This window comes from Macrosteles quadrilineatus, unplaced genomic scaffold, assembly GCF_028750875.1.
Source record: "Macrosteles quadrilineatus isolate MER2022 unplaced genomic scaffold, UCM_ALF_1.0 Scaffold_2__2_contigs__length_208266976, whole genome shotgun sequence".
Lineage (NCBI taxonomy): Eukaryota > Metazoa > Arthropoda > Insecta > Hemiptera > Cicadellidae > Macrosteles > Macrosteles quadrilineatus.
In genome coordinates this window covers 172361650-172505828 of record NW_026542595.1, presented here as the reverse complement: position 1 = coordinate 172505828, position 144179 = coordinate 172361650, and positions in this window count along the sequence as shown.

Sequence of the window (144179 nt, the reverse complement as noted above, 5' to 3'; positions counted from 1 at the left end):
TTATTTCCCTTCAAAAAATAAAGTGTCCAGTGCTTATAGAATAAGAGAACAACATTTGGTTCGGTTTATTCCCACAAATAGTCCAACAAACCCAATAAAGATTCTTGGACATGAAACAAACATTTGGAGGTTTTAAATTTTACATAATTGTGACTATTCAGAGTGTATCGAGTTAATGGTGGTATTTTTCTCTTGCTTTCGTTTTCCTTTTAACGAAACATATTTTTAGTGTAACTAGTTTTGTTAAACTACCTTGGCCTGAGATTTCTTAGCGTGGTTTTTCAGTTGTCGTCAGTAGTACCAATAAATGGTAATACAGTAATCTTCAGTCTCCTACAGTAATCCTAGCCACTGAGAGGAGCGCGGTAGTGCTCCGAAAGTCAGAACTCCGAAAGGCACTGGTTCGAAAGAAATTACATGGTCAGGCACTGAGTGAGGATGCCACCAGTAAGGGTGAAACGTCTGGCAACAGCTGACGACGCGGTTGACTCCGTAAAACACCCCCACGAACTCTTATGACGCCGGCCGCGTAAGCTGTAACATTACTTTAGTCTGATTTTGTTATACATTGATTTTCATTCAGAAACCAAATCTAATCAGAACCACTATCATACCAAAGAGCATAACTGATGAAGAGTATACACAACACATGCAGTTGACATCCCTTATTATTCAAACAGTTGAGTTAGGCCTACTGTAATAAATAATTTAGCTGTTTTGTGCAGGTGAAAGTGAGGCAAAAAAAGTCCATAATATGAACGGCTTTAACCAATTGCTGGATTATTTTGAAATTTATTGGCCATTCGTTTTACAAGGTCGCACAACTAAATTAATTATTTTTTTGCTATATTCTAGTTAAATGGTGTAGTATTAATTGGTGTTATACTGTACCTATTTTAGTTGGTTGGTCAGTTTTGAGTAAAATAATAATTGACATATTCGAGTGCATTGTACTGCAGACTGCAGTGATAAAATAAAAGTTTTGGATTTTTAAAATTAATGTACCCATATCCTTTTTCAGTATTTTGTCCTTTTATGCGTTAGTTTCCAAAAAAATGCATCTAAGATATAGATTTTGGTTTCCTTTAAATTTTCTCCCCAGCATTTGTTTTCTTTCTATTTCAAAGGCGTGCGTAATTTAATTTCCCCAGCATGTGTAATGAAAGCATAACACAATTGAGAACTATGTGTAACTAGCTCTTACCCACGGGTTTCACCCCGTTTGACTTCAAAATCTATAAGTATAAAAGAGGATGTTTGTATATATATTTGTTTGGCAGTGATAAACTCAGACACCGCTGAACCGATTGCCACGAAACTTGGTACATACGTGTAGAATTTCATGGAATAGGTTTATACACCATCAATTTCGTGATCCGTCCAATCGGCTCCGCCCCAGTGGCTCTGGAGTTTTCCATGTTAACCTTATGAGAAATGGAATTAATGAATCTTAACAGCTGTTTCAATTAAACAAGTTGGTTCTGTTCTATGATGTTCAATAGCATTAAAGTTACAAGGATTACCAACAGGGCGCAGCACTATTATTTCTTTTACATTTATGACAACAGCTAATTTGCAACCAAAAGGTGAGTGAGCGTAGCGAACGAACTTCAACCTGGAGGCGAGTTAGCGTAGCGAACGAGCTAACCTGAAGGCAAGTGAGCGCAGCGAACGAGCTCCAACCTAAAGGTGAGTGAGCGTAGCGAACGAGCTCAAACCTAAAGGTGAGTGAGCGTAGCGAACGAACTTCAACCAGGACGTGATTGAGCCATGCGAACGAGATCATCTTGAAAATTAAGAAGTTAAACAGGGCAAAGCCCGCGGGTTACAGCTAGTTATTAATAAAACTATTGATAAGAGTTAAGTTAAACTGAAACAAACAACAAAACAGAATACAGTAATGCAAATAAATAATCACGCCTGATTTTAATAAGGTATAAATTGAAAGAATAACATACAAATAAGTACAGCTGCGGTATTTTTAACATTAGGTATATGGAAAGTTCCCTTTAGAAAGGAATTACGATAATAAAGGGCAATTTATGAAATAATGGACAGTTTAGCGCAAGGTTTCTCGTCCTGACGAACATTTTAAGTATATGGTTTATGAGTGTGTGACTTGTAGTTTTCTCAAAAGTTCATGGGTACTTTGGGATTTATATATGGATCTTTGACCTTTGTCGCATACACAGAGCTTAACATGACACAATTCATGTCATGCGACTTGACAAAGTTAATCGTACTGTTAGCTTATAACGTGTCACAACTACGGTCATGTGTGTGTGTTTTTAGGTCGCTGTTGTTTTGACAATGTCATGCTTCTTTTCCCTTTTTGGTTTTATATACAAGAAAATTTGCACGAGTTTATATTGAGTATACATAAAAATTGAATATATCCATTCAAAACTCAAACTCGAAAATGTTTACAAAAACAATACTTTATTCGGACCTTTTCCGTCAATTCACTACCACTAGTGGAATTTGTTTAGGTTAGGTTAGGTTTTTCTAACTCTACTAACCTACTAACCTAACTTGGGAAGTTTAATTCACTACCACTTCTATTGCTAAAAATCTATTGCTAATAAACTAGTGGTTGTGAATTAACGGAAAAGACTCTTTTTTTAAATAGGCTATGTATAGGCGGAGAAAGTATGATATCGTCACTATACGTGATTCAATTACTTCGATATCACGGACGATTACTTAATATCAAACATAAAAAAATGACAAAATAAATGTGAACAAAAACCATTTTCTTTATTTCATTCCACACAACAACACACTGAAACTATTATTTGTTTTCAACCAAAATAATTGAAGAACATATGACTGTTTATTTATGTATATCAGGAAACAGTCTTTTGGCAAACAAATAAGAAAAATATATTGAGGCGTTTTCTTTATAAATGATTATTCATCGTACGTCAAGTAAAAACCATAATTAATTTGAATCTGGTGAAATATTAGTCATAATGCAAGTTTTTAAAATGTGCTTTTCAGCAAGTAATGATATTTTATTACTTATTGAAAACCAGTTTCTCAATTGGCAAGATTGCTGTCAAGTGAAGTGTTGCAGCATGAACAGGGTAAACTTTTGTTACTGTTTTTACAGAGTAGGCCTAAAATAAATAATTAATTTTTAGAGTTTAATGGCCGGATGCAAATACTGTCTACCAGGTTCATCTAAATATAATTCTATGACCCTTCCCCAGTAAATATCGATGAATGTGTTTGTCAGATGAAACAGTTTGAATCACCATTCAAGGGACAAGCAATAAACTCACTGCTTTGAATATAATTATTCAAAGGCTTACAGATGCTGTCCGCTCAAAGCACCTTACACTGCCAAAGCCCCCTTACATTTTAGTCTGTACACTTAACAGTGAGACTAAGGACGATTTAAACGAAACGCTGTTTAAATAATACTAGAGGTCGTCCAGTGGTCGTTAACTCCCCACGATGTAAATAAAACATGTGATTGGAATTTTTCCCATTGGTTCTAATTTTCTGTTTATATTTCGTTGGTATTTCGTCACCAGCATGACACCCCATAAGGCCCATGTTAATTTTGTTTTAATTTTAAATCCATTTTTGTGTTTTTCTTTGGCCTATCCTTTTATATAATACGTGAAGGCGATTTCTACGAAACACTACTTCTCCGTTAATAATGAACGGATCTTTACAAACGACGTGTCAAAATAAAATATTTTTTGTGTAGACGTCCCTTTTACTAATTCCTGTAATAAAGGTTCTCGGGCTGTAATAAAGTATAGCTGATGTCCATTCATATGTATTATTATTGTTAACATACCTTATAAGCCTTGGAGACACAATATGATTACGTCGTATGTTTATAAGTGTATTTTGCATCATACATCATAATGCCACCCTTGATAGAACTTGAGCTCTTCATCCCTTGTTTAATGCCTTGAGTTGTAATCCCTTAACGTTAATGCAGAAAGATAACACCTGAGGATGGTAATTGGAATTTCAGCTTGTGGGAAATTAATATTCATATTGTTGCTAACATATGAAGAACGTGAACGCGTACTGCTCAACACAAGTAACGTTCTCAAAGGTTTTCTGAAAAAAAAAAAAACACATAATATTCTACTAAAGCCTGAAATGGTTTTGACTAGTGGAACATAATTTTATTTTCATTTTTCAAAGAAGTCAAAGCTAGATTCAATTTCGAACCATTAAAAGGTTTATTTTGTATACTTAACAGTCTATGAATCTGATGAACAATAAGTAAATATTATGAAATGCAACCCTTAATAACGTTCAAGTTATTAAAAATAGCTGCTAAGCATTGCCAACAACAATTAAATGAATCACTTAACAAAAATCGGAAAGGCAGGTCCAGAATTTAGGGTCTTTCAAGTCTAAAAATTGTGTAGTGTGGTTGAGCAAGTTCAATGGCAAATTATTTGGATGAGATTCCACTTTTGAAACCAGTTCTTAACTGTTAAAACCAGTTTTGGCAAAACCAGATAATTATTACAATAAGATAAATGTTTAGTAAATAAATCCAAGTTATCCAAGATTTCCTAGTGAGGCATTTAAGTAATAACAATTAATAGAACCATTCCTCCTTCTCAAATGACCGTCTAATCTCTTAAACTTAAGATCCCTCGAGTATCCTATATTTACAGAGATCAATGTTACTAATGAGGAATATCTTGTTGACAAATCTCAAGTAAATCTCTCCAGATTACATTGACGGTGCTTCCAGTAACCACTTATCCCAGGTTTGAAGATTCCTCTCATATAATACACTCCACAAACTCAGCTCAGGTTAATGTATATCTTTGGTTTATCCAATTGACCTATATCTCGAAATATATTATGTATTGATATAAAAAATAATCAATACTAAAAATAAGGAACGCGTATGAAGTTTTTTCTCTCGGTGCTCTTTTAACGGACCTAAACGTTACTCCGTCACCCTTTAAGTTTGTATAAGGTGAGATAAAATGGTTGAAATGATTTTAAACAGGTAAACAAATAATATTAAGATTAATATTTTATAATTTTTGGTTGCTAATTACAGTAAGAAATTGTACATGTTGTGTAGTGCTGTTGGAGTTATTTCATTTGTCGAGAAAATTCGTGTGAAATACCAGGGATTAACAAAAATTGATTATTAAATATGTAGCAGCTGCAAAACCCATTGGGTAAAAGATTTGAAGCTAAAAGAATAGATGAAGTTCAGGACCATCTCAACAGATTTCACCAGGTCATTTTGGCTTCATATTTTTACGTTACATGGGAAGTCTAGTATTACGGAACGATGAAATATTGCTTAATTATTTTACCTTGAGTGATACAAATTTACATTTAAATGGTGTAATTACTTTTATTTTTTTAATATATTAAATTTTTTACTAGTTATGATTTTGTTAGGGTAATGTTCATCACAGGGTCAACTTCCTGTTGTGCCAATGTCTGTACACAGAGTAAACAATAACACAACACACACTCACACACATCAAGTCATATTGAGGTGACACAATGATATCACAGCTGATTTGCTTCGTCCATCAATCACATGTCTTGCTAGAGACATGCTTTACTGTAAGCTTACCTGTTAAACCCGCTTTTCAGTTTATCAAGTTAATTTTAAATGTATTTTAACAGTACTATTTTCTAGGGTAAATTAAATATATTTTATGTTTCAGTTTATTGAGCATGTTATTTTATAGGATCCCCTCAGAGTATAAGTTATTGACAAGTTTCATAAACACTGGTTTTCGTTTACTAGCTTAGCCAGTGATCCTTCCGTCCACTTAAGCACATTTAAAAATAGAAAATAGTAGAATCGTCCAATTAGCTAGGAATCTTGACATTTAATCGTAAATATAGGTAAAAACTTACCAAATGACTAATTATGAAATAATAGTAAAAACATTAAACATCACTAAGCAAACTAATTCTATGCTAACCCTCGCTGGGTTGGTTCGGTCTGTTTTCGTTGGTAGCAACTGGTTTAACCTTTTAGCAGTATAAAAAATCAGTTAAAACGCGACCATACAACTTGTAAAACCTTTATGCACAGGGTTGAGGGTGATGGTCAAGTAAAAAAGCTATTAAATAAAATAAGTATTTACCTATTTAACTTTTATTGCAGCTTAAAAGATAATAAATAGGACAAAGATATGTTTACAACTAAATTCAACTATTAATGGAATAATATTTAAAAAAACTTTTATATTTACCCATTTAATAGTATAGCAATGAGTAGATTGAAATACTAGATGATACATTTCAACAATCAGCGCACAGCCAACCTATCTCATATTACGTCATTGATGATAATCAGTAGTTTTTACTCAATCTGCTTCATGCTCTGCGCTAATCACAATTAGTGAATATCCAATCTACATTAGCATGTCAATCATGACAATCAGCGAATAGCCAATCTATATATGTGTTTATTAGCAATGACAACTCTGGTAATTCTAGTGCATCTAATATCATCTGAATCCTGCATTAAATTATATTTTCAAATAAACCTTTTTTTAGGTTCAGTTTTTAGTTATTATGGCTTTACAGACAGACTTATACTATATAACTAAATAATTAGTAAAATATTGATCACATGTGAATTGTTAACGCTCCTTGGTTTGTTACCAACAGAACAATTTACAATGATCTTCAAATTTGAACAGTAAAAGAAGAAATTACAAAATCTAGTGAAAAATACATTATAAAATTGAAAAATCATTCAAATCATCTTGCACTTAATTTATTGGACAATCACAACACCATTTACAGACTGAAGCGACATACGATATTGGACCTACCATTCAGATTCGGCTAAGTGTTATCAAAATTCTCTTTGTTAGCTAGTGTTAACGGTGGTCAATCACTAGCTCATGTTCTTCAAGTTATTTTTGTATTACTATTTATATCATTTGCTTATTGTTCAACTTGAACAGATTGTAAATTAATTAAATTAAAAAAAAAAAACATGACTTAGAAAAAAAATCAATTTTGTATGTTAGTATTTCATATATGATTTTGTCAAGTTAAGTGGTTTTAGTCAACACCACAGACCTGTATCACCCTCGACCATAGACTCTGAGGCTTAACATTGGTAATCCCGGTGGAAATACATTAAGAGACTTTGACTTGGCGGTAACGAGGATTGTGGGTAATATTACTAGAGATAAGCGAGGACTTGGGCCTCACACTGCCGTAGTTTCTGTTCATGTAATCTCTATTTCATTTTGAGTACATTACCAAGGAATGTTTAAAGTAACAAATCAACGAAATCTTCAAAATGTAACGTATTAAATTTCATTACTAACTGATCTAACATATTAACAGATTTTATTGTTTAAATGTCATAACAGACACTGTTATTTCCTGACTATTGGAAGTTGAATATTTTCCTTAGTATTTTAACCATATAAATGACCAACGGAATTCCAGTTTTTTAGGTTATAAAATTTTAAGAATATACACTTTATGTACGGTGTTCTAATACGAATTTAAATTGTAAAATGGGGTCCCCTCACTATATGTTAAACACTAACACATATTTTAACGCACATTTTGGATATAATAGTTTTAACATCTCACAAAATCACATAGCATTGCGATACTGTACAGGCGTAATGAAATCACCACATCAAGTTATACAATCCAGCAGTAACGTAGTTTGACTACCTGTGATTGTCAATTTATGGATTAACTACCACAGTAATTGGTTCATATGATGATGATAATATATGTGTTATTGGTTTGAGTGTTTCTGGCTCATAATACAGCTGATGGTGAATTTTGGAACTCAAATACACTTTTAAACCGTACTTCAACTGTACTGTTTTTAACTGTACTTAGCTATTTTGCTATAATTTCCTAGTAAATAATAAAGTGTTTCCCCTACAGTTATCTGACAAAGCAGACATTCTTGTACTAAATATAGCACGAACAGTAGCTAATTGCAGCATTTACTTACTTTTGCCACACTCATTTTACTTTTGCCCTGTTTTTTGTCACACTCCAGTATTCAAACCATCAACACAAAACAGTGTGCTTTTATTAGGTACGTAATACGTATACGCTCGAAATAAGTTGGCAACACTTAAAAATACTACGACTACGATCAGGTGGAACAGTGTTTCGCATTTCGTTCAACGGTTGGATTTAACCTAACCTATAACGTGTTGTTTAGTGATTGAAAGAATAATTATTTCTATGCAAATAAAAATATAATGCTTAACAGGAGCGCAAAGTGCCTTTGCTGTAATCGAGAAACTCGTGCATAAAAAAACTCGTGTGGCTCGTGCGTGAATATTTCTCTCAAGTGCAGAAAAGTACCACTTCGCGCACTAGTTACACAAATATAATAATTTATATAATTTAAAGTATCTTGAGGTTTTTTTATATCGTATTTCTAAGTTAAAGGCCTAATATACATATAACATTAACTATTACCTATTAAAAGTAAATAAATAGCCTTTTACTTACGGCACTTTACCCAAGGTAAGTTTGGGATTATACATCAACGATGGAACAGCAATCTATCAAGATTTAAAATAAGAAAGATGTTCTTGTCAAGTCTGTAATATTGACAGTGACGTCGCCTCATAATCCATCACAATATTAATATGCAGCCTTCCTTGGTATCTCGTTATATGCAGAGAAGGTAAAATATCCATTCGTGTATTTTACACTCTAATTATTAACACAAAAATCGCACAAACGTGACAAATGTTATGACCAAGTTATGCTGGTTTGGTCACAACACATTTTAAAATTTGTTACACATGTATAGAACACTAGCTGTAACCCGCGGGCTTTGCCCCGTTTAATTTCTTAATTTTCAAGATTATCTCGTTCGCATGGCTCAATCACGTCCTGGTTGAAGTTTGTTCGCTACGCTCACTCACCTTTAGGTTGGAGCTCGTTCGCTGCGCTCACTTGCCTTCAGGTTAGCTCGTTCGCTACGCTAACTCGCCTCCAGGTCCTCGTTTGGTTGCAAATTAGCTGTTGTCATAAATGTAAAAGAAATAATAGTGCTGCACCCTGTTGGTAATCCTTGTAACTTTAATGCTATTGAACATCATAGAACAGAACCAACTTGTTTAGTTGAAACAGCTGTTAAGATTCAATAATTCCATTTCTCATAATAGTCCAGGCAAACTAAACAAACTTACATAGGGACCGTTAAAAAAATTGCAAGAAAACGTTTTATGGTTTTATTTTGTAGAGTTGGGTTTGCAGAATGACATACTAAAAGTTGCCAAAAATCGGTGCACGAGAAAACCACTAAAATCACAATTTAAAATGGCGGCTTTTTTCAACATTGGACAAATTAAAAAAACATATTTCTCATGCATTTGCTATGCACATTTTTCGAGATATTGACTTGGGACCACCGCCTGTATTTATTGAGTGGCTAGTACTTCATTTTGATAGGGAACATGTTTTTGGCCGCCATCTTGGATCCGCCATATTGGACATAGATAATTTTTTTTCAATGTAATGATAGTGTTGTGACACATCATTACCAACTACATTTTTACACTGATTTCAATGCCGAAATCCGTTTTTAAATATCTTTATTCATTTAGAAGATATATACAAAAGAAAACTCTGCACCATACATTTCTTATGGACGTTTCGTAGTTTGATATTTTTTTTAAATTATTTTTCTTATATCTCCAGTTCTTATTAACGCTTGTAGTTCGTTCTAGGCTTAAAATATTCAGTAATGTAAGGGCTTTCATTTGAGCTCTTGATCATTAAAATCAGACGAGTTAAAGACCAGCTACGAACCTCAGAACAATATTAAATTTAACTTTTTAGAAATATATTTTTATTAAAAGATTTATAACTCGGGTTGTTAATACGTCACCGAGTTCTTTCTGGTCTCAAATTACTCAGTAAATGTTTGGCTTTAATTTTATTGATCATTAAACAAAATCTGACAATTTTAAAATGAGCCATGGACCATAATTTAACATTAGAATGTATTTATTTTGAAATTTGTCTTTAGTTAAGGACATATATCCCAAACCCTAATAACTCCTGGAAAGTAATTCATAGCTAAAATAAAAGTCAATATTTTGGCGAATTATTTAAGACTATAAAGAGTTTTGGGAGTTATTTAGAATTAGGAATATACGTCTTTAACTAAAGACAAATTTCAATATAAATACATTCTAATGTTAAATTATGGTCCATGGCTCATTTTAAAATTGTCAGATTTTGTTTAATGATCAATAAAATTAAAGCCAAACATTTACTGAGTAATTTGAGACCAGAAAGAACTCGGTGACGTATTAACAACCCGAGTTATAAATCTTTTAATAAAAATATATTTCTAAAAAGTTAAATTTAATATTGTTCTGAGGTTCGTAGCAGGTCTTTAACTCGTCTGATTTTAATGATCAAGAGCTCAAATGAAAGCCCTTACATTACTGAATATTTTAAGCCTAGAACGAACTACAAGCGTTAATAAGAACTGGAGATATAAGAAAAATAATTTAAAAAAAAATATCAAACTACGAAACGTCCATAAGAAATGTATGGTGCAGAGTTTTCTTTTGTATATATCTTCTAAATGAATAAAGATATTTAAAAACGGATTTCGGCATTGAAATCAGTGTAAAAATTTAGTTGGTAATGATGTGTCACAACACTATCATTACATTGAAAAAAAATTATCTATGTCCAATATGGCGGATCCAAGATGGCGGCCAAAAACATGTTCCCTATCAAAATGAAGTACTAACCACTCAATAAATACAGGCGGTGGTCCCAAGTCAATATCTCGAAAAATGTGCATAACAAATACATGTGAAATATGTTTTTTTAATTTGTCCAATGTTGAAAAAAGCCGCCATTTTAAATTGTGATTTTAGTGGTTTTCTCGTGCACCGATTTTTGGCAACTTTTAGTATGTCATTCTGCAAACCCAACTCTACAAAATAAAACCATAAACCGTTTTCTTGCAATTTTTTTAAGGTCATATCCTATATTTACCCGACTATAAGGCTAACATGGGAAACTCCAGAGCCACTGGGGCGGAGCCCGAAAGGATTTTTGAAATAAGAATATGCCTATATGTTAATCGGGAATGTGAGCTATCATCATGCCAAATTTCAGCCCAACCCGACCAGTATTTTTCGCGTTCACTTGTCACAAACATACATCCATACATCCATACATCCATCCATACATCCATACATCCAAACTTTCTCATTTATAATATTAGTAGGATTATGAATGTGTAATCACATGGAACATGTACTTAAATGATGTTTTGATATGCTGTCAATGAATTGCAATAGTTTTTTTTATTTTTTTTTAGTATTTTTTTAAGGTCTATTTACTTATTTCGTAAATGCCATTGTTTGAGTCGTTTGCTCGTCCCCAACTATTGCTGCTTACTTCATATGACAGTGAATATTACTGCCATATTGGAAATACATAATCAACAAAACAGATGTTCCGTAACGATCATTTGATAGGACTAAAAATGTTTATTTCTTTAAAATTCTGGGTTTAGTACTACAATTGAATACTTAAGTATACCAGTTACAGTAGACCAGCTGTAGAACTAGAACATAGGTGGAGAATTCCTTAATAAGAGTGTGCTGCTAGTATTGAATTCATATCTTCGCATTTAGTTTTTCATTCTATGTTGACTACATAAGGATGCTTTGATTTTCAACCCTTAATACGCTCGATGGAGTATGTTAAAGGGAAATTTAGATGTCTGATAACTAATAAAAGACTTATATTCATTCCTACTGTAAACTTTGTTGTAATACATCCACCATAAACAAATTTTCAATTTTTATTAGCTAACATTTGATTGCAAAATACAAAGTATGAAATCATTATGTCATGAGTTTTTTAGATTTTAAATCTATGAGTAGCATTCTATAAACGTACAGTATTATGAATACAGAAGTATTATTATACAGATGTACAGTAGTTTAAGTTTAAACATATTCAACAATTTTTACTAAACTTGTTTGACACTTTTCATTTTATGATAATCCTACCATTAGATTTTTTTCACAAAAATTAAAAAAGCCTCTTTTGTAAATACACTTTGTAACAGTAAAAACAATTTAAACGAGAAAATAATCATGGGTAGAGTTAATCCTGTACAAGTATAGTTCTCAGGAGAAGCAAGCATGTTTTTCTTAACCAAATTTACATTTTCAAACTTACAAGGAAGTTTGTTCAACATCATCAGCTTGTTGTTGTTCAATGTTTTGAATTATGGTATTTTAGCAGAAGGGATGTTTCAGCGAGTCTGCTACAAAAACATTATTTTACCACCAGTCTCATAGTAAACATTTTTGAAAACGTATAGTATTTAGAAATGTGTGACAATCACGAAATACAATCTTACAATTTTTCATATCATCTGCTTACCCAAAAATTCTTATTTCTTTATTTTAGAGTAACAACAAGCTTTACATTCACTTATTGGTGATTCTTCACTCTAAGTAACCAATATTGAATCTGTTTAACACCAAGTTTATCAGTAATGCAATTGTATCACCAATTATTTATTGGCAACACAAAATTATGAGTATGTAAGAGAGGCTATTATATTATAAAAATCGATGTAAAATAATCTATCCCGTGTTGTTATGTTTTCGTTTAAGTATATAAGCTTTTTCCAATTAATATTCCTAAAATTTTAATATTACATGCTATAAACAGTGTACGTAATTTTAGTTTACGCAACGATTGCGTTAAGTTAGTCTTTACGACACGAGTAGAAAATTTAAGGCACGAGCCTTGGTGAGTGCTTTAAAAACTTCTACAGATATTCTTACCATAAATACTGTATCAGGTAAATAAGGGAAATATTTTATTTTACAACTGAATAATATAGCTAAACAGTTAATTTATAGTTAGATCTCAGCATCAAATATGTAGTCCACAAACAGGTTGGGTGAAAAAGTGGTTAAGAGATTTTTAAAATAAACCAGAAGCACATTTTCATTTATCAATTTAACATTATTTTGTTTCGTCCATTTAATGAATTGCTGGTATGTAATTTTATACCTTTGTTTCAATTTTGGTGGCAAAAATTTAGCACAAACAGTTTGTGCTCTCTTTTCCATATCGTCAACCTCACTATCACTAACTGACATTTTTAAATCAGTTTAATCTACCTTCCTTTAACTTCCACCAACTTAAGTTAAGAATACGTGAGTCAACAGGAACAAGTCGGATCAACAATTAAAATTGTCAGCTGATCGATTAGTTGACGTTCGAAGCATTACAATTTTAATTCTTTTCTCTCAATCCTTGAACCTCATTGGTCCGTTACCCGTGTTGTTATAAGAAAAACTATGCTGTTATGAAAGTAAACAGCTGTTAAGTGAAACTTTTCAATTGTAAGAACTAAACTGAAATGGCTACTTTAAAAAAACGGTCGTAGGTAAAATAAATATGATGTTATAGATGCCTGATCTTGTCTATTAAGTTCATAGTTAAAACGTTCAGTAAAATAAAATATAACATTTATGTGAAATTTTAAGATCTAATGAGACATTCACTTTAGCTATAATAGTGCAGTTAAAGTAGTGTTAATATTTTACTCGAGTTTCAAATTCAAGTATGTTACATTTATGATGTATACCAAGATAGTTCTGGTGTAAATATTAGGATGTTATTTCTGTCAAAAGTAACATTGAACAGAATCACATACAAGTATATACTTAAACAACACATAACAGTAATTTCCTTTTAAAAATTACATGAAGTAAATAATCATGTCATTAGATAAATATTTGGAATTGCGTTTGAATTTATAAACAATTTAAATTAAAGCAATTAATTAATTAATAAATGGTGCGCTTATAAAAAAAAACAATAAATTAATGGTTAATAGCAAAATATAGTACCCTAAACGAACAGTTGTTAAATTATAGCTTTTGATGATTTTTAATAATACACGTTTTTAACTACCAGTACCGTTACATGCAGATTTATAAGATTGTAAAATGTATCGCAAGAAATGGTATATTTATTCGACTCAAAATACATAACTTAACCCGTTGGAACTATTGTTAACATGGTTATAAGGTAAAAAAAAAACTTTTTCGATAGCTTCTTTTACACTATTGAATTAATTAATACTAATAATATATAGATTATTTCAAGCAGACATTTTATGTATCTTTAAGTTCAGGATTGAATTCAGAAAATTTCTTTCTTTCATTAATTTGATGTATGTATCTTGGGAAAATCAAACGTATGTTTACACAAGAAAAAATGCTACAAATTCTCTGTTGCTTGATAAATAACCTCAGTTTATAGACTGAACAAAACTTGAACTTTTCCTTATCTAAACTTTGTTCGTCAGGAACAAAGTAAACTGAAGTCCAAATAAAGATTGGACGTGCTTCAGATTAAATCTCTTTACAAATGTATTTTAAAGAAATACCAACCTTACGTATTTTAAAACTTGAACCGACCGCCAAAGTTGGAAACTACAAAACATGTAAGGTATTGGTAATGTTTGTGTTACATTCAACGAACTAAGAGCACGATCAACTTTTGGAAGATCTACTATTATACAAGGCTCAGTTCGTTATCACCCAATGTTGAAGGAAGTTATTTAATAAGACTTTTTGTAAAATATATTACTTTTTTACGTAAAATATTAATTTTTAAAGCATTGTAAATTCAAGGTTTTTTTTAACAGCCGTCATTTCTGACTCGGTTATCCATTTGGGTTCGGGCATGTGGCATCGTGGTCTTTTAACTTCTAATTTGATACCAAACTCGACCTATGCTGCTATTAGTGAAATTTGTCAAACCCCTCGGGGGCTGTCCCCCTTGAGAGTTAAAAAATTAATAATAGATTAAACGAGTAGACATTGATGGCTATTATTGATATACCGAGTATCTTTACTTTATCTATAATTGTAAAAATATATTACATTGTTATTGTTCCGGGACTTTTCTAGGATAGGCTAAAAGGTTTTAAAGTGGTTTAAATACCGGTAATGTTGATAATCCAATCGGTTGTGAAACAACTAGTTTCGGCTCACAATCGAGCCTTCTTCAGGTTTTGATCCCAAGAACATTGTCACTTCTTCCGAGGTTGTCAAAGTTCACAATATTTACAAAACATAAAAAAAAAAACATTTAAAACACGTAACACGCATGCCTAGGCCTTGCTTTATTAGATTATCAACATTAAAGGTATATAAACCACGTTAATTGTATCTTGATAATCCGGAGGCTACCCATTCGAAAAAATAAAAGGTTTTAATGGTGATCGATTTCAATTGGACAATCCAATTGTCATCGGACCCAAAGGCGAATCAAAAGATTTTTTATTTACTTAAAATCTTGTTAATTAATGGTATAAGTGTAAATATATGTTTTATGTGTTATTAAACATATTTTTATTTACTTCACTTACAATGGTGATCTTGAAATTATTTCTTATTTAATATTTAAAAAATATCGGCACTTTAACTTTTTTATGCCTTACGTTCGCAAATAAACTAGGATGAACCTATGAAAATCTCTGTTTTGGAAACTTTGTTTGGACAAGTAAAGTTACTTTTGCGGTTAAAATAAATAAAAGAAATATTGAATGTCAGTTGCACTTGGAAGGGAGAAGAAGGGGGGTTCTATCATGTGTAAACGAGTGAAAATACCCATCAATCCGTGTAGCGGGGAAATGCGTCAAACCTCGCGCCTGCAACTGTTTATAGAACTAATGGTGAAATGTGCAATTGAAAGATAAACCTACCATTGTCAAAAAATGTATCCAAACATCCATCAATAAGTTTCATTTTCGGTTGTGAGTCTTAAATCGAATAAGGGGTGTGGTTTCTTTCTTACACGCCTATTTACTTGGTTTATCCAAGGGTTATGACTTATAAATGAGTGCAAGTAGTTTTCCTCCGATGTCAACATTTGAATTGAGGTGTATAAAACATCGTTAAATTATAGGAATATTCATATTAAATTTATTTATACACATCAGTTCGATAAAGAGCATTATTTGGCTTTAGGACGGATTAGTTTAAGAAGGATTTTACAGAAACTTTGTGGTTGTATATAAGAGAATTATTCGTATTATTTTGACAAAACAAAGATGTGTAAATACCATTTTTCAATGCATGTTTCCCTACCTACACAATCGCCCTAAAAATACTAGAAAGGCAATTCATTTTTTTTTAAATACACTTTTGATCGTATTAAGTTCTTTTGATTCTTAGTTACATTTTCAAAGTATTTTCCTAGATAGGATGTAGCTTTACATTACCTGCATAAGTGATATCGATTTATACAAAAACCTCCCCTCAGCAGTTGTTTACTTTCAATTTAAAGCTGATGTGTAATTGATTTGCATGAATATTAAAATATCAGTTTAATCAACGCTGAAAGAGAAATGTTTTACCTTTGCCTTGTGAACAGTACTTAACATGACACAACGAATGTCACACGATATGACACAAGTTTATCTGTCTGGTTAGCTTATATCGTGACTTTAGTTTATCTCTATGTGTTGTGTCAGCCTTTGTTGTTTTGACAATGACGTGAGGTGGCCTTAGTTTATGGTTCGTTACGGTTTTATGTAAAAAACGTAATTAAAACAGTTTCATACAACCCTCGAACGAATAAAATGTAATAGATTTAGATAAAATGTAGGTAAAAAGTGATGTATTTATTGTGGTTTTTATATAAAAATGCTTGTTCGTAGCTTTTAAGTTACATATGATTTTTCACTGCTTAGTTTTGGCCCATATTTTAAATTTATTTTGTGCTTACAAAGTTGGCTTTTCTTTCAGTATTTAATTTTTGGACTAAGAATGCAGTAATTTATTTATTGAACAGTGTCCCAAAACATTTTATTCGCATTCGTTCGAACTTGAATAGTGATAAAGTTTTAAACCAGAGTATACATCGATGGTTTGTACTAGTAGAGTGGTGTTGGGTTCCTTGGAATTTGCAGACACACTATTCGGTTTTCGCAGGTTGTTTAAAGAATAGAATGAAATCATTCACACAACACGATTACGACAACAGCAGAACCATGCTTTCTTCCAGTGCTACTCAACCGGACGATGGTGTTGAGCCGTGCACTTTTTAAACGAAAAAAAAACGGATAGTGTGAAAAAAACGTAAAGATAAATCATTTAAGCCTACTACTGTACAAACGGAATCGATCTGTTTTCCTAGTGGTAGCTTATTCCGTTTAGACTGGTGGACGTTTGGACCGTGGTTTAATCCGTGATAGACTTGGATACTAACATCAAGAAAGTAGTATTCAGCATTAAGTTATAGGACCTAAGTTAAACTTTACGCCTTCTTTTTGTTATTAAATCCAAGCTGATACTATACTATTGATACTTACTAATATATATGTTACGATTTACAGTTTTGGATGTTGGCCTTTAAACCTAACTTACCCGTCTCCTCTTCAGATAAAAGAATTTTTCGTCGTCGGATAAAACAGGTTAGTGAATTGGTGGAATAATGTATAATAGAATTTAATAAAACTTTGTTTTTTATATAAACTAAGTTAATATTTACTTTCATACATACTTCAGGTTATTCTGTAAAATTAATGTAAATTAAAACTACCCGTAAGTCACAAAAGTCTAAGGCAAATAATTTCGGATGTGAATATGATTTGTGAGATAAATGTGCATACCGTTATGAAAAGTGACTTATATGCAACCTAATAATACGAAGAACTTCAAAGATCTTTCAGATTAACTTTACCGCTGTCATCACCCTCAATTCGTTATTGTCAATCCCAAGCGTTGGGACTAAAGAATCAAAGGAAATGTGATGGTGACAGATTCTAACCGATGGTTGAAACTGTGGTGAAATGGTTCGTCGGTTTTCCCTAGACTTCAACGTCTTAACTCAACTCTTAATGGAGGCGATTTAATTGAGTTTCTCATCATCAAATAAACACTTTTCAGTCAACTAATTAGCAATTAAATACTTATAAAATGTTGTATAAAAAGTGGAATCTGTACTGGGCCCTCCAGAACTGCAAAAGACACATTTAAAGATGTCTTTACTTTTAAAATAATAACTAAAGGAAGCATACTGTTGCTAAAAGATGAACAAACACTTGAAGTTAACTGATTAAAATATTACAATTCTGATACCTCATTAGTTATTAACTTAAATTAAATTGATAATATATTTACTAATATGGTATGCATATAGGCGCCATCGTACTCAAAGAAAAAATCAAATGGATACGTGACAGACAATTATTTAATGAATAATTATTGTCTTTGACAAGAATTTAATTTAATTAATTGATTTTACAAATGAGAATTAAAATAATGTAATAATCACCAAATCCGATGTGTATCTATGTACATAACAGGGAACTTAACTATTACAAAACCTTTTAATTTACAATTTTTCAAAATTGATGGGGTTTTGCGAAAAAATATTGTTGCGCTGGCATAATTACGTACAACAATTTTTTATCAGAATATTGACCTAAAACACTGTGGGTATTGCCAAAATTGCAGGTAGAATAAAACATCCCTCCTTAAAAATGTGTAGACTGAGAATAAAAGTTTAAACATATGTATTTCTATAGTTGTAATTTTTTTTTAAATTTGAGGAAAAAATGAAACGCTTTTCGATGTAGTTTGTCTTTAGTTTTTAAAGTTTATACAAATAAATGAATACTAACATATTATTAGTAAACTATTATTAATTTTATCCTATACATCAGTTAGGTTTAACAATAGACGCCTGGGAGCTACAAAAACAGACTCAGCGTAATTCACAATTGGAACCCATTTTCGTGATTTTTTTTATTATTTTACGACATATGCAGGGTCGCCTTCACTTCAGGGGTGCCTTTTCACTTTTGATTATTTTAATTTAAATACAAAAGGCCATAAAAGTTATTTTTTAGTGTGAAAGAGAATTAGTCTATACCGTACATGAACCAGGTAGTTTATATTTGTCTACACTAGTTTTGTCATAAGCAACAAATCTCACAGCTCTTATTTTGTTCTTCACTGACATAAACAATATTAAAAAATTGTACTACTTAAAAAGAGTGTTATCCTTTAATGCAACATGTAATAGGCCTATATAAAAATACACAATATAAAAAAAATAGTTGGACCTTTTATACACCATTTTATTGTATTATTTAGGTTATTTCGACCTAATGTCACATCGCTATTAAGATCCCGAATTAGTAATAATATCTAACATTCAATATAGGTTCTCAAGTTATTTATGAATGGCATTGTTAACGAAATAGAGACGACATGAATTCTTGTTCAAGGGACAAGCAATGGAGACTCCAATGCTTTGTATAATTATTCAAAGGCCTACAGATGTCTGTTCAAATCACATTGCGCTGTTCTTACACGTTTCTATCTTTGTTGTTCCCATCTCATTGAATTATTTTTAGTTTAGAGATAATAAAATTCAAATATTTTAGTAAAATATATTGAAGTAATTATTTTATGCAATTGAACAGCTAAGACGAAGATGCCTTCAAAAAGAAATTTTGAATGCAACTTCGACGAGAGATGCCGACGATACCGAACCGATTGTTGAATTGGGAATTTTATTTTTTACATAATTTACCTACGACCGTTTTTAGAGGTAGTCGTTTCAGTTCACTTCTTAGAATTGAAAAGTTTCTCATAACAGTATTGTTTACTTTCAAAACAGCATAGTTTTACTCATAAAACCACGGATAACGGACCAATTATGTTCAAGGGTTAAGAGAGTAGAAGTATAGTTGTTTACGCAACGATAGCGTAAAGATAGTGTTAACGACACGAGTAGAAAATTTAAGGTAGGTACGAGCCTTGGCGAGTGCCTTAAAAACTTCTACGAGTGTCGTTAACACTATTTACGCGAGCCTACGACAGTGTTTTAATTACTAAAAATCACTACTCACAACTTCTAAGAGAGGTTATGTTTTCGTTTATTGCCACAGATAGTGATGCAACGAAAAATTGTATCAAATGCTAATTGCACAAATCAACAATTAAATTGGCCTGAACAGCTGATTAGTTGGATTTCGAATCATTACAATTTTACCTCTCCTCTCTCAATCCTTGAACCTCATTGGACCGTTACCCGTGTTGTTATGAGTAAAACTATGCTGTTATGAAAGTAAAAAATGCTGTTATGAGATACTTTTCAATTCTAAGAACTGTACTGAAACTGCTACTTTAAAAAAGTGTCGTAGAAGGTTTTAAGGCACTCGCCAAGACTTGTACCGACCTTAAATTTTCTACTCGTGTCGTTAACACTATCATTACGCAATCGTTGCCTAAACTATTATTATATTACAGAACGGCTTTTCTTTGAGGCTATTCACGTTTATTTTAACTTATGATACGCTTACATTGCTGTTATAAACAAATTTAGAAACAAATATGCCATGGAATATTATGTTTGATATTTTCGCTTTCGGTATTCAAATGCGATAATTTCAAACAATATACTAATGGTTGTGGAATTTCCAACGGTATTTAATTAATGGACTTGTAAGTCCTAACTAACTTTTTTAAATCAATACTCTTTTTGCCATTCGCGTTAACAATACAACACACTGTTTGTTAAAAAGTGTTTCTTATTATTTTGAGAAATTTCCGCAAAGTTTCTCTTAGAAGATAGTTGTAGTGAGGCATTTAGCAATAACAATAAAGCGAATTACCCCGCCTCCTTAAATGACCGTCCACCCCACCCTCTCTAGCTTAGGATCCCTCGAGTACGTTCTACATTTATACGGGACTCTCCTTAAGATAAACAAACGCTATTTATATTATTATTGTGTGGACAACAAATATAACTTACATTTTTAGTACTGTACATCTTTTATTACTATGAAAAAGAAAAAAAAACTCGCTATATCACTATTTAAGTGGTGATGCGATTAGGTGTAATTAAACAAAAATTTGGACGGCAGATCAGTGTAAATAAAATGCACGTACTGGTTTTTAGGTTTGTTTTTAAAACTTTTATTTATTTAACCAGAACAAATTATTTAAAACTCAATGCTCAAAAATTAACTTACTAACTGTGTATTTAATTGTTGAACTGTTTAAAGTTACAAAAATTGTTATTACTTTGCGAAATACAACAAGATTTACACGATTAAGCAATAAAAATAAAATTTTTAGAAGAAGTATTATGAAAAAAAACTATTACACTAAGTTGAGTGTATGCAGTGATACGACTAAAATAGCACATTTTATTACCTACGGAAAATTATTTTTATCGTTGAATAGAGACTCATTGATTTTCATTTTATTTCAATGAACTATAAATATATTGTAACTGTAGTTTGATACTTTCTTTCTGAGGGGAAAGAAAATGCGTTTCCATCCGTATACTACCCACTAAAAACCTCCTCTACTCTTCCGACACTACCATGGGAATACTTAAGAAATATAATATTTTACCCATAAGTTGCAATCCGATCAGTAATAGGAAAATCATACTAAACAAAAAGCATTGAAAACGGAGAATAAACCAAATTAAAAGTAATTTTCAATACAATTTCTTCGATGACTACAAAAACCGTATCGGGGCTGGAAAGGTTGGAGAACAATCATGACTAGGGAAATAATGTTCAGAATAAAAACGTTGAACGGAAAAAGATAATGGAATTCAATAAAATCAATGTTAAGTTTGTATTCGCTGGGGTAATTGAATTGGTTAAGGCTATAAACTAGTTGCTTAGTTGGCTTGTTTTATATTTGTTTAATTTGGGTCACATGCTGTAAATTAATCAATTTTACAAATGTTTACTGTAGCTAAACTCATCAACAGTGTTTATAGATAATTCCTCGAAAAAATCTAACTTCTAATTCAAAAATCAAATATGTGAATCTTGTATCTTGTTTTATACTAAACAAATTTCATATTTGCTCCCTTGAAATTTAAGCAGGGGAGTAGTAAATCGTTAGAAATCTTTAAATCCTTCAGGTGAATGAACACGAAATTATTTTTTATATTTAAAGTTTGACAGTCAATTAAAAGTTAGTAAATAGCTCTACAATGGGCATAAAGTGCTGCTCTTAATGTTGTTGAGAATTAAACTTTACTTCAACGGTATTTTATATTTTATTTCATACAATCTACTCGTTGTCGCTAGCTTTAATTCTTCAAGTAGTCAGATAAAATAAAAACAACCTTTGACAACTAATAAACTAATTACAATTAATACAACTAGCATTACAGCGATTGTTCCAAAACCACATCATACTACCCACTATGCAGCATATCAACAGTAGTTTTGAAAGTTTACGCTCCAATCTTATTGTAAGCTATTAAGCTATAAAAAAATGTTAAATATCGGTTAAATAATGAATGATTGCAACAAAAATTAAAAAATATCGGATCAAATGTCGGAACTAAATTAAGACCAACAAATTAGTTGTATAACACAATTTAGCTAATGTCTAGTACAACAGATTTTTTCCATATGTACATTGAACGTGGGTATAACCATAGACAAAAAGAATCTTGTTGTCCATAGAAAGTACATATCTATATCTATAAAAGAGGAACTATGTATGTATATATATGTGTATATACGTTATGGACTCCGAAACCGCTCGACAGATTGTAATGAAACTTTCAGGCATTATTAAGCATCTTTCAAGGATGGTTCGAGTGAAGTTTGGTGCAGATCCGTCAAAAGGGCTCTGCCCCAGAGGGTTTTAAGTGGGCCAATGTCAGACTTTTTGATCTAGTATGTTTACAAATAAATATAATTTAAAAGCAGATGTTTACTTTCACCAACTGTTTTGTAGGTTTGAATAATCACTTCATTCTGTATTAGCATTAGTCATGATTTGAAATAGTGCCACAGTGTTTCTACAGATTGCAGCACAGAAAACTATTTTACTTTTGAATAAGTCCAAATGTATTAAACCCCAATCGAAGCACACCTGTGCACTTAACAACGTTTAAATTCTCCAATGTTAAATATTAAAACATAAAAACCTTTAAAAAAGTACTATATTATAAACAATAAAAGGGATGACTTTTTTAAATGTATGATAACAGCTAATTTGCAACCAAAAGGTGAGTGAGCGTAGCGAACGAACATCAACCTGGAGGCGAGTAAGCGTAGCGAACGAGCTAACCTGAAAACAAGTGAGCGCAGCGAACGATTTCCAACCTGAAGGTGAGTGAGCGTAGCGAACGAACTTCAACCAGGACGTGATTGAGCCATGCGAATACTTATGAAGTTAAGCGGGGCAAAGCCCGCGGGTACAGCTAGTAAGTACATATAAGTGCATATAGTCCAGAATCTATAGGGAGTTGAGTATGCACTGAAAGTGTAACTCTTTTTTACTTTTAATTGTTGTTGGGGACATCTTGGAGATGACAAAAACTGATGTTGTCGCCCTCCCAGCAGGTGCACAACTTGGGGGGGAGGGGGGGAAGGTGCTCTGAGACGCGTTCTAGAAAATCGCTTATATCTCGAGAACTAGACACGATAGAAACAAGCTCTAAACGGCATTGTATTACCAACTTCATCTGCTTTAAAAAAGTATCCAGGAAAAGTCCAGTATCTATGATATTAGTTGAGATATTTAACAATTTATTTAAAATATTGAATAAAAACCCCTAAAAACGTTAAATTATCCATTAAAACCCCTTTAAAACAACTAAAGTACAGTTTTTCATCGCGCATAATATGTTTTACACGCTAAAGTGACTTTATATGGTAATTATATCGAAATATTACAAGGTTATGCGAGGTTTCCGATGAAGCGGGACGGTGACGCGGGTGACGTCGAAGAAATCGACGTGTAGTACAACTTGTAAAAATTGGGTATGTACCGAAAGTGTAACGCATTTTGACTTTTGATTGTTGTTGGGGGCACCTTGGAGATGACAAAAACCGATGTTGTCGCCATTCCACTAGGTGCACAACTTGGTGGGAGGGGGGGAAGTAGCGCTGAGGCGCGTTCTAGAACATCGCTCATATCTCGTGAACTAGACACGATAGAAACATGTTTTAAACGGCATTGTATTACTAACCGCATCTGCTTTAAATTTTTTACAATGAAAAATCTCATATCAATGATAAAAATTGAGTCATTACTATTGTATTGTATTAGAAAAAAAATTATATTAGGAAAAAAAATTACAAATTTAAAATCCAAAATACCGTTTATCTACCTATAAAACTCTCATAAAACAATGAATAGTACTGTGTTTAGAGTGCATTCTACGTTCAACACACGAATTTACAAAAAATTAAGTGTACTGTACTTTCCTTAAAATAATATGTACGGAGTTTTTAGGTTGCCGAGAAAATAATTATAAGCTGTTTTTAACACTAGGCTATTTTAAATATAAAATTTTAACAAAAATCTAGGTACAAATACCAAAGAAAATACTTCAGTTTGAAATTTATGCGGTTTTTATTAAAAGAATATTAAAATAGATTTGGAAATGCTGTACTTCATTTTAAAACTTAACTATTATATAAACTATACATAAGAACATAATGGAATCTATTTCAGCCATCTTGTTTGAAACGGTCTTAAAGATAAGAATTTCTACAATTTTTCAAACATTTGCAGTAGGATCTGCAGGATGACTTGTTTGAAAAGCAGCTACAAGTTGATCTAGAACAAGTCTTGCATTTACATGGCTTTAGCAAATTTGTAGGAGCCGGGGGCAGTGTCATAAGAAGGGGGCGCAATTTTCCTGAGCTGTCTTTGAAAAACGCGTACTGGAATAGATCTAAAGGCTCTATTTCTGCTGTCAAGGACTTTTCCCAAAAATATAGTTGGGCACTACACCGTAACAGGTGTAATTTGAAGCTGTCCGGTGTGCAAGGTATTTTACTTATGTCCTTGACGGCAGATGGATTAGTTGTGATTGCTATATAGCTGCTGTGATTGCAGGTGCTTCCTTTTCTTCTTAATCCTGCTGCTCCTACTGCAAATGTTTTAATAATTGTAAAAATCCTTATCATTAGGATCGTTCTAAACAAGATGACTGAAATAGTATCCATTGTTTTCTTATGTGTAGTTTACATGGTAGTAAGTTTTAAAATGAAGTACAGCATTTCCAAGTCTATTTTAATATAATTTTAATAAAAACTGTATACATTTCAAACTTAAGCATTTTTTTTTGGTAGTTGTACCTAGATTTTTGTTTAAATTTTATATTTAAAATCGCCTAGTGTTAAATACAGCTTATAATTATTTTCTTGCAAACTCGAGAACTCCGTACTTATTATTTTAAGGAAAGTACAGTAGACTTATTTTTTTGTAATTCGTGTGTTGAACATAGAATGCACTCTAAATACAATACTATTCATTGTTTTATGCGAGTTTTATAGGTAGATAAACGGTATTTTGACTTTAAAATTTGTAATTTCTAATATAATATAATGGTAATAACTCAATTTTTATCATTGATATGGGATTTTTCATTGTAAAATATTTAAAGCAGATGCGGTTAGTAATACAATGCCGTTTAAAACATGTTTCTATCGTGTCTAGTTCACGAGATATGAGCGATGTTCTAGAACGCGCCTCAGCGCTACTTCCCCCCCTCCCACCAAGTTGTGCACCTAGTGGAATGGCGACAACATCGGTTTTTGTCATCTCCAAGGTGCCCCCAACAACAATCAAAAGTCAAAATGCGTTACACTTTCGGTACATACCCAATTTTTACAAGTTGTACTACACGTCGATTTCTTCGACGTCACCCGCGTCACCATCCCGCTTCATCGGAAACCTCGCATAACCTTGTAATATTTCGATATAATTACCATATAAAGTCACTTTAGCGTGTAAAACATATTATGCGCGATGAAAAACTGTACTTTAGTTGTTTTAAAGGGGTTTTAATGGATAATTTAACGTTTTTTAGGGGGTTTAATTCAATATTTTAAATAAATTGTTAAATAACTCAACTAATATCATAGATACTGGACTTTTCCTGAATACTTTTTTAAAGCAGATGAAGTTGGTAATACAATGCCGTTTAGAGCTTGTTTCTATCGTGTCTAGTTCTCGAGATATAAGCGATTTTCTAGAACGCGTCTCAGAGCACCTTCCCCCCCTCCCCCCCAAGTTGTGCACCTGCTGGGAGGGCGACAACATCAGTTTTTGTCATCTCCAAGATGCCCCCAACAACAATCAAAAGTCAAAAAGAGTTACACTTTCAGTGCATACTCAACCCCCTATAGATGCTGGACTAATATAAGTTATACCATAGTATAAAACATGTAGTGTGTATAGTTCTGATACCGGTGCACAAAATTTAAGCAAAATGCAACTAAAAAGAAATGAACAATTGGTCCTTACATAACGAGAATAATGAAAAGAAAACGACATTTTTGTAAAAGCTTATTATCAAGACCTCAACAGAGTAAGTTGTCTGATTCTGAGGTTCACTCAATTTGCCGTCAAAGAGTTTCCTGCTTCCCCTTGATTGGTTTGACAACTCAGTCTTTGTCTTCAACATCCCAGGTTTAGTTCCAAATTCTGCCACCACGTCGCAGCACCAAAATGGAGTCATTTTGTGTTGGTGTTTATTGGTGGAATTTTCATCCGATTTTCATTTTGAAAACTGATTTGTGAACGGGATAAGATAACAATTCACGCCATTGAAGATAAATTTGAATTAAGTTGCTGGTTAAAAAAATTATGGTGAAATAATTGTGTTACAAAATAAAAAATGAAAATTGCAGGTAGTCATTTTAAAGAGAATAGTTTTTAATTAATTTTACTTTTTAAATTTTTAAAATCGCTCGGCTGGTTCAGTCGGTATCGTTGTTTAAACATTTACAGTAATTATAACAAACGCGAGAGAGACATGAAGCAGGTGCAGGGCAGGGCCGCTGTGACTCATTCCAAGGTCACACTCACATTTGCTACCCCTCCCCCCCACAACAAGACTGGGTTGTTGCTTGTACACCGGTGGATGACGGTTTCCCGCGCTTCCATACACGAACAAATACAGAATTGAATTAGGGGTTTTGCTACGCTTTAACCAAAACAAATTGCAAACAAAATAATTATTTAAAAGTTTTGATAGTGTCATCAAATTTTTAATTTTACGATACTAATCGTATTTAGGCCTAATCATACTGTAAAATTGGTGTAAATCTGTTGGCAAGTATATAAATGTACGGTATATAAATAAAATTACAGTTTTGTCTGTACATTGCTTAGAATCATGCAGGTTTTGGTTATTTTTACGTTTCATAACATAAGAAAGCCGAAACGAGTCTTAGCTCAATTTCTGTCTTGTCTGTTTGTCTTGTCTATTCTGTGCCAAAATGTCATTTTGCGCGGCCTACTAGAAAACTTAAGTCCCTATCAAGGTTCTAATAATTTTTCCGTATTTACTGGATTGATGAGAGTGTCTTTGGCTATAAAAAACATGGCCTCGCTTCTTTGAAAACAAAATAACGAACCATCAAAAACCCAATTTGGTTCTAATTTTGTCGAATTTTCTCCCAATGTTTACTATTACATTTTATGAAATAACGATCAGCTGTTTGGATTAGTTCTCACCTCTAGCTGTCACTGATATGTTCACATTAAAAGTTGTTTACAAATACCGCAACAATTTCCGATCAAGTTTTGTACACAAAACGAACATAAGAGGGGTACTTCAAAAAAATATTAATCTATCTATATATATAATTCTGTAAGACCAAATTTTTAACAGAAAATTTTGGACGTCTGGTAAGTAGCAGAAAAGTGGGAGAGGTCGTAAATTAAAGGTCTTAACCCCAGGGACTCAGGAAAAATAGCAGAATTCCCATAAAGTTACCAGAAAACGGGATAAAACGTAAAATATCCACCATAAGAAATGCATGGGGACTGAAAAACGTCTGCATTCTATCAGCTGTTACTTATTTATTTGCAATGTTTACATTTATTCCAAAAGTCAATGTTGGTAAATGATGATGTTTCGAAATGAATTGTGTTTAATTTTTTTGTTTTCCGTTTTTATAATGAGTGAAGTAACTAGACAGGGTGGGGGAAGACTTGCAAGACGTGGAAGAGTGGCCAGGAATTCAACAGACGAAATGCCAAAGAGAACGTCATGTAGGGCCTAACTGTGAAAGAAATCCAGAAGCTGTTTTACAACCTGTCTTTAGAAGAACGCTGGAAAATGAGTTGAGTGTTGTTTCTCACAATCTATGTCCTCTTAAAGCACTTGCATGCATTGTGGCGCACTTCACTTCGCAGAGGAGGCCACAATGGACATTTCAACGCATGTTGCAACAATGGACATACCACAACCACAAATAAATGACGAACTAAAATACCTAACTGTTTTTACATGATTCGAAATTCATAAAAAAACATAAGGCAATACTGTACAACAGTACAATGGCTTTTGCGTCGCTTTGCGCTACACAAAAAGAGATTCCGGGAAATGGGCCTTACTGTCATTCAAGGATTCATATCCTGTTCAATTCAAGGACAAATTCATAGATATATTTCTGACTTAGCCTATTACCGCGAAATGGGGAGTTGCCTTCATAATAATTAATAATAATTTTAACCTTTACATTTGGTTCTCAAAATGGAAACTATAACAGAATTCGTAAGATTATAAAACAAATTTTCAATTTCAAACTAAAAAAGATGTGCAATGTTTGGCTGTATGATTTCAGCTCTGATTCGTCGTTCTCCTGGCTCAGGACAAACCGTGTGCACGTTCCCATTTGTTAATACAATATGTTATGTTATTGATTTAATCATTATTTTACAATTGTATTTCATTGACACATCAGAAGCAACTAATATACGACTCCAACGGAAGGAAAACCAAGATGTAAAACAAGAAACACTGTTAATTTTAAGTTAACATAAAATTGGTAATTTTGAAAACATATTTCGAATATTTGTCTTTTTATATATGTTTTTTTTATTGTAGTCTAAATTAGGGGCTATGGCCCCTACAGGCCACTAGTAAACAATAACATCCAAGCTGATGGGAGAATGTTATCTGAGTTCTTCAGACTTTCAAAATCTCAGTTTAAGTTTTTGTATAGTTTGATCAATGAGCATTTTTACTTTAAAACTACATTCCCTATCCTTTTTTCATTGTGATCATACAACATTTGTGATTTGTGATGCAACATTTTGGATAACTTTTATGCAGGTATTTAAACCACTTTATTCCCTATCCAATCACAGGAGATGAGAAGTTTGCTCTTACGTTAAGGTAGGATAGTTTATTTATAAACGTTAGATTTTTTTACTAAGCTAATAAACTAATACAATGCTTTGGTATTATGTTTTTCTTTTTCAGAATAAAACATGTTCATTATAAAAAATAGTAATACCCCAGTTGCAGCAAACCTGTGTACTCGTGGACTTTCCAATTCATTTATGTGTGTCTTAATACTGAAAAGCTGTGAATGCCTCAAAAATCGTCCAACGACTGCGACTCTGACTGCTCCAGGAGCAGACCATGAGCAGACCCGTACGATGGACGTCCACGTACGACTGCGGCTTCAAGGTGCATTGTCCCTGAAGCGACTCTTGCGATAGTAGCTGAGCGATAGTAGCTCAGCGATAGTAGCTGGGCACTGGTTAGCGTTGTTTCAAATGGGACCATTGTCCTTGACGCGACTGCGACTGGAGCGGCTAGCGGCTGAACACAGCGACTGTAGCGGGTCTGCTCTGAGGGCAGTCAGAGTCGCAGTCGCTGAGCGATTTGTGTTGTGTGTAGACTTGTTTCGGTCGTAATCGAAATGTCTTCAAAGAATGCAAAACTGCTTTTTACCGCTGAAGAAGATGAAAAGCTGTATTGCTTATAGAAGCAATAGCACCGCATTCTGCCATTTACGACTTGAAGAACAGTCTGTATAAAGATCAGCGTGCTAAAGATAATATATGGGTCGTGATAGCATCAGACTTGGGAAGATCAGGTATGTATATAATTAATTACTACTATTATCAATTATAAATAAAACTACTTTTAAAAAATTCAACAAAATAATGTATAAATATGTGAAGAGCATAAATACTTGTAATATTTACAACAAAAACGTGGAGCGAATACTAATTTACAATTAACTTCACCTATTGAACTATTATTATCTATTGCATGCACCCCACGTTTTTCGTTTTAAATCTTACAAGTATTTATTCTCTCCACATAATTATAAATTATTTTTACTTTTTAGTGCGTCTAAAAACGTGGCATTTTTAAAAAGTATTTTTATTTATAATTTATAATAGTAGTGATTAATTATGTACATACCTGATCTTCCCACGTCTGATGCTATCACGACCCATATATTATCTTTAGCACGCTGATCTTTATACAGACTTTTCTTCAAGTCGTAAATGGCAGAATGAGGTTCTATTGCTTCTAACAACTTTTCATCTTCTACAGCGGTAAAAAGCAGTTTTGCATTCTTTGTATTTTTACAAAAATGTCGTGTGTACCAACTCGTGGTGCAAATAAAATGCTATCACTTCTTCGTCGTCAACTTCCTCAACCAATAGGTATTTAAGGAACAACTTCTTCTGCCTTGAACTTATGGCACCAATTCACTCGGAAGTCAGCAAACTGAACAGAATCGCTCTAGTACAATCGCTTCAGGGACAATGACATGGTTAGCTACTATCGCGGAGCTACTATCGCTGAGCTACAATCGCTCAGCTACTATCGCAAGAGTCGCTTCAGGGACAATGCACCTTCAGTCGCGTCATTGACAACGGTGCCTTTGAAAACCATGCTAAGGTGCATTGTCCCTGAAGCGACTCTTGCGATAGTAGCTGAGCGATTGTAGCTCAGCGATAGTAGCTCCGCGATAGTAGCTAACCATGTCATTGTCCCTGAAGCGATTGTTCTAGAGCGATTCTGTTCAGTTTGCTGACTTCTGAATGAATTGGTGCCATAAGTTCAAGGCAGAAGAAGTTGTTCCTTAAATACCTATTGGTTGAGGAAGTTGACGACGAAGAAGTGATAGCATTTTATTTGCACCACGAGTTGGTACACACGACATTTTTGTAAAAATACAAAGAATGCAAAACTGTTTTTTACCGCTGTAGAAGATGAAAAGTTGTTAGAAGCAATAGAACCTCATTCTGCCATTTACGACTTGAAGAACAGTCTGTATAAAGATCAGCGTGCTAAAGATAATATATGGGTCGTGATAGCATCAGACGTGGGAAGATCAGGTATGTACATAATTAATCACTACTATTATAAATTATAAATAAAAATACTTTTTTAAAATGCCACGTTTTTAAACGCACTAAAAAGTAAAAATAATTTATAATTATGTGGAGAGAATAAATACTTGTAAGATTTAAAACGAAAAACGTGGGGTACATGCAATAGATAATAATAGTTCAATAGGTGAAGTTAATTGTAAATTGGTATTCGCCCCACGTTTTTGTTGTAAATCTTACAGGTATTTATGCTCTTCACATATTTATACATTATTTTGTTGAATTTTGTAAAAGTAGTTTTATTTATGATTTATAATAGTAGTAATTAATTATGTACATACAGTACCTGATCTTCCCACGTCTGATGCTATCACGACCCATATATTATCTTTAGCACGCTGATCTTTATACAGACTGTTCTTCAAGTCGTAAATGGAAGAATGCGGTGCTATTGCTTCTATAAGCAATACAGCTTTTCATCTTCTTCAGCGGTAAAAAGCAGTTTTGCATTCTTTGAAGACATTTCGATTACGACCAAAACAAGTCTACACACAACACAAATCGCTCACCACACACCGTACCACACAAACCACACACCGTAAGATCAGGAGATCTAAGGGGCCATTTGAGAAGGGTCGAGTCATTATCGTCAAAATGTTTTTTCTTGAATTGTAACAACTTTTAAATGATGCAAACCAGTCCAAGAAAAACCCAAGACTGATTAATGAATAGCTGAATATAAAATTTGGAAACTTACTTTTTATGCCCATGTTTAAAATATTAATGTGGGACAAGAATTGAGTGAGGTACATGCCATTAAAACCTGACGATTCTTTTATAAACGCCCTGTATTTTAAGTATTAGCTATAAGAGTGTATAACAAGAGCTTATAATATACAGTATAGCTATAAGAGCTTATAATAAATCATGAAATCTAAAGCAAACCTTTTGAAAATTGTTAGAACCAATGGTTTTTTATTAAAGTTTTATCAACCTGTTTATCCTGTTGTGATTTAGCCGTTTGTACAAAGTTTTCATTTTAACTTTCTTAATTTTAAATAACAAGGGTACAATACAATTTAAATCAAATTATCTTTTGTGTTTTTTGTTGAGATTTCATTATTTTAAGTGTTCAATTAAACGTCCTATACAACTATCTTTATTTTTTATGTTCGTTCTCTTTTTCCTAAAATTTGTATGACATGTAGTTTTAATACCTCAAGAACTTAGTCCTTTTAAATGACATAACTTTTCTCATACGACACAGATTAAAATCACCTTACAGTTACTACTGCAAACACAACCACCTACAAGTAGTGTTTTCTGTTTGGAAATTTATAGCAATGCATATCTATCATTATATGGTAGTTATTTCCATCATAAAGTAAAATACATAATAAAACCATGCTAGGTCGCTGGGGCTGTTATCAGCAAAGATAAGGTCACGTGACCACATAGAGGCGGTGTTATGGGGAATAATGAGAGGTTACTTTACACTGATAAATGAACTTCAGTACAGCCACTTATAATTTACACCTGATTCATGTGTAAACGTATATATTACACGTCGTATCTTTTAATTAAGGAATAAATTAGCTTTCAGTATACTGCATCTTGATAACAAGGAAAATAATTGACATAAACTAAAGTGGTGCAATTAATAAGTGTTTGGTACAATACATCCATTTCAGTGGCAATGAGAGGTTTTAAACGAAAACATAACCTCTCTTAGAAGTTATTAGTAGTGTTTTAGTAATAAATTAAAATTCTGTCGTAGGTAAAGTAGTGTACGCAACTCGCGTAAATAGTGTTAACGACACCCGTAGAAGTTTTTAAGACACTCGCCAAGGCTCGTACCTTAAATTTTCTACTCGTGTCGTTAACACTATCTTTACGCATCGTTGCGTAAACTACTGTTATATTACAGAACGGCTTTTCTTTGAGGCCATTCATGTTTGTTTTTTCTACAGTAAACTTGTAATTAACTTATGATACGCTTACATTGCTGTTATAAACAAATTAGAACTCAATATGCCTTTGAATATTATATTTGATATTTTCACTTTTGGCATTAAAATGTGATGATTTCAAACAATATACAGTTTATGGTTGTGGCATTTCCAACGGTATTTAATTCATGCAATTTTAAGTACTAATTTAATTTTGTAAAGGTGACTATGAACTAACTGTAAACTAAAGGCATATGTTGACAAATACTAATGAAAAAAAAATTAAAATTAATTTTCACGATTAGAAAGTTTTGATTTTTATGGATATTTTCATATACGCTTTTAGGGTATTTTTAATTTTTAAATTAATTCCTTCTACACAAATTGCATTAACACCTCATTTTGAAGTGTAACCTTATTATTATATTAGTAACTCCTTAGGTTATTCTGTTATTTGTTAAGATTTTTATTAAAGAAGTGGTCAGCTATGCTTATGCTATCACATCCGATTCATGTTTAATTGCTTGATAAGCGAATTAAATTACCATGATGAGCTATGCATCCCAGCAGTAATGCAGTCTGACTACCTGTGATTGTCAATTTATGGTATAACTACCACAGTAATTGGTTCATGATAATATGTCATTTTTCTACTGATATTGGATTTTAAGATTCCATGTTCATTTCAATTCAAACTTAATAGCTTAAAGATATAGAGCATTCTGGTATATCAAAGAAACGTGTGAACGTTTACCACAAGGAATAATAAGTTATAAACTAATAATACCCATAACCAATCCACACTAAAACCACCGTGGTGTTTGGTAAGATTTGAATCTATAACCTTAGAACAGAAATCCCACGCTCTAGCTAGAAGACCAGACACATCGCACTTAATATGATTGTGTTACTCCATGGGTAGGTGAAATCTTCATTGATTAACTAACGTGTTGTGCATATAGAACTGCATATTCGAAAAAAAACATATTTTTGTTTAGTTAAAATTATTAAAGTGTAGTTTAATGTGTATGGTATTTCATGTTTTCAAACCCTAGTAAACACTATACAAGCACCATTTTCTACACTGTACCACAGCCGGAGTTGTTAAATACCACTACCAAAGAGTGATTAGGCTATTCCTCTCTTGGTTATTTATACGGCACTCTTTTTCAACGTGTAATGGAACATAAACTGCCCGTTAGAAACCAAATAACTTTTCCTACAGTTACCTGACAAAGTGGGCTTTCTTGTACTGATTTTAGCACGGAAAGTAGCTAATTTCTGCATTTACTTACTTTTTCCAGTATTCCAACCAAACAACACAAAACAGTGTGAATTTTTTTAGGCACGTAATACGTGTACGCTTGAGAATAAGTTGGCAACACCATCGATACTATGACTACGATATGGTGCAGCGTTTACCATTTCGTTACACGCTTGGAATTAACCTAACCGAAAACGTGTTGTATCGTGTTTAAAAGATTTATTATTCATATGCTTTAAAAACTGTGGGAAAATATAATGTGTAGTGCGAATGCAAAGTGCCATTTTACACACTAGTTAAACAAATAACTATTTTAAACCTCACACTACATAAAAACAAGGTTTTTTAAGTATATTTTGTCACTAGGGCCTAAAGTGACTTATTTTAGCTCTAGCTTGACTAATACTACTAGTTTAATATATCATTACTAGTTAATAGAGTATAATACTAGTATTTATTACGAGTATTTCACGAGTAATTGTACAATATAACAAGTTTTTTTGTAGCCTCGATTGCAATTGTCAATGGAACGTCGTGAATGTAAATCCAAATCCTGTAGCATACTAAACATTTTAGTATTTCAGTATGAAAACACTTATTTAAATAGTTTATATCTTAGTATATTTTAGTTAACACAGCTTATCCTTCATGAATAAGCAAATTTAATTTACTCGATTTGCATATAATCCACCCCAGCTTACATTCAACTAATGGAGATAATTTGTTGGTCGCCGCTTCGAGTCCCCCTTTACCTCAACAATTAACACTATCAGCAATGCACATTCCCTGCTTTCGAATGATTTGACCTAACTAAACTGAAATCAATAGACCAATCGAATTTCCGAAATTTTGTTTGAAAGAGGTGCAAGTATTCTTCTCATGCTATCGGCCTGTGGACGTCTAAATTTCGTAGATGGAGTTTGTGAATATGGTGGTATTTATTAGTCTGCGTGGGAACAATATTCAAACCAAAATATTTACATTTACTTACATCACCTTTCGTTAAGGTATTATTATCAAAGCTATCAACTCGTTAAAGACTTATCCTGCCACACAGATTCTCCCGCATCACACTAAACAGAACATTAAAGGTGATACCGTTAAGTTTTATTTCAGTAACGAATGCTGGGTATGTAGCTATTTTCTTGGCCCCTAAATGTAGGAATAACCCTCTCGAATGTACAATAGTCATGATAAATTTACTTAAAAAAAGTATTTTTATAGTTAATCACTATAGTATTGTGATCAGACTGATAATGGCTATTCAACCCCAACTCCCACCAGACTATTGTTTAAGTTGAGTCACACTGATCAGTTGATCATTCGAAACCACTCGTAGATTGGCGTCAATGAGGTTTAGCATGTATTAGAATTAGTATTGTTATTTTACTCGGAAAGGTTTTTCATGTCCCTTTGGTAAGTGTAATTTAGCCAACATACATTTCTTACCAATTACATGTGTATACACATACCATTTACTTTTAATTTTTTTTTCGTTATAGATTATGTTATGAGATTGAACACCTAATACCAGGATGAATCTTTTTAGCGTATTACTCGTAAATATTAATAATAAAAAAATTACTAGTTTAGATACATTTCAAAGTTTCGAAGGACTCTTGTTTTTTGACCCAATGCAATGTAGCTATAACCATTCTTTCCACGGTATTACCCTAAAACCTGTTCTTGGCACTATTAAACAATTTTAAATGTCAACCAGGATTATTTTTTTTATTTTACTAAGAATATAAACAACCTATTATTTGTTAAGCGTTTTTCTCTGTTCAATTGTTCAAAATTGAACCCAATTTTTCGCTGATAACTAATAGTCTGTTACATAAAATATTACTAAACTAAAATTTAAAATTTTATTTTTTTGCACGTGTCTACGCCAGTGGCATTTTAAAATTGCGTAAATTCAAACTCTTTTAGGGGAAAGCGGTCAATGCCTATTAAAGAGGGGTTTTTTGTCCTTGGACGCTAGGCACGAGCCCGGAATTGTTTTTCACATTACTTCAACCTAGGGGTTACGGCAATATCCCTTAGATAAAATCCATTGGTGATTTGGCGGGGTTTGAACCAAATGATATTGCCCATTAAAGAGTGGATATGCCGGGAATTGAACCCGTCTGAGACTATCAAAGCAAAACATCATATTGTTTGAAAATGTATTCATTCGTATTCGGATACATTTGTGATAACAATTGTTCCTGTGTACTTTCCTAAGTCAACATATTTTCTGATTATTACTACATGAAACTTTTAAAAGGTGTCAAAGAAAGGTGCAATCTAGAGGAGGGAGAATGTTAAAGACAACAGATTGACTGACACTCCCTTAGTGAGGGGAGGGATCACTAAACCCTGCACTGGTAAATATATAATGCCTATGTTCAAGATTTCACTTAAAGTAGAGGTGGAAATGTTTAAGTGCAATAATAAAAAATATCCCACAGCAAACCGTTTCTTTACTAGCTTTTGGATTGATTTAGATTGTTAAATTTACGTTGATTTTGATAATTATTTTATATAACACTTAGTTTGTTGTTAAATAAAACCATAGAACCTATGTTAGTTTTTCTTTTATTTCTTTTATGTTATTTATTTTACTCTCACACACTTGATTTGTCTTCAGTTTAAAATATGGCAAAAGGTAGTTAATATTGAAATTATATTATGCTATTACCATGCTTTCATAATTTTGATTACCATCGTAGTTTAGTTCTCTTTTTTTGTGGTAAACATATATTTATACTTTAAAAACTTAAAATTGACCAAATTATTTCGAAACCATTTTGTAGAACTTAAAAAATAAATAATTTAGTACATTGGAGCGCTACTATCCGCCTAATGGTACGGAAAAAATTCCAAAAATTTAAAATTTAAAATTCCCATGTTATTGTTATGGATGATAAGTAAACTGTTATGGTTTGCTTTTTTATGAACATATTTTGAACAAATTTGGAAAATTAATTTGTTTCATACTTAACTAATAACGTGAAAAAAAACACCTTTTTACCCCCCCCCTTCCTGTTGCAGCAAGTACTAAGTACTTGTTAAACTACAGTAATGCTATTTAAGTAGAGAAAAAATGTGATATTTTTAAGGAGGCATTTTAATGTAAATCCAATCAGGCAAATGGCAATTCGCTTAGTATGCAGGTTTGCTGCCACGGGGGTATTTATCGCCTAAATTAAGTAAGTAACTTAAGTAAGTAAGTTTAAGCCAATTAAGTAAGTTAAGTTTTTTTTCGTACAGATAAAAATATTTTCGGAGCCTTTATCAGGATTAGCTATTGCAGTTATGATATAATGAAAAAACATTAGTTTTTCATGTATTGATTCCCAAGAACTTTATTCAGAGAATCAGCTATTCATAAGCTCGACTACGTATCGATGGATTACTCTGTGGCTTCTGTAACGATGTACTCCATGTGCTTCAGAACTCGGCAATTTTGTCAACAAGGTTCTCATCATTAGAAGGCGAAAGCGAGTGCCATGAATGTAACATGAAACCGAATACCGGTGGATGTAAATTTGACAAAATTGTTCTTATCAAAACACTTCCATTCGAGTGTTTGTCATGTTACGAGAACCATCTATTATAATAAGACATGGTTCCATTATTCAATCTTGAAGATCAGTTTGCTACTTTAAAACTTACATCAGTTTTTAACCCCTTATAATATTTTTTTTCGGTAGCATGTGAATATATCAATATCTCCCAAACCAATAACAAACTGTTACATTCGCCATATTAAATCATTTTTTATTACCTTTTTTGTGGTTTATCAGTATTATTAGTTTTGTAATAATAATGTATTGAACTGCTTGTATTGGGGGAATGTTGGGCAGATTATTTTTGTAATAGAGCCCGTTACAAAAACATGGTGTGTGCTACTTAACAGCACGGTATTTTCTAAGATGGTGTCCAAAAGCATGTTTATCGTTGGGGCAGAAAATGAGGTGGTCTAAACTATTCAATTAATGAAAGTCTATAACCTATTAACTTATAGGATTTTTTAAGGCATTCAGCGTCAAAAGTCAGTAACTGTACTAAGAAAGAAAATTGTAGCAGATGCACCTGATTTTGGTGAGAAATGTAAATAAATATTATCTGAAAGATTAGGATACTATAAACTTACCAAATTACACTGTCCGAAGGGACATCACATACCTATTCAATGTCAATACTAACAATACTAATTCTAATACCATTGTAACGGCATCATTAACGGAGTAATCTAGTTAGTCAGTACTCAGTAGTGATCAGTACGCCTCAACTTGTACAAAAGTCCGTTGAGAGTCGGCGATGGATAGCCATGTGCAGTCTGATCACAATAGTATGAACTGTAAACAAATACTGTAGTAGTTTACGCAACGATTGCGTTAAGTTAGTCTTTACGACACGAGTAGAAAATTTAAGGCACTCGCCAAGGCTCGTGCCTTAAAAACTTCTACGAGTTTCGTAAAGACTATTAACGCGAGTTGCGTACACTACTTTACCTACGACAGTTTTTTAATTACTAACAATCTGGTTTTTAATTATTACCAATCACTACTCATAACTTCTTAGAGAGGTTATGTTTTCGTTTATTGTCAGTGCCACTGAAAGTGGTGCAACGACTTATTGTTTAATCAGCTGATTTCATGTAATTACGTGTTTGTAAAACTTTGTTAAATAATACGTTACCTTTTTCAGGGAATAGGTTCTGCTAGCAGCATTCTTACCATACATACTGTATCAGGAACAATTAGGGAAATATTGATTTTTTTAACGAATGATTATAGTGAAACAGTTAATTTACAGTTAGATCTCAGCATCAAATATTATAGAATATTAGCCTATAAACAGTTTGTGCTCTCATTTCCATCTCGTCAACTTCACTTTCACTAACTGACATTTTTAAATCAGTTTAATCTACCTTCCTTTAACTTCCACCAACTTAGGTTAGGTTAAGAATACGCGAGTATCAACAGGAACAAGTAGGATTAACAATTAAAATTGTCAACTGATCAGCTGATCAGCTGATTAGTTGACGTTCGAAGCATTACAATTTTAATTCTTTTCTCTCAATACTTGAACCTCATTGGTCCGTTACCTGTGTTGATATGAGAAAAACTATGCTGATATGAAATGAAACTATGCTGATATGAAAGTAAACAGCTGTTAAGTGAAACTTTTCAATTCTAAGAACTGAATTGAAATGGCTACTTTAAAAAACGGTCGTAGGTAAAGAAGTTTTAGACATTATTTAAGGTGTGAAGCTTTACATAACCTTGCATATTAGTAAATTAAATCAATATATGATGGGGCTCTCGTGCAATATTGTTTTCTAACAAACCAAGTAAATTTGCATTATATTCTATGTGTGTGTTTAACTCATGGCAATTAGTTTTGCTACTGAATACGCAGAGGATATTGTATTTAATATTCACGAACAAGAGTAAGTTAAAAAAGTGAAGGCTCCCAAAGGTGTATCACAAATATCCTGTACCCTGGAAATGGATGATTGAGACTTTGGATGTTGAATATGAGTATGAATAGAACAGTTTGTATTATGTAACTGGCAAACATTATCATAAATCACTAATTGACAATAATGCAATATTCACATAATTTAGGGCTTAAGTTATCAGTAAATCTGTAGTTTTGTGAGTCGGTGTGTTTTAATGACTTAGTTGTGCTTTGATAGCACAAGATGACGTGGACCCAGGCATATCGAGATAGGACATCGGGGACTGAAGCCGATCTAGTCAGTCATCAATTGCCCTAGCCTTGTTAAACCGTGTGTCGAATGGAGAACTGTCAATAGCACTGACAATATCTGTAAATGGATCTGAACTATATAAATATATACAAATGTATGCGATTGTCAGTCAATTAACAACTAATTAGAGAACCTTGAAACCGAGGAAAAATCTGAATGTATGGTCAAGGTAAAAATCAGAGAAATTACCATACCTAATAATCCGCTTTAACGTAACCCCCATGGATATTAGAACATATGACATCACAAATGACGACACTGGCCATTGTCTTATGCTTATTACCGTAACATCTGGTTTTTCGAAAGTGCCGTGTAAATTACTTTCGGGACAGTGACGTCATTTATTTGTGTTTATGATTCATACCTTTTCAGATTTTATATCCGTGAAACTATCCAGTAAACCTGAACGGTAAAGTAAGAACTCCTTCAGAACAGAGTTGATATTAGAAGACGTTTTTCAGGAGGTATAGCAATAACTAAATTAGTGATAATGTCCTGAAAACAGGAAATTCGTTCACAGGAAATTAAAGTAAAGTTGGTTCGGTTTGAGAAATAAGCTCTAAAATTTTCTACAAGCCCATAAAAAATTACTATGATGGTTGGACTGCTTGATTTCTGTTTTATTAAGTGTACTCATTCGAAAGCAGGGAATGTGCATTGCTGATAGTGTTAATTGTTGAGGTAAAGGGGGACTTGAAGCGGCGACCAACAAATTATCTCCATTAGTTGAATGTAAGCTGGGGTGGATTATATGCAAATCGAGTAAATTAAATTTGCTTATTCATGAAGGATAAGCTGTGTTAATTAAACTATACTAAACACCAAATTATATTAAGAAGCTGGGTATTTTATATGAAGATAGTTTAATTTGTAATGTCATAACAGATTTTTATGTTAACAATCTTTTAGTATGGTCCAGTGATTTCTTGTATTAAAAAAATACATTGGTCGTTTCTGGAGAGTCTTCACAGAAACCTTGCTGGTTTGGGATTAACATTATTATCTAAGTTTGTCCGTTCTTATTTAATTGATATTTATGAAGAAATGGATACAATTTATTGTTAAGATTTCTAAGTTAGAGGTGGGTAGTAACACAATACTTAAATAGATAAATATTAAAGCTGCTTGTTCGTAATAAAAAAATTCAAATAAGCAATAACAGCTGCAGATAAATACTTTACGTTTCTTAACAGCTTTTAGTGTTTTAACCTTTTACCGATTCGTTGGAACAGTTTATAACAATATTACTAGTAGGTTGTGTATTAAATATTTAACTACAAACATTTAATGCTAACCATTTTTGCATAATAAAAGTATCCCGTTTTATCAAAAGGGTTTTAAAACGTGGGAAATCTGAATTTAGATACGTTTGACATGACAAATCGAACTTGCACTAATATTAAAACTACGTATTTGTTTTTTATAGTACTGAACAGATCATGTTAAATCTAAAATTTCCACGTTGTATTGTTTTATTTTCAAAATATTGTGATAAATATTTCAAAATACTTGAATTAATTTAAGCGACACCCCTATTCTGTGTTAGGATACAAAAGGTGTTTTGTTTTCTAACGGACAGTTTATGTTCCATTAAACGTTGAAAAAGAGTGCCGCATAAATACAGAGTGAAGCATGCCCTAAACACTCCTCTTTGGTAGTGGTAATAAACACTCCTGTGTGGTAAAGTGTATTTTATAATGTTATAAATTAGTTTAAGTACAAAGCCTTAACGAGGGTTGAAAAATGTTGATGACAAACATGTTTACATCAGTTAAATTGTGATACAATTAAAATAATAGGCAAAACAGGTAAACCTTTATAGACACAGTTAGGTTGATATGTGAAAAGATAATTGATACAAAATATAACAATACTGGAGATTGAGGCTTTGTAAATCCAACGGTTGATATTTTGCTGAGCCCTTGGCTATACGACCTTTTTAGTCCCAGGAGGCTTGGCCCTATTACATCCCTAGGGCCTATCACTAGGATATAGTATCCCAGGATAGTATTTCACATAGTTCAGGCTAATCCTAGGGGTTGAGACATCACTTAGATAAACTCCATTGGTGATTTGGCGGGATTTGAACTCGGGACCTCAGGGATTGAAGTCTCGCACTCTTCCACTAGACCGGTTAGCTCCCTTGCTATAGATAGTATAATGACCCGTGGTCCAAACGATAACTTTAGCTGTAGGCCCAGTAACCAAATGAACAAGTTTTATAGAAAAAGGAAACTCTGTTGAAAATAGAATATAAAATGTCATTATTATGGATTATAATTAGCCTTGTCTATCATGATCTTAGAATTTCTTGTATCTTTGGATGGCTAGAGCGCAGAACACCACGAAGGATAACAAGGGTTAGGATTATCCAATTTGTCGTATATCCTGGATACTAAGTTATCAGTGATTAGGGTAGAAGCTGTTTGCTCATAAGCTCGTTTTAGATTAAGAATGGTGTATTTTTAAGAACACAATATTTTTAAAAACAAATTATAAAGTAACTAAAAAATTCAGCGCATTGTTTAATATCGTGGAATAAAATTTCTACTCTCTTTAGTGGCTCATCTGACACCTATTCGTATCTTCTTTCTGCTGATCTTCTTGATTAAATCATTGTGTATAACAAAGATACAATCTAAATAGAGGTTAACATTAATCTGTTTACGTCGAACCGATTTCTGTATATATTTACCAGCGCATACATTTCAACTCGCACTCATATTTTTGTTGTCAATGTATATATTTTTGAGTCACATTCAAAAACTGAATACGTACAAATAAATTCTAAAGTTATAATATTTATATACTATAACTTCTACTACTGTATTCACATGTACTCTCTGCGTTTATACTACTTTGAAATTTCAAGTAAGATTTGTGTATCGTCGAAATTACACCATAAAAACAATATATTCGGCGTAATGCCCAGCATGTTGGTCTGGTATTCCAAATTTGCCATTGTTTAGTAAGAAATTGAATTATACCACAAATTATATTGCATTGAACCACCTTTGAGTCGTCATTTGCCTAACACGAACCTTTCAAATCTACAATTTAACAGTTTGCTTATACAATAGTTCATATAAAACTATTACCGGTTACAAATTTTGAGTTAACACGAAAAAAAGTTAGTCAGCAAGCTTATGATTCAAACCTTAGTTTTGGGACTGTATAGGGTGATTCCTAACACGAAACTAGAGTAGTGAATGAGTACAGTTTTACAGTATAGGCTGAATATTTTTTGTCCTAGGACGCTAGGCACGAGCCCGGGATTGTTTTTAACATTTCTTCAGGCTAGACCTAGGTGTTGCATCATTATCACTTAGATAAAATCCATTGGTGATTTGGCAGGATTTGAACCCGGGACCTCAAGGACCGAAGTCCTGCACTCTAACCACTAGACCAAAGCTCGCTCCCCCTTAGGATGTATAATTGGAATGTTTGTTATTCAATGGATTTTTGAGGACAAAGTTCTACAATATAGAGATTGTTTTCTTCGCCTAAGAAACCTATTAATATACAGAATGTCCCGTGAGAAAATAGCTAATCGCCGAGGAATTATTGTATGGTTTAATATAAAGAGAAATTTAAAAATGAAATACTTTTAAAATTGCTTCCATATCGGGAAATGATTGCACGTAAATGTAAATATAATGTAAATTCGTAGTTTGTACACTGTATTGATAATCCTGGGAGCCATAAACTATTTTAAGTCCCAATATCAGATAAATCGACATGAAATATCATCATATGAACCAATTATGGCAATAGTTAATCCATTAATTGACTATCACAGGTAGGCAAACTGCATTACTACTGGGTTTTATGGCTCGTCATGATGATTCTTTTTCATTGTTTCTATCTAGTAATTAAGTAATAGAGCAATATGATAGTAATAACAGTGTCTTAATCATTTTTAGCTGCCATTTTGTTAATAGTTGTGCAATTCTGATTTTCCTTATGTCAATTGTTAAGTTTTTTCAAGAACTGTAAAATGATATCAAACTTAACTATACTTCGTATTTGAAAATTTTGAGCTACACCCTACCCGCTCTGGGAAGGGTGTAAGGGAAAATTTTGAAAATTAACCATCATTACTGCAGCTCCTTTTATCTTAAAAGGTTGCCGAAAACTAATTTCAAATATCTTAAATATTAAAAAGGTTAAGGGGGGTGCAAGTTACATTGTCAGCCACCCTAATGGTTAATTGGATTTGAAACGTTTAAGGGCACCATTTTGTTATTATTAGATATATTTTGGTTTTATTTATTGCAAATGCTTAGTTTTTCAAAACCTGTTAAATGATACCAAACTCTACTTGCTATTTGAACATTTTAATACCAACCCCCGCTATCCCTATGGGAAAAATTTTCAAAATTAACCATCATTATTGTAGCTCCTCACATCTAAGAAGGTTTCCGCAATTTCAAAATTCCTCAAATGTTTGAAAAGTTAAGGGAGGGTGCAGGTTATGCCTAATTTTCGGCCACCCTGTATGTATTGTCAACAATCGTTATACTGAAAGCTTATTTATTCCTTAATTAAAAGATCCGACATGTAATTTATAAGTTTAACCATGAATCAGACGTAGATTATAAGTGGTTGTACTGGAGTACATTTATCAGTGTAAAGTAACCTCTCATTATTTCCCATAACACCGCCTCTCTGTGGTCACGTGACCTTATCTTTGCTGATAACAGCCCCAGCGACCTAGCATGGTTTTATTATGTATTTACTTTATGATGGAAATACGTGGTTAACTACCATATAATGATGGATATGCATTGCTATAAATTTATAAACAGAAAACACCACTTGTAGGTAGTTGTGTTTGCAGTAGTAATTGTAAGGTGGTTTGAGTATGTGTCGTATGAGAAAAGTTATGTTATTTAAAAGCACTAATTTCTAGAGTTAGGTATTAAAACTACGTGTGTCGTACAAATTTAAAGAAAAAAAAGGAACGAACATAAACAAATAAAGATAATTGTATTGTTTAATGGAATACTTAAAATAATAAAATAACACTCAACAAAACACACAAAAGATAATTTGATTTAAATTGTAGTTTTAACCTTGTTATTTATTAAGAAAATTAAAATGAAAACCTTTTTACAAACGGCTAAATCGCACACGTATAGGCGTACATTTTTGTTACACGAACTCTAAGTAGGCCTAATTGTTTAAATAATAAGTTTTACGAATGTAAAAAAATCTTAGCTATGTTAAAAAAAATCATTTTAGTTTTTTTATAATAATATCTATGTCAACAAAAAAATATTTATAAAACAAGGAAATATATTATTACCTAACAGAATGACCCTCTCTATCTGAGAATCAGAAGAAATTAGATTAATTTTGTGAAACTACCGTCATTGTAAGCCTTTAAATGTACAAACCAAAATAACTAGAATAACTGCAAATACTAATGTATGTTGGTCGAGTACATTGAAAGTCAGATTTAAAACCATGTCGAAAGTTTAGTTGAAACATAAACGTAGTTTGGTCCACAAAGAGAGCTGTCATTGTGGATATATCTGACGTTTCCAGTGATTGTCGAGGTATTAAGTGAATCGTATAACTGGAAATCGTCACCGGTTTATGTTTTGAGTAGTCTGTCCACTGATTTTTCGTGATTTAAGTGATATTTAGTAAATTAAAATGTATTTAAATTGTAAACCAATTTCCTTTACTAAATCGTCAAGTCAGTTTAGTATTGTACCTACAGTACATGATTTTTGTAAGAAATAAATTGTTTAGTAATTTCATAGAGTAGCTATATAACCGAGAAATAAATTAGGTGACTTTATACCTTATAGTTGTCAACAGTTTCAAGCCATTATATATTTGCTATGAAGTAAGAGTAATTCTAAGTACCATGATACAAAACTTAATAATAAAAAGATAGTGCATGAATAGCATCTACAATTCTTCATTTCACAATTGATCAACATTTCTAACCAAAGTGCTTATGAAATTATTTTACAACCGTCATGTAGCACAGCGGGGGTTTGTCCTCGGACAATTCATCATTCAGTTTGGTCTCAAGACTAATGATTTCATCCCTTGGATGGTGTCAGAAATATTGTGTGATTGTCCTTTGTAATATCCACCCTTTCCAACACCAGGGATCAGCTGATGATCTGGACGCTTATAATTCCTACAATCATGGGCAATCACGTTTATCACGCTACTTATTCACATTGGTGAGTTAAGTAAGAAGTTTCGTTTTAGATTGAGACACAATTAAAAAAAAATGTTTTTATTTAGAAAAGATAAATAATTCCAAAACCTTTTTAGGGATTTAGTTGTTGAAATTAAATGCAACTAGTCTTTTTCATCAGCCTTATCTACACGCAACGTTATGTTTTAAATTAGAAAGTGCTTAAGGAGTAAGTCTTTATGCTTAAAACACCCAGTCTTTAGGAAATAAAATATTATATGGTTACTTTCAAAATACCTTAAAAAAAAACACAAATACAGTTGAAATCACTCTACGTCGTAGTTTGCAACAATTATTCCTGGAAGGTACAATTTTAAACTTTGGTTGGTCGTAACGTATGTGATGTAAGTGGCAGAACTTTGTTAATGTTGAAGACAAAGACTGAGTTGTCAAACCAATCAAGGGTAAGCAGGAAACTCTTTGACGGAAAATTGAGTGAACCTCAGAATCTGACAACTTACTGTGTTGAGGTCTGGAAAATAAACTTTTCCAATCATTTCATTTTCTGTTTTCGTATTTCACGAAGTTATCGGTCCTGTATCTTAATTTAGCTTGTTTGTAATTTAACTGCGTTTCTCGAGTTACAATAAAACCATCAGAACAAGAATCTCTTAATTTGGTAACAATTAGGATAATGTTATAGTTTCTATTGTAGAGCAGGAAATACAATGACGAAAAAAATAAGGCAAACTAAATAATTGGTTTTGGTGCAATAAATTAAAGAATTATCAGTCAATAAAACTTCATCAATCTAACCTAGTGAACAAAACACTTATGATTGGAGTGGTGAATTTCATTGCTTTTCTCCGTCCGACTTTTTTGGGCGTCGTTTCATAAGTAATAAGTCATTCATTTAACTAGATTTACATAATTTACATGCATTGGTTACGTCAATTACAGTAATACATAGGATATACACAAAGTTCCTTTTCCTACATGCCATAGGCTATTTACATTTGGTTTACATTTTACATTTTGTTTGGAAATGCACTCATTATACCTATGACTGCCCGTCAGCAATAAACTCACGGACACGGTAGTAGCATTTAGATATTAGTAATTTCCGGAAAGTTTTTTTTCTAATTACAGGGTCTGACTGAATATTTAGATGATTCGGCAAAGCATTTAAGAGCAGGATTCCGTTATAATATATATGTTTTTTTTTTTTTTTTTTTTTTTTTAACAAGTGGTAGAATGCAGGTATCTGAAGATTGAGGATGTTTCGCAGAGAATATGGGCAAGATCTGGGGGTTGCAAAGATAGAGAAGTTGTTAAAAAAGAGAGTGTTTTAAGAATGTTCCAAGCAGGGAAAAGTTGAAATACTTGAACACAAAACGAAATCTTTACAATAAATTTTTGGACTAATTTTAAAGATAGTTAGAATTGCTCTCTTTTGGAGTCGAAATAAAAATCTAGTTCTATCATTCTCGCAACCCCATTCCGGCACTGCGTAGACCGGTACTGCGTAGAAATGAGGGAAGATGACACCATATAACGCTGTCAGAAGGACATTCTGATCGGAGAAATGTGATAGTTGCCAAAAGGAAGATGCCAGACCCCGCTCTCGTGCATGCATTGTCGACATGTTCATGAAATCGAAGGCTTTTGTCTAATACTAGACCAAGGAATTTTACAGTCTGAAGACTGAATTCATGATTCATCATAAAAAATCTTTTCATGATTTTGTATCTAAATTATGTGATTAAAAAATCCAAACTTGGTAACCTAAAAAAGCTCATCGTCAATTAAATTGATTGTTGTATTCACTAACTTGGATTTAAATCTGAATTGACTCTAACACTTTAAAAGTGCCTAACAAAATCTATAAACATGTTCATATCACAGTCCTTAGTCGATACAGTGATGCGTGTTTAAAAATTCATAATGACGGTACTAAATGAACAATATAGGCATATAGTTTGTCCTTGGGAAATACTTTGTACGGCCGTTAGTTTTATCTTAATCAGTTCCGTAAATGTAGAATACTCGAGGGATTTTAAGCCTGGGAAAGTGGACTGGTCATTTAAGGAGGCGTATTAGTTCCCTTTATTGTTATTGCTAAATGCCTCACTAAGACTACCTTCTGGAGAAACTCTGCATTGATTCTTTAACATGAATTATACGTAAAAAATCGTGTATTTTTTGTTAATAAGGCAAAGTAAACTATAATTTTTTATGGGAAATACACTGACCGGTTTAGGATGCATTTGAGTGTTGATGGTGGAAAATTCAGTCGTTAAGTTTCATAACTTTTCTCCAAACAATTTTGTAGAGCATAAAAAAATAAATGGTTTTGTGTATTGAAGCGTTGTTGTATGCCCAACGGTTACGGAGATAATTAAAAAAATAGTAAATTTAAAATTCCCATGTTATTCTTATGGAGAATAAATTAACTGTTTTAGTTAGTTAGTTAATTTATTCATATAATTAAACCAAATTTGGAAATTGTGTTTATTCAATACTAAGCTATTAATTGCAATAAAAAAATTAATATCTTCCCTGTAGCAGCAATCCTAAGTACTCAGTAAAATTAATATTAATTATTAAATAGGAAATAAAACTGACAATTTTTAGGGCATATTTAATTAGAAATTTAGCCTGGTAAATGTAAATTCACTTAGTCTGCAGGTTTGCTGCGGCGAGGGTATTTTGTTGTTTTCCATTTTTTATCTGTAAGTATGCACAGTAGTGCGTTCTAGCAAAAAGGTTTCTAAGTAACAAATTAAAACCCCATAAAAAACTTACAGAAGTCGTCCAAGTCGTTCATAGTGGCGTCTGACGGTACTCATAAGTTACATAGTTTTGACAGTACGAATTCACATCCTGGTGAGTTACACTTTTTTAAGAGGCATTAAATAATAGTCATACAACATTGGTCAATGTATTTAAAAGTTTATTTAACAAATGTATTATTTAAATAAATCCTCTTTTAAGCTGTTGCAATGACCTCATATTTTTCTTTTCAAAGGGTCGTTTATCCTCACTCTTTTGGATGGCCCTGGTTTCTCTTCGGCCAATTGTGGAGGTTGCATGAAAGTCTCACCCAGGTCTCGTTCTCCACATTCCAATATCAGGTACATGAATTGTCTTAATCGTCGTCAGCTATAGCTGACATGACATGTTCGCGTTGTTGGCCACAACAGTGCTTGCAGATCGAAGAGCATTTCAGACCAGCTTTGCGAAAAGAGCGCGCTTCAGCACAACCCTTCTTACAAGCGCAGGAAATGACGGTAAAACAATATTTCAATTACCTAACGTAATTAAAAAACCTTAACTGTTAAACTAATGCTGAACAGCATTATAATTATTATTATTGTGATTTTTATATCAACAGTCCATCTTATAAACCGAAGCACAAAATATCTCTGAAAATAGATTCAAAACATAATACAGGACGTTTATAAAAACCGTGTAAAATATGTTCGTATGAAGATATGAAATATGTCTCTTAAAAAAGTGTGACTAACCATGATGTGCATTTGTACTGTCAAAACTATGTAACTCATGACTCATGAGTACCTTCAGACGCTACTATGAGTGCTTGGACGACATCTGTAAGTTTTTTATGGGGTTTTTAATTTGTTACTTAGTAACCTTTTGGCTAGAACGCACTACGGTGCATACTTACTGATAATAAAAAGGAAAAAAATCAAAATACCCTCGCCACGGCAAACCTGCAGACTATGTGAATTTCTATTTACCTGGCTGAATTTCTAATTAAATATGCCCTAAAAATTGTCAGATTCATTTCCTATTTCATTAACATTAATTTTAGTGAGTTGTTAGGTTTGCTGCTACAAGGAAGATTTTAAACGTGTTTTTTTTAGTGAATTTCCCTATAATAGGGAAGTAGCTATTGTGGCACGGTAAGACCTAGGCCCGGGACCGATTTACTTTTTAATTTTGATGTCCCCAGAGGCCAAAATCACCATTCGTTCAAATTTTTATATATGTTTATATGGGTTTTACGGCGGCTTTGATGGGGTAAAACATTGTTTTTCTCATTTTTGACCCTCAAAACAAAAAATTTTCCAATTTCTCTCTAAACCTTTTTAAAGAGCTTAAAAAACAAATAATGTAGTATATCAAAAGGTTTTTCTAAGGTTATTAGTAACGAAGAAAATAAAAAAAAAACTGTAAATTTTAAATTCCCATGTTATTCTTATGGAGAATATTGTGAAATTTTGTAGTTTGCTTTTTTATGGATATATTTTGATCAAACTTGGCCAATTTGTTTATTTTATACTAAGCTATTAATATTTTACTAAAAAATACACTTTATTACTTTCCTTGTAGCAGCAAACCTAGGTACTCATTGAACGTAATGTTATTTAAATAGATTTAATTGAAAATCAATTCAGACAAATGGAAATTCGCTTAGTCGGCAGGTTTGCTGCGGCGGGGGTATTTTTCTATTGCAATGTCAATAGTTTAGTATTGAATTAACACAATTTCCAAATTTGGTTTAATTACATAAATAAATAAACAAACTACAACTGTTTATTTATTCTTCATAAGAATAACATGGGAATTTTAAATTAAATTTTTTTTTACCTCCGTAACCGTTGGGAATAGAACAACGCTTCAATACACAAAATTATTTCTTTTTTTAAGCTCTACAAAATGGTTTGGAGAGAAATTAAGAAATTTTGTGTTTTTAGGGTCAAAAATGAGTATAATCCATTTTCATCCCATAGAACACCCATATTTTTAGACTGCCAAAAGTTGCCCCGACATATTTGGTGCTACCATTTTTGATATTTACTTCCTAGTACACATATATACAAGTTGCAAAAATAATATTTACTACCCCACCGTTTGCAACAATCAACTCCTTTACTGACTGGTCTATTAAGGATAGATAGCTTCCAGAGCAAATTCAAGTTTTGACGTTTGTCGTTTTGAAACTTTTTTAAAACATTTTAAACATTTTAAAACTTTTTAGGCAGTTTAGGAGAAAAATCCCTACACACTTTTCAAAATCATCACAGTCTTGGGTACAGATAACATATGCTATAATGCTTAAAATACAATAGATAGCCTCCACTCTCCAGAGAAATTTCGAGCTGGTGACATTTATCGGTTTGCAACATTTTATGACAGGCAACGCATGCTTTAACTTGATATATGTTAACTTATATCATATATATGTTAACTTGATACCTGTTTCAATTTGCCAAACTTAGCTCAGTTTGAAAACGTATAACCTATTTAAGTAAAGTTTTGTAGCTAAGCCACATTGGCTAGGTATAGCTCGACTAAGGGGTAAACGTTTCCTGGGTTGATCCATGTTGGTGAGTACCAAAAAAGAAACTTAAGTATAAACATGGTTGTATATCCAAGTTTGGCTGTCCTCGATATAGGCCTAATTGCACTATTTTATTGACACTGACAAATAATAGGCTAAGCCTATAAGTTAATTGGGAGTTTGTTTAATATCTAGTCCTAAACTTATAACCATCTTAAGGCATACATAACTTACACCACAGAGAAGTAATATAAACACTCATCCTCTGTAGGCCTATTAAAGCTACCTATATTTTATTTGGGTTAGGATTAGTGATTTTTTGAGAGTTTCATTGTGTACTGAACACACCTAGATATAGGGTATTAGTGATTCATGAAATCATCCATTTATAAAAAGCAACCTTACCGAGTTACCTAATGATGTACCCAGTGCCAGTACTTAAAACAAAAATTAGGGCTTAAGGCCTATGGATATTGGTTTCAAAACATAGCAGAATAAGGCATTTTTAATCTAGTAGCCATTGATTAGTGTGAATAAACAAAACATGGATGAACAACCAAGTCAAGCTAAGTTACTAACCCAGTTGTTCAGGCTTGTAGGATAACCTGAAAGGATCCATCTCAACACGGCTTAAACTTTAGAACAAATCCTAGTGTTTGATCTATTTTAAGTTGTATTTTTCTGAAATAGATAGCTAAATTATCCAGTGCAATCATCCCACACTGCTAATAATTGCAACACTCTTAGTTAGTGCTAGTAGTAAGTTAGGTTACAATTAATTATTTTCCCTATGACCGAATCAGTGTAACATCAGTCAGAATCAGACGACATTATTGACAACGACACGACACGACAACCAACGAAAAGAGTAATTTAGTGATGACAATTATTATTAAAACCATTAAAAATATAAAAAATAAGATATATCACTCGTTTATATTGGCAAAAGTATTAAATAAACAGTAATAAAGCTGAGGTTAATATAAGAATAGTTTTTCATGGATTAGAAACTCATTTCTCTCTCAAGTTTTATAATATAATACAAATTCTTATACATCAAACGATTTAATGAACTGGATCAAAGTCGAGTCGTTCTCTTTCTCTCTGTCACAAGTTAGTTGACAAAATTGTATGTCAGAAGCCAATCAATGAATCAATACACATCAGATTCAGAAGTAACAAAATTAAATATATAACACTACTGTAGTGTTATATAGTCAATGGTAACAGTCACCTGGACCTCGGAAAGTGCTTCAAGAGCTTTCTGAGCATGCGCTAGCTGAGGTGCCCGTGGGTACAGAACGTCACGTTATGTCTTAAAATGTAAACAAAATGACAATAATGGCGGAATGTTTTCTCATAAGGCCCATGTTAAATTTTCAAAAGTTTGTACTCATATTATGGCGAAAATAGATTTTTCCTGGCTATACCACTGGTCTAGAACTTATTTTTTGACACAGAACTTAGTTATTCCGTAAATATAAACGTTTTTGTTAGGGCCGATTCCCAGATTGAGTTGACAATTATTCAAACTTTACTCGTATTATACAGTATATATAGGATTGAAAACAAGCTGGAAGTCGTTATGAGAGGTTATCTTTATTTCGTTTTCTAGCTTTGTTTGTTAATTGGTTAATGATGCAACATGTGTACAAATATTGTTTACCACACAGGCAAAAAGTCACTTTTTAACCCTCGCTCAACCTCGGGTCAAAAAGAGTCACTAGTGATGAAATACACTATTTTTATATGTTATTCTGTTTTATAATAATGTTGGTTTTTACTAAAATAAAGCCAACTATTTGAAAATGGTTTCCTTACACTATTTCAAAAGTAGCAAACTAGTAGAAGTAAACGTTCTGAATTTTTAAAATTTGAAATAAAAAACTTTAAAATAACTTTCAATTAAGCCGTGAATGAAACAACTGGAAATAAGACAAAAAATAATCCATTCAATGTATAAAAAAACGTAATATCTGTAATGTGTATTCTCAATCACATTTTGAAGTAACTTTTCGAACCATTTTAATAAATATTGAATTAATGATTTTTATTTTAGCCATTCATTGAATACCAGCAGTTTGTTGAAACGTTATAAAATAGAAATCGGTTCAAGAATTGTTTGACTTTAATCAAAGAATTTCGCTGAGTCTGTTTGTAGCTCCCAGGTGTGCACGTGTTACTTGACTTCCCTTGGCTGCAGTGAAACAAACCGATATATCAATAATAGTTTACTGAGAGTATGTGGATAAATAATTGTGCAGTTATTTTTGGAAACACCTACACATTATAAATCTTATATCTCCAGTAGGATTATATCGTTTCTTCAAACGCAAACAATTTAGAAACATTGTAGCTATACATATATTTAAACCTTCAGACTCAGGCTACATATTGATTGATAATTGATGATTGATAAAACATGTTTCATTCTACTTAGAATAGTGGAAATATATATTAAAAAATATCCTTTTAATATTAGTTTAAGGGTCAACGGGTTTTGTTGTTACTTTTTGCTACACAAGTATAACGGCGAATGGAAAATGTAAGGTTTTTGAAAGACGTGTCCTTTCCTTTGCATATGTATTGATATTGATTTAATTTTGTGTCGATCCTCCGTAATTAGTCCTTAAAAGTGGATAAACTAAATTAATCATGAATGACGATGGCTAATGAAGTAATCAATCATAGTTTAATAAAACAGTTATTATTTATTTTGTAGTTAAATTTATTGCCCGCTGGATTCGTCGTTGCAATTGAACTTCCCGATTGACAAAAAACCTGTGAGTCATTGCACCAGGGCTATAAACATCGCAATCGATCAACCCCCATTAAGTTTTATTAGACATTCTATCCTCGTTTTAAATTTGTAGCCAGATTTTTTTTCAAAATCGTCGTAGTTGATGTGAGCCACCTACAGATTGCTCTGATCTAAATTACTAAATTCTGTCGAATGTGAATGAAAAAAGTGTGTTCACAAACTTAGGTCAAACTTAGGGAATGAATTATGGTGAGTTATAGCAACTGTTATGACCCATCAAATTGGTCAGCAACCAAAAATAACAAATAAAATAGAATGTTAGACACTAGTGCATTCTTTGACTGGCTCACACAACTACGTTCTTTTTTAATAGAAAATTAGTGACAGCTGGTCCATATAGATAGGATGTCATGAAAATATTTTTTTCTATATAACACTTTTCATTTCAACCCACATATCATTTTTAGGTTTATGATCAAACAGTCAAATTTTCTGAACATTTGATTATATGATTCATAATGTAACGTTTAATGATTGTGAACAGTTTTCATTGTAGGTTTACCTTTCAATTGCACATTTCACCATTAGTTCTATAAACAGTTGCAGGCGCGATGTTTGACGCATTTCCCCGCTACACGGATTGATGGGTATTTTCACTCGTTTACACATGATAGAACTCCCTTCTTCTCCCTTCCAAGTGCAACTGACATTCAATATTTGTTATTTTCAATCCATCTGTTGGAATAAATTTACTTGTATTAAACCATTCTTTTCAGTACAGTGTTCAATAGGTTTGTCAATCCTGCTTGGTTCAAATTCGAGTTGTAAGTTAAACAGCTGAACAAAAGATTCTACTTAAGGTTTTAAATAAAGCTACAAATAAAATAAAATGCATTATTATAATAATTATGGAACACAATTTTATAATTAATCAGCATGAACATAACTTCAACTCATAGTTTATTGGATAGTACTGCATAATCACAAATAACAACTGCATTAGATCAATTGCTTTTAAATATAATAATACAATGCACTTTATAAAAAATAATTTAAATTGTTGAACATATATACTTGGTATGCACTAGTTATGTAGAATTGAAAGAAATTGTATTTGTATTGTCACGTGAAACCCACCTTAAATTAAAACCTACCTAAAAATACTTTTTCAATTCCATTTCATATATCCACTTATTTTAATAGAGCTTCCAGAAGGTCATATTGTTTTATTTTTGATCTTTGCTCTGGGTTTAAACTTTAAATTTAAAATAAAAATCTACAAATAAATCATTTTGGTTTTCTCTTTCACTTACCAAGTTCTAAGAGGAAGGGCGTAGGTTTTTAAGGGTGAGGTAAGGTTGGTTTCTTTTAAAAATACTTTTGTAAAAAGATTTCAACTGAAGCACGTCCAATCTTTATTTGTACTTTAGTTTACTTTGTTCCTGACGAACAAAGTTTAGACAAGGAAAAGTTGAAGTTTTGTTCAGTAAACTGAGATTGATAATTGGACAACAGTTTATTTATCGTACATTTGTTTTTGTGAAACATGTAATTTTATTTGAGACATCATGTAAAATATACCTATCAAATCAATAGAAAAATAGCTCATTAAAATCATGATATTACATAAGTATATATTTATCTTAAATTTGATAACTAAAATAATTTTTTACATGTCTTTCTAGTTTAACGCCAGCAGAGTTTCTAACAATAGTTATGAACATTTTAATCGATGTCAAGTTCTTGACTATGCTATACATTATCTAAAAGACTATTGCGGATATTTTCTATCATAATAAGCATAAACAGATTTTACAACGTTTTGGAATCTACTTTACTATTTTCCCACACAAAAACCCTTCATTGAAATACCTATATGTATAATCAAATCCTAACATATAAATATGATTGGTAGTTTACGAAAATATTTTTCGGTTTACAATTTTTTTTCTTCTGCACTTATTAAAGATGTTCAGTTGAAAGAATTTTCTGTGTACAAGAATTGTGTAACCTTAAATTGCTAGCCTTAAAAACTAGTTAACCTACTTTTTAATCTTAACACTGTTAGAAATTTAACAAATTAAATTAATCTAATAACGTTTTTGAAATTAAATAATCTGTTACGTGAGTTGTTTATAATTAAGTATATAATTTATTCCGTTCCACTGTTACCTTTGCCAGAAATAACATTCTCATGTTTATGCCAGAACTTCATGCCTCACAGTAACATTAATGAACGCAAGACTTGAGTAAAATATTTAAACTAATTTCACTGTAAACTAGTTTATATAAAAGGTTTTACTTAAATATCCTTGGATATTAAACTATCATAATACTGTTTACAGCTATGTTTCACTTAATTTTTAAGCTAGAAAGATTTGCGAAAACATTTTTAACTATAAGTTATAATATTAGTTAGAATAACTAGTTGGCTAGTTATTGAACCATCGTTTTTACACCATTACGACAGTAACATTATCAATGCCGTACCACTTTTAAAATGGTAGAAACAAACAATGGAAAAACTGTAAGATATAACGTCAATGAAAAAGATAACAGTATTACCTCATAGTGAATTTCCTATTTCAGGTATCAGTACTTATAAGTTTTTGATTTTGAACGTAGAACCAAATTATACCATTACTTATCTAGTTATAATGACATCAGAAATATCATGTTTATTATTATATCATGACACCCTTGGGCTCCAAGACCTAAACAAACTGAGTTTCGTTGCTCACATCGATCAAGATGAAGCCATGTTTGCTCTTAGGGTCCACCGTCATCCACGGGGTCAAAGTAAACATCCTGATGGGGGTTTGGCTATACAGTAGGCATGTATAATCAAATATTGTATAAAGATTAAAATACCTGTTACTGCCTTGTGGTTCTGCTGCTCCTCTGTGTTGTGAATACATCATCATCAGCACAAAACTTGAAGACATTTAAATCATTGTTGAATTGGTCATGTCAATATTTACAATAATTTATTTTTGTAAAAAAATACAACCGACTTCAAACGCTCTAAAAAGAATGAAATAATTTCAATAAAGTTAACTTTTGTATTAGGCAAGCTCACGTATTTCAATTCGGCGCGGCTCTATGATACAAAATATAATATAATACAAATTATAATATAATACAATACTAATATAATATTTATAATATATTAATACATTATATAATATTATATAATATATAATACAATACTAATTTATAATATAATACAAATTCTTATACATCAAACGATTTAATGAACTGGATCAAAGTCGAGTCGTTCTCTTTCTCTCTGTCACAAGTTAGTTGACAAAATTGTATGTCAGAAGCCAATCAATGAATCAATACACATCAGATTCAGAAGTAACAACATTGACTATATAACACTACTGTAGTGTTATATAGTCAATGGTAACAGTCACCTGGACCTCGGAAAGTGCTTCAAGAGCTTTCTGAGCATGCGCTAGCTGAGGTGCATGTGGGTACAGAACGTCACGTTATGTCTTAAAATGTAAACAAAATGACAATAATGGCGGAATGTTTTCTCATAAGGCCCATGTTAAATTTTCAAAAGTTTGTACTCATATTATGGCGAAAATATATTTTTCCTGGCTATACCACTAGAACTTATTTTTTGACACAGAACTTAGTTATTCCGTAAATATAAACGTTTTTGTTAGGGCCGATTCCCAGATTGAGTTGACAATTATTCAAACTTTACTCGTATTATACAGTATATATAGGATTGAAAACAAGCTGGAAGTCGTTATGAGAGGTTATCTTTATTTCGTTTTCTAGCTTTGTTTGTTAATTGGTTAATGATGCAATATGTGTACAAATATTGTTTACCACACAGGCAAAAAGTCACTTTTTAACCCTCGCTCAACCTCGGGTCAAAAAGAGTCACTAGTGATGAAATACACTATTTTTATATGTTATTCTGTTTTATAATAATGTTGGTTTTTACTAAAATAAAGCCAACGATTTGAAAATGGTTTCCTTACACTATTTCAAAAGTAGCAAACTAGTAGAAGTAAACGTTCTGAATTTTTAAAATTTGAAATAAAAAACTTTAAAATAACTTTCAATTAAGCCGTGGATGAAACAACTGGAAATAAGACAAAAAATAATCCAGTCAATGTATAAAAAAACGTAATATCTGTAATGTGTATTCTCAATCACATTTTGAAGTAACTTTTCGAACCATTTTAATAAATATTGAATTAATGATTTTTATTTTAGCCATTCATTGAATACCAGCAGTTTGTTGAAACGTTATAAAATAGAAATCGGTTCAAGAATTGTTTGACTTTAATCAAAGAATTTCGCTAAGTCTGTTTGTAGCTCCCAGGTGTGCACGTGTTACTTGACTTCCATTGGCTGCAGTGAAAAAAACCGATATATCAATAATAGTTTACTGAGAGTATGTGGATAAATAATTGTGCAGTTATTTTTGGAAACACCTACACATTATAAATCTTATATCTCCAGTAGGATTATATCGTTTCTTCAAACGCAAACAATTTAGAAACATTGTAGCTATACATATATTTAAACCTTCAGACTCAGGCTACATATTGATTGATAATTAATTGATGATTGATAAAACATGTTTCATTCTACTTAGAATAGTGGAAATATATATTAAAAAATATCCTTTTAATATTAGTTTAAGGGTCAACGGGTTTTGTTGTTACTTTTTGCTACACAAGTATAACGGCGAATGGAAAATGTAAGGTTTTTGAAAGACGTGTCCTTTCCTTTGCATATGTATTGATATTGATTTAATTTTGTGTCGATCCTCCGTAATTAGTCCTTAAAAGTGGATAAACTAAATTAATCATGAATGACGATGGCTAATGAAGTAATCAATCATAGTTTAATAAAACAGTTATTATTTATTTTGTTGTTAAATTTAGTGCCCGCTGGATTCGTTGTTGCAATTGAACTTCCCGTTTGATAAAAACCTGTGAGTCATAAATATCGCAATCGATCAACCCCCATTAAATTTCATTAGACATTCCATCCTCATGTTAAATTTGTTGCCAGATTTTTTTCAAAATCGTCGTAGTTGATGTGAGCCACCTACAGATTGCGCTGATCTAAATTACTAAATTCTGTCGAATGTGAATGAAAAAAGTATGTTCACACTTTTTTACCGAGTCAAACTTAGGGAATGAATTATGGTGAGTTATAGTAACTGTTATGACCCATCAAATTGGTCAGCAACCAAAAATAACAAATAAAATAGAATGTTAGACACTAGTGCATTCTTTGACTGGCTCACACAACTACGTTCTTTTTTAATAGAAAATTAGTGACAGCTGGTCCATATAGATAGGATGTCATGAAAATATTTTTTTTCTATATAACACTTTTCATTTCAACCCACATATCATTTTTAGGTTTATGATCAAACAGTCAAATTTTCTGAACATTTGATTATATGATTCATAATGTAACGTTTAATGATTGCGAACAGTTTTCATTATAGGTTTATCTTTCAATTGCACATTTCACCATTAGTTCTATAAACAGTTGCAGGCGCGAGGTTTGACGCATTTCCCCGCTACACGGATTGGTGGGTATTTTCACTCGTTTACACATGATAGAACTCCCTTCTTCTCCCTTCCAAGTGCAACTGACATTCAATATTTGTTATTTTCAATCCATCTGTTGGAATAAATTTACTTGTATTAAACCATTCTTTTCAATACAGTGTTCAATAGGTTTGTCAATCCTGCTTGGTTCAAATTCGAGTTGTAAGTTAAACAGCTGAACAAAAGATTCTACTTAAGGTTTTAAATAAAGCTACAAATAAAATAAAATGCATTATTATAATAATTATGGAACACAATTTTATAATTAATCAGCATGAACATAACTTCAACTCATAGTTTATTGGATAGTACTGCATAATCACAAATAACAACTGCATTAGATCACTTGCTTTTAAAAATAATAATACAATGCACTTTAAGCTGGGTTTTCCTAGACGCGGAGTCGGCCAGCGGAGAGCGGACAACGGAGAGCGGACTCAGCTTGTCTTAGGTAATTTAATGTTACTGTTTTCCTAGCAGCGGAGCGGAATGCCATGTTAATTTCAATTCCGCTCTCCGTTGTCCGCTCTCCGCTGGCCGACTCCGCGTCTAGGAAAACCCAGCTTTATAAAACATAATTTAAATTGTTGAACATATATACTTGGTATGCACTAGTTATGTAGAATTGAAAGAAATTGTATTTTTATTGTCACGTGAAACCCACCTTAAATTAAAACCTACCTAAAAATACTTTTTCTATTCCATTTCATATATCCACTTATTTTAATAGAACTTCCAGAAGGTCATATTGTTTTATTTTTGATCTTTGCTCTGGGTTTAAACTTTAAATTTAAAATAAAAATCTACAAATAAATCATTTTGTTTTCTCTTTGGTTTTCTCTTTCACTTACCAAGTTCTAAGAGGAAGGGCGTAGGTTTTTAAGGGTGAGGTAAGGTTGGTTTCTTTTGAAAATACTTTTGTAAAAAGATTTCATCTGAAGCACGTCCAATCTTTATTTGTACTTTAGTTTACTTTGTTCCTGACGAACAAAGTTTAGACAAGGAAAAGTTGAAGTTTTGTTCAGTAAACTGAGATTGATAATTGGACAACAGTGTATTTATCGTACATTTGTTTTTGTGAAACATGTAATTTTATTTGAGATTGCATGTAAAATAGAAACATTTACAGATTTAAATTTAGAGATTGTATCAAATCAATAGAAAAATAGCTCATTAAAATCATGATATTACATAAGTATATATTTATCTTAAATTTGATAACTAAAACAATATTTACATGTCTTTCTAGTTTAACGCCAGCAGAGTTTGTAACAATAGTTATGAACATTTTAATCGATGTCAAGTTCTTAACTATGCTATACATTATCTAAAAGACTATTGCGGATATTTTCCATCATAATAAGCATAAACAGATTTCACAACGTTTTGGAATCTACTTTACTATTTTCCCACACAAATTCCCTTCATTGAAATACCGATATGTACTATAAAATCCTAACATATAGATATGATTGGTAGTTTACGAAAATATTTTTCCGTTTACAATTTTTTTCTTCTGTACTTATTAAAAAAGTTTAGTTGAAAGAATGTTCTGTGTACAAAAATTGTGTAACCTTAAATTGTTAGCCTTAAAAACTAGTTAACCTACTTTTTAACCTTAACACTGGTAGAAATTTAACAAATTAAATTAATCTTATAACGTTTTTTAAATTAAATAATCTGTTACGTGAGTTGTTAAGTATATAATTTATTCCGTTCCACTGTTACCTTTGCCAGAAATAACATTCTCATGTTTATGCCAGAACTTCATGCCTCACAGTAACATTAATGAACGCAAGACTTGAGTAAAATATTTACACTAATTTCACTGTAAACTAGTTTATATAAAAGGTTTTACTTAAATATCCTTGGATATTAAACTATCATAATACTGTTTACAGCTATTATGTTTCACTTATTTTTAAGCTAGAAAGATTTGCGAAAACATTTTTAACTATAAGTTATAATATTAGTTAGAATAACTAGTTGGCTAGTTATTGAACCATCGTTTTTACACCATTACGACAGTAACATTATCAATGCCGTACCACTTTTAAAATGGTAGAAACAAACAATGGAAAAACTGTAAGATATAACGTCAATGAAAAAGATAACAGTATTACCTCATAGTGAATTTCCTATTTCAGGTATCAGTACTTATAAGTTTTTGATTTTGAACGTAGAACCAAATTCTACCATTACTTATCTAGTTATAATGACATCAGAAGTATCATGTTTATTATTATATCATGACACCCTTGGGCTCCAAGACCTAAACAAACTGAGTTTCGTTGCTCACATCGATCAAGATGAAGCCATGTTTGCTCTTAGGGTCCACCGTCATCCACGGGGTCAAAGTAAACATCCTGATGGGGGTCTGGTTATACAGTAGGCATGTATAATCAAATATTGTATAAAGATTAAAATACCTGTTACTGCCTTGTGGTTCTGCTGCTCCTCTGTGTTGTGAATACATCATCATCAGCACAAAACTTGAAGACTTTTAAACTATTGTTGAATTGGTCGTGTCAATATTTACACAAAACACACAAACCATTAAAAAGGGGGCAAAAAACTGTAGGCCCACAAACACGAATGTATGCATGAAGATATTTTACCTCCTCTGCATAATACGAGATGCCAAGGAAGGCTGCATATTAATATTGTGATGGATTATGAGGCGACGTCGCTGTCAATATTACAGACTTGACAAGAACATCTTTCTTATTTTGAATCTTGATAGATTGCTGTTACATCGATGATGTTAAATCCTATAGTTACCTTTGTAAGGATACATCTTTTAAAAAGCTTAACTATTTGCCCCCTCGCTTCTAAAATATTCTCTAATGCATTTCAAACGTTTATGTACTAAAACTAAAAGAATGAACGGTAAATTAATCTTCATAAAGAATGCTAGATAACAAAAATTGCAAAACAAATTTTCAATGATTGGGTTAGTACATTTATGGTATATATAATATCATCATCATATGAACCAATTACTGTGGTAGTTAATCCATAAATTGACAATCACAGGTAGTCAGATTGCATTACTGCTGGATTATATAGCTTGTCATGATGATTTAATTACGCTTAGATGACTGTCAATTGTGATATATGATGTAAACAGCTATTATAAATTGTAAAACTAACTAAACAAAAGATGTTAAAATTAATTCAAACACATCCGTAGTACTTACGTTGAAAATAATGTGGGAACACTAGGATATTTTTCTTCTTCTGTTGATTACAAATTTACTTAGACTAATTCGGAAATTTATTTTTAAGCTTTTGAGTATTGTTTGAATAAATTTACTTGTTTATAACGAAATTATCGTCCCATTTATCCGAAAAATGTTAGGCTATTACGAACAAGTTGGACGAATTGTAATCTATTCTATAACCTCGTTTGTTAAACATTGGTGAGTTTGTAACTCGGACAATTCATCATTTTGGTCTCAAGACTAATGATGTCATCCCTGGCTGATATCAGAAACATTGTTTGATTGTTTCCTTCTGCAATACCATCCCTTCCGGTTCAGCTGTTGTCTTCAGCAGGTTTAAATCAGAAAATGTTGATAGTTGTTTATTGTGCTGACCAAAGATTTATGTTGACAAGTAAAAAAAACCCTTTATGGTAAATCATAAAGGGCTATATCTTTTAATCACAACTCGTTACCATCGAATATAACGCCATTCATTAGGTTAAGTACTGTATAGTTTTTCCAACTTATCACAAAACAAAAAAGATTAAAAAAACAAACTTTTTGACTAAGCATAACAGACAAATACCTGTATGGGCTTATTTTCATTCTAGATAGGTTGTAATAAGATGTGGATAACATCTTACAATAACAAAAGAAATTTCTTTTTAAGTGGAGAAGAAGCCCAAAATGCGTTTCATACCGTGTTTATGGCTATTTTTTTTTAAGGCTGAGCTGTTTTATAGATTAAGGCTTCTCTTGCATAATAATGTGCCATGGTCTTCACAAACATACCAGAGATGGCCATGGATGTGTTCATTAGACTGCTAATTTTAATAGAAGACCAGATCCAACAAAAAAGTCAACAAACAAATCTAGATAAGTATTCAAGCTCTTCAAGTTTCATGTCCCCCGAAAGGCCCTGTTAATGTATCATTTGATTAATTAATATCACAAAAAGTATATAAATTGTAAGAAGGATTAATAAGAAGCAAATATATTGCAGTTTACCTGTTTTGTAAAAGAGTGTTACACTATATAAAGTTAGTTTGTTTACTATATAAAGTAAACAATATATTGAAGCTATTCAACCGAAAAAAACTTAAGAATTTTGAAAAAACAGTTTTTAATAGATTTTTAAAGAATCCACATTTTCTTATCAATACATTATTGACCAGAGTGCTAGAAGTATCTAACAGAAACCAGGAGAGAATATGATTGGAAGAATCGTTAATTTTGTAGTTGTTAATTAAACTTGTAACACACTTGTCTTTTCACTTTGGTTGGTCGTGACGTATGTGATGGAATCAGTTGATAAGGTGAGCAAATGAACTTTGTTAATGTTGAAGACAAAGACTCAGTTGTCAAACCAATCAAGGGGAAGCAGGAAACTCTTTGACGACAAATTGAGTGAACCTCAGAATCTGACAACTTTCTGTGTTGAGGTCTTGAAATAGTGTAGCTAAACAAATTCCATTACTTATGTTAGAGGAATTAAATTGTTATTTGACAGTGTTTTACCAGGGTTTTTATAAATTGCCAGAGTGGAAAAGATGGTACCCAAATTCATTTTAGCTGTTGTCAAACACTTTTTAACACTTAATTAGCAGTCAGAGTAGCTTAAACCCAAATGTATAAAAATAAAACCAACCTATTTTTGAACAGGCAAGCAGACAGTAATGCATGTCCCTAGAAAGACATGTGATTGATAGACAAAGCAAATCAGCTGTGATATAATTGCGTCACCTCAATATGACTTGATGTATTGTTGTAGTATTGTTTACTCGGTGTACAGACGTTCGCACACACCCTTTAGGGGGTTGCTGAGAATATAAACATTTTGAATGAGTACATTTTTACTTGCATCATAACTAAGTTGTTCATTTATCAATTTAAAAAGAACATTTCAAAATTATGATACAACAACATTGAATATTACAAAATATTCAGGTTTAAAAGTCTTTATATTTTTTTACCCTAACAAAGAAGTTAAGGTTATATTTTACATTATACTTTCTATTAGTAAATGTATAATTTTGTGACATTAGACAAAGCTTTCAGTGCAGTGTTAATTACTACAATACTTTATTAATTTAAATAAAAAAATATTGTAAATGAAAGCAAAAAAATATTTGTAGGTGCTATTTAGGAGCACCCGGGTAAAAGCACCGAGAAGAAAAGCTTTATTATTCGCTATGTTTATTTTAGCCTATTTTATACAATACATTCAAATACAAAATCTTACCCAAAGAGATTGATGTTTGTGGAATACTTATCAAGACTAGTGCTGTATCTTGGTTGAGAGGTTACTGGGAACTAAGATCAATGCAATCTGGAGGGATGACTTTAGATTTGTCAACAAGATATTCCTCATTAGTAGCATTGATTGCTGTATCCAATGTTTGATTTTCATCTATAGTTTAGGTTTGAAATGTGGGTGTTATAAAATACTTTTTTGGGACAATTTCTATACTTATTTAAATATTGAAAGACTGCAGTAACTAAAGAATTGATAATCAATCAATCTTCTGTGCATTTGCATCTTTCTTCCGTTAGCTACTGAAGTAAACCGCCCTTTAGCTCCATGCATATTTTTCAATTCTGGGAAGGTTTTCCCAGAGAGACATATTTTGTTTTATTTTATGATTAGTAGAAACTGTTTTATATTACAGCTGCTATAAAATGGTTTAAAATCAAAATATTGGACTACATAGATAATAGCCATTTTCGGTTGGTGGAATTTGAATCCTAGAATATAAACCTCTCCTTAAACCATAAGACTGCCTCGTCCTAAATTATCTATAAAACACCTTCGAACTATTTAAAAAACCTTTTTACTTCTGAAAAAGCGGAAACGTACTTTTTACTGTAATTTAAAAATCAAATGTTAGGGCGTGAGTTTGTACCAAGGATAAACTGTTCTAAATACAACTCGAGGGATCTAAAGTTGGAGAGATCAGACGCTCATTGTGGAGACAAAGGGGTTTTCCTTTATTGTTATTGCTTAATGCCTCACCAAGACATAGTCTGAGAGGAATCTGAAACAATATGTCAACTAAACCGACTAACATTTAAAAGTTTGAATTAAGTTATTGATATTCGTATTGGAAACTAGACTGTGCATTATAAATCTCATTTACTAACATCTGTCTGTAAGCTTTAAAGTTTTATAGTTATTTTTATAGTTTCATGTTTGTAAGTTCTTCTGTAAATTGTTACTGAAAGGTTACCTGATAAACGCATATTCAGGACTTAATATCCTGCAAAAAACTTAAAAATAATCAGCAATTACACTTAAATTCAAAGGGTAAAAAGATAAATTTTCCCCCATAAAATGCTCTAAAATACTCTAAGCACATGCTTTTAAGTGCACCCTCCAGACAGTCTGAATATCTTCAAACATGAATACAGGAATATGAAATTCTCAGTGTGAAATTTCAATTATCATTCTCAGACGTTAATGAAGAAAGGCGTTAAGGGATGATAGCTGTTGGCATTAGAGGAGGGGATGAAAAGCTCAGCTTGTATCGAGGGTGGCAATATGATGTATGATGTGGTGATAACACACTAGCCAGTCACCAAAAATACCTTCATATTAAGTTTTAAAATTTTGCCTTCATCATTATGCTATCAGGTAGTTTATTCCTAATAAGAAATAGGAGACGTCCCGTGCGTGGATTGCGCCTTTTAATGGGGTTCAAAACTCTCCGAAGCAAAATGAATACAGTTCAATACCCATTTTGATCAGGTATTATGTGAATAGAACCACTAATTTACAATATTTTAAATTTCAGAACACTATAAAGAATGATTTAACCCACATTAACCTGGTCACAGTTTTCAAAAATTAGCCAATTTAAACATTTTCAAAAAATGTTTAGTCTATTGGGGAGGTCTATGATCTGACTGTGGTTAAACATTCAACTGAACATCTGTTAGATTACAATTCACATCAAAACCGCTATTAAGAATGTTAATCAGCATAACTGGATCTTTGCAAATGGACTCTAGATATAAATAAATCATTAAAGGGCGAAGGCCTAAAGGGAATAACTCTTCGTAGGTGCACTAGATCACATGCTTTAATGACCACTCAATTGTAAAAATCAGATACGTAGGACAGCTGAATAAGGAGTGTAACAGAGAAACCCGCTTATAAAGTATCTATATATTTAATAGGCAAGCATGTTTCTTTAAAACCTTTTTTCTCAGCTCGTGTGAATCGTAGGGAAAATCTACGCATACCGTTGGAAAGCTATTTTCCTGTAGGTGTGCAGAATCCCTTTATAAATTTAAATAGGCTCAAAGATAAGCACAAAAAATTAGTTTAAAAATTTGAAAAAATTAACATGGATCTTATGCGTTGCTATGCTGGTTACGAAATAACAACGAAATATAAACATAAAATCAAAACAAATGGAGGAAACTCCAATCACATGTTTTATTTACAGTGTGGGGTGAAAATAGATAAGTGAGTACATTACGTATTTTTGGTCGAGTTTCGACCACTGGACGACCTCTCGTATAGATAAATGCATACTGAATTGGCCCCTTAGAGCCAAACATATTTTGGATCTATATTATGTTAGTTAATTGTTAGTTAGAAACGCGTTTTTAGTTAATCAGCCAAAATAATTTAAACTGAATTAAAGTTTACGTGTCTTAAAATAGTTGACAGTAACACACTTAAATTAAACTAGTTGAGGTGATTCCTAAAAGAATATTTATACTTTTCCTATAAATGGTATTGTTTATACATTTATTTATAAAAATCATCCCCAGGTTTACTAACAAGTTTAATGGGCTACTAATGAAGGCTTTGAGTGTAAGATGCTTTGAGCGGACATCATCTGTAGGCTTTGAATAATTATATTCAAAGCAGTGAGTCTCTATTGCTTGTCCCTTGGATGGTAATTCAACCCGTTTCATCTGACAAACACATTCATCGATATTTACTAGGGAGGGGAGGTGACATTGAATTATTTTTAGCTATTTACTCCATTTCAATGGAAAGTTTTAAAGTTTCTACTTTTGCCCAACCATGTATAACGTCGTAGTTAAAAGTATTATCTTTAAGAAATATTTTGAAAACAATCTTCCGTAAAAAATATTAGCTTTTTGTATTACCCTACCTCAAGGCAGGCCTGTATAAAAATTCAATGTTTTAAATACATTTTACATCAAACGAAACAATAAACAAAACATGTCATTGTCAAAACAACAAAGGCTGACACAACACATAGAGATGACCCAAAGTCACGATATAAGCTAACCAGACAGATTAACTTGTGTCATGTCGTGTGACACACGCTGTGTCATGTTAAGTACTGTTCACATTCAGAGGACAAAGGTTATACTTAAATAACGCTAGTTGTCAATTGTAATTTGCTTTGCACACGCCTTTTCACACAAAAATAAAATAAAAATAAATGCTGTGAGGGTAATTTTGGGGAATAGATATCTTTGCGAGTTTTGAAAACAGCTCCGTAACTAGATGAAATGCTTCCAAAACAAATTTGATTCATAATAAAATAATTGGATTAATATGGCTATGAAAAAATAACAAACCGCAAAAATATGATTCATAGAAATTCGTTTGTTCAAAACACGAATGCAAATTTTAAAATTCGTCATCTTGTGTAGAACTTAAAAAGTGGGGTTTTGAACTTCATTAATTGTTATTTATATATAATTAACTAACACCAAAGATTTTATAAAAATGCAGTAATTTACAATTTAACTATGCAGTTAGTTTAATTGGTTCTCTTTCACAAGTAGAGCAACCAAAACGTTGGTGAACAGGTAATCTCTGTGGTTTATTAGATTTTTGTATCTCTAACATCCTTGCCACCAAGACTGATTTTCGAATATATAATAGGTTAATTACCTTAGTCCGTCTTCAGTCTTAAATTAATTTAGGGATGACTAATTTCGGGTCATAGACCCATTATCAAATCATTGCCAATATCAAATTGGATTCTTATGCTGAACTGTAATTACGTGTTGATAAAGACATGAAATGTCGGATTTATGAAAAAACATATTTGATGTTGGACAAAGATTTGATAATTTGTCTTTGACCCGAAACTAGTCGTCCCTAGAATAATTTAAAACTAAAGACGGGCTAAGATACGTAACCTATTATATATTTGTATCTCTGTTTAAATATATACATCCAAAAGAATTTAATCAGACTAACAATATAGTTTTCAAATAAACCTTTCTAACATTCAAGGTAAAAGGGTGCCAATAATTACTTATAGAACAACATAATGTACTATTCAGTATATATGACGTAAAAAATCATATTTGGTAAAAGTTTGTTTCTACGATTTATAACGTAACTTATTGTTGATCGGTTGAGAACAGTTTTCAAAATGATAGGTTACCTTTCAATTTCACACTTCACTAACACTTCTTCAAACAGTTGCAGGTGCGATGTGTGATGCATTAAACGCTATACGGATTGATACGTATTTTCACTCGTTTACACATTATAGAACTTTCTTTTCCCTCCCTTCTTGGTGCAACTGACATTCGACATTTGTCTTTTCCAATTTATTCACACGAATAGATTGATATGTCTGAAACATTCTTGCCCAAACAGGGTTTTCAATAGGCCGTTAATCCTGTTTGGGTAAAAATTTCTATTGAAAATTAATTGTTTAAACTATTCTATACTCCAAGACCAAGTGTTGATGGTTGTAATTATTTATTATTTAATTTTTAATTGAATTAGTTGCAATCTGTTGTTTCTGTTTTAAATGTGTTTTATAAATTAATATCAAAATTATATGTACGAGAAAACATTTATTCGATCCTAAGAGAATTTTTGCGATGTCCACATTCCCTACAGTTTTCATATTATGTCAGATAGTTGAATAAAATCAAAATTGTGTACTTAAAGTAATGTCATGTTAAGCAATCTTTGGTAATTCTGAGCAATTACTTGGTCAACCCCAATTTTTTTCATACTTTACTACGGTCATCAGGGGCCTATTGCATAAAACTACAAGTACAAGTTTACAAATTTACAGTTTACAGGTCCCTGTAATTACAATTTAACAGTTACAGGTGTTGCTAGAATAATTTGTATACTTGTAAGAACAAGTACAAAAATTGTAAACAGCTGATTACAATTTTACAATAAAATTACACATATGTCATTCGAATTTCCCATATAGGGAATAAGCTATTACCGTAGGTCTTATGGTAAGACCTAGACCCGGGAACGATTTACTTTTTCGATTTGAGGCCAAAAACACCATCCGACCAAATTCATATATATTTGTGTGTGTGTGTCCGTTAGCGCGATAACTCGAGCAAAAATTATTTGATTTTGATGAAATTTTGTACAAAGGTGTAAACCTACGTTTAGTTGGTTTATTCGTACGAGTTCGCGAACCAGCATGATCGGACCATGGGAACGGGGTTTTATGGGGGGTTTTATGGGGTAAAAAAATGGTTTTCTAATTTTTGACCCTCAAAACACAACATTTCTCAATTTCTCTCTATACCTTTTTAAAGAGCTAAAAAAAAAATAGTTTTGTCAATCAAAGTATTTTTGTACGGTTATTGGTAACGGAGAAAATAAAAAAAACTGTAATTTTTTTAATTCACATGTTTTTCTTATGGAGAATGTTGTAAGTTTTTGTAGTTTGCTTGTTTATTGATGTATTTTGATCAAACTTGGACAATTTATTTGTTTTATACTAAGCTATTAATATTTTACTGAAAAATACACTATTAGTTGCCTTGTAGCAGCAAACCTACTTACTCGTTAAACCTGTTGTTTAAATAGATTTAGGCAAATTGAAAATCAATTTAGACAAATAGAAATTCGCTAGATCGGCAGGGTTATTTATAAATAAAACATACAAGCTCCCACTAAAACACTAACACACACACTAAACACACTTATTATATTTAGTGTTTCGTTTATTAAATTAATGTTAGTCAATAGTTAACTAATTTGTTTAGTGATCATAAATGCTATAGTTCTTATTTGACTATGTCATGATCACTTTACTATAACATTATGAAAATATTATAGTTGTTTAGTTTTAAGTTTCAGTTTGAAGGTTTTGGATCAGAAAAATCATCACTATTCCACATCTTTGTCTTAAAAAGAATAACTTGTACAATAGCAACAAAGGTTTACAGGCCAAAAAAGCTAGGTAAAAAAATCTTACATTTCTACAGGTAAATGTAAAATTGTAATAATTTTATTGTAAATACAAGTCTACACACCTGTAAAATTGTTAAAAAATTTGGGTTTTTGAGTAGTTGTTACAAGTCTGTAGCTTGTAGTTCATGCAACACCTGTAATTACAATTTCTGAAGAATTCTTCAGAAATTTGCCTGTAAACTTGTAAAATTGTAAAATTGTAGTTTTATGATGTTCTTAGAAAACAAGAAACATATAATTTAAGCCCCGCAAGGTTAAGTTAGGTTAGGTTAGGTTAGGTTAAGTTAGGTTATGCATTAACCTAACCTAACCTAACCTAACTTAACCTTGCGGTGTTCTGTTGCGATGGTTCCCCGTTGTAAACTTCACCGAAAGCCCGAAACAAACGGTGTAGACTCGATTCTATTCCAACAGTTAAACATGTGTTTTTTTTTTTTCATTTAACGTCATCGACCCGCCACATTGTGGACACTCTTTGGTACGTTGCAAAACGCTGTGATCGTTTAAATATAGTGTTAACTTTTCCTGATCTTCACTTAAAACCGTGAAACTAAGTAACGTGTTTCACCCGTCCAATAAAAAAGGATTATCGGAGGAACCACTAGCCATAGCCATAACGGTACTGTCACAACTGGCCTTCGCGTGTCTCTCGCAAACCACTGTTATCGCATGGAATTTGAAAGTTCTTATCGCTCTGCAACCTGTACGATGGCCTTGCGGGGCTTAAATTATATGTTTCTTGTTTTCTAAGAACATCCTGATGACCATAGTAAAGTATGAAAAAAATTGGGGTTGACCAAGTAATTGCTCAGAATTACCCAATCTTTGATAAAACTCTGATCCAAACTAAGATAAACCAACAATACAGTAGTCAATCAATATACAGATCAGCTGTACTGTGTAGCATTCCTAGAAGCAATCCAATCATAACATCTATACAATGGTATTGATGTTGCATGATAGATTGATAGATTATGATCCTTTACCATACCTAGTAATGTGATATTGTGCTTTAGAGTAAGTAATATACTTGCATACACCAACCTCAATCTTATATGATAAGTTCGAACATGGGTTCTCGGTAGGTTCTATTTTCATCGTCCATCATAAATACAAACATAATTATTTTAAACTAACCCTTTTTAGAAGATAATTTCTACAGGCTTAAGCTTATATTATCAGCTACCTTTCTAAATAGTAATTTAATGCATGTAATTTTCAAAATATTATTTACTATGAAATGTTTTAAATTATGGTAAGAATTTATTATTAATTAATAAATAAAGTACAAAAAGTAAGCCAGCCAAGAAACAATAATAACTATTTAATCAAAAGTTCATTATAGTAAAATTATAAGATATCATAACATTATATTAGATTAGTTATAATTAGATCAACAGATAACCTAACTATCACGACCGTTAAACTAGGATGAAGAGTTAAAGGCTCAGACCAATGATGTATGACCTCTAATATCTGCTGCCAAATCTACCCTCCATTAAGCGTTTCGCCCTATCATAACCTCACTTATAACATGACTTTGAATTTTTGGTTGCTATGGAAAACTATAGTATTTGTATATAGATATCTATATATTATTTGAAACTGTTTTTCTTTGTCACAGCTAATTTGAGAGAACGGCTGGGCGTAGAAACTCGGTAGAGGTGTCTAAAGATAGTTAATGTACAAATGTATAAGATTACCTTCAGAGCAAAAATAACATACATGATTAATCAATTATTTAATTTGCTATTGCGATTGTGTTTGATATTTGAGCCATCCACAACTATTATTTTCAAATAAATTAAACATATTTATTGAATAAAACCATATTTCAATATCCAATTTCCCACTTTAATTAATAACTTCGATGTATGTTGAAATGATATTGTACTGGCGTATAGTAATTCACAATTATATTTCCAAATCATCACTTATGCATAAGGAAGTCCCGGAACAGTTATAATTGCTAAACATGTGTTTCCAATTTAAGCTATGCTCTTACAGATTATAAGCTTTGAATTAATTACTATAATGAGATGGATTAAATGTATAACTAGTCATGCATAATTATGCTGTTGATAAATTTTAATAAACAAAGATACTTAATATTTTTGCATAGAGTTGATTTAGCATATAAATAAAACAAAAATATAACACCCTAAACTGATTTTTTACGATCTATTGCGTATGGCAAATTAAATTAAATGCATATTACAGCCATTGGTAAGATAATAATTGATGTGTTGGAATTGCGTACTAGATATGTTTAAAGAGAATAAGAAATCGCAATAGAAGTTTTTTATTGTTTACAATTTTTATAATACTTTCATTGGGAATGAACGACCAGAACAAACTACGAAAAAAATTCAAACTAATAAATTTAAAGACTTTTTTGTTTGTTTGGTGTTAAATGGTATTCGTTTTTTCTATCACAGGGCGGAACAGCTTTGAACCAAGGAAGGTAGCGAAGGGAAGCTGTGTTAAATCAACCGCAGGGAGAGCCAATGCCTATGTAATATGTTTGTCAACCACCCTTGCTGTACTACCCTGTATGGACACAGGGTGATAAACTATTTACAACGTTCGAGGTCGCATTAGTTTTACTCTCAAGATTGGTAATTGAATTCAATACCTAGAAAACTTTAGAAATTAAATCAACTCAATTAATTAATAATATAATTATTTTAAAAACTTAAAAAAATAGTGGTCTGTTATGTAACTCATGTAAGTGATGATTAATTTCAATAGGACGCTCCAATGAGGGGAGTGTCCAATCGAAATTGCTCACATTTACCATCTTTTATCTATTTACCGTCTTGTGAGTCAACAGTACAAGTTTAAATATATTATTGCAAGTATTATTTGACGTATTTTTTGTACTTTCAGGTATTTTTAACAAGCCGACTAAGCTAACTTACTTCCTATTTCTGAAACTTAATAATGCCGAACGAAGAACAACAAGCTAATGTTGTTGAACAAACTTGCTTGTAAACTTCAAAATATACATTTCGCTCTGTATAACAAGCTTTTCCTTACGGTGAGGCATCTGTTAGGTATTATTTCTTCTTCCTTCTCCTCAAGTCGAATAAAAAGAGAATATTATAGTCTTTTCCAATTCACAAAACATAATATATAATTACTGTAATTTGTTAACTACTAAATCCAACTAGAGTATCAAATTCATTTCCAGCAGCCTAGTTTACCTAATAGTCAATTATGCATACCATATTTTGCAATTTAAACGTCGAGAATTTCACAATAGCTGTGAATACTCAATTCAAAACAGCTGTTCCTTGATATATATTTAACATGCCAATTCTCGACCCATGCATAAGGTCAGCATTTGTAGTTGGGGATGAGCCAACTACCCAGACAACGTGTTAGGTGAGGGCAATACGGTAGAGATTTGGGGTCAAAAGTTAATATTGTGTGATATGTTGATTTGTACTGAATACACAGCCATGACATATATCGTTAACCTGATGAAATATGCCTTGCTTTCGTGCTAGGGTGACGAGTTCGTTCAACGGTACATCCTTAAGGATATGTATGTGGTTAGATTTCCTTTAGAGTCATTATAAATGTAATAATGTCACTGATGTGGGGGAGCGAGCTGGTATTGTGGTTAGAGCGCGGGACTTTGGTCCCTGAGGTCTCGGGTTCAAATCCCGCCAAATCCCCAATGGATTTTATCCAAGCGATAATGCCACCACCCCTAGGTCTAGGCTGAAGTAATGTGAAAAACAGTCCGAGGATCGTGCCTAGCGTCCTAGGACAAAATAAAATGTCACTGTTGTACAAACCAAAGATTCTATATTATGGATAAAGTACCTCCTACCTTAAAGATATTGCAATAAATGAAACAATTCGTTTGGTATGAAGCAGCTTATAATCTTGGAAAATCTGAAATCCTCGTCAGTACTGTATTTTAGTGATTTTCCTCTAAAAATTAAGTAGTTATTTATTTTTGCTTTGATCTTTTTTTTAATTCAAACTATAGTTGGCGTTTGACTTATAATTGTAATTAAAACGAATTGAAATATTGTTTAGCTTTAGTCTGGGTTTCATATGTTTTAATAAATACTTAAGTTTTAAGTATTATTTTAAGTTTATAAGTTTTTTTTTTTTTTTATAATAAGTTTTAATATTGTATGTAGCCTAAATATTCATAGAAATTAGACACATCTTATTGCCCTAGCTTGTAAATTCAGAATAAATAATTTATATTTCAATTTATACAAAATTTATAATCTTACTTTGTTAGTCAGAGATTATTTACATCATTGACCAATTCTCGGCGATCGTTTTGACAAGCAGCTGGTAAACTAAATTTAACTTAATGCACAAAAATACATGACAAAGCAGGCATATTCATACGATGGCGCAGTATGAGGCTGTCAATATTACAGGCTTGACAAGAACATCTTTCTTATTTGAAATCTTGATGGATAGCTGTGCCTTCGTTGATGTTTAAAGCCAAACCTCAACCTGGTTAAAATGTGTTTGTAAAAGACTATTTAACCAAGTTATAGAATTATTCGTGTAGTGTGGTATCACAATAGATTTGAATAGATATATTACTCATACCTAAATCATAAAATTTTTTAAGAAACTAAACTACAGTACTGAATTCCCTACATAGAAAAATAGAAACGATGGGTAAATCACGATCGAACTTTTAAAACCTAACAGAGCGTAAAGGATACACTCAATGGGAATGGGGGGTCATAAATTTGAAGGTACACTATTTGACAGCAGTACGATATATGACATGTAATATTTACTGCAAAAGTAACCTTAAACCGTAAAATGGTGGAGGATTTTTATTGCAAAGCTGACATTCAAAATGTTTAGATAGAACCAAAATTTAAATTAATTTCAAATAATATATGACACAATTTATAAATATTGTATTTTGAAATTACGTACTTTTTACTAACCAATGTTGATACTTTGACAACTCCAGGCCCAGAGGGAAAGGAGGCAGGGAAGTTGTTAAATCGACCTCAAGAGGAGCAAATGCCTATATAATATGTTTGTCAGCCACCTTTGCTGTACTCTGGCTGGACAGAGGGTGGAAATATATTTTGGTGAGGATCAAAGTCACTGAGAAATTTGAAATGTTTAATAAGTGGTTTTACCACTTTATCATCATAATTGTGTTATTGTTGTTATGGTTTGTAATTGGAAAGGAATCACAATTCTATTTACCCACATATATCTCGTTTTCAGTGTATGTAAAGTAAAAAGAAACCTATACTTTTCTTCTCTGGGGAAAACTTTTGGACCAGCTTTGTGTGAAGTTTGTTTGGTTGTGTAATAGAGCCTTAGAAACGTGAGTAGTTCTTGCGGATTATAGTTATATCGAGTCGTTAAAAAATTTCCAGTTAAAGTATAGCAAAGGTGGTTTCAAACACGAGAAAGAGCTATAAGCTGAGTAGTTTTTAAAAGTTAAAATATGTCGGCTCGTAATAGAATGTTTATATAACTCTATCTTGTTAGTGCGATATTTACTAGTTTTGTTCTCCCTAGTATAGCAAGCTTTGTCAATTGATATTCTTTATCAACATTGATCTCTGTTAACTGTTAACTCTATTAGTTAATATCTGTGGGGGAGCAATCTGGTCTATTGGTAGAGCGTGGGACTTCAATCCCTCTATTGGGTATATTTTCAACACAATAATATGTTTTAAAACACCCTCATAGTTCTTAAATAGTGATAAGCCAAGGCCTTTTTACATAAAAATTGTATTACCCTAATTAGTATTAATCTAATATAGAATAGCACTTGTACATTTACATGAGAATTTAAATAATTGTATTTACAATAGCTTCGTATTATTTTAAAACAACTTATTGTAAACACGGTAGTGTTTGTTTTGCTGACAAACAGTTCTCAGTCCGCCACGTTGTTTGGTTGACATCAGCAGTTTTCACTTCGGTGCGATATCATTGAACAGATCGGTGTGTTGATATTAACATGCGATTATGTCGCAGTGTATGTGTTTAGTAGAACCGAAAAACATGGAGTAAAAATTAATTTCTTCAAACAGAGCGTGCAATTATTTTACTGTTAGCATAATTTATGAGTGCCATGGTAGAGTGATTGAATTCAAATATATTTTTATTGAAGTACTAGCTGTACCCGCGGGCTTTGCCCCGTTTTACTTCATAAGTATTCGCATGGCTCATTCACGTCCTGGTTGAAGTTCGTTCGCTACGCTCACTCACCTTTAGGTTGGTGCTCGTTCGCTGCACTCACTTGCCTTCAGGTTAGCTCGTTCGCTACGCTAACTCGCCTTCAGGTTGAAGTTCGTTCGCTACGCTCACTCACCTTTTGGTTGGAAATTAGCTATTGTCATAAATAAAAAAAATAATAGTGCTGCACCCTGTTGGTAATCCTTGTAACTTTTATGCTATTGAACATCATAGAACAGAACCAACTTGTTTAATTGAAACAGCTGTTAAGATTCATTAATTCCTTTTAAATACGAAAAATCATAAGGTTAACATGGGGAACTACAGAGCCACTGGGGCGGAGCCCGAAAGGATTTTTGGGATAAGAATTTGCTTTAATGTTAATCGGGAATGTGAGCTATCATCATGCCAAATTTCAGCCCAATCCGTCCAGTAGTTTATGCGTGATTGAGCAACAAACACACACACAAACTCACAAACTTTCAGATTTATAATATTAGTAAGATAATTAAGATTTTATATTGTGTGAGTTTGTTGTTCCATAGGCATTTTTGTGTTATGTACAATTTTACATACTTTATCTCAAACACAAAAAATATAGTTACTATGCCAAATAAAAATTCAATATTAAGTGTTTTGCAATATTACTGAATGAATGTGAAACGATTATACACAAAGACCATGTTGTTTTTTTTTTGTAACACGTAAACTAGCTATGAGAATTATAATTAACATTATAATTAAGTGACAAAACTTAATAAGGTATAAGTTGACATTGTATTTCGGCTGAGATAGGTTGAAAGCGTGTGATTACAACTTATAAGTAGTATTTAATATTTAGTCCTATACTTATGCTCTTTTTAAATATAACTCACAGTATTTTGTAGACTTTATTGAGTAGTATGGAAAAATCAAGTTACAAATTTAATTTAAATTATCGCTCATGGTAACTAAATTATTAACTAAAAACAACTGATAAAATAATCTGCTGCTAAGTAATTTTTTCATAGAATTGTATTAGTTGCAACCGACTCACATTATTATTAAACATTGACAATAAATAAACGTTATTAGGCCTAAATAAAATTGCCCTTGACAACTTTTATACAAACCAATTTTGCGTGTATGAATAAGTAATATTTTATTAGCTTCCTAATGATGTCTAGGGCGATCATTCTCGTCTACAAAATAGACTAAAACAACACGACGGCGCCACAACACGGTTGTTTTCATCTTAAACATTCAACATTTCATTGTATAATGGAAAAACTTTGTCTATCACAAGATTGGGATTCAACTTCGCGTCTGCTTTTGGAATTTGGAATCTGAATGTTTATTAAATGTTCAATAACAATAATTGTACAAAACGATTACTCTATGTTTGGTGTTAAATAGCTCTTCACGGATAATGAAGAACACATTTAACAGTTTTGAATCACACATGCATTTTATAGTATCATCGTGAATTTATTCCATTAATATCATATCCGTAATATGAAGAAATTTAGTATATTGGATGTAAACTTAAATGAGACTACTGTTAATATTTCCAATGAATGAGACGAATACCATATACTGTACTGGTGTTAGCTGATTAGATTCATAAAAGAACAAATTTATTCATAAAACCCTAAAATTAAGTTGTTATTATTAATACACCTCTAATGTCCCCGAAACAAATTTAGTTCCATTAGTACTTTGTTTGTTTTTGTTGTTTTAAGCTATATAATGTTTTTTTAGTATCTATATTTACCCTATGAACCTTCATTGAATTTAAAAGGGTTTTAATAACTATTAAACTGGACTTATTCCTTTTAATTTCACATTTATTTAATGCCAGATGGTTATACAAATTTAGTGATTATTAAGATTAATCTCGTTATACAAAATGTATAAGTCTATATTTTTTATCTTCACTTTGTGTTGTACAAACATAGAATCGTTGGTCTCTTTCAGCCAACACTTAAAGCGAGATTTCCTTACAGCAGACGACAATATGTCTGGTTATGTCTCTTAGATTAGCCAAACTCCTCATGAACAATATTTTTTGCCCTTAAAGGCTGCATGGGGTTCAATTTGGCCTTTTGAACATATTGAACATTACCACTACTTCCTGTCTACTTCCTGATTGTTTAATTATTTTAGATCATTTCAAAGAATAAAGCACCAACTAGTTTCATTTATCAGCACAGCTGTTAGAATTAATGCAATGAGTAAAAAACTGTTTGAGTTCCTGGTCTACCGTTGTAAAATAACATAAGCTTTTTAACAACATGTGGATTCATTAGCAATCTTACTGGATATCATTTTATAATACGAAAGCTACAAAGCACTTTTTTCACAAAACAGAAAGTTTATACCAAAAATTTGTATGAATGAAAATTGCATGAAACACTTTGTTTTTAAAATTTTAACTTTTGTACGCTTTGGGGATTGCTTTAACAGATGAAATAAAAGTAGGGCATTGTAAATCAACATAGAACATAAAAAAAACATTTGTGAGATGAAAATTGCAGTAAAATTTACTGAACGTTGGAGTTTGCAACGAAAAGCGCAACGCCTTGTATAACTTGTTGACTTTATTTTATAAGCTCTACGCTTGAGGGCGTTTTCACTTAACGCTTTCATAAAAAGGAAGAAAGGTTGGATTGTTAGCAAAATAATTGGGGGTTTTTAATCCCACATATTTTCTATTCCTGGTATTTTACTTTGTTGTATATTTTAATTTTCAATTAGTTGAGAAAGTAATAGGTATTTTGTAAACTATAACGCTTATATCTTTGCAAATTCCTGTATTTCCAATTATTTAAAGTCGTCTTGATTGTAAAATATTTATTATATTGTAGTTTTAACTTTTATCACACATAAATATTGTTGTAATATGCCTGCTATTTTGATTCAAGTTCGATTGTTTCAATACAAGTACGTAAATTTTTGTTATCTATATCAATAAAATTATTTGAGAAGCACGTTACAGGCTGTAAAATGTAGCTTCTATTCATAACACGCTGCAAATTTCTTTTTATTTTTTTACTATACAGATTTGTGGTTGTTTTGGCGGTTCCTGTATTTTTATTATCATGTAGGACGAGGAACTACAGCAATAATTCATCATATACCATTCAAGTAGTACACTCGTATGGATTTACAGAAGTTATGCTTATTTCACCCAACGCTCGACGTTATAGCAAGTACAAAATTGATAGCATGCACATTTTTACTTATATTGAACAATTAAACCAACCATAAGACATTTAATTGTACAAGGCTTCTATTAAAGCACCACTTAAAACGGTGAAGTTTTAGGCTATCTATGATATACCTGAAGTATCAATGGAAATAAAACCTCATATTTACGATTACAGTCAATTTAATTCTTCTTCAGATTTATTTCGCTGTATTTCAGGTGTGTGTATATTTTATTCCCAGAACTTCAGTAGTATTTCCACAAATAACTACTATGGATTTTACAGCTTCATTTTGCACCCTGTCACTGAACATTGCGAGATTTGATTCCCTCTCCACCGAGCGGAAGACATTCCATAATCCGCCTTGACAGAGTGCCGCACGGACTAGCGGGAGTCCGGATTACGACGACTTCCGAGTGAACTGCTACGGGGAGGATAGTCAGCGGGGTGTATCTTTTCAGAGGGTGGAATCAAGAGCTGTGTGGTGTAGGGGTAGAAGCGAGATTAAATTATTTTTATATAATCCAATAAATAATTCTTAGACAGTGGCACCCATCTTGCGAAACTCGGTATATTATTACAAAACTCAATTGGGATTATTTTGTAGGTACAAAGATGTTTGACGATAAAGACGTTACGTTGAACTTAACAATACCGTGCTAGTAATAGGGTTCGTCAATTTCTTAAATTAGTGCTTGCATTCATATATTGGGCTTTACAGTTTATCGCGTAATTTATACCTGCTAAGTGAATCGAACAAGATATTTGTATCGTACTGTATTAGGGTAGAAAAATTATAGAGATACATAACTGAATAACTGCAAGAAATTTCTAATATGCACATATAGTATGTGTAGTATGGGTTTATCACTGTGACCAAAAGTGACTATTTTAAACGAGGTTGAAAAAAGAGAGAGTAGCATGAACATGTTTGCTCGTGAGATGAACTAGGTTTTTCATCACATTGTACCATTAAGAATTCCTAGAATAACTGGGCTACAATATGTAAATTTTTCTCGTTGTTTACCTTTACAAATTAGTTCCCATGGGTTCTTTCTCTTTTGTTTCCGTTCGTTTGCTTGTTTTGAAGCTATTTGCAACATGGAAATAGTAATATCGTCAAAACAATATCAGTTTTTTCTTATTCTAATTTCCGAAAACATTTCACATATAAACGAGTCCGATTAAAAAGTAGTGAAACATATGATCGATACGTTGATGAACACAGAATCTGTAGTAAAGATCATATTTCCGTGGTAAAATAGGCGGCCAAATTTTAATGTTGGAAAGCATGAAATTGATAATAGCCAGCTTTTGTAATAATAATAGAATACAGCAATTAGTGCTGTTGATCAAAACACTAACTCCGATTGGACGAGGCAACGTATTATTTTGAACAGAAAAGTAATGTATTTGGTAAAGGAAAACTCGTACTTTTCCTGGATTAAAACTCTACTATTTTCGTAAAGCTTATAATGTACGGAAATTAGCCATTATATATATATTTATTTTATTATTTTTATTATTATTTTTTATTTTTTTATTTTACATTTCAACGGACAACTCCATTTTTAATACAAAGTGATAATAAATGTAAGTGCAATACACTTCAAATCATAATTATCTTCCAATATTGCCATATTCTAAGCAACCTGCATCATAGGTTTGTCCTAGTAGATGAGTGAACGAAGTGAACGAATCTATGTATCGTGTATAGCGGAGTCGGAGAAAAGTTGTCTGTGAATCCGTGAGTGTGTTCGTACCTAAAACTCAAGAACCGTTGCACTTATAGCGGAAAAATTTTGCACAAATAGTTATGACACCAGTGTAAAGACACCATTAAAATTCTAGACGATTCCGCTCAGTAGTAATTATAAAATACTTAAAAAACATTTTTAAATTTGTCCCATAAGAATAACATTAAGAGCTACCTTCTTCTTCTTTTTATTTGTTTACGTTTTGCGACCAACAAGTTTGTTGTCTACTTAAGACAGAGAGAACGACTTTTACTCTAAACTCTTTCATTCATGGAGTAAACAGTTTGGCGTCTATGAATATATATAATTATAATTTCACAGCTTTCAGAATAATGTTGTTTAAGCTAATTAAATTTCACAACTTTCAGAATAATAAATTGAACTTAACAATATTAGTCGGCAGTTATTTACCGTTTATGTTCAGTATTAAAATTCACCTTTAAATTAAAAGTATATAGGTATGTATGTATTTAGAACAAAGCAGCTTTTTACATTATTCAATTTAATGTTGGCATTGAATATTAAATATTCAAAAATGTTAGTATATTTTTATATTAAAATGCTATGCGAAGGGGGGGGGGGGACAGGTCCCCGACGTAGAGGAAGCGGAAAGGTGAGCAGTGAAAAGAAAGGAGTACGGAAACCCTTTATGGCTGTTAAATTAACGTATCGGTAATACTTAAGGGAGAGCAATAGGTCCACGATGTAGGAAGTGGTGAAGGAAGTAGTCAATGTGAGCAGTCCGGAGTGTGGGAAGCCTTTGTGACAATTAGAATAATGTATCTGCAATTCTAAAAATGCTATGGGAAGGGAGGGAAATAGGTCCACGACACTTAGGAAGTGGTGAAGGAAGTAGTCAAGGCGAGCAGTCCGGAGTGTGGGAACCCTTTGTGGCAGTTAGATTAATGTATCTGCCATAAGAAAATGCTATAGGAAGGGAGGGAAACAGGTCCACGACGTAGGAAGCGGTAAAGGAAGTAGTCAAGGCGAGCAGTCCGGAGTGTTGAAACTCTTTGTGACAGTTAGATTAATATACCTGCAATACTAAAATGCTATAGGAAGGGAGGGAAACAGGTCCACGACGTAGGAAGTGATAGTGGAAGTAGTCGAGGCGAGCATTCTGGAGTTTAGAAACCCTTTGTGACAGTTAGATTAGTGTAACTGCAATTCTAAAATGCTATGGGAAGGGAGGGAAACAGGACCACGACGTAGGAAGTGGTAATCGAAGTAGTCGAGGCGAGCATTCTGGAGTGTAGAAACCCTTTGTGACAGTTAGATTAATGTAACTGCAATATTAAAATGCTATAGGAAGGGAGGGAAACAGGTCCACGACGTAGGAAGTGGTAATGGAAGTAGTCGAGGCGAGCGTTCTGGAGTGTAGAAACCCTTTGTGACTGTTAGATTAATGTAACTACAATTCTATAATGTTATGGGAAGAGAGGGAAACAGGTCCACGACGTAGGAAGCAGTGATGGAAATAGTCGAGGCGAGCAGTCCAGGTGTAGAAACCCTTTGTGACAGTTAGATTAATATACCTACAATACTAAAATACTATAGGAAGGAAGGGAAACAGGTCCACGACGTAGGAAGTGGTAATGGAAGTAGTCGAGGCGAGCATTCTGGAGTGTAGAAACCCTTTGTGACAGTTAGATTAGTGTAACTGCAATACTAAAATGCTATAGGAAGGGAGGGAAACAGGTCCACGACGTAGGAAGCGGTGATGGAAGTAGTCGAGGCTAGCAGCCCGGAGTGTAGAAACCCTTTGTGACAGTTAGATTAATATACCTGCAATACTAAAATGCTATAGGAAGGGAGGGAAACAGGTCCACGACGTAGGGAGCGGTGAAGGATGTAGTCGAGGTGAGTAGTCCGGAGCGTGGGAACCCTTTGTAAAAGTTAAATTAATATATTTGAAATTCTAAAATGGTATAGGAAGGGAGGGAAACAGGTTTACGACGTAGGAAGCGGTGAAGGATGTAGTCAAGGTGAACAGTCCGGAGTGTGGGAACCCTTTGTGAAAGTTAAATTAATCTATTTGAAGTTCTAAAATGCTATAGGAAAGGAGGAAAACAGGTCTACGACGTAGGAAGTAGTGAAGGAAATAGTCGAGGCGAGCATTCCGGAGTGTAGAAACCCTTAGTGATGATTAGAATAGCCTAATGTACAGTGTCTGCAATTCTAAAAATGCTATGGGAAGGGAGGGAAACAGGTCCACGACGTAGGAAGTGGTGAAGGGAGTATTCGAGGCGAGGAGTCCGGATTGTGGGAACCCTTTGTGACAGTTAGATATCTGCAATACTAAAATGCTATGAGCAGAGAGGGAAACAGGTCCACGACGTAGGAAGTGGTGAAGGAAGTAGTCAAGGTGAACAGTCCAGAGTGTGGGAACTCTTTGTGATGGGAACTCTTTGACAGTTAGATTGATGTATCTGCAATAATAAAATGCTATGAGAAGAGAGGGAAACAGGAAATACAATACGTATATTACCAATGACTTTGGTTAATTAATGGACGAGAAGTTAGGATTTTTGTTGACTGAGATTTGTTTTTTTAAGAGGTTGGCACTGGCAGCCTCTTTTAACCTTGCATTTGCCTGTCCACATAGACTAAGTGCCCGTGCGTGGATCGTTTACAGCAAAGCAAGGGGTGAGCCGGTACAGGACAAAGGTGAACTGAAATTTAGTGGCAGTGACCAGGATCCGAACCCACGACATCGCTGCCTTGGGCCCGAAGTCCGCGTGAAGCTACCGACTGAGCCACCGACTCACCATTATTTGCCCCGACTCATGGGTTGATTTGCCGATACAAATAACATTTTTGTGTTCACCAGTGACACCGGTAAGTATGCTAGGTGTGGGTGGACTCTTTCATTATTGCGCTCATGTTCACTCATCCCGTTACGCGCGGAATAAGCGTACTACTAGTTAGAATTAGATCCAGCAATGTTTATTGCCTGCACAACAGCAATACTACACCACACTCCCAAGTGTTCTGTGGTTTGTATTCGCTTATTGCAGGCTCTTGTAAAATGTGGGTTACTGTGTACTGTGTGTAGGAACCTAGATTAAATGAGTAGACACAACTTCTTTAATCTATGGTAGGAATGGATACTACAGTAGATTCCCCATTCTGCCATTGCCGTTGCCCGGAAAGAGGTTTTAATCGATGTATTTAGATTTTTTTGTAAATGCCTGAATTGAACTTTTACCGCCCTTAAATTGTACAGATTGATATTTTCAAAGTTTTCAAGCTTTGTTTTCTAAGCTGTTACAGTTTAGAATGAACTAATGGTTTTCAAACTATATTTCCTTGAAAAAAATTTTTTTTACCGATAATTTAAATAATCTGTACAACCGAAATTGAATTCAAGCTATTTCGAAAGCTGTGTATATTTAGAATATGTTTTAAAGACAAATCAAACTAATCCAACAATTTAGGATGAAAAAAGTTAAAACCTTGAAACTTTTCACGATACATTCAACAAATGGTTCAAGTGCCGTTGATAAAATATACACAAATATATATTAATTACATTTTATAAACAATTATTTTGCGTTATTTATCAGCAGGTGTTTTTCTAAAAAGAATTTAATGAAAAAGTTAATTAATAATGTGGAGTGGGTTCAAAAAGCACATATATTTTTAGTGCGGTTAGGAACAAGTAAAATGAAATATGAAATTAAAAATATTTCTTGAAGTTAATTAAGACATTTTCGTCGTTATGATCATCTAAACGACACAACAGATTTTATTGAATATGAAGAATATAATTAATTACAGCCTAGGTATACAGGGTATTTATGTTTGTAAAGGGTTTGCAAACATTTCCAACAGTGTTCGTCCGCTCCATATATTTTCTGAGTGTTCAGGTTAAATGGTTGCTCCATTTGCTGTTTGTTTTTTTACAACTCTGTCCTGCAATTTAGAGGTAGTTTGTTGTAGGGTTAAAAATACTCTTTAAGATATTATATTTACAATCGCATTCGTCGTACAGTTTATGAAATTAAATTTAGAGTGGATGGTGCTTCTAGATTTTTTTATTTAAATTCCTTAATCAATGAGAATAGTTACTAAGTTACTATATCTCCAAGTGTTGTGATATGGTGTCAAGTGGTATGGCATATTTATATCATAGATAAAAGGAGTATAGACATTTTGTCCTTGGACATTTAGCTCTAGCCCTGTATGTTTTTACATTTTTTAGGATATTGGTTGTAGCATTATCTCTAAAATAAAATCCACTTGTGATTGGTAGGATTTGAACCCAGAACCTTAAGGACCAAATCGTCGTGTGCTAATACTAGACCAGCTTTCCCTATCCAGTTAATGAACAACAGTAGCCATTTAATTCAAAATTACAACCTTGCAATGTGTTGTATACCCTACCATAAAACTAATATTATGATTGTTTGGGTTGTGACGTTTGGTTGTAGTTCTTTAAAATCTGAAGGTGCTGGTTTTATCTTAAACAAAATTATTCTGGACTTATTTACCTTATTTTAGTGACCTAGCATGATTTGAGTGGATGTTTTGACGATATTTTGTTGGAATTATGTGGTCTAACATAACGAGCAAAGATGGTACAGAGACCCGAGTTCAGCCTTTCTAAGTGGAAAACATAAATATGATTATAATGGTATTTTAACTAGCCTACTTTTACCCACCACATCCTTAATCATAGCTTTGATCAAGATGCAACAATGTACAGTATTTCAATCTCTAACATCCGCATCCCCTTTAAACCACCCACTACCACCCTATCCTCGCATTCACAAACTTGATATTCTCCCAAATCAGAAAACTCCACATAAAACACAATTCAGAGGGTGGAATTGCTACCTTGCTCCCCGAAGACAAACATTCTCTTGCAGTCAGCATTATCTGCTCCCCTCTTTGATAAAGGGTTAATCTGTTTGTTTTCGGTTATGTTTTCAGGATCTCCCCTCTTGGTTGTGAGTTCTCATTAATGAGTTGGTGATATCTGAAGCTCTGAAGGGGTAAGTCAAATGTTCTACCTTGATTTATATTTTTCTTTAAACGTACAGCTTAGAGAGGTTCTAATTTTGTAGGATTTGCATTATTTGAAACCACCACAGTGTAATGATTACCTTGAAGTAAAAGAGTTAAAGCTGGAAGTATTTGAGTGTTCAGCGTTTTTTAAACACACTTGGAGTAATTGTGCGATTACATTTTATTCGCTTGTTTCGTTTTAAAAAGTTGTTGATTGATTTCAATCCTACTTTGGCGCAAACTTGCTTATAGTCACAGAAAAGGGAAACTTACTCCTCTGGTGGCGGATAAATCCTTACTCAATCAGTATATGTTTTTATTAGTGATCGAGGCTAATGATTCGTGCTTCGCAAAAACATAAAAACGCAGCTATAAAATCATCCAGTGTAAATTTATCATTATCTTATCTTGAGCTGGGGATCAGAAGGGTTCAAATGTCCTTCAAAACCACTAGATAAACAAATAAAGAGGACCGAAGGATAGTTTCAATCATATTCCTTTAGGTATACACATATAAAAGACCATTATACTACAATCGTATTCATTCTTTTAAGTTATTATATTTTAGTCCATTTCACTTATGATTGAAACTGAAAATCTTAAACGGTTATATTTAATTTGATTTTATATTTGTATACGTTATATTCGTATAGGGAACTTGGTTCCGGTAGCCTTCCTACTGTATTCTCTCTAGTCGCTCCGCTTGTCCCAACATCACACCCTCACTGTCTCACTTGTCATAACACATCATCGCACCACAGTCTTTGTCTCTGGGGGTTTGTCTGTCGCTTTGTGCAGTTATGATGGATATCAGAGTTGACATTATATTTACCGCCTTCGCATTATATTTTCGCCTTCGCTTCCTTCGTCCCACAATTGCAGTTTCCTCTGGTTCCGGATATCCTTGTCAAATGTATGAGTAGTGATGGCAAAGGATATGAGCAGTACTGTACAACTTTTGGTTGAATCTCTTTCTTTGTAAGAGAAACAACTCTGTGTAATTCATACTGATATAAGAAATTAGGTTTCGATGGATATATTTTTAGGTCCACGCTAGAACGACTAAACGTAGTTCGAAACATTTGTAATTATGAATACCATACATTTTTGTCACACGAAACTAATTACACCTTTAATGTCCTGAGTTTAAGACCAGGCTGTAAAATGACATCAGCCTATACTCACTACCATAGATTATATTCACCCTAAATAGTATTTTTGTAACTAGTGCCAAAAATTATGTTTTGCCAACTCGAGATCATTTTTCGAGACGATTTTCAGTTCGAGACGAAGTCGATAGCAAGAGCTGCAAACCCATTTCCGCCCGTGGTACGCTATTTTTCACCACACATACGAATTTGAGAAAATACATACAATAAACGCACACTAACAGTCAATAACAGGTAATAAGGTTATGTGAAAAAATATTTAGAGGAATCAGCAAAAATAATATGTTGCTAGGCAGTGGTATTTATAAAACAATTATATTGCATCGCATAATTGCATATAAATACTGCTTGTGTATATAATGCTTTAAGCAAAAAGCGAACAGCTGATTTTTGGCCCTAGGACCGTAAAAACCTGATCGGTCCCCTATGGACCTAGCATTTCGGCCCTGGACAGCAATATGTAGCTTCCAGCCTCCAATTAACGTTTGTAAACGGCTAAAACATCGTGTGGTGAAAGATCCTTTCCATCTTGTTCCATTGAAACTTAACAAAGTAATATGCAATTTAAGTCCATGCCCTCAAGACAGAGGCCTCGCGTTCAAACCACTACAGCCACAACAGAAGTAGCATCCTAATTCAACAAGCAACCGCCTCTGTTTCTTACCGATGCATGTAAGACCAATCAAGACAGTGACGTCATGATGCTGCTGTTGGCGTGACTCACTTAACGACCCAACAACCGACATCCTGGACATTTAAACACTTCCGCGCCGTGGAGGAGGCAGGTGTAGGCGGGAGGTGTCGCTGTGACCGTTGGCACTTCTTTTGTTTGACTTGAAGAACAATTAAGTGGCATCGGTTTCAGGGACTGTTTTAGATTGTTCAGCATTGATTTTTAATGTTGTTAAATAAATGATTACGTTAACTTTTAGTTATTAATATCAGCGTTACAGCGTTGATATTTTGGAAATGATGATTTGGTTTTAGATATACTTTTTCTAATATATCTCCTTCAAACCTTTTTACGTGTACGGATTTAATGTTGTAGAACTTACTCTGTTTCATGTTTAGGCTTACCAAATGAAAGGAAGGTTTTACCCAAGTAAGAGAGGAGGGTCCATGCATTGTTTGAGTTCATTAGAGTAATATTTCTAGTGGGTGGGCATTATTTGCGCAAACTGAGTCAGGTAGTCGGGTATTCCTGAATTGAGCCAACTACTCCAGGGAGCCACCCGATACGTTCCTTAAAGCCAAGTGGTGGCCTTCTTTGACTGTATAATTGAGTAGGTTAGGTTAGGACAGGTTAGGTTAGGATATGTTAGGTTAGGTTGAGTTAGGAATTAATTGATTGATAGGTTAGGATGACACGTAAAACAGGGCATTTCTTCTTCTGCCGGTAACTCACCCCTACCTGGCTTGGGCTTGGTGCAATTAAGGAACTCTTTGGCACAATTAATGCACGACCTTTCTATTGACCCAAACAGTGTAACAAAACCACACAGTTGGAGTTATAGTAGTAAAAAAATATATATTTGCCTTTTTTTGCTTGCATTAGCCTGGAACCGTGCTTACAAACTACGTCAGGCTGGACCTAGAGGGTTGTGGCATTATCACTTACATAAGGTTCATTAGTGATTGGCGGGGTTCTAACCCGGGACCTCAAAGAACCGAAGTCCCACGCATTACCACTGGACCATCTCGCTCCCCAATCTATTTGACCTAATCTGTAATAATATTTTGTAGCACATACTCTCTGTTTGGAATGTGAACAAATCGTGGATTTTAAATGTTTGTTTAAGAATAGTACTATCATAGACTAACCAACATTTTATCAATGATACTATACCAAGAAATAACGATAGTGAAAATAGAAATTAATACAACAGCTGAACAAGGATTTGGATTTTAAGAAACCACACTTCGTTACGCTCAAGGCCCTAATTGAATATCTAAAATAATCGCAGACAAATCCTTTTAAAACAAAATTGGCGCATTTATAAAAGCATTTTAGATATATTTAAATACCATACATCTTTTAAAAAGCTGTTTTTTTTTTTGGTTGAAATAGGTTTAAGTTAAGTCATGTGTTTTTAACGTGATTTAAATGTATATACTTCTAATACCCTGTATTTCTTTGAGGATAATACCTTTGACTAATACTAAAACTAATGTTAAGATAATCTTTCTCACCCTCATTCCTCTCCTAAAACATGATTGGTGCACTTTATAGTCCTCACCACTCCCGGCTCCCTCTAATCCAACTTAATCTCTTCTTAGACGCCTTCTTGACGCAAAAACTCAAAACATTTGATTTGCACTTAAATAGTGGAAGGATAAAAAACAGTGAGATGATTGCCTATTCGACTCAAAAAATAAGATATTGGAAAATTTGTTTCAAATGTTCGTTCTCTTAAAAATTGGTTACAATTATTGAACACACTTGAAACAACATTTCTTTGTTGAATGAATCACGTTTAGTCACTAAAAGAACTTGAATGATCGTATGTGACTCATCAATTGTCGACAATGAGTTGGAACTTTTTAGAGGTAAAACTTATGGAGCACTAAAATAAACAATATTTGGTATTGCTTTTTAAGAATATGGTGTATTGTTGTAATATAAAATATAAATTACAGCACTTTAGGCTTAGGAAGAAACAATAAACAGCAGGTAAAAGAAGAAATAAACTTCAACAATACCTAGACTTGGACCCCACAGTAATCTGTTCTAGTACTAAAGTGACTTTACCACATCAGTTTACAAAGTTATTATGTAATCTTCGTATATTATATTGGGTTCTATAATTCAAAATGTTACTCAATTGAGATAATTCAACAGGTAGAATTCAGTGATCACATGGCACCAAAGTGATCGGTAAAGAACAAAGGCAGAAACAAAGGTCTGTATCTACTAAAGTGGCTAAAAACTATCGGAAATAAACCCTACCGATTACTTTTGAGTATAGTTTCGTCTCTCTTGAGAACAAGCCAAAAATCAATATTCACTTGAATATTAGTGATGTTGTATATAGACAAAATTATGATACTACAAAATAATTTACCAGTTTAAACATACAAGTTGGAAATGACCAACATCTAAGAGAATGTTAACGGAACGGTCTGTAACTTGGGAGAGGAAATGTGTTTTCTGACAAGGGCGATGTAACAGTCCAACTTTGAGTTTATTGCTAATCCATGTGACCGCAGCAGCCTCGTTGGCCCTTAGAATGCATTAGGAACTCGCCTAATATCTTCTGGTTATTGCCAGTGAAACGGACAAAAAACTATTTAGAGTGAAAACTATGTTTGAAAAATGTTTAAGGCTTATTAAAACACAAATAGTTTCCTTAATTTCAACGCCAATGGCATTTTTAGACGAGAAGCAATGTACAGTGTGTACTGAAATAACACTTTTTAGTCAAAGCGGTCCAGACCCAGATGTGTTTTTAGTCAATATTAAGTTTAAATAATAATCAAGACTAATATTGTATGATTGTGATTGTTACATTGTGGATTGTGTTATTGTAAGCTGTCTTATAAGAGGAGTAAAGTAAAACTATGTGTTCTCTAAGTTGAAAAAACCCTTATTCTAACTAAATGTTATGGTTGCGTGTAAATATGTCTTGTTATGAACCTTGTATATATATAAAAAAAACTTTTTCTTGTAATTATTAATCACTTTCTATACTATATGCAAACATTTGAAGCAACAGCACATCTTAAGTACTCGCCTAGCTCTGAACTAGGTAGCTAGGTTGGGAAAGAGGCAGTGGTCCGAAAGTCAGAACTCCGAAAGGCACTGGTCCGAAATAAATTACATGATCAGGCACTTCTTCAAATAGCATAAGTCCGAAAGGTACTGGTTTGAAAGTAAAAACTCCAAAAGTCCCTAGTCCGAAACATTTTGTGCATCTACGGACAGGCACTGATCCGAAAGGTAGAACTCCGAAAATTATTTTCGGACCAGTGCCTTTTGGACAACTGTCTGGATCTCGCTGGGTTCGACTCGTATGTGAGTCAAAACTAGTTGCCATACCTAAACTCATCAGATCGCATAGATAGATGCTAGTATTTTATACCAATTTATAGGGCTTAGTCGCGAACAGGAGGCTAAAATGCAATATGATAAAAATATGTTTAGTTGTTTTATAATCATGCAATTATAGCTTTGGAGGGTTGTGAGAATATAAGAGAACGGTTGTAAATATTTTATTTGTTTCTAGAAGGGTATTTGAAAAGCACAAGAACAAACAAATGGCTTGTCGATATTGGTAAATGGATCTTGTTTACTGTTTGAAGGTAAGATGGTTTTAGCCAGCAACCTAAATCTGTGCAACATCGACAGTAAAGATAATGCGACGTAAACATACTGTACTTCTCTCTGACCTGAAAATATCGTAAAATGTAAATTGTACAATAAATTTGAAGCAACAAATAATTAACTACAATAATGTTTATTTAAATTTAAAACAAGTAAACAATAATATGAAGCACAGATGTGAAAAAAGTGTCTATATTTGTATTTATGGAGTTTATAAAATAACATGAAAAATGAAATTAAAATTATTTATTTACACACGAAAAATATGAAAAATGAATTAAAAAAATTATTTATTTACATACGAAAAATATGGGCTACAAATCTAAATTGTTAATAATGTTTTAAGTTTTGTTCCTACTCAGTGTTGGATTATATTTTGCCTCATAATACATAGCTTTGTGTCGTCCCAGACTAGGAGGCCTCGCCCTGGATTATCCCACCCTCCCTGATACAACCCAGACAAAGGGATGTCACAAATTTCCTAAATGGAAAAATAATCTCTCGCTGTCCCAAAGTAAACACAATGCAGCTGGGAAAAGGGAAAGGACAAATATATGGTCACAACTGAAAGGGATTTATTTGGACATAGTATTTGTACAGTACTAAATAGTCGTTAAACGATTTTTCTTATTCCGATATATTCAAAGAGAAAGTATTAATCACCAAGATTTTGATACTTCCACCATTACATCATAGGTCGCAAGGATTTAGTCTAAAATAATGTACATTTAACTTTCTAGGCCTAAAGGGTCGTGACGTTATGAAACAGGTAAAATCCATTTATGATTTGCGGGATTAGAACCCGAGACCTTGGTGACAGAAGCCCTAGGATCTACCACTACAAGCTCTCTCCCCAAGTAGTAGGTAGTAAAAACTGTTTAGACCTCTTTGGTTGAAATACAAAGTTGTAAACAAACTTTTCGAAAAGATCCTATTAAGTTCGTACAGCTATGAAATATATGAACACCATCTGCAAATTATTTAATTTTTCAAAATAAATTTAGCAATTATACAGTTCTGTTTGTCTAACTTATCAAAATGTTATTTGTTATCTAGGTCGATTAACAAATGAAGTTAGGTTCTAAACAACGTCAAATTACAAAAACCCTCCAGGATTTGGCAAAATTGAAACATAGTAATTTAAAACAAAACTCCAACCGTTTGACCACTATTTTAAGTTCTATTGAATCCTTGAGTTTAACTACAATTTGGCTAATTACGTTTTTACTTAATTTCAGAACCTCTTTTTATGTGCACTAGCCTGTTTTTCCAGTGTCAATAAAATGGTATTGAGACTTTTCAGTAGGTATTGAGGGTTCTTGAATTCCTTAGTGGTTAATTCCAATGACTTTGGCACTCGCACTAGTTTACCACCTATAAACAAACTGTATCACATTTAACAATTATGATGTTTGTTCAAAGTATAATTGAAAATGGTTGATCTTTATATCAAAGCCTGGTTCTTATTTTACAATAAATCAATCAATGAATTATTTAAGAAGGGGACGCCACTTTGTGCGCATTTTAACCCAAATATGAGTGAAGGATGAGTGTAGGATGAGGGGCGTGATCTTGTTGGTCTAGTCTTGTTATAAGGAGACTGGGTTCAAATCCCGCCAAACGCCAGTGGCATTCAGTTTTACGACAAAACCACCAAAATCTGCAAACATACTCTAAACTCTAGGCCTCCCTACCCAGTAAAAAGTATAGAACTTTATTTGGAACTGTTCCCAAATAAGAGATCTCCTTTTAATCCCATTTGTTAATTTTACTCAGCAAGCTATTAAATACTCATTCCATGCACTTGTGACATGTCAGTGCATCCGAAGAGACATTTTCATTTAAACTCAATCTCAGGCTTGTTTCCTCACTGCAAACTTCCTAACATAAAGCAGTTTAGTTGCAAATGAAGACAGCGGAGTGGATTGTAAACATCGTGGCGTATTAGCATGCTCCATGCTGCCTTTAGCTCAGGGCCTCTAACATGTTATATTCATGACTGGCGTCACAAGTGCTTCAACTGCGCGTATGTCACATGGGTTTCACTTTATTGAATGATTAGGCTTGTTGAAGTAAAATATATTTTAGGCTTAATGGTTACTTAGGTTATGGGTAACAGCTTAGCAGGCAGTTGTAGTGAATAAAATATAGTTTAGGAGACGTATTTTTATCAGGGCGAACATAAATTTTCAGTAGATGTGGGGATGGGAATATGTGTTGTAAGGTCTTGACCAAGATCATTCTTATGGTAGCTTAGCTTTGCAGTAATACGTAAAGTTATCTTTAATGTATTAATTTCTCTTTTTAGGGGTAGAAGAGTCAGGGTCAGTGGATTTTTTTCATGAAAGAGTTTTAAAAGATTAAAGAAAAATCAACCGAAGCCATGTTTGTGGATATCCTGGGGATCGTACCAGTCTTTCTTACACCAAAGATCGAGACGTTGACCACTTGGCTAGCAAAAAAAGCCTTTGTTAGATTTCCTTTGCGATAGTTTTTTTCTCTCTCGTAGTAGGAATTACAAATATTTATAATCGTAACCATGTTTTGAGAATGTTTTTAATCCACCATGATTCCACAAGTTTCCCCTAAATAGTAGACTAATTTTGTCAGGTAAAATGGGGAATTCTTTTTTATTTATGGTACATTATACAATAAACAATATATATATCTAATAAAAGATTATGGTAAAATGGACCTTCAGTCTGTCGGGACATATTAGATAGGCTTAAATCTAATTAAGATCTATGAACTATCTAAAGTATTAATTATTTTATATATTTAGTACAATACATGTTCAACAACCATTTAATTACGACTCTATTTTAATGTTGAGCAACCCAAGGATATGAAAATACCATAAATTGCCTGAAGCGAGACGGATACGTATTCGGAGCATTCGGGAGCAAGAAATCTTGCATATTTGGCGTGCTTATTCAGACTTTACGTTCCCACATTGATTAATCCAAAAGATTTTGATTTAAATAAGACATTTTATAGAAAACTTTTGATTTTAATAGTCATCCAAAACACACCTATGATCCTGTAGAGATAATATCTTAGAAGAAAATTGAGAAAATAGAGAAAATTACGACCCTTTAACTAGTTTTGATGTTTCACTGGTTCAGAAAACCTTACGGTACTACTTTAGTATACCAGGATTATATAAAAGTGAAATTTAAGTGCATGCGCACTCTTGTTATTTGTATGAAAATAGAATAATCAACGGCCTAAAATGCACTTATATAATATACATTTTGCAATAATCAAATTTTATTTAAACGCTGAAATAGGCTGCTAAAAGCATGATAAATCATGGAATGATACTATTTAAAAATATATTCTGACTGCTCTTGTCTTCCAACAAAAGTGTCTTTAAATAGCTGCCAGAAAAAGTACAATGGTGGTTAGAATGAGGTAGCACTCAAACAGCTTACATCGCCATGTTTTCTCTTTAATTTATTTACTCACCAAACACTGATAAGATCATTATACTGTATAACGTCTCTTTAGTGTCGTAACATTTAAACAAGGGGGTGCTGTAAAATTCATAAGCCTTTTCAGTTTCCCAATTTAAGTTACAATAATTGAGGTCCATTTACGTTACCATCGTATGACATTTTTATACTATTCCATTATAAATCTTCCAGACAAAGGTTTTTTAGTCGTAAGTGCAATACAAGTGGAACGCGAAATATAATATTAACCATTTACAGAGCTCTCGTATTTTCCGCATTTCTCCTGACTCGCGAGACGAGGGAGGTGTGATAATGTGACAGGAAACTGAACTGGTGGGAAGTAATTAAATTATCGAGAAACAAAAGGAGCAAATAAGGGGGACGATCTTCAAACGTCAAGTAAATATTTAATAAGGTAGAAGGGATGATAAGAACCCGAGTGGAAGAACGCTCAAGTCAGACATTTAGGATTCTTAGGTAATGATGTGAAGTATTTAGCATTGTACTAAATATCTCTGCTAAATGTTTAAATATGCTTGACATAAACTTGATGTGATTATTAGCAGCGATATTTTTAAAATTTATACTAAAATATGCAATCATTATATTCTTTGTTTGGGGTGCTTAGTAAGTTTACATGATTGAACATGTTTTTCTTGATGTAGATTTATTTGGTTGGGATATAATGCAATCCTAAAACACTGGAACCTGTGTGGGTGCTCTTTTTATCAACTCAATTTTAGGTTTCAAAATATAAGCCTAACCAAATATTTGCCAAGATTGGCAGTTAAAACAATTAGAGTGAAATGATATAACTAAATTAAACACTTGAGTTTTGGGATGAAATATCCGTTTTGGGTCACCCTGAACCCAAAAAGTGGTTCGTTGTATGTGTGTACATGTACATAGCTATAGACTAAACCGGAGGACCGAGTTTTATGACATTTATGTGTTTTCTACGCCAATGCCATTTTTACCATTTTGAAAGTGATCGGTCGTATGTGTATTAATTCTTCGTATCTCCAGGTGATTTTTCCCATATTTTTTTGTTTATTTCGATTTCTATTTCCCTTTAACAAACCCCATAATAATGAAAATAGGATTTTCGCAATAACGGATCTAGGTTGATTAAAACTTAGTATGTTATAGTCCTTTAGATTTTAAACAAAATGGTACGTAATCCAATATGCTAACAATTAAGGTTCAAATTTTATTTCACCAATGATTTCCCCCATAATATCATAGTTACCCCCACCATCCATAACAAGGGGTTTGACAAGCTGACAAGAGAAAGTACGTTTTCTGATATATTTTATTTGCTGTGTTTACCTAAAAAAACATATGCTTACAATCTATTGCCAAAGACTTGGTTTTACAAACATTTGTCTTGCTGAAGTCACGTGTATTTCTCCGTTTCTCCACCCCAGCTCTTATCCTGCGTGGGTCCTTGGAGTGTTTCCTGTTTGAAACAGTCTAGTTGCAAATGAGGCTGCAGGAGTGGACTCCAAACAAACTTTCTGGATTAGCATTGTGAATGACTCTGATGAGTCACTCACTTATGCAAAGCTATGTCATCTAAATGGTGTGTTTCAAAAGCGTCTATTTCAACAAGCTTTTTGCCCTTTTAGCCTATAGGCATATTGTAAAGATAATAAAATACGAGAAAAATGACGTGGTAACATTTGCAAAAGCAAATGACACACCACTAAAAATTATTTTGAAAATATTTCTGATTATAAACAATTTGAACGGTGATGGTCCACAATGTCAACCAAATTGATCGTTTTTGTGTACGAGCATATAAATGAGTTTGACTTTGAAGCATAAATACTAGTTTGATATTTTACGACTTAGTGTAACTGGCAGTATGTGCATTATATACTTAAATGCAGTTGAACACTAGCGAATAATAAAAAGGTTTACCGGAAGATGCAGAGAAAAATCTCAGAAACGTTTGATTTTCGCTTGAACAATTTGGTCCAACTTTTAGGATTGAAAAACAGATGGAAGATAAACTATGAAATATGTGAGCTATGAAACCGAAATTCTGTAGACTTGAGAATAGACGTGGATAGATTGTACATCACTCTTGGCACTCGTCTATGATGTTCGTGTTCAGGATGTGTAATGTTTAGTTAAGCCTATCGTGGGAGAAGGACTTTGGCGTGGCAAAACACACGTGGAGATTGAAATGTGTGATACAATTAAACTTGTTGGAAAAGACCAACATTCGCAAATGGTTTTATGAAACTTTATATTTCAACTTTAGCTGTGCTAAATTCACCATGGCTATGGGAACTCCACGGGATTGTCGAATTCTTGTTCATTTATTTTTGAGAAATGTCTGGGTATTTACGAAATATATTTACACGACTTTTAGTCCGTTGGTAAATTGGTGCAGCTTTCTTAAAACCATACTTGTAATGTTATCATTGACATAAATGCGAGGGGTTTTCTCAAATTAAGTTCGATCCCAGGCGAAACGAATAATGGAATAACCTTTTATTTTTCACAGATTATATTTGTTCGAGACTAGTACATACTATGTGAATAAAACTACTGATTTAACTTTAACTACAGCTGTTGCTTTTAGATGTACATTATAAAGAGTGATTTACCTATCCCAGTCATATTGTGAGGTCCAGTTATAAAAAAGTTAATCTTTTTAAAATTTATTTTCTTACACTGTTTAGTCTCTTGTTCACAATCTTGTAGATCAACTTTAATTTAAGATCAACTTTATCACTGAACCTTTGAAAGCAAACTAAAAAATACAAATGCTAGGGTAGCGAAGCTCTAGAGGGAAACATCTACCATATGTCACTCCGCTTTAAGTTACGCTTTAAGATAACACCTCAATTGTAAACATTGGTTAGGTAAGACAAGTGAAAAAGGGATATAAAAAGGAAACCCCTTATTGTACTAAGTATATAGATTTTTACTACTTACGTCTAACACAATGCTGTAAAACACTTAACGAACATCACAGCTGGAAACAAATAATTTCAATCAGTAAACATGTATACCCTACTTATATAAAAAAAAAAACTAGCTGTACCCACGGGCTTTGCCCCGTTTAACTTCATAAGTATTCGCATGGCTCAATCACGTCCTGGTTGAAGTTCGTTCGCTACGCTCACTCACCTTTAGGTAGGAGGTCGTTCGCTGCGCTCACTTGCCTTAAGGTTAGCTCGTTCACTACGCTAACTCGCCTCCAGGTTGAAGTTCGTTCGCTACGCTCACTCACCTTTTGATTGCAAATTAGCCGTTGTCATAAATTAAAAAAATAATAATAGTGCCGCACCCTGTTGGTAATCCTTGTAACTTTAATGCTATTGTACATCATAGAACAGAACCAACTTGTTTAATTGAAACAGCTGTTAAGATTCATTAATTCCTTTTATATATGAAAAATCACATGGGAAACTCCAGAGCCACTGGGGCGGAGCCCGAAAGCCCGATCAGAATAAAAACTACTTAGTTTTCCTATTTAATGCCCAAAGAATCGGTGTACCGAATTTCAGGCTCCTAGGTAAATGGGAAGTGGGAGAATTAGTGATGAGTGAGTGAGTGAGTGAGTGAGTGAGTGAGTGAGTCAGTCAGTCAGTGAGGGCTTTGCCTTTTATATATTTAGATTATAACTTTTATCGACCAACCACAATTACACAAATTAAAAAAAAAAACAACATGAAAATTCTAAAAGTTTTAAACAAAGGAAATCGAATGGATTCAACTGAAGAATATTTCATATACGAAGAAAATCTAAAAAAACTCAATCATATTTTAAATAGCCAAATTCCTTCAAGAAACCCAATCTTTGACCAAATTTTAAAATTAAATAATCAGTAACAAAAATGTTTTTCCAAATCCTGTCTAGTTCTATAAATCATCTGTATATATAAATTATATTTATTTACAAACAAACAATATAAACAACAGTTAAGTGTTTAAAGTATTTTGAAGTTTGAAAATGGACTAATGTCCGAAACATGTCACTTCTTTTTATAAAATATAATATTCAGGGTGCTCAGTTGTACTTATTTACTTAAATATTTAATATATCAGCAGCCCTATTACGTGAACACATAAATTAAAAAGAAAATAATACACTCACCATTTGTCTAAAGGGAAACATTAACCACGTTACTATAACATTGGACAAGGAAAGCAAAACACGTTTAAAAGGCAAGATGGTCCTTTAACTCAGTGTTAAACCCCCTTAAGTCCCCAAAGTAAAACCTAACAGAGTGTAAATAATTAACAGAGCTTAAGCACTTGACGAGGACATAACTGCCAGTGCTAAGACTTCGTAATGCTGTGTATTAGAGTGGCGGGGAAAAACACAAGTTGATGGTATTTATCAACCATTTACTATGATGTCAGAAAATAATTACATAGTGATTAGATTTATTCGTCGATTGATGCAACAAATATAACATTTTCATTAAATAAATTTATAATATTGTGTTTTTTTTTTGTGTTAGGAAATCTTTAATACATACACTGTACTCCTCGTCAAATACATGGATTTTATATTAGAGTGATGAACAGAAATCCTCTGTAACTACTAGACCACAAAATAACATTAAATTTGGATGTACTTACTTACTTACTGCCGTGGCTCCACAAATCTCAGTTGATTCTTTGCCTCATGTACCAGCCTCTTCCACCCTTCTCTGTCTTCTGTCAAGTTGACATTTGCACCCATTGTCTTGACGTCGTTCACTTGGTCAGTCCATCTTAATTTCTGCCTTCCCAATGGACGTTTACCTCCAGGCGTGGCTCTCCAAACTTCATACAGTCTTGTTCCTTTCTCTCTTCTTAGCACATGCCCTATCCAACTTCTTCCTTTAACTATTGCAGCAATATCTGGGTCGGTGTATAGTGATCTTAACTCTCTATTTTTCCTTATTATTCACATTTGTCTGAAAATATTTCAAAATACACGTTTTGCGTATGGTTAATTACAATTTTTAACAGCCAGATATTTATAGTGTACAGTAGAAAAATAAGGGCCAAGCTTTTGGAGATATTATCACAGAGATGTACATACGAGTACTAGTAAAAGTTCACGAATATTAGGAATGCATCTTTTTATTATACTTAGACTGTTAAACAAATTCAATTCAAACCTGTTTAATAAACATGAAATATTCTTAAACTAATTAGCTTATTTATAGTGAATTGTTATAATTGCATAAATAAAATTAAGCATTAAAAATGAGGGAACCCCAAAATAATCACTCTTTCTATACCATTCTTACAGGATTACTCTAAGACTCTCCTAGTTTCCAGACGGTAAGGAAGTATATGTTAAGAGAAGGTTAGGTTAGGTTAGTTTAAGTTAGGTTAGGTTAGGTTAGATTATACCGATAGATAGGTCAGGTTAAGTTAGGTTAGATTATACAGATAGGAAGGTTAGGTTAGGTTATACAGATAGGTAGGTGAGGTTAGGTTAGGTTATTTTATACAGATAGGTAGGCATATTTCTGAAGTAGTAAACTCATGGCAAGCTACATCTGTCTCACGAAGGATCCCCAGGAGTCGCAGGACTGGATACAAACACAGCTGATTGTCATTCATACAAGCAGCTGACATTTCCGTCACGATACAACCATTGTCTTCAGCAGACAGTAGCTTGTAGTTGGATATTCAATGCCACTGTTAACGATCATCTTAGGATTCATCTGTCACCTCGTGAATAAACCTTCGTTTGTAGCCAACATTCTTGGAAGCCACAATCATCATATTACAAAAGTTTTTGATTTATTCGATTTTAAAGCTTTTTAAGAACAATTGATTGTCAAAACGTTGTTTTGCAAGGTAATCTTAAATGCTTGTAAGTATGAACATTCTTGATAAAATTATAAAATTAGTTGCTATGTGTTAACTCTATACTAATTAAAGTTACGGATTTATTTGAAGGAATTTAAGCTTATGAAATTTACAAGTTCATGTTAAATAATTTACTAAAAGTTGTTAAACCTAGGTTATTTAAGGTTCAAAGAAATAAACGATAGGCCGTATGGTTCAGTAACAGTTCAACAATACGTAATAGGTTCTCCTTGTAAGAAAAAAAAATTAACGAAAGAAAAACTGAATACAATTTAAAATCATGATGACACAATTACACTGCCATATGTAAGTAAATTAAGTCGATGAAAAAACAATAAAAGCTATGCTGACCAGTAATGATATTTGTATGGCTGTTCCTTAATCTTAGCGATTTTATGATTTCATCGTTAAGTTACAATTTATAATATCAAATACAATTTTCCTGTTTTGTCAATTTATATTCTTGCTTATGTCTATTTAATAAACTTTTTACAGTATTTTATCTCAATTATCAATCACAAAATAGTAACTGGTATTTAAAATATAATAGAATGTTAAAGAAATGATCATTATATAGTTTTAAAAGGATAAAATTAAATTAAGGCGTTTATAAATTTAAAGTAAAAACACCGAATTGTGAACGCCAGCCGTGCAAACTACTGAACAAGCGAGTTTCAGGTATTGCCATGCATTCCGTGATTTAACGACAACAAACAATTGTGTAAACCTCAATTGGGCGTGGATTTGATTACGTTGCACAAATACGTTGGGCCTGGATGGAAAAGTATACAAAAATATTTTCTTTCACAATTTATTTCCAAACAATTTAGTTAAGATTTAAAAAACAAATAATGTAGTATAATGAAGCGTTGTTATGCGCCTAATTGTTACGGAGAAAATTCCAAAAATTGTAATTTAAAAATGTCCATGTTATTCTTATGTAGAAAAAGTAAACTGGTGTAGTTTGCTTGTTTATGAACATATTTTAGTCAAATTTGGAAAATGCATTTGTTCTTACTAAACGATTAACATAAAAAAAACTGTTTTACCCTCCCTATTGCAGCGAACCTAAGTACTCGTCAAACTAACTATATTTAAATAGGAAATAAATGTGATATTTTTAATGAGACATTTTAGTGTAAATCCAATCAGGCGATTGGAAATTCGCTTAGTGCAGGTTTGCTGTGGTGGGGGTATTCATAATTGCCTCTTGGCACAGCTGCAAAGTTTGGTTTCCGTAGCTTGAATAACTCTTGAGATATAAATTGTTTTGTAAAAAATACAAAATAGCGGCAAACGAAATCTTTTTCGACCTATGTTTATATGCATTTTTTGTTTGTTGTACAACTATTTTAATTTACGTTTTCCAAGAAAAATTTACAAACCACAAAATGATTATATCCGCTATTGCACATACAAATGCATAAAATATATTAATGTTTTTTAAGACACTTTTGTTTATAGCATAGACTTATCCCAAAACTACTTAAAAGCTAGGTAAAGATGTACAAACAGGTATAAAATACATTGGATTAAATTCTACACATTTATTCAAATAGACGAGGACCATATTACCGTTTCAATAGTTACAACAGGATCACTTAATAGATTAAATTGGGTTCACTCTGTTTGTTCAAGAAATTATGTGAGTAAACAAAAGTTTTCACAAAGAAAATTGCAACGGGAAATTTGTTTGCACTGAGTGAAGTATATGACCCCAGCAAAACGTTCCTTATCCGTTTGTATTCTCCTAATTTAAGTTGAAAGCAAGGTAAACTATTAACTTTTAAAATTGCATATAAAAAGTAAATATTATTTTTGAAAAACAAACTTCTACCTATGTTCCAATTTTCATCATAAGTTTATACACGGTTTTACAATTAATTATTCACAAATTAAATAACTAAATGAGTTTAATTAGTGAATAAACATAAGTAAAATTATTATGTATGTGATGGTTTTGTTTGTTTTGCGTCTTGTATCAGAATTTAATCGTCGATTCGTATTGAGAGAATAGTATCATACTTTAATTCGTTAAGTATTAGATTTATTTTGGAATTCTGAACGAGTTTTATTTTGATCAGTTTGAGTGTGAAGTTACTCAAAAAAGATTAAGGGTGTATTGAAATGAATTTAACAGTCCAAGTAAATTTATATTATTTAAATTCTATTGTAAAAAACTGTGTATCGATATGACAATTGGATTCAGGCACATATTACAATAATTTAAATAGGCATTACCATTCATTTGATCAAAGTTCATAACTAAGTTGTTAATAACCATTTCTTTTATATGACATTGTAATTGATTGAGAATATTTAATTCGTAACTAATGAAATGTAAATGGTATTGAATGACAAATGCAAAAAAATCAAGCTTTAACATGTAAATACTTTTAATCTGAACATGATTTTACGCAATCAAAATCAATCAAATTGAAATTCATTTGTGGATGTAAATAACAGTAGTAATTTATAAACTTCAAACATAAGTGTTATTTTACATTTCCACTAAAAGCAAGTAGTTGCTGCCACTTTTCAAATGAAACGTTTGAAATAAGCGATTAAATTTAGAACGGCAGAGCAAGGTTGACCTCAACCAACATTTATCGTTTTTGTCACCGAAAATGGAAATGAGTTTGGTTTTGCAGAAAAATACTACTTCCACATAAAATTGTGTTTTAACGGTGCAATTTCGTTTTTAGGACATTTGGACAAATAGATTTCGTTGCTAGAGGAACATACCAAATAAATTTATAAGCACATTTAAAAGTATCATTAAAATAATAAATTATTGAGTTTTTAATGGTGAAATCGTTTTATAAACACGGGATAAAAATGTATAAAAGATATGTTGCTTTTTAAAAGTCCTTTTTTAAGTGTTATGATTATATGTGAAAGGTGATTATTTGTGATTTGGATATGTTTCAAAATAATTAATTACACGTTATTACTAATTCATGTATTATTTTGGCAGTAAGACTTATTTTCACCCCCTTCTACAGGGTGTTTAAGTGTACACCATATTGAAGAACTATATTTGTTAACTAATACCTTTTTATACGATTAAAAGTAATTTTTGTTTAATTTAGTAATTTATAGATTATCATGAAAGATCTCGAGATTGTTCTGATTATTTTTTTCGTTAGATTTGTGTTATTATTGCATTTTTAGATGATAAAATAACAGATTTTTTATGTATGTGAATTAACAACACAGTATCTTTGTCAGTTGGCTAAGATAACACCTCAAAATATGCAGACCTATGTGAATATAATCTTAACATGAACCATACAAATAAAATATCTACATGAGTGAAGTTGGATATAAGTATTCTTGATTTATTTCAGTAGTAAACTTGATTGGTACACGTACACCTTAAATTAATGAAGTTTCTTATTTTTATTCAATTTTCATGTACTAATTAGACACGAAGAAAGCATAGCAACATACACACATGTATTTGTGAATAAAGCTAAGATCTTAGAGATTTATCAAATTTTACTTTTTGCATTTATTGCATTTATTCACAAAAAAATATATTAAATCTTTTCTCTTATAAATCTATTTTCACACTTCGATGGACATTTCCTTTTTACTTGCAAACATTGTTATTGGTCGTAATTTCAAACATGTTAACTGGTTCTAGCTTTTTTAGTATCATTAAATATTAACTTTGGACTAAAATATTTGTTCTCATATTCCAAAAGACATACTATGAAACATTAATGTACATTATTGAGTTTAATAAATACAAAATGTTTTAATCCATCTTGACATTATTTGAATTTTTAATAAGATAAGAATAAAAAAAGAAAAAAATTGACAATTTAACTCAAGAATTTGAAAAATATTGTTTATTTCTATCACGTAATTCAGTTTGACTTAAAACAGAAATTAAGTAGAAAAATTTACATAATACAGCATGAATAATTTATTTACATACGCAATCAAACTCACAGTTAGTTCTGCTTCCAGAAAACATGTAAACGCTTTTTACAAAACAAGCAGAGTCGTTGGCTAAGCGGTATTTATGTGTTTACAAAATTCAACGGAGAGGACATGTTAAATGGTCTAAATACTACAAACACAACAGTAGTTAATTAATTTTTTAATACAGTATAAACTTGTATTAATTTTTCTTGTAAATAAAAAAGAGCTTCGCTCGCTCCGCTCAATAAATATCACCGCTGAATCTTTTTATCTGATCTTACCTAGCTATGCTTTTAGAATCGCAGTTTTTGCAGAACTATAGATAGTTAAGTTCGCAGTTTGTTCGTCCTATCCACTTATTTCTTTTAGGAAATTAATTAGGCTGTATTTTTTAGTCAAATTATTGTCATTAATAGCAAGCTAACAGCGTATTTTTCTCAATTAATCCCATCAACATAGTATTGCTCTGGTTTGAATCTTAGTTATTGTAAATCTACTTCAGTCGATTTGAAACTTTAATAATTTTTTGTGATTTTCTAAAGGAAACAATTACGTTATATCTTTTAAAGTTATTTAAATTTGTTCGATTTGGGGTCCAACACAAATGTGGTATAGTTAGATAACCCTTCACAGTTAAGCTCTGGAAATAAACACTCCGATTTGAGCCGTGCAATTTGGCAGACCACGACCTACTGTCAAAGTTTTAATTGGGTGTCCGAACTTGGAAATGTGTTTAAATATTTTAACAAAAGGATTTTCCTAGGGGAATTGATGCAGGAGTAATTTTATTTGGACCAAGTAAACAAAACAAATATATAGAAATAGTTTTGATCCAAATATTTTTGGAGGTATTATGTTTGATATGCCTATCACTTGGTTTTCTAAATCATACCATCTTAAAATAATGTTATTGTTATTTATTGATGTGTTGGGAATAATTTTAACTGATTAAATATAAAATTTAAACTCAAAAATTTTAAAAATTGTAGCTTTAAAAGATTTCTTTTGGTAAAAAATGTGTACGCCAAATATTTATTTTCGTATTAAGTAGCTTAAGCTAGGTATACGATAATCGTAACGCTATATTATTTACTTGAAATAATCGCAGTAAGAAATAAGATGTAATAAAAATCTTTATAGAATGACTTAAACGATTACTAAACATTGGCTAAAAAGATTTCATATATACATAGCATAATGGAAATCGGAAATTAAACTTGTTTATTAGTTAGCATATAACTTTTTAAATTCTGTTAACATTGTTCCTTATCACCGTTTTATCAACCACGTTTGACTTTATTTTATAAGTAAGTTAAGAAGAACATATGTAACCAACAATTAAATTACGCTACTTCAATTTTATAGAACCATAGAGCATTTTTGAAAAGCTTCTTTAAATATGATTTTATTTTTTGTATAAGGTCTTATAATTAGTTACCAAGAGCTTTGATTATAAAAAGGAAAGTGATAATATATTTGAAAAGACCTGATTGTTTGTAGAAATTCTTTGAGTAAGAAAATCACATTACAAAGTAAACTTCCATGTCAGTATCTCCATTGAAATTAAAATTTGTATAAAACCAAGCCATAAGCCTTTAATATACTTTCAGCAATGTTTAAGCAAAACAAAGTACACCCTTAAAACAGTTAAACGTTTTATTTTGAAACTCGCTTTGTTATTTATTTGTTGCCACCGCTCTGTCACCCCGATGGTAAATATTTACAGGGTGTTTTAAGGGAGCAATTTAATTTCCCTTATTCGCCCCTGGGTCTCTCTTTGTTTTTGTTTAATTAAAACGTGTAGGGAACATCGTCCCTGGTTTATAGGGAGCGACAAAGCATACTAATTTAGATTTTACTGCGTTCCCCGTGGTTTGGGGTAATAAATAATAACCTGTGTGAAGAGATTATATGAAGTGTTTAAAAATGTAATATAAAAATGTTATGTAATACCTTAATGTTTTATATAATTTAAATATTTATTCAGAAGCAAATGCACAGTTTCATAATGGGTTTAAATTATCGGTAATATAAATCCATAAATTTATTATTTACAGTCATTATTTTCATACACTTTCTCATGAATGTATACTTTATTGATTTTGTGTAAAGAATAATGTGAAAGTAGCACTACAATAAAATGCTTTTAATTAAAAGCTGTTTGGATCCCGTAAATCCCTTCTTAACAAACCAGTCATGCTCACAAGATGTCTTAAGACAATTACCCACATAAGAAAGCCTGCAACTCATTTCTTTTTATGAGATTTTAAGTAAAACATTACAGTCTAATTTATAGTACTAGAACAGTACTAAATAGTACTGCACACTTTTTGGACGGACTGTACATAATGTTCGTTGTATACACTTTGCTATTTCTGTCAAATCAAGATTTATTAGTCCTCCACTGCTTTTCTATAGTCGTTTCTTGATGACAACCTGTAGATATTTTTAGCGTAGGTTTCTTATTTTTCATTGAGAACTAAATCCTATTACAACAAAGTATAAAACTAAAGCACTAGAGTCACATGTAATTTAAAAATTTTGAATTTACTAACCTTATCTATAATGATTACCTAGGCAAGTAGCAAAAGGATAGTATTTTAACAAATTAAAGATGGAACACAGGGGAATCTTACATAAAGAAATTGTATTAAAAGCAACTTTACAATAAAACATATAACATTAAAACAATACAACATCAAGTTGTGATATTTTGAAATTTGAACATTTTCAGATTCACTGATACTCAGATGAATATTTGGATATTCCGATGATATTCAAAAGCTTAGTAGTGCATATATTCAGGTGGATAGAAACTATTTAGTCATTTGAGCTCTCTTATATTCAGTTACAAATTTATTTTGAGATAATCATATATTCATTTATGTATACATATATTATGTTACTCATGTATTCAGATAATCCTAATAAGACATTCAGACGATATTCAGTTATTCGGAAACTCTCGTATTCATATACTTAGATATTCGTGTATTAATTTACTTCTATATTTTTTCACTCATGTATTAAGATGCTCACTTAACCACAAATTCAGCTAGTTAGATATTCAGATATTCATTTATTCAGATACTCATATATTCATTTACTTATATATTTTGTTACTAATATATTCAAATGCTCACTTATTCTCATATTCAGATAGTTATATAATCAGATATTCATGTATTCAGATACTCATATATTTATTTACTTAAATATTTTGTAATTCATATATTCAGATGCTCACTTATTCACATATTGAGTTAGTTAGAAATTCAGACATTCAGATAATATTCAGTCATTTGGACCCTCTGGTATTCATATACTCAGACTCAGATATTCATGTATTCAGATAATCATCTATTCAAATACTTCTATATATTCAGATTTCAGATGATTTACAACTCAAGCGTTATAGAATTTTAAATTTTAACCTTTGTGGTTTTAGTTTGCTGAAAACTAAAACTGCAGAATCAGAGTTAACTCCCAGAGTTAATTCCCTCACTAAGGGGCGAGATGTAGAGGGGGGGGGGTGCGTGGCTACCAAAGTATCTACTCGCGTGCGCCCCTCTATTAGCCCCAGTCTGGTTTTGTAGCCGCTAATGGCCTAGGTAACGACCTTCTGAGGGCGGACCCTAGACAGATGAGATCCATGAATAAAGAGTGGACCATTACAACAGGTGTTAGATTAGGTAGTTTTTAATTGCCAATTAAAGTGCCAGTCCTAAGTTTTCCTGTTTTTTTTTTTACCATAGGGGCTGTAGAAATCAGTTGAGATAAGGGTGAGATTTTTAAAATTTATTATTAGATTATGAGGTAAACTATAAGTTGTTGAGAGACGCCAGAAAAAATGTATAGAGCGAAATGGGCAAAGATAATATGCAAATAAAAATAGCAATCACTCTTGTTACGAAAATCGTCTCACGCTTGAACATATCAGGGGACCATAATAGTACTATATTTTTTAACTATATAAAAAGCATTACTACAAATAATAAAACCAACTGAATGCATTTTAATCATAACATTTGTGTTGTTGCTACAGAGCAGATCCTTGCTTTAATATAATTTTCTACTAAAAATAGTAAAACAAAACATAAGTGTTAATATTTCCATAGCCCCCACAGATCATATAAACTATAGGGATTCAATAACCAGTTTTTGAGTTTGGATTGACTTCGGTAGCTTTTGGCGGACTTGATATCAGTATACTTCAACTGGTTTCAGCCATCGAAGTATATAACACAACTGGAATGCTAGGTACGTGTTCACGAAAGCGCCGATGTGGCAGCCTTCCCGCACCAACATGGGGGACCCAGCGGATTTTAGCAAATTCATCGAATAGTGCGCGAAGTTGTTAACTCGCTCCTAACATTCAATAACAAAGATTAAGTACAATAATGTTTATATATTCGTAATTTGCATTAAATGCAGAATCTAATGGTATAATTAAATTTTACTTTTGATTTAAAATAGAATTTCCATAGTTAAAAAGAGTTAACAATTTTTACATTGCGATATGAAAAAGTTAGTATGAAGGAAGTATTTTATTTATTTTAGTAAAATATAGTATAAAATAAAGTATTTTATTATTTATTTTTATTAGAGACACTGTTTTACAAAACCGTTTTTTTCTCCAATGCTAGGGACATTATGAATGAATGTAAGAAAAATAAGTTAGGTGTAAGGCAGAGATTGAAGAAATTGGTTTTATTTCACAACATGTAATGCAACCTTTGTACTATATTTGAGCACGATTGTGGGCAGTAAAACATATTCTTAAAAGTACTGTTTAGTATTATTAACCAAATCCTTTTCTCTTATGTGTGATGATATGAATTTTAAAAAATATACAGAATAACAATGACACTCAAAACACGTTTTACTAATCGTGTGTTTACAACATTATACAAATATTCATATTGTCATAGGAACACGACTAACAACTCGATTTGTAAATTTATTAATCAATTTTTGCTATTGAAAAATACTTCATAGGTTTAGTATTTATGACCTTATCAATTATTTGATCTGAGCCTTAATATTTGAAATTTCTCATTAATTACCAAACAAAGCAGATAATACACGATCCCTTGTTACATTTAAACAAAGGGGGATTACCACTCCCTGTCCCTGTATCTATAGTCTACATTTTATATTTTAATTTACGGTAACATTGTATGTAAATAGTTTACCTATAAGGTGATAATTCAGTATTTAGTTATGTGTTACCTGTAATAAAAATGAATTTAATATAACTATTGGTTGTACTCAAAACGTTTCTGGGAGTACCGTAAACGTAAAGATCAGCGGAACCAGTGATATGAGAACGGCCCGCGGCGCAATTTATAAATAACCTCTTTGCGTTACTAAATTACTCCATTACACATGACTAGAAAATTTTATTTGAAATTGCTTGGTTATATGCTGAAGATCATCTCATTAGCTACAATTTTCTTGCTTGAAGTTTGCTTCTGACCAAAAAATAAAAAAAAAATCCTCGCTTAGTAACTTTTTCATGTCAAGGTGTGATATTTGTTTAACATTTTTAGTTGTTAAATTTCGAATTACGATTTAAATAACATTATATTTACACTGTCAGACTCTGCAGTTAATGCAGATTCCGAATATATAACTTTAATTGCAGTCAACCTTTTGTATGCACGGCCAGGAGCGTATTAACAACCGCGTGCACGGCTTGAGGAACTGACATATCTGCGTTGGGTCCCCCATAGTGGTGGAGGAAGGTTACCGAAACGGCGCGCTTTTTATCCCACATCTCCTATCAACCCGGTGTTCCAGTTGTGTTATATACTTTGATGGTTTCAGCCGACCTAAGTAGAATTAAACGGACACCAGTAAACATTACTAGACATTCACTGATGTAATATTTTCCCAACTGGACTCTAGCCTAGGATTGTTTTTCACAATACTTCAGCAACTTCACTTATATGATGCGGTGTTATCACTTAGATAAAATCCATTGGTGGTTAGCGGGGTTTGACGACGGAACCCCCGGGACAAAGGTCACACGCTCTAACACTAGACCAACCACTTTACTCGACTCACTGACTTGAATAGTCTGAAACTGACTAAGTTGACCTCAACTGATGTCAAGGGACTTCAGCACGTGTCATCAGAAGCTGATGTTGCCCTCGAGCTGAGCTGCTGTTGCCAGGTGAAGAACTTGCGTGAATCACGAAACGAACAGAATACCAAAGCTAAACGTCTAATTATAATAAATTACATACTTGATACAACAACACATCATGCCACGAAAGAAAACGCAGCATTCCACAGTCCATGTTATCTCTAGACTGTGTCACTCATGTTTACCAAAAGTAAGGGAAACTCTGTATGCTTGTAGGTGTTGGGTTACATTTCTTACATTTTCTTACATTTCATAACTTATACCTCAACGATTGGAAACTGTTCTTTGTGGAATTTTATTGATTTATGTTGCACTAAACGTTTTCTCATCTTTTTCACAATGCATAATAATTTCTAGACACATCTTTAAAACCAAAACACCACAAATTATTGTCCCGATAAAAAAACGCTTGATATTGAATTTTTATATTAAATATATTCCAAATAAGATCGTTTGGAATATACAGGCTAACTGCGATTGGCTCAAATGTGTTTTCCACGATTTAATTGAAACACATTTTATTTCAAGCAGTTGTGGATTTAAATTTGTCTGTCATAAACTGATTTCGACTAGTTGACACATTATTGCAAAACAATATTCCATGCTAATTAACAACTTATGATCCAACCACCCAAAATTTACATCACTAGCTAATTCGAATAAACTTTTCCTATTCCTGGTTGACAGCTGATGCAGTAGGATGTCGGTGGGTGGAAGCAATGACATAATTCACACAATTCTCAGTTTAACCCCGACACGGAAGAGAAGGTCAAAGTTCAAACGTTGCAGACCTCATACACGTGCCCTGGAGCCGCCCCGCGAGGTTATACAGCTGTCGCCTGACTTGCACTTTGGTATAACCTCTAGAGATGTCAAAATGTCAAACCTGCGGATAAGTTATCATAAGATTTTAAACAGTTTTAGGATTTTAGTCCTATCAATATTAGATTAGGAGTTTTGGGAGGAATTGTGCACTATCAACAGATATGGATACTTAGCACACATCTCAGCTGAGTTTTAGACAATTATTCTTGAGTGGTGAACACGATTGGCGCCTCCCAGAGTGTGATGTTTTTTGTAATTTTTATTTTGTTTAGTTATTCAACTTTGTCACAGAAATTTCAAATGATAGGGTGAGACGTTGCAGTAATTTACAATGCAATTTTAAGTTGTTATATCCATGAGTCTAGTAGAGAAATGGGTCTTTACCAGAACATATTTAGTTATTTAAAAATGATTTACTAGTAATAACTAGAAATTGTTGGTTTAACAATGTGAAATTGTTGATTTTGGTAACTATGTGCTTAGAAAGAAAAGTGATCGGCAAATTTTACTATGGACCAACCTAACCTTACTATTAGAACGAAATCTACGACATTGGCTGGACTAGAACAGTGATAGACAGATTTCTAAGTACACAGGTAACATAAAAAAATTACTGGTTTTTGTTGAAAATAAGATAAATTATTTATTAACACCCAAACATAGTCGTACTAATTTATACATTTTTCCAAATGAATCTTTGTAAAAACCATAGAGAGTTCATGGAAGCGAAGGAATCTTTTCCAAAAGACCGGTACGATTTGGTGTCACACAGATTAATGATAGTAGTAATTCAGTTTCCAGCTCACACTGTCAGCAAATTTTAACTTTCTTCTGCCTGAAATTAAATTCGTGGGCGTTTTCGTTATTCATAACCTTTCCACTGACTCATTCTTAATCAATTTCACAGTATCCTTAGTCAATGTTCAAGTTGGTAAGCAAGACAGTTTTTACTTTAAACAGAATAGTTAGCCTTTACTTCTGGGTCTTTGACATTTTTGATTTCTTCAAACATAAATGAAAAGTCTAACTAGTATATAAGTTAATATACACCTTACATTAAACCTAACACTACACCTTAACATTGTAATCTATTACCTTAAAAAATAATAACTTTGACGTAATCCAAAACACGATTTCTTAAAAACGCCGTCCGTAAAAAACACGGTTTACAAAGGAAGGTAAACAGGTTTAACACCGAGTTTCTTAAAACTCGGCGCCGGTGGGACCTAACAAAGTATGTTATCAGGTGCTGAGGCAAGGGGAGGAAATAAAATCGGTGATGTGAATACAAGTTAGGCGGTTAAGCGCTCACACGCGCAGGCACGACAATCTACACACACAAAGGAAGCTACGCACAAGGTAGAATGTTCACACTGCATCCAGGTGTTAATCCCCTCGCTGGCTGCTGCTTTGAATTTAAAGTTGACGCTGTTTTGTAGCTGAATGAAAAATTGTCGCAAAGTTACAAAGCAGTTCTACTAAACTGTAAACGATCGTAGGAGTATGTACATGGGAATTGTTGAGTAAGTATTTTACATGAAGAATTTTGGTATATTTAGTTAAACGGTCTTGCATTAGTTCTTAACTGCACCAATCTCTCTCAGGGTCTCAAAAAATTATCGTTAGCTACGTCAAGCTCAAGCCAGGTAGGGTGAGAAGGAATAACCTTGCTTACGTGTCATGCTAACCTATCCTAACCTAGCCTAACGTAACCCTAACCTTACCTAACTTAACCTAATCTTACCCAACTTAACATAACCTAACTCAGATGCAAATTAAAAATATAGTAGTTCCTTTATCATCTGTTTATCTCATTATTGATATGAGATGAAATGGGCGTTTAAAAAAAAAGAGGTACAGTAGTTCAATTGGTTAACGTGCGTAAAATAATGAGGAAGTACAAAATTAAACAATATCAAAAATATATAAACTATGTATGTAATACTTAAATAAATTGTACAATAACCTCTTAGAATGATGAGGATATAATTCCTGAAACATTAAATATTGATTAACTACAAATCTAGTGTACTTCACTTGTTTTTTCCCCTAACGTGTCAATGTGTTTCATGTTAGTTTAAAATGAATACAAAGCTTATCTGTTTGTAAATTAAATTTTCACCATTTATTTTCAATAAAATTTATACTAAAATACTCAATAACGCTAGGAGTTCGTCAATTTAAAATCATCAAACCTTGACAGCATATAATTACATATTTATCTTGTCAACAAAATCTTAATCCTATGTTTAGATGAGATTTTTTACGAGTGTTTCGTCAAAGTGTTTCTATGACAGAATCCGAACACCCGAGATTGTGAGTTATCCATTCATTCTAGTTACCTTCCTTCATTCTGCGGCGAAGATTAATGACGTCATGGCGTCTACACGTGTGTGACTCGGTAGAGAAGACTGACTAATTACAAGGTTAAGTGGGACATTGTCACAGGATTAAACGTCAATTAATATAAGTCTTGCAGCTGCCATAGGGACAGAGCTAGAACAAGCAAGCTAGAACACTGAGACCACTGGTGTTTTTAGATATTTATTTTTCTATGATTCATTTCATTCAAAATATGTTTCACTGTAAACTGTGTAGTTTATTACGCATGATCTTAAAACTTATTTATTTTAGCGATTATAAACAGAATTTTAATGGCTTAAACTTTGAATTGTTTCTATCTAATCTGGGCGGGCATTAATTGCGCCAACTGACCTGAGTCAGGTATTCGGGTATTCCTGAATTGCGCCAAGTACTCCAGGGAGCTACCTGATACATTTATTAAATGGGTCGCCAAGTTAGGTTAGGTTAAGTTAGGATAGGTTAGGATGAAACGTAAACAAGGTTATTTCTTTCTGCCGGCAACTCCCCCCTACCTGGCTAGGGTTTGGCACAACTAAGGAACATTAATTGGGATCCATTGACGGCTTTGCACAATTAATGCACGACCTCTAATGTAGACCTAAAGTAAAAACGCCTCATTGACCATTGAAAATGGTGACTGGATTAAAACCACCTTACTCTAGAACTTTTTATTTGAAGGATTAATCGCTCAGCTATGCCAATTACTTTCTTACAGCACTCACAGCAAATGAATCAAAAAAGGTATCAACATGCTAATACAACATCTAGATATAGCTATCAGCACTATAACCACATTTTCAATAGGTTAGTTAAAAAAAAACATTCGTCCTTTTTGAGACAGAAACTTTTGAATAGACATCAATAACTTAACTGTTATAAAGTATTCTTCTAAATCTTTGGTCTTGTGGAAACACCACATATTGTCTTATTTACGATGAATTCCCGATACAGTAACACTGAACCTATTACTCATTACCTATAACTACTATGCAACAACGCATATCAGATAATGTAGTCAAGAAAGTAGGAATACCAACAAATGAGGTTTTGTTGTTAAAAAGCGTCTCATGGTGGTTGCATAAAAAACATCTTGTAGAATCTTTACCAGTGCTTCATTAGTGAGCCTGATGAGAATCAAGGTGAGAAGTTTTAAATACATTTAGAGTCTTACAGGGAAACTTGATAATTTCTACGAACATTTATTAAATAGCTTACAATTAAAATCAAAATAAACCCAACTTGTCATTCGCACCTTTCAAAAAGAAGCTCGACCAAAAACGTATAGATTCTTCAGAATCAAAAGAAGTGATGAATACAATCAGGCGTGTCCGGGTCGCCTGTCCGGAGAGGTGAAGAAGGCTCTTGTTGAGAAGTTCCTGGAGGGGGGGGAGTCCGGTGAGTTAATTCACTTTTTGTCTCGTCTGTTTGCCCACGTGCTAGGGTAGACAAAGAAGCGGCATCTTCAGCAGCAGTCGTGTCTACATGCAGCGCGCTGCCTTCGTGATCGGAGAAGAGAAGTACCAGCGTGTACCCGCCACTTGCATTTTGTATAAAAGAATCAAATACTGGGTAATGCGGGGATTGATGTTCAAAAGTCATAGTTTTGGGGATATATCAGAGATTAGTTGTACCGGTTTCTCTCCAACAAACTCCCTAGCTTTTGCAGGCTGAAGGAGGTCCTAGAACAGCCTCAGTCCAGTGGGGTTGCTCCCTAAACTGAAACTAGTCATACTAGTCACAAATAGAGATTGATATTGTTTGGAAACGTTACGATACGAGTGGTTCTCCATGTAATTCAAAGTATTCTTCATATAGAACAGATTTATTCGTTACCCTTACTACCGCAGGAAAACAGAGCGTAGTGGAATATGGACTATTACAAGAAGTATGTCCTTATTTGTACTATAACAACCAATATTATTTTGGTAGTATATCTTAACACACCAGCGCTGAGAAAATCGGTTAAATCTCTGCACAAATCTAATTCAAACGAAAAAATAAAAAAGTGAATTACAGTTACAGATGCTCACTCGTAAAAAGAAACAAAAACACACCAACCAACTAGGCAATAAGCTATTAGTCATCATAGTAAGACCAAGAGTGAAAGGCGTTCATAGCCTGTAGAATCTCAAAACTGCATTGGTTTAAGTAAATTGACCTGAACCAACCATGGGGAAGCGAGTATTGTATTGAGAAGTCAGTTTAAAGCATGATTTTTCACCCAAAGAATGGATATTGGTTGTACAGAATATTTATATTTGTAAAAATGCCATATACTCACCTAAAAATCTTTGTTAAACAAACTTTCACCTTTATAGTAAAAAGCAACCCACCCAGTCAGCAGGCTCGATGCATAATGTGTCCTTTTAAAATTCCATAAACTTGTTAGTGTAAAATGTAACCTCTGTAGAGTCTTTTGTAACTCCACGTTTTCTCTCACTACACTTGTGGCAGCATTAACACAATCTTATATATTTAGACTCCCGAAATACTGTAGCCTACATATATTAAATTACTCGTAAATTTTAAAACGTCGATGTAATTAAAATGCATATACGTATCAATTGACGACGTTGGTTTGGTTGAAATATTTATGAAAATATGTCGAGTCTAACAGTAATAACATTTTAGTTTAGTGTATTTTGTTTTTACTATATATAGGCTACATTTAGCTAGCTATTAATAGTCAATGCATATAAATAAACCGTTTCCATGGACCCCCCTGTTTTGGTAATTGCGCTGTTAATAATTCATAAAGCTAACGAAATGGGGTCGACTTAAATGAACAATTTGAGTAAATTATGTTATGGGTAATAAGAGAACAATTTAGACGATTTCCTAAAAAAATAAAAATAAATCCTGCGTTGATAACACTAAACGACATTTCAAAGACCTTTCTAAGGTCTAGTCATCGGGCCAAAGTCAACCCAAACGAAACACAAGCAAATATTTGCATCAAATGTTTGATCGGACCTCCGCCAGATGGCAGGGCGACCTGACCTGTACAGTTCTGAGAACAAACTCCTATTTGGTCCAGACAATGCCCCGGCCAGACTCTAAAAGGACTTCCATATAATTTACTGCCGTCCGTCCCAGTCTGTCTCCAGATAGCTTGTTATCTGAAGACAGCTTTGCTGGTATTAGTAGTTTAGTTATGAAAAAACACCGGGAATTCCACACAAGATGAAATACGGCGACTACCTCATCTATTGTCTGGATGGAAATCTGTGCATTTTATTATGTGGATGTAAATAATGTAGCTACAAAATGCATGTTATAGGAGACGTTAATTTATGTGTATTTTTATATATTTACGTTGTTTTGGCTGCACAGTTATTTATCCATTTGACTCAACAATGCATGCTTAATGCACAAGTTAAGGAAATAGTTATCGCGATCTAATTGTATATACCGAATATGGCTGCTATGTAAGTTGGAGCGCGTACCTCTCGCTCTGGGTGCCTCGGTTCAATTCCCGACGATCACAAACTGCCTTTGTCTATGTGATTACATCACATGAAATGAAATGAAAATGAAATGAAATGAAATGAAAAATTCTTTATTTTACCAGGCAAAGTTAGGGCCACATGGCCCTCTCTTACACTTAACCTGACAAACTTAAATATAAATAAATAAAAATACAATGCAATTTCTTAATCTAATATAAATATACATATTTAACACATCAAGAAAAAATTCAATTTATTTAACTAATTTACTAATTTAAAAAAATAGTAATTATTATAAATAGAATATACAAAAGAAAACACACACACACACACACACGCATACTCACCAGCAATCGCGCAAAGACGCAGAAGCCCTAGGACACGCCAGCCGAGACCATTTGCTCAAAGTAGAGATTTTTTAGTGCCGCCACAAACTGGGAACGTTTATCAAGGGATTTAATGTGTAGGGGCAGGCTGTTCCAAAGACGGCAAGCGGTAACAACAAAAGCCCTGTCATAAGCGGTGGTCACATGACGAGGTATACGCAATGTGATCGAAGAAGAACGAGAAATTCGTGAACTACCCTGAGACACAAATTTAAAATCTGATGTAAAATATTTCGGGGAGCCTGATTTCAAAATTAAAAAGACTAATGACAAAATTTTGACGGATCTTTGATAATTTAGTTTCAAGATGTTTGCCTCAAGGTAGTATGGCGTGATATGCTCCTCACGCCGCAGACCATAGACAAATCTCAAAGCGTAATTTTGAGACCGCTGGAGCATATCCGCCTGAATCACAGTCATGTCATTGATCAATGAGTTGCAGTAACTGAAGTGGGGCAGTACAAGTGATTTGATCAAATGAAGTTTTGTGTGTTGTGGCAAAAAGTTCTGCAATCTTTTAAGTGAATGTATGGAGGCAAAAACCTTTTTTCGTGTGTCCGTAACTGCTGTGTCCCAAGTAAGTGGTGGTTTAATTCCAAAATTTAGCCGTGGAATCTGGGTTTAAGTAAAAATATTTATCTTGTCAACAAAGATCCTTATTCTACAATTAGGTAAGTTTATTCCAAGTGTCTTTCTTTTTCAAAGTGTTCTTATGGCAGAAATAACTGTCCCCATCAAAAATGAAAGCTTGACTGGAGTTCAAGAAAAAAAAAACATCACCACTAAAATATAAAATGCATACATATTGTCGATTGAATGATCATAAACCAGATACCAGATAAAAAAATACATTAGGATACAAATTAATTGTGCTATCTAATAAAAATGTACTTTGCGTACAGTAAAAATACCAGAATTTAAATAGTTCCTACGTAAAACAAGTAATATATTTCAATGGCCTAACATAGAAGAAAAGTTCATAAAAAAACTAACTCTATGATTGTATAAGGACTTGATTGTAGGACTACCAGTTGTGGTTTCAGCATAAAGATGGAGGAAAATAATAAAAAGATCAGCGGGAGGACCGCCTACTGTGAATATACGAGGTGTGAGGAATATACAAGAATCTTCACTCTCATGCACTAACCTAGCTTTTTCGATTTTACTTTTTTCACACCTTAAGTCATTTAAGTGATCCAAGGTGTTGTTTTACACTACACACCTACCTTCTTTAAGTGATGAAAACTATAAAGATAAAATTAGAAAAAACTAGACTTTTAAAACCACACTTCTATTTTCAACAACTCATATAAAACTATTATGACAACAACAAAACAAAACCATATGACAATTTAAATTAGTCAAAAGTAAATATGCATCAAATCACAGACTAGGAGATATAACATCCTCCCACCGAGTAGTATTACTATTTAAACATGAACCTTTTTTGAACTTTGATTTTTAGTCCAGCTTGTGAGACGTGCTCCCACCGTGGCGGCTAATAATTCCAACCTTGGAATCGTAGTTTTATTCAGAGGAGCAACTCTTGATTTTGCAGACAATAATTGGACTCTTACTTCATCTTCAATTTCAACTCTCAAGTAAATAACTGTAGCATAGGCATCTTTACTTGCGTCGCAAAATGTATGAATACTACAACCATTTGAATCCATAGTCATTTTACCTATCCATCGGGGTATTTTCACTTTTTCAAGAGCGCTTAACTCATTATACCACAGTATGAATCGTTTACTGATGTCTGAACTTACTTCAGTGTCCCAGTCAATTTTCAAGTCCCACATACTTTGCAGAAGAAGTTTAGGAAACAAAGTAACAGGGCAAAGGATACCAATTGGATCAAAGATCTTGTGAGATATGGATAAAATGTCTCTCTTTGTGATTCGAGACACGTCCAAATCTTTAATACAGTTCGTCAGGTTAAAAAACAGAACGTCCTCAATATAGTTCCATTGAACTCCCAAAACATTAGTGACGAACTTGTTATCTCCTTCTTCAATGACGCTCGTGGCATGCCATCCTCTTAAATCAAACTTAGCGGCAGCCATAACTTGTTTCGATTCTTCAACAAAGTGTTTTAGTTCCTCATAAGTATCTACACTGGTCGAAACATTGTCCACGTAAAAACTTTTACTCAGCTTCTTTACCACATTATCATCAAACTCCTGAGAAGTCATAGATTTTTGAAGATGCAGATCAATTACTGCCCCTAGAAGAAATGGACTGGCGACATTTCACTCCAAAAACAACTCTTTTATGGCGGTAAACAATACTTCGGCTTCTTTCATTGATGTCAAACCATAAAAACCGAAGAAAATCTCTATCTTGTACATTTAACGATATCTGTAAGAAGGCTTTTGCTATATCAGCAATAACTCCAAACTTCCCTTCCCTAAAACGCATCATAACAGAAGGAATCAGTTCAATTAAATTTGGTCCATTTTCAATACAGTCGTTCAATGAGGGTGAAAACTTGGTCTTTGCTGATGCATCAAACACTGGACGAATTCGTGTGGTAATACTACTCTCCTTCACTACAGGTCTATGTGGCAGGTAGTGAAAGTTGTTGTTCAAATCGTCAGAAGGTACAGCTTCAATGATGCCATCACTTAACCACTGTTTAAAAACTGAGTCATAGTCTTCGGTTAAATTGTTACCATCCAATTTCTTTACAACTGTTGATAACCTCTTTTCGGCTAACTCTCTGTTACTAGGCAAAGGAGGATGACAATCAACCCAGGGCAAACTTACTTCATATCGACCTTCTTCATTTATAGTGGTAGTTTTTATAAAATGCTTTTTAACTGCCAAAGCCTTTTGCTCTTTGGAAACTGATTCACTTGTATCAGTAATGCCTATAGTGTCTAATCTCCACAGTTCCGATATGTCAGCATCATTAATAAACATTGATGTTACAACAGTGGAGAGTGCAGTTGAACCTGTACTACAACTAATTATAGCCTTACCCATCAGTGTCCATCCCAGAAGAGTTTCCATAGCCACTAGTCCAGATTTCAGTTGAATCATATTTCCAGTGAATAGTTTACCCGCTATATCCGCTCCAATCAAAATACCAATTGGTAGCTCGGTCTCATGTATGTCAGTCAGAGAAACATTTTTCTCTAAAAGTTCCTGTATCCAGGGACCTTCGGTAACAGGTGGAATTTCCCCACATATGGTAGTTTGACTCAATACCTCAAAGTTGCAGTTGTAACTGTAATCTTGACTGGTTAGAAACACACGATGTCTGTTATGAATTACTTCACCAGATTTGACATTACCAAAAAGAGAGTGTATGATTGTTTCTTCTCCTAAGCTTTCGTAATTTATTTTTTCAGCCAAGTCCTTTAAAATGTAAGAACGCTGTGAACCAGAATCAAAAAGAATGCGAACAGTCTCAAATTGATTACTACCTGGGGTTCTTAATCTTGCCTTAACTGTTTGCAGAAACACTTTCACTTTGCTACTTGATTTATTGGCCAAAGCGGTATCTTCCACTACTGTCATTTCTTTAGATACCTCATCAACACATTTGCTTACACACTCATTCACTACTTCTTTGGAATGAATACTAGGACACATTATAGGATAATGTTTCCTTTTACAATTAGAACATGACAAATGAGCTCTACAATTCTTAATACGGTGACCAGGCTGCAAGCAAAGGAAACAGCACCTCTTTTCCTTTAAAGTGGACACCTTATGAGACAATGGCAATTTCTGAGCAGCAAAACAGTTACTACTCTTATGATTCTTATCACAAAAGACACACTTTGTATAAGAGTTTTGAGTTTTACCAGAGGACATGAGGCATGAAGCTGTTGGTATGTCTATCTTACCTGGTTGAGTTTGAGGTGACCTTTTAAAAGATTTCTCCTTCCCAGAGCTACTTATCCCAAAACCTGCCATGGCTAGACCGATTCTCTGTTCCCCTTCAACTTCAGACAACATAAACTTCATTAAATTGTTGAGTCTTTCCTGAGGGTCTGTACCTACTTTCAAAGGGCTTCTTTGCGACGCCCTTAAGAGATCTTTAGGCATACAACTTTCAACTAACGGGTATAACATGGAGGAACATTTATCTGTTGTAACTCCCAAGGTATCTAATGCACGCATATGAGACTCAAGTTTGTCATATAAACTTTGTAAGTTCATTGTGTTCTTGCCTCCTAGAGCATTTTGTAAAACAATTTTCAAGAGTTCCCTGACATAAACCTCTACCAATAGGTCATCTTTACCAAATCTGGCTTTCAAACATTCAATTGCTTTTGGATAGTTTGCACCAGTTGGAGGAAAACTCTGAACTACATCAAAAGCTCTTGATCCGGTAACTATGGATTGCAATAAATATTGAAACTTATCTTCTGAATCAATGTCTGAGTCACTATGAATTTTGCTGAACTGACTCCAGAAAGGTAGCCAATTGATCAATTCTCCATCAAACTTTTTGATTTCAATTTTAGGGAGCTTAAATTTCTTCTTACTAGCATTGTTACAGCAAGATCCAGAATGAGCACTAACTACATCGTTACTTTGTTGTAGTAAATTCTGGACTCTTAATTTTACAGCTTCAAACAAAGCTAAATATTCTCCAGCTAAGATTGTTTCAGCTAACAGCTTATCTTCAGAAACATTATCATTATTCAATAACAAATCAAAGATCTGAGAATTCAAAACCTGGAGTTCATCAACCTTTATCTCCAAAAGCTTTAGAGTGGTTTGAATTTCAATTTTGTCTGTGGTTTCATTTTCAACTAAACTGTTTAGTTTGTTCAATGTTTTAGAAAAATAAGCCCTATATACTGTTCTATTTTTCTTTAGATTTTCCATCATAGAGATAGGTGAAAAATAAGTCCTGTCACGGTCGCCAAATGTTGTTTTACACTACACACCTACCTTCTTTAAGTGATGAAAACTATAAAGATAAAATTAGAAAAAACTAGACTTTTAAAACCACACTTCTATTTTCAACAACTCATATAAAACTATTATGACAACAACAAAAAAAAAACCATATGACAATTTAAATTAGTCAAAAGTAAATATGCATCAAATCACAGACTAGGAGATATAACACAAGGGATACATGTATGTCTTGTAAATTGAAAATGAAATAAAAATTTGCCTAGGGAATTTTCATTTTATGTCAATGAAAACAGTTAGAAATATTGATTATATTGGTGTTTGCACCATTACTGTTGAAAAACTCTAAAGATTCAGAAAACACGACTTGTTACTCGTAATTAATATAGTTGTATAAAATAATAATAAAAAAAATAACTATAAAATCCGTTGCAGTTAAATGAAACAAAATTTTTATTTCGATCTTAATTTCCCTACCAAAATAAAAGAACTTTTGTTGTTACAGTAATTTGCTGAAAACATTTTATTATTTTCTAATTCACCAATTTTTTTTGGAAGATACTGTATGTTGGTACACAGTAGGTTAATAAGAGTATTTATATCACATTGACTATAATTATTGCAATATTGCATTTTAGATCTTTGCCGATTAAGTATATGTTGTTTTAAAAATAAATAATTGCTCGTTTAATATTTTGATTATTTTATCTTATACCGAGGCTAAGGAGAAAACTAAGTATCAATATCACCTGGGAAATTTGGCACCATCATCTTCAATCGCTTACCTTGTTAAATTTGTCTAACATTACACATTTGATTAGTATTTGAAAATTATGCGTTGGAACTATTTTATACTACTACTATTTTAAGCTATTTTAGCGTTAACATAAAACTCGTACTTTGTCAAACATATGTTGACAAGTAAAAGTACGCATTTAAAAATATACATTATCACAATGATGAAATCAATGTGAGAAACACGAATCTATACTCATAAAATTAACAAATAAAGATAACCATTTTTCATTCATTTTAAACTAAATCATAAACAGAATGAAAAAACCAATTAAAGTCAAAAACAATTACCCAAATCGCCAACGCTTACGCAAAGGCTATTCAAGCTGGCCGAGGGAGGTAAATAAATCAGTGATTGTGGGGGTGGCATTGTAGTTCTGTAACCCCCTGTGGGTTATCCCACAGTAAAGGATACAAAGGTCCTGTGTCCTTGACAGGAAGGTCCGGCGCTGCCCTTCAGCAACGGCTTTGTTGAATCGGTCAGCAGGTGGATGCTGATCCTTTTGTTGCAGAACGTTTTGCAAGAGGGAATTCACGAATAACAACCAAGCAAGAGTCAAAACTCCAGTTTGACGTTTCAAGCGAGGAAAATAACTGTATATATAAAACAATATAAAATACTAGTGGGATAGTAGGGACATAAGTTCCTAAAAAGCTCAAATGTAAAACAAACTATTGTATTTAAATAAACTTGTATTGTATTTAAATAAACTCAGAATCGCATTTTTATGTGTCAGGATAGATATACCTGTACATTTTTTGTTAACAAAAGAGTATCTTCGTTTACTTTTCAATGTTATTTTCAACAAATAATTTGAATCATTCCAGAGATTTAACTCTGCTAAAGGCAGAAAACATATAATTTGTGTGCGGAAAATTGTAAGTTAATAATGTTTAGATCACTTAAGTGAAAGCAGAATTTATCGTATGTATTTGTTGATTAGTAAACACTTCACACACTCTATCAACATACTTAAAAGTAGAATGAAAATACATTTTTGTAATTAGATGTTTAATGTAAACAAAGCTAACGTTTTTCAATCCCAATGCATTTTAAATGGAAGATATTTTTCGTTTTCAGGTAGATTTGAACATAATCTGCTAGTTTTCCCAACCCCCTGGAACCAATACCTTTAATTTGAACCCCCTCCCATCATCCTGCGAGTTGTCAAACTCTTACAATTTTAATTTTTTTAACCACTTACAGAATTAATAATATAAATACTGTATATAAGTTAGTAATTTTAAAATCGTGCAGAAAATGCCCAAAGGAATATAATAATAAACATAATTGAAAGAGACCTAGAGATACCAGAAGGTTTTTAATGAAGGGTAGTTTTTAAAAAGACTCTGACTTTGAATTAGTTAAAATAAACCCAATACCTAAGATTTATCTTTGTGATAATTCCAAGTACAATTTGTATTTATTCAAGTTTCTAATGTTTAGAAAAAGGCAGTTCTGCTTTCGCATTTTCATGATTCTTTTTGGACAAATGTCACTCAATCAACGTAGTATCGGATTGAAATTAAATATTTACATGTAGTTTGATTTAATTTCAATCCAATTGTAAACTGACATAACACTAAATTACTATTTATAAAGAGCATTCATTGTTGTCTAAAATCAGTACCGGAATAATATGTTTAACAGTATTAATTTATAATTTATTCTGAAATCATCAAATAAATTATTGAAATTATGTTTGCGAAAAATACATGAAACAAATGCATCCAAGCCTTTTAGCAAATATTTACTGTGTTTAATACATCTGGTTATTCACTCTCGCGGATATACATTTCTCGCGTTGGTTTAATTATGAAAACTTATTAAAACTTCCTATTAAATAAAAAAGAAGAAGGAGCTAATGGACAGGAAATGATGTCTCTGTTACGGAAGTAGAAACACAGTAAATGCGATCCATCTAAACACTAGAGCTGTCTTAGCTGAAACATTTAATTTATTTCGTAACTCAGTAAATCCGTATTTATTTCCAATCTACTTTCAACACATTTCAATGTTTTCAATTCATATACTCAAGTTTCAAGTGGATTTGAGTATTTAGCATGTTGATTACAAGATATATCTGTGGCGATGTATATTTCAAAGAGGTTAGCATTTTTTGAGTGATTTTTAACTGAGCACCATCTTAATGATTACACAATATTACTTTGATTCCGATTAATTGTTTGTAATTATTTGTTATTCGGTCTCAACGCTTTGCCTGAAATGTTTAAAATCAGCTTCGATTCTTAGTAGAAAATCTAACTTATACGTTTTAATGTAAGTAAATAAAATACTTAATGATATAATAAACGTATAATTATTATTTGTTCATCATACATTTAATTTAACACCATTTAAATGTTAACAAGAAAATGAATAAGATGGTAACACGTGCAAAGATAACGTTTTAAGATTAAACTATTATGAAGTAATTAAAAACAAAATTGCACATCATGATTGGTGGCTCCCTATTCATTCGTTTTGTTTGACCATAAATTATAACTTTTCGTTTTGAGAACTTGATTTACTTATCGTGTTAATTATAGTACTTACTCTTCGTCAAACCACATGTACCAATTTATTTGAGAATGTGTAATCCTTACAATTGTGCAACTTTTCGTGGTTAAGAACTTTATTTTAAATAATTTCATAGACGTATGCCAAAAGAAGAAAATATTACTGTAGTAATCGGTGGATAAATATTGCAACATAATAAATCTAAAACACAATTGTACAACGTTCCCACAAACTAATAATACATTCGAGTTCTCAAAAATAAACTACACATAACACATTGAGTGCAGAATTTAATCAAGAGCCTTAACAACACAAACAGTAAGTTTAATGAGAGGCAAATACTAAATTCCAAATGTTAATTAATTGGTGAAAATGCCTGAAAACGATTTATTTGCTAAACAAACCTCGATTATACTAATTACGAAAGTGTGCATTTACCTGCAACTTGGTCAACCCAGTGTTATTTCTCTGTTATTGTGATAATAGCGTATTTGGTTTTAATTCAGTGGTGATCATCCCTATGTTTTAATATGAAAGGTAAACATAATAGTCTGATAAGATTAAGAAATAATTGTTTTAAAATGTTGTTTTATTCCCTTTAACTCAATATTGTGATAGTCATTTGTACGCTTGCCGTTGTCTATTTATTTGAATAATTGTCTCCCTGGTAAAGAAAATTGGCCTAGAAGATAAATAAACCTTCAAATAATCGACCACAGGAAATCGAGAATAAATTAAGGACGTAACAAGAAAGTTAGCTTAAATTCTTTTGTTTAAGCAACAGACCCTATCAATTTACAATCTCTTAGAAGTTGTATCATATTTACACACTTCACCTACTGTGTTATGTAACTTCCAAACTGTAATGGAAATGCGTTTATCTTTCCATTTATAATCAATGTACACTTATATACACTCAAATCTTTTACACATGTCACAACAATCATTTACGTCTAACTGCGAGATTGTATTATTAGATATCAATAACGAGATAATAAATAATTACTCAGTCAAATAATTTTACTAAAAACGCTTACTCAAAGTAGTGTCATAATTTTTAATGTATCTTCAAGTTCATTTTTGAATGTCAAATCAAATCATTTGGTTGTCTAAAACACAGTTTCGTACTGACAGAATGTTTATAATGACATAAAAGGACCGTACTATTTAATTTAATCACTTCCCGGTTTCCCGCACTAATTTGGGGACAAAGCAAAAGCAAACGTTCCCTAGAATGACCGTAAATTAATTTGAACCCTTTGTGATCGCCGCGACGCCCGCCATCCCATGGGTCCAGGCTATAGTGGCAGTTATTAATTTGAGGCTTTACAATTGAATTTTTTAAATTAGCTCCCACTACCACTGCCTCTGTTGTTTTAAATATTTTTCCGAATCAACAACGTAACGTAATTACAATAGCCTTTATCAGATTGAAAAGTACTCAAAGATAATTTGTTTACTGTAAATATCGTGCACGTACGGTTGTTGTGTGTATTCTAAATTGAAAAAACATTTTGCTGTAAACAAATATTTGTTACAATGTGTAGACAATTGTTTATGTTAGAGTTTACATATCATAAATTGCAAATATAATATCGTATTGTCATAATAAAGTATAAATGTACGATACTCAACGGGAGAAAGGGTGGTTAAATTTTAGTATTGTACATTTTTGCTGTATGGCATTTTAACTGAGGCCAAAAATATGAGTATAAAGTTAGAGTTAACGTAAATAAAACAAAATTCAAAATAATGCATTTTAGGTAATTGTGGTAAAGATCAAGTTTAGTACCCTAAGAAATTTGACAAATCTTTTTTTTAATACTTTTAATACTATTACAATGTTTTGATTTTGACATTTTATTTAAATCTGGACGTGCAAAAATCAATCCTGTAATAATTTCTCAAGTATACATCTATTAAACAAAAACATTTTCTGTAATTAATAAGATCCTGACAATATATTTTATACTTAGACTAAATTGGCTTTTCATTCGACATGTACGTTTGTTAACAATTAACAGCCAGTAGTCATAGAAAACCTTGTAACTAATTGTTAACCTTACAAAAGTAAAAAAAAATGTGTGATTAGGTTGAAAATTAGCTACGTATTTAACATGGTCTTTTCGCTTAGTATAATTTAATTTTATAACTGCAATCACAGTTATACTTTAGATTACATTCTGCTACAGAAGTAAGAACTAGTCTATTCGGATCCATAAGTAAATGTTACACTGAACGCAACAAATAAATAAAGATTCAACCAAAATGTGGTGGTTGACGTTTGTTAAGACAGGGTAAACTTTGTAATTTTTTATCCCACTCCATCGCCCAATATTGGAACGATGCCAAAGTACTTTTTATTTAACGTAGGAACGAAAAACTCTCAAGATGGAAAGATGAGACAAGCTTTTCCTTTTTACCTTTTTTTACCCTATCTGTGTCACACATATTTTCTGTGTTTTGTGTTATTTTATAGCTGCAATGGTTGTGCAAGCTATAGTTAAAATAAGTCATTTAAAAATTTTACTGTAGTTATTTGTAGTAATTTCATATTGATATCATGTGTTATTATTGACGGAAGCATACCATCTTTTGTTTATAATTTTATGATATTGAGAGTGTTTTATTAATATAAGTATATCTTTTAAAGCTATAATGTTTAAAATTTGCATTATTCAAAAGACCACTTTAGATAACTATGATAAAATCAGTCATTTACAATTTTTACTGTAGTTATTTGTAGTAATTTTATATAGATACCATGTGTTGTTATTGTTACTTGAGCGTAAATTTTTTTTATTATTTGTTGATATTAAAAGTGTTTTGTTAATTTATGTATATCTTTTTAAGCTGTAATTTTTAAAATTTGCATTACTAAAAAAAACCCTTTTAATTTTGTCATAAATGAGCAGCATAGTAGCTTGAGTAATTAACTGAAATCATATTAGCTGGTATATCATGTTTTAACAAGGGGCTCAAAGTATTTTAAATGAAGTGTCAAGTTCTAAAAGTGACACAAACGTCACTTGTCAGTCAAAAACGATAACCCAGAGGTGTTGAGAGGTGAAAATCCACCAGAACAACAAAAACCCTGCGTGAAGGATAAATTACTTTAAAGGTATTCCTTATACGTCAATTTTACTCATCCCCTCTTGTGTTTGTGAATACATTTCTTTCGTTTGCTTTGCAAAGTCTATTAATTGATTTCAATGTTTGAAACTTTCTGAGAATAAACAGGGGTTCTTTAAGTTCTTTCCGGAGTCATGTGCTGAATCAGCCGTAATTATTTAACGCCATAGAGAACTTGCCACAATCCTTATAGGATAATTGTTTAAGGAAACAAGCATAATTTGTTTTTCTAAAATAGAAATTTAGAAAAGTATTCGACTTAATAGGTAAACTCGTATACTATTGTAAAAATATTTGTAATTATATTCTTTATTCTTACTCTATAAAGATAGCTCAAACTAATAGTAAATTGTAAAATTCATGTTTAGACAAATTAACAATATTTGAAATTTTACAAAAATAACTAATAATGTAGGCCCTATGTATGTATGTTTGACTACTACTATATGAAGAGGGTGAATAAAAAATCAAGACTCCCCCCATCTATATTTTTCATCGTTTTAGGTCGTGCAAAAGTGCACGTCAAATGTATTGAAGTCTACAAATTAAGAAAATATTCAATGTAATGGTAATATTGGCTACCATTTTGGATAGCGAAGAAATAACAAACTCTGATTTCCACCATTCTTTAAGTTTTTGTAAACACTTCAAAAAAAGTTTCCCTTGAAGGGGTTTTATATTAAAACATTTTGAGTTGCCCCCAAAATCCACCATTTTTTGGAGACACTCAACATTTTCAAAATTATAAAATGAAATTTCGAGCTAAGATCGCACGACCACCAAAAGGATATCTCTGTATATTTACTTATAAAATATTAGATTGGGGGTCTTGACTTTTCATTCACTCTGTAGATGCTTCATTCCACTGCAACAGCACTTTAAACAATATATTGATGTGTAAACAACTTACTGCTTAGTACCAATGAATACAAACCACTATTTGTATTCATTGTTAGTACTCTACTCGTGTAAGTAATTACATGTAATACAAAAAGTCCTAAACATTTTCTTTCCTTAATTACCTACTAGTTACTTTTTGAAGGTGATGTTTAAACATCGTTGCATGCCATACAGATAAGACTAGGATAAGGCTATATTCTCTAGTTTATGTATGTGGTTACCGAGACCGCAATAACAGAAACTGCAGTTCTAAAGATTGTCGAACGTCCACATAAGTACAACGTTATGTTCTTTTTACTCTCTTCATATGTGTATAGTAGTGCGCTTGTATTTTAGTGACTGTGTTTTACGGATTATTGTAACTGAACTTGTAAAATTAATCCTAGTTTTTAAATATTTTGTACGTTTGGCAAAATATTTGAAGAATAAAACAAATAGTTAATTATCTTGGTTGAGGGGAATATGTAAGAATGAGTTCTGATAAAACGAGTTGGCCATTCTCCACTTCTAACAGTGGCCACTCCTAGGGTTAAATATTCCCCTTAAATCTATGTGTCAAAATAACATTGTAGACAAAATAGCTAGTATAACTCCTTTACTACATACTAAAGCGTCATCCAATAAGTTTGTTTCTTCTGTATCTTACATTTTTGTGTCCATTCAATTACATTGCTTGCATAAATCAAGTGAATATGTATTCTCTAACACATTATGTAATCTAATGGCAGTGAAATGTGTAAATATGCATATTTATGATTTAACTCCCATATGTTAAGTAGTACAGAGGAAATATTAGCGTAAGGAGGTATTATTGGTAATTAAAAAAATATTAGAATTAGTGAACAGTTTTCATACGCTGTAACTGTAAACGATTAAGACTTTTATTGTATTTTCAATGTTCAACTATTCCTTAAGCATTTCCGCTGTTTTTTCTTACGCAACGTCTGTTAATCGTATTTTATATTTTCCATTTACCCTTGTACATAATCTATATAAATAAAATTAGAGTTTTGTCTGTACATTGCTCAGAATCATAAACTTTTAGGTTATTTTTACGTGTTATACATTAGAGAAACCGAAACAAGTCTCATCTAAATTTCTGTCTGTCTTCCAGTCTGTTACGACCCAAGAGCCATTTTACGCGGCCTACTCCTGAAAAACGAGAGTACCTATCAAGTTCCAAATCATTTTAATGCATTCACTGGATTGGCGAGATTGTCTTTAGCCATTAAAATATGGCGTCACCACTTTGTAAATAAAATTACGGACGTTTAAAAACCCAATTTTGTGCGATATTTGTAAAGTTTTCTCCCAATGTTTAGCACATATTCTTCTATGAAATAACGAACAGCTGTTCAAATCAAGATTATTTCTTCTAGCTGTCACTGATATGTTTACATTGAATGTTGTTTACAAATACCGCAACCATTTCCGATCACGTTTTGAAAGCAAATCCAAACCAATTAAGATTAAAAACGTTTTTCCATACATAACGGATTTAATTAATCGCAAGTGCAATAATTTGTAGGGTAACAGTAAATGAAAATAGAGATTATTTGTGCATAAAATTGTTCTTGAGTTTTGATAACCGGGAAATAGACCTTGAATCAGTGTTGTATATTGCTGGGAAACTTGCATTTTTTAAATGAGCGTTTTCAGTCAAGACTCGGCACACGACCGACGCGCGTCTACTTGTCCATAGTAAAAATAAAAGTAGGCCTACCGTGTATTTATGTTTTATTCGTTATGTGTATAAGTGTACAGTTCGTGTATGTGTTTCAAATACTCCAAGATGCACCTAATGGGGAAGCTCAAGACCTTATATTAGGACTGATGATGGCGATTTAATTTCGCCGAAATGCATCTCCTGTAATAGGATACATTAGGATCGACCGGCGGACACAGGCAATTTAGCCCTTTATTGATTGTCATACCGATCCGGAACAACAACAAACGACATAAAATGAAGTTATGTATAATAAATAGTTTGGCCAGCATATCTGAAAATATGCAAACCAACTACTGTTCTTTATATAAGAAGGTTTCAACTGATACTATAAGATCCCCGTGCGTAGAACGGGTACACAGCTAGTTAATTATAATAACGTAATCTCAGAAGGAAAAGTCTTTTCTTAGGCAGTTAATTATTATTTATACTATCACCATCAGACATTTCAATAATCAAATGTGAGTGTAATGTTTTAAAACATAAACTTTAATAAATATGTCATTAAATAAGAAAAAAATAAGATTATTGAAAATGCACGAAAAAGTATCATCCTACGTACCTTAGATGTACCTACGGCCTACGCGATAGAAAAAAATCGCAGATTTTTCTGTGTGAGTGTTTGAGTCAAAAGGCAAAGGAGATGACCACACAAATGATTTTGTTTTCCTCATAAAGAAATCCAATAAACAACTTTTGTTTTGAATAATTAAAAGTTAATGTTGTTTGACTTTGTGAGTTATAGATAAAATATTAAGTTTCGAGTGTTCATTTTGCATTTGGAGCGGTAGAAATTATAGGTCGTCTGTATTTTACTTTGGAAAACAAAACTCAGTTATGTTTAAAAGTTACATCAAATTGTTTATTTTAGGAAACCAATCTCATTTGAGTACATAAAATAAACAATAACCGTACGAGTTATGAACAGTTTGCAACTCAAAACTCTTCAATACTTGATGTTAAACATGTTTTTCTCTAAAATGAGTTTTGACTTTAGCATTCATATTTAACTCTGTACCCCAAACTGTTAGTAAAGTTTTGGAACAACAATGTCACTTTATAACTTTATAATTACCTTTATAACTACTTTACATGACTTTATAACTACCCTTGTAAATCATTATTTTTTGTCATTGCTATACTTCGACTTGTGAAAATGGGGTGCATTTAATGGAACGTAAGTGAGTTCCGGATAACTACATACTCATACACACTCTTTACAAGGGTTTACATACTTTTCGAGATGAGTAAGATCTAACTTTAACACTCGAATGTATTAATTTAATAAATGTTTCTTACATTTTTGGAAGTAAAGTCATATGTAGACATCATTTTCTATCCCTTGCTTTGCGTTGTAAGTGAGAACCCGAATATCACAATGCTTGCTACCGGTTCTTTAAGGAAATATATGAAACTATAATGTCTATCAATATATATATTTCACAATAATGAGATTTTTAATGTTTGCCTACAACACAAAGTCTTTCATAACTCTCGTAAAGTAACCCTTAGGGTTCACCATACAAATTATTATTACAAAACGCCGTTTAAAAAGTAATTGACTTCAACCGAAGGCGATGTTTCCCGATGTTTTGTGTGACAACAATGAATTGCGAGCTTTGAGCGACAACGAAGAAACACAGGCTTTGAGTGATAACAATGAACCAAGCTTTGACGTACAGTCGTCCGTCAAAGCGGATGACACCTGAAGTGGTCAACGTTAAAATGTTATTCTTAGTCCAGTGAATATAAAAGAAATGTCAAAGCCGCTGAACCTTTGCACTCCAAATAAAAATACACTCTACAATTTTTTCCCCCTTTCCAAGAAAAACATCGATTTATAATCTACTGATAAAAAGGTAAAGCGAACGCTAAAATGATTCAATGGATGGTAAAAATATTTTACACGTTGAATTTAAACATCAAGCATAGGCTATTTATATGCGTGCTGCTGAAATTTTTCAAATATTTACTGTAATATGCTGCATTGCAAATTTATTTTACTAATTTCTTCTCAATAACTGAATCGTATTCTACTCAGGTTCTCATTAGAGGACATTCAAATAAAAGATTATTAGAACGTAGTTTAAAATCGATAACGTTTTTTATTTCATTCCTAAATAATTGGAATTTAATCAATATTAGCATATTAAATAGTTATTTGTGTAACTAGAGAGCGAAGTGGCAGTTTGCTCTCGTGTTACACATTATAGTTTTCCTACAGTTACTATAAAGCATAGAAATAATTAGTCTTTAAAACACTGTACAACACGTTTTTTGGTTAGGTTAAATCTAAATCCACACATTGAACGAAATGGGAAACGCTGCACCAGACGATCGTAGTCGTAGTATCTTAAAGTTTTAGCAACTTATTTTCAAACGTTACGTGTGCCTAATAAAAGCAGGCGGTATGGTGTTGTTTGGTTGGAATACTGGTGTGCAGGAAAAACTGAGCGGAAAAAGTAAAAAGTGTGCGGCAAAAGTAAAGTAGATGCAGCAATTAGCAACCTTCTGTGCTACAATCAGTGCAAGGAATGCCACTTTGTCAGTTGACTGTAGAAAAATTAATTGTCATAGACACGAAACTGCTATATTGACTATTATAGGTTTATATATGTGTACACATATCAGTCACCAGCTGTTACCAATTGGAACTGCATTACAAGTACAGTACTGCAAACCTATAATGAGCTTTAACAAAAAAGGTCACTTAAATAGAATCCTACTAATATTATAAATGAGAAAGTTTGGATGTATGGATGTATGTATGTTTGTGACAAGTAAACACGAAAAATACTGGTCGGATTGGGCTGAAATTTGGCATGATGATAGCTCACATTCCCGATTAACATATAGGCATATTCTTATCTCAAAAATCCTTTTGGGCTCCGCCCCAGTGGCTCTACAGTTCCCCATGTTAACCTTATGAGAATTCATATTTAAAGGGAATTAAAGAATTTAGCCAGCTGTTTCAACTAAAAGAGTTGGTTCTATGATATGCAAAAGCATAAAAAATTTATAAGATTCACCAACAGGGTGCAGCACTATTATTTTTTTCATTATTTATGAAAACAGCTAATTTGAACTAAGCAGCAACAAAAAACTGTGATACACAATGAGAACTGTCAAAGTAGGATTGTTTACAGTTATGTTTGTGTTTTTAATTTCATTAATAATTTATGATATTTTGCTAATTTTTAATAATCTATCGTTCTCTATTGTGTAGGTGAAGTAGTAGAACATTATGGCTATGGTAGATGTGCAATACTATCGCATACCGTAAATTTGAGGAAGCAAATTTTCTCAAACCGTGTTTTCTCACATCGCAAACGCAAAGATCGGGTATAACTGCAATAAGCACTTATTTGCCAACCCCGTACGAAGGACGGGTACTCTGCTAGTAATTTAATTTTAATAAACTTATAGGTAACGTTTTTTTTTATATCAAACGTATATCCGCAATGACATCAAAACAAAATGTATTTTTCAATGGTGTTTTCAATTCAAACATGCAATACAGATTATAAACGTCAGATGGGTCAAAGCTTAGCTTTACACTGATTGATTCCACGTATAAGCCAGTGCCACGTCAGCAATTACGTCATCTTACTGTGCCCTGGCAATCCATCCGATGACCGATACCAGATATGAGATCATTTCATTGATCTGCAATTGCTGTTTTGGCAGTGACCAAGATTTAGCCTTATTCATATGGCCCTAAATCAATAAAAAAAATATATTAATTTATAGTTTTTGGATATAATTAGCATTGAGAAAGGAACACATGTGTTTTTTCTAGTACACACATTTTTGTTACAACCCTTAACCATATGTTATCTTTTCTTCAATAAAATAAATAATTCTTCAATTATATTATACAACTAAATTATAAATGAAATTATTATTTTCCACTTTAATCTAAAGTAGGGTGAACCAAGCACTTAAGCGAATTTCTTATAAGACATTTCTTCATAAGGCATACGCTATTATCGCAGGTCCTGGTATGACCTGGACCCGGGACCGATTTGTTTTATCGTTTTGAGGTCTCCAGAGGCCAAAATGCACATTCCCGTTCAAATTCACATTGAAATGAATAAACCTAAATGTAACCTTGCGTTTAGTCAAAGGTATCTTATATGATTCTTATTATCATCCTTTAACAATAAAAACTCTCAAACTATAAGTAAAAGACTAATGGACAGGAAATTATATTTCAGGGACGGAAGTTGACTCCAAGTTTCAATTACTCTTAGCTTCTGATGTCGGTCGACTTGAAAACATAGAAAACATTTTAGCTCTGCTTCGTTTTATTGAATTGGCAGTTTTGATATTTGTTTAAATTATTTAGATTATAAAATACCCCCGCCGCAGCAAACCTGCCGACTAAGCGAATTTCCATTCGTCTGAATTGATTTTCAGTTAAATATATTTTAATAACATTAGGTTTAACGAGTACCTAGGTTTGCTGCTACAAGGAAACTAATAAAGTGTGCTTTTGAGTAAAATATTGATAGCTTAGTACAAAACAAATAAATTTGCCATGTTTGATCAAAATATATTCATAAACAAGCAAACTACAACATTTGACAATATTCTCCATAAGAATAACATGGGAATTTTAAATTTACAATTTTTTAAATTTTCTCCGTAATAATTGAACAAAAATACTTTTACATACTAAATTATTTGTTTTTTAAGCTCTTTAAAAAGGTCTAAAGCGAAATTGGGAAATTTTGTGTTTTGAGGGTCAAAAGTGAGAAAAACCAATTTTTACCCCATAAAACCCCCCGTAAAGCCCCGTTCCCATGGTCCGATCGTGCTGGTTCGCGAACTCATTCAAGTTTATCCCGCTTTACACCTTTAAACCAAATTTAATCAAAATCGGACAAAAATTACTCAAGTTATCGCGTTCACGGACGTATATATATATAAGTCTATATATATATACATATATAAAAATTTGAACGAATAGTGTTTTTGGCCTCTGGGGACATCAAAATGAAAAAGTAAATCGGTCCCGGGTCTAGGTCTTACCGTGCCACCTACGGTAATAGCTACTTCCCTATAGGGAAATTCGCTAATAACACAAATCTGTCGACTGGATGACAAAAATTTGTTATTGATTAAATTTCTTTCTTTTATTGAATAAAAGTCATTTTCGTGGAACATGAAACAAAACATTTAATAATTAAATTAACTGTTTTGACAACTGGTGCAAGCTTTAAGATTGATAACATTGTTTGGCTTTTTAGAGAAGAAGAACGCATAACAGACTTAAAAAAAGGATATTTATTGAAAAGAATATATTCACAAGTTTGTTTAAAAATAAGATAAACAACACATTAAAACGAAAACATAACAAGAATTACCTTTGACTGCATATTAACAATTTGGTTATAGCTAATAACTTATTAGTTATTGCAAACCATACCCCATTTAGTAGTTAGGCGTGTTTACAGCGTCTGGGTGCACTTAAATGATTCATTCAGGTAAAAAAGATTATTTAATTTACAAAAAAATAAATTAAGTGACATAAACTACATTGTAAAACAGTCAACTGTGGAGCCTAAGTTGCTAGGGCAACTAAAATAATAAAAAAATAATTAAAATGTACACAAAACATATAAAATAATTGTCTGTGACTGTAAATGGCACCACCACAGTTTTGGGGTTAAAACAAAAACCACCCGAAAACCTTTAAATACTATACTTTTTCGATTACATGTAATTAATTCAGAATCCTTCTAACGTGTTGAATGAAATTACAATACAGGTCTGCCACACTAATCTGGGGACAAAGGAAATGTTCCCACAACTAACTAAATTAATTTGTACCCTTTGAAAGTGAGGGTGCCAAACCGTGCTCACAGATTTGCGTTCTATTTCCACGCTCCGTTTTTACAACGATTTTGTTCAGGTTACCTGTTTTATAATATATTATTAATAATTATTAAATTAACGAAAAATAATTAAAACCAATGATAACAGTATGCAAAAGTTTTAAGCCAATAGATCAATGAAATGGCTTTGGAGAGTTTAAAAGAATAAAGGTAAAATAATGGAAACTATTTCGTGGACCAGAAAAATTTCAAGGCCACGCAATTTTTTCCATAAATTCGAAATGGCTTCCGTCCTAAAAGCCTTTAGGCTCGTAGAAATAGTGAGAACAGAACCCATGTAGATGGCTTATCCATAAAATCACATTTCAAGGACGGAAGCTGACTTCAAGTTTCAATTACATTAGCTTCTGATGTCAGTCAAGATGAAAAAAAAAAATCATTTTAGCTTTGGATTGTTGTATAAGGAATTAACTTCCTAAAGTTCCCTAAAAAGGGCAGTGAATTGTTCAAATGAGATTGTACCCTAAAGTAGGTTTAATGTTTATTTAAATTTATATTATTTTTGTACAGATTATCTTGTATTAGTCACCTCCCCAAGCTTGAATTCTTGAAGAGTTACCGCGAAAGATGACAAATACTTTAGAAATCTTAGTCAGTGGTGTACATTAATTAACAATTACTTTTTTGTTTACACAATATTGTTTGTTTGTTTGTTGTTGTTTGTTGTAAAATAGTAATTTAGCTGCAAAAACTACGATGCTAACAAAGTTGTGTGTGTGTGGTCTACATACTTCCTCACAGTAAATAGGAAAGTTATTTCTTTATCGTGACGTCGACGCAAAACAATACAAGTGTCATATATAATCTGAAGTGATGGGAAAAGTTTGTTTGGCACGCTATCTTTTCGACATTGTGTTTATGGTAAAGTATTTCCACTCTACAGGCTCTGCACAACGATAGTTCTAGTTTAGATGTAACTACTAAATGCGAAATTATATTTTATTATTGTAATATTGTATATTTATTGTAATAATCTTGCGAGAAATGTGTGGTACTGTGTTTGTATGGAAATATATATCTAGTCCACTTCCTGTTAAGTAACGTGATGATTAATGTAAACATCAATCTATCCTGGTGGGGAAAGAGCTGGTGTAGTGGTTAGAGCGCGGGATTTCGGATTAGGTCCCGGGTTCAAATCCCGCCAAATTACCAATGGATTTAATCTAAGTGATAATGCCGCAACCCCTAGGTCTAGCCTGAAGTAATGTGAAAAACAATCCCGGTCTCATGCCTAGGACAAAAAAGAAATCCATCCCGAGGTTTGTAAGATAATAAACTTTTATATTCGCAGCAAATGCAACTTTTTGCTATAATCAAACGAGATAAAAACAATTAATTATAAACTATTTAGATTTATTTTAATGTGAGTAATATATAAAGATATAATTTAGCAACATACATAAGAAATTTTATCTTTGCTTTATTTTTCAATTTTAAGAAGTACAACTTTCAAATTATAAACAATATTAATTTATTCAACTACAGCATGTCCATAATAGCTGGATATTAAAATACCATGAAAATCCTTAGGTGTAAGGATGTAGAAAGTACAATCTACTTTTGAGAAAGTCGTTAACACACACGTCGAAAATTAGTGGAAACCACATGAGAAAATTGTATTCAAATGCAATAGGCTACGGGTAATTTAGAATCTGTGTTGAGGGAATGTTTGCTTTGTCCCAAAATTAGTTTGGCAGCCCTGGCTTGTAATTAAGTAGAATAGAGTGGCAATTTCACAGTCAAGTCTCCTTCCTGGATGCATTTGATTAAACCGTTGCTTGGATAAACTGGTTACTTTGACATATTGCCTTCCATAACATATGTTACGGAAAACCCAAGGGAAACACACTTTGGCTTTCACAACTTTTACCACTAAGGACAATTTCAAAATTTTACAGAGATTATATTTTATTTTAAATAGACCTAAGTAAATCAAAATATATAACGTAATATTGCAACATTATTTATGTATCTTATTTAGTCATAAAATAGTTGTAAACTGGTGTAAAATAATAGGATGATAGAGTTTTTGGTTCTGTATCACTGAGAAACGATCAAAAGTCAAAGTCTTGTCTTAGTAATCCATCAAGAGTTGACTAAGACAAGGTTTACCACTTAGCATCAGCTGTTGTTTTTGTTGTACTGGTGTCAATTTTAACTCTTGATAAATTATTGAATACAATCTTCAAGCAGCTTTGTGGCTAGCCAATTTATATAGAAATCATTGATAAAAAGATAACATCAAACTACCGTATTAATGGTTTAATCTTCCTTTAGTTAAAGAAAATCCAAATGTGTATATATCTGCGATTATACAGTATATCAATGTATTGTTCCTATACCGAAAATTTAAACCAAATTACCAATGTGTTCATAGAAGAAAAAAATTTGACGAAAGGCATTTAAAAAAATTTAAGTTAAAGATTATACATTTATTTTAAATAATAGAAATATTTTTATAGATATCAACCATGTTTAGACTTTCCTTGTATCAAATAAATCTCAAAACATATATGATTATGGGGTTTCTGAAATAAACGATTAAATTTTAAAAGATGCCACGATTTGACTTTATTAGTTTTATCACGCGTCAAATTATTTAGAGTAATTTCACGTATGAATTTAATTGAAGACCTTCTGTAAGCTTCTAACGTAATAGAAATAACGTTCCTACGCAAACCTAAGCATAGGATCTCGTACTACGTAGTTCTATCGTATCAAAATACAAATAACTTCAGAAATACAAAGAAATTAATATAAAAATACGACTAAGCACCTGCTTATTAAAACAATACTTGAAATAAATAGTAAAGATTTCCCTAACACATTAATAGTATATTTCGTACCTAGGGCCGAAAATGAGGTTTTGCCGGCTCGATACAGTTTTTAAGTTCGAGACGAAGTCGAGAACTTAAATCGATCGAGAGCTGCAAAACCATTTCTGTCTGTGGTACGAACGCTATTTTTCACCACACTATACCCTATTACCACTACTCACCACTATAATAATGCACACTGATAGTCAACACAACTACAACATTAAGGTTGTGTAAAGAAATAATTTGAGGAATCAGCAAAAATAAAAATAAATAGTTGCTAGGCAACGGCGACAATAACACAATTCTGTTGCAATGCTATGGATTTTGATTGTGTATTTAAAATGCATTCATGTTTTAAGTAAGTAAGCGGACAGCTGATTTTGCGGCCCCGGCATGTAAAAACCTGCTCGGTCCCCAAATTTCGATGACAGCTGGCATGGCCAGCAAAACGTAACTTTCAGCCACCAATTAACGTATGTAATACAGCGAAAAACATCATAGTGTGGTGAAAAGGATTTTACTTAAATCCAACATTACTTTTATGACAACCTTTGTTTGTTTGTCATTCTTGTGAAGTTTGTAAATTAGTAAAAAATTAATTATGCCCAAATTAATAAGCTCTTAATACTAAAAATGGTATAAGCTGGGAGACAACTCCTGACAAGCTATGGATTAACAGTGCATGTTATCAACGAGACAATATCTCTAACAACTACAATTTTGATTGTTTGAAATGTTTCACCGTAGATATTTTCTTAAAACGCAAATCAATAGCATCAAATTGGCATTAGTAGTAAAAATATGCCAATATGGTTTTTTCTGAAATAAATCATAATTGCATTAGGTTTAAATAAAGCTTTCTCACGTCTTTAATCGATTCATTAATTGTAACAGAAATTTAAAAAAATTTAGTTTTTACTTAATGTTATACACTTTTGACCAACAAAGTCGTATAAATTATACTTGAAGACATTTACACAATAAAAAACTATAGGTGTACATAACACTAAGCTACAATCAAATCAAACTATGGAGTAATAAAATTATTATCATTTAATAGTATATTAATAAATCAGGCCTAAAGTAATACAAGGAAAACATCCAATATGTTCACTACTGAAGAAGACCGTTGAGAATTCAATGACAAATACCATATGATTCGTCAAGTCAGCTGTTATGGGTCATCTTAGAACATCCCTGAGAGACAACATGACGTCAGCTTCTCTACTGCTGAAACTCTCTGATTGATAACAAAACTATATCACTCAGCACTTTAAAGTTGAGAGCTAGAGATAATATTGCCAGAGTAAAGTCTTCTTCTTAAAAACCCTAGTTGGAACTGACTACATTCTTAAATTACACTTAATTTGTATAAATATCTGAATATATTCATGCATATATTTTAATTATTTAAAAAGTGCTTTACAAATTTAGGAAAATTAAATGGTAAAAAATTTGTATTACCGAGTTAAAAAATAATTTTTGGGTCATTGAACATATACGATTTTATGAGTTGTTCAAAATAAGTACTTGCCTATGAAATGTGTAATAAAATATAATATTAATAAAAACGGTGTAGTATTATTTATTCACCATTTAACAAAACATTTCCTTTGTAAACATAGTGTATATTTCTAACAAATGAAATATACAGTTAATGGTTTACTTAAATAATGGATAATAGACTTTTTGTGTATATATATTTTTACTATTCTTTAAGTAATTTTAAAACGGTCTCACAAATAAAGGAGGGAGTGTTGAATTTTACCATTGAAGAAAAGTTAGTTTTGCGTCATTTTAAATGCTCAAAAATCGTTTCTTTTACATATAAGAAAAATATATTATAATTTTTAATCTCAATAATTATTTATATTTAAACAACACTATCGTATTCTTTCCCATTTATCCTTCAGTTACAATTTATCATTTAAATAAATGTAACATTTTTAACAAAAAGTAAAATCAGAAACCTGAGTTAGGCAATTAGGATGTTGGAGAGATAACACAATTAATGAACGTCAGCTGATAAAGAAACAGGTGATTGCTTGAAGTCTGACAACGTTGTTAAGGAATTTCCTTCCTTTTAGCTTCATAATTA